Source organism: Lissotriton helveticus, chromosome 5_1, assembly GCF_964261635.1.
Source record: "Lissotriton helveticus chromosome 5_1, aLisHel1.1, whole genome shotgun sequence".
In the NCBI taxonomy this organism is placed as follows: domain Eukaryota; kingdom Metazoa; phylum Chordata; class Amphibia; order Caudata; family Salamandridae; genus Lissotriton; species Lissotriton helveticus.
The window spans coordinates 877,853,138-877,997,316 of NC_136065.1; positions in this window are offsets into that span (position 1 = coordinate 877,853,138).

Consider the following 144,179-nt stretch of genomic DNA (forward strand, 5'->3'; position numbering starts at 1 on the left):
ATTTTGCTATTGTACATCTACATGAGACACAATGTGTATATGTCAAACAGTCCTGGGAAAGCGTGTCATGAAATAAATGTTATGAAATTGCTAATGTTCATACAATAGATAACAATGTTCAAAATGATGCATTCGCATATAAGAACAAAATTGCAACATTATTATCAAATTTGCCTGTCATGAACTCTCCATCAGCCGTAAATCAGAAATACTTAGCCAGGCAGGCCATGCAACCTAGGCCTGAGGCACTAATTGACAGGGAGGAGGTGGGGTGGCACGTAACCGGCAGACAAATGTGCGAACAGTAAAGTCAGGTCCATCCCCCAGATGAGCGCAGCAACAAAGCAATGGTCCAGGGTTTGATCAACTTTTTTAAAGCATTGAGTAGCATCTGTGCCTTTAGATGTTCCTTGTTGCTCAATGAAGGCCAATGTTCTGTAGATGCATAAACCATTGCATCTATGAAACATTGCTTTTGTAGTTTCCAGTTTCATTTTCCGTCTCTTTAGCTGTCAGTGAGGTGATTTGTGCACATTTGTGTTTGAAATGTTATCACTAGGCTTGGACGAAATTATAATGATGCCTGAGCAGTCTCATATGTGCAGCCCACACGTGCACACATGCATGTGCTTACGTCTTCATGCGTAGGCATCCCAGAGTCTCTTAGCGTAGCTAAGCACCCGTGGCCTTATCGTAAAAGGTGGACACTGCTGGTAAGACGACTCAGCCCATTTACCGCATATTACCATGAGTGAAATTCAGGTGGTGAAAGCCCCTCTCAGTTAAAACCCCCAAAAAGGTTAGTAACGTGAAAAAATTGACAGGACCCATTTGTCATAAGTACAATCTAACAACCAGGAGCCCTCTTAGATTTCACCCTATTGCCTTTTTTGAACGGTGTCTCAGGTTCTGCCATGGAATGTGCACATTGAATTATTGCTCACTAAATTGGAAATATAAACGTATTGATTATAAAATGGTTCCTTTAATAAAGCTTTCACCAACCTGCTTCATGTACACCGTTCATTTCTGGTAGAATATCAGTGTTAACTTCACACTTTATTCTTTGTGCTGAGTATACTTAATCCTGCTTCCTTGAGTCTGTAATATTCTTCCATTTTCAGTCAGTCAGTCATTAAGTCTTTCTTGCGATTCTTCATCATAAAAGACAATGTAAAATCAAATTAATATAAATTCCATCCAAATTAAAATACATCATGTTCAAGATTCTAAAACATATTTCTGAATTCCATCAATATCAGTTAAAACCATTTCTAAAACAAGCAAGAGACTTAATACATGTATTAAATATAAAATAGACAAGGGTGAGTTCACTCCAGTCATAGGATAATTGCCATCTCCAACCCCTACTTTTCATTATAATGTCATTTGCTCAAAGCGCTGTGATTTAATATTCTTATTATTATTGTTATTATTTGGAATCTTATATAGCGCGTGGTTACCCACGAATCATGTATTTTCTTTCCTCTCTCTGGGGATTTGAAATACTGATTACTGCATCACACAAACTATCTCCAAAGTTGTGAGGGCCAATGGGTGTTCTCATCCATCCGCCCATGTATTCTGCTGCAATCCCATATGTACTAAGGTGAGTAAACCTGGGATTGCTCAAAAAAGGTACACATCTGTGCGGCAGGGGTAGCAAGGAAAAACATCATGGGGCAGATTTATGAAGGCCTTGCGCCGCCGGTGCGTCACTTTTAACATGGGAAAAAGTGACGCACCGGCGGCGCAGGGCCTTCATAAATCTGCCCCCATATTTTCTCCTTGTTGCTTTTCCCTATATGTGTTACTTTCTGCAGCATACATATAAAGAGAAAATTCCCTCAATGGATTGTGTTTATGAAGAAAGGTTGTCCTTCCTGTATAAAACAATCCTGCCTGTCGCATAGACACCGTTGCACCATGGTGCAAGGGTGCCTGCATTGCAGCTAGGCAGCACACAATGTGCCTGCACTCGGGGACAGCAGAAATTCACCCTATCTTAGTAGACATAGCACATTTCTGTTGTAACCCGTTAAAGCAACGCAGCGCAGCAACTTTGCTTGCTGTCCAGAGTTGTATGAAATGTTAGTAAATATGCCTAAGAGTTTATATCCTAATCCATAGCTTAATAAATGCAAAACACATTCTATCGCAAATGGTGCTGTTTTACTCGAATCGTCTGATCACTGTGGGGCATATTACCAAGGGCAATATTGCCGCTTTAGCGGGAAAAATTCCCGCTAAAGCGACGATAATTTTATCGCCCTATTCCCTAGCTGTCGCTAACACCAGTTAGCGGCAGCTAATAGGCGATAGCGGGTATTTAGGGGCCCACTCTGCATGTCAGCGATGATTATCGCTAATGACATGTAGAGTGGGCGTACCAAGATGTTAGCGACTGGAAACAGTCGCTAACATCGCTATCCCCTATAACCAACTTTTGGAAATAATCGCGCTAAGCGTGATTATCTCCAAAAGCTAACGCCTGCCCAGAGCAGTTCTTAGCCATGTTATCCAATGGTAGGTGGATAACATGGCTAAGAGCATTTGCTCGCTAATGCATGAATATCGCTGACTTTCCAGCGATATTCATGCATTTCGGCCGATTTTTATCGGTTAGGAGATAAACCTTGATAATATCAAGGCTCCTAAGCGATAAAAATCGTCGGAGCGTGGCGATATTTAAATGCCCGCTAACCAAGCTTAGCGATAATTATCGCTATTGCTTGGTAATAGGCCCCTGTATTACCTAAATGCACCTTTGTTCTTCAGACCATAGCCTCTTCTTTGCAGCACTGCAAATAGGGAATCCGAGACTTGTGAACAGTGTGGGTCGGGCATAGTCCTATTTAAAACTGCATTTCTAAAATGGATGCAGAGAATTTCAGCAATCTTGTGAGAACTCCCCTTTGTCTTCCATGACTACTGAAAGCTTCTGCATACTGTCCTGTCCTCAAACCAGCCTCCAAACTGAAGCATGGCATCTTCAAAATCTTTTCGCAGATGCATGAGATCTGCCACACAACTGTACTACAATTATTAGTCTTATCCTATGAGCAAGGTAGGCAACCTGCATGCCATTAGGCATAGCATTGACCCTTACAATATGTGATATCAGTATTAATGCACGCCATATTCGTGTTATCACACTTAATGAAAATTGGAGCACATCACATTCATTTAATAGCATGTTATCAACATTTTAATACAAGTAATTTTTATAAGAACTTGGAATATTAGTTGAGGGTGATAACTACCCACCTCAAGAAATAATCATAATCCTTTTTAATGTGAACCACTAAGTTCAACAATCAACCATTTCCTATTACTTATGGCACAGAGCTGTCTGTCTTAACTTAGTGGTAATGTGTAAAGTATTTATAAAAACGGTAATGTAGTCAAAGCACTACACAAGACAAATCCCAACCCAATTTAGAAAAACCGAAAACATGATAATGAATATACTGACATGAAAATGACAAGAATCCAATACAGGAAACCAGAGATAAGAATTTTAAAAGTTTTAAATAAAACCACAGTCAACTTTGACCAGGACCTAGGCACGAGTTGATGCTGACCACGATGTATAGTTGAATGGCTGCAGTTACCAGGTTCGACCTGGATGAGAGTTTCGCCTTCGGAATTAGGGCCAGATTTACTAAACACATGCATTGTTTTTGCACCCCAAAAGTCATCGTAAGACAATGCAAGGGCTGTAGTGACATTTATTAAGCCTTGCAAATCGAGATTTGTGTGGCTTTTTTTTCTTTTCAGCCAGAGAGTGACGTAATGCAGTGTCTTGTGCTGGGTACATTTTGCATTATATGATAGAGACTTATAGGTAAATGAAATATGCCAGTTCGGGTAATACGAATTTCATAATATGAAAAGGGGGAGTACAGCCACTTTACCACTGGTTAGCAAGGAAAAGTCCACAGAATTATATAGCCAGCAAAACAATTAAGGCAAAAATCGGGGGGTATACCACACAAAAGATGGTCATTTCCTACAATATTAATTTAAACTTGGGTCATGTTTATTTCAACACGTCTGTTGCCAATGGTCACAGCTGCTCACCTTCTACCTTCCTCCCTGCCAAGGGTGTCTGCAGCCCCCACAGTAATATGATCAAGCACTTTTCCTCTGCTAGAGCTAGGTCTCCTTTTAGCTCTGTGTACCTGACTGCTAGGGCTCCCATTGCTCTATGATCAACTGATCACTAGGGATAGAGCTTCTATTGGCCTCTGGTCAAATTACTTTTAGGGCTTAAATCACTTTCTGGCCACGTTACCATTAGGAATAGGTCTTCCACCATTAGAATAAGGCTCCAATTTGCCCTTAGTCACCTGAGTGCTAGGGCTCTCATTAATGCCTTGTAATCTGAACAATAGGGCCATGCCTTCCATTGGTCCCTAGTGAATTGACTGCTGGAGCTCGGGCTCCTCTAGGTCTCAGGTCTACTGAATGCTAGAGCTCCCACTGGTCACTTGAACATTAAGGCTTCTCCAACTACTTAGCATGAACCTTAGGGCATCTAGTTAAAGGGGAACAATAAAAAGATGCTGCCTACTTAGGAACCCACCTAACCATTAATACACAACTGGAGACAATACAGCCTGTAAATAAACTACATCACTTGATCACCAAAACCTTTGACAAATCAATACTACTAAAACATCAATATATGGTAAGAATGATAATGGAAATTGTATTGAATAAATAAAACCTAAAAAAGATTAAAGGGCAACCCCCAACACTTCAACCGACGTAGCAAAAATCAAAGAACCCTCTGACAAAATACATTTATAGTGGTACATTTGAATGTATTAATCACAAATCCAAATAAAATGAAAATACACTACTTTAGTAGGATCGACAATGTCGAAACTTCATCCAAGAAACTCCCTAAAATACTATTTCAATGCTGAAACTGTCAAATAATTATTCCTGACTCTCAGGAATTCTTTAACAACATGAAGACTCACAGAAGCAGGCCCATTTGACCTAAATGTAGTAAACAAGAGTAACACTTGGTGACCAGAAATGCTACCTAAGCTAGAGTTCCAAGCAAAAAAAGGTATGCATCTCTATTGTACTTCTGAAAATAACAATGACAGAATTGTAGGGTAATTTGAAAGCCATTAGCCTGGGTTCCTACCTATAGAATCCACAGCCCTGCTAAAATTCAAGAAATTTTTACTATCAACACTGGTGCCTTTACCAACAATTAATATTATCAATAGTTCTCCACTCAGGGCAATATTTCAGCTGGACGTTAGGATAAAATACATACAAACATTAATTAAAAAAATTACCTAATCCTAGAAAACCCTAAAAATTTAAAACCAGTTTCATGTTCTTGGACCCTTTCTTAGAAAAGTAATCAAAAGAGCAGCATTTCTATAGAACATTTAATTTCTAAAAGATAACCCTTTGCTCACAGACTACCAAAATGTATTGCACCTGAGACAACTAAGAAACAATGTTGACAAAAGTGGTGTAGCAACAATTCACTTTTGGATATTTGTCAGCTTTCAACACTGTTCACAGTGTGGCTCCAATTCACAGACGTTAGGTCTCCTCCTATCATGGTGATAAAGATAACTTGTTATATACTCCTTAACACCATTGATAATACACACATTGGAAATCCAATAGGTCTTTCATTTGATTGAGTTAGAGCATTTGGCATTGTAAACAACAATGTCTTTTACCAATGTGTTATGGAGTGTATGTATGTGGTGTGTAGTTGAATTATGTGAGCTGGATTGTTATAGCTAACTGTGGAATTGTGTGGCACGGAATTGTGTGGTGTAAAACGGGCTTCTGTAGTGGATTTATGTGGCATGCTGTGCAGTGGAATTATGTGAATAGTAATTATGTGGCATAGAGTGTCCTGGAATTATGTGGAGTGGGATTATGTGTTATGGAGTGTAAATATGTGGAATGGTATTTTATGTTGTGGAGTGGTATGTAGTGGAGTTTAATTATGTGGTGTGTTGTTGAATTTTGTGGCATGATGTGTAATTCTGTGGTGAGGATTGGATGTATGTGGTGTGTTGTGTAATTGTGTTGCTGAGTTGAATTACGTGGCTTGGTGTTGAATGATTTGGTGTGGAATGGAAATGTGTGGAGTTACATTGTGTAGCATGGGACTGTGTGGTGTTGAGTGAAATTATGCTGATTGGAATTATGTGATGGTGTGGAGTGTATTTATCTTCATTGTTTCTGTGTGTCAAAGTGGTGTTATGTGGGGTGTATTTATGTGACAAATAGAGTGTAATTATGTGGAGTTTAATTATGTTGCATTGAGTGGTATTATGTGGAGCTGAATTATGTTGGGTGGTGTTGAATTGCGTGACGGTGCATTGTGTGTTGTGGAATTGTGTGTCTCACTAAACATCCAGGTATGCTACATTGAATGAAACATTTAAAGATGCTCTTATATACCACAGAAGTGTGCAAGGTACTGACAGCTTGAAAGCTACTGAAAGCTCTAAAGACATTGTTCTTTAGATAGTTCGCCAACCTTCATTTGTGCGAGGAGCTGGTATTTTTCTCTCACAAACGCACAACAGGAATCCCAAACACTGAGGTTGCAGGTCACACATACAGTTAATATATGCTCCACGTCTCCACTACCTCAATGCCACTCACCTTCTACCTTCCTCCCTGCCAAGGAAGTCTGCAGCCCCCACAGTAATATGATCAAGCACTTTTCCTCTGCTAGAGCTAGGTCTCCTTTTAGCTCTGTGTACCTGACTGCTAGGGCTCCCATTGCTCTATGATCAACTGATCACTAGGGATAGAGCTTCTATTGGCCTCTGGTCAAATTACTTTTAGGGCTTACATCACTTTCTGGCCACATTACCATTAGGAATAGGTCTCCCACCATTAGAATAAGGCTCCAATTTGCCCGTGGTCACCTGAGTGCTAGGGCTCTCATTAATGCCTTGTAATCTGAACAATAGGGCCATGCCTTCCATTGGTCCCTAGTGAATTGACTGCTGGAGCTCGGGCTCCTCTAGGTCTCAGGTCAACTGAATGCTAGAGCTCCCACTGGTCACTTGAACATTAAGGCTTCTCCAACTACTTAGCATGAACCTTAGGGCATCTAGTTAAAGGGGAACAATAAAAAGATGCTGCCTACTTAGGAACCCACCTAACCAGTAATACACAACTGGAGACAATACAGCCTGTAAATAAACTACATCACTTGATCACCAAAACCTTTGACAAATCAATACTACTAAAACATCAATATATGGTAAGAATGATAATGGAAATTGTATTGAATAAATGAAACCTAAAAAAGATTAAAGGGCAACCCCCAACACTTCAACCGACGTAGCAAAAATCTAAGAACCCTCTGACAAAATACATTTATAGTGGTACTGTGGAAAAGTAAATTTTGCCATGTTCTGTGTCCCTACGTGTCATCCATCATATGTTATGTGTGCATGATTAAATATGCATATGCATTCCCTATGTTCGATTAATGACGCAATTACAGTTGTGTCCACCTCTAGTATGCCGGTTTCCAGTTCTCGTGAATACTACGAATATCAGGCCTATGTAAAGCTACGTTGCCACGTTTCTCAGTGTGCACGTTATTCTATTGAAAAGCCCCCGTTTCTAGGCCTCAAAAGGGCCCGGACACCAGATTCAGCTCCTGTCTCCTGAAGCCTCGCTGAGGAGCGATACAGCCCCCACCTGTATCCTCGACCCTTCACTTACTTCCTGCCTTGCAGTGCCCGGCTCACCCTGGCTCAGCCTCTGAGTCTGCCAAAAATATGTTATGATTCCAGTTATCAGTTCAGTCCTCCTTCTCTGCATTCCTAAAGCTACTGAATTGCATCAATAGTTTCCGTCATTGTCTAGCCTTCACGTCTCCACGTTAGAGAAATACTGCATTTAATGGTCATTTAATATTCTTCATCACGTACTACATGTAGAATAATGCATGGTCCAGTCTTAAGTGTCTGTTAGCCTTTCCCCTCCTGACTTCTAGTTTATATCAACATGTTCTCTAAACATCAGATACTAGATACTGTTTAGGTACATGTCGCCCTGACTCTCCAGACTTCAGTCTCTGCTCCTAGCACAGAGTTCGTAGCCCCCAGCTTCTCCTAGTGATACGTCATTGCCAGTTTGCGCGCACCATCAGGTTAGAGGTCCCGGCTCCTCAGGTAGCCCCCTCCATGGTTTCCGCCCCATTCATGACATATTCTGTTACGTTTGCATCACATGTCTATGTATACGCCCTGTTACACCTCTTTTCACCCTTATCTTTCGCGACTGCTACGCGTCACGCCTATTGCTCCACCCACTGCTACGCCTATTGCAATGTAATGCTATGTGTTTGCGTTATGTATATATGCTCATGCACTGTTATTAAAAGGTTACCCTTTCCCTTGTCCCGATCCTGACACCAGCAGCAGCGCTGCTGGGCCTTGCCATCCTATTCCTGTATTTGCTGTAATAAAACCTGCAAACTCCTACTACCTCGAATCTTGACTCTTATTTATTGAGCTATCTGTTATTCATTTATTCATTAAAAAATAGGGTATTATTTATTTATTTACCACATAATGGCGCCCGAACAGGGACATGCCCTTTCCCCACGCGTCGGTGAAGCCACGCCGACCCCCTGACCCTCTGCAGTCGTGACGGAACTCTTCTGCGCACCGGCAGATATTTCTGCTTCAAGTATCCCTCAGGCCCACGGAGGAGACGGAGGAGGCGGTCCAGCATCCAGACGAGACGGTGGAGGAACGCGGCGAGTCCCGACCAGAGCCCAAGCCGAGAGTCCAAGGTCCGAGGTATCCGGAGGCCCACCTGTAACAGAAGTCCGAAGTTCGGCCGTCCGGCGTCCAAGCAGTCCCGTCCAGTCTGAGGCCTTCCGTTCTTGCTGCCCGGTGAGTACCGTTACTGGGGTAGTATCTAGACAGGGTCAATTTAATTGACTCTGGTCCGTGGGTTGGTGGTACACAGACCCACAAACGAAGTGTCCACTTCGGTGGATGCGGGTCCTGACGTGTCTCTTTATGAGACCGGTAAGTTTCGTACTGTTTCAGCAGTGCATCTGGTTTCTGTTCCAGTCAGTTCTGTTCTCGAGGAAATTCATGTATTCTGTGTTCCGTATTCCAGGTAGTATTCTGTTCGAACTGTTATTTTTGAATGTTCTTCATGTATTTTAATGTCGTGGTATGAATGGGGAATAAGTATCGTGTTCATTGTGTATTGTATTGTGTCTAGATTACAGTCCAGTCATGCCCTTGTTTTCTAAGTTACGTCAGTTAAAAACTAGAAAGGGTCTGCTGGAAGCAGCAGTTCCAGTTCCGCCTAGGGACAGTCCAGGTCATTTTATGTATCAGAAGCATGGCATAAGTGCCATACTATATCTAGATTTATGGGTAGAGTATACCAAACAGTTAGAAGAAAAGTATAGATGGCCCGTATCGGGTACATGGGATGCCGAGTGCATCATGCGAGTAGAAGAGGCATTATGGAAAAAGAAAGCCAGACAGTCACAGAAAGATGCCATCGAGTTATGGCGCAAAGAAGCTCATAAAAGAACCGAAAAAGAAATCAGAAAGTCAGAATTAAGTAGAGAATCCTTAGAACGAGCACAAGAAAAAGAATTAATCGAGATAGGTGAACAAGTTAAAGCCGAACAGTCAGACAGACAGAGGCATGCCCTTATTAAGGGTATGTATCCTCTCCTTGCTGAGGGCTTGCCAAAAGCGACCCCAGAGGCATCCAGTAATTTCCCGCCACCATTAGTTCCGACCAAGCTACGTCACAAACCGACCGCAGCTGATATTTTTATTTCGTCCTATTTGGACGACACAGTCCCAGAATATGCAAATCCTGTTCGCGCTCCGCCAGTCCCTGTAAATCAGGCACTTCCCGCTCCTCCAGACACCGGAGTACCTGTTACGGTACCCCCGGTCCAGCCCGCCATACAAGTCCAGCCTACATTTCCGTTTCCCACTCTGCCAGGACGAAGAGCCTCAGTAGACGACTCTAGTTTAGGGGCCGCAGGGGGAGGTACTCCTCAAACCCCGCCGCCACACAAGCGTTTAACGACAGCCGAATTACATATACAAGCGTCACAGCGTACGCCCAGACATCAGACTGTAGCAGAAATAAGAAAATCCCTTGCCGAATGCGGCTATGATCCAGTCCCAGGCGAGGATAATATGGTTCTATATTCATTCCGCGTAAGAAAGGTGGCCGAGTATCTCGTCACCCTACCGAATATGAAAGAAGATCTAGACAGAATATATCGTTTCATCCGTACAGGGGATGATCCAGAAAGCATTGGCGAGGCCATGTCTCAAAGGAAAGCTGAGACCCAGCTCATGATATTAAAGTTTCTGATCAATTGTCTAATAAGAGAACAAGATTACCCGTCTAAAGATCCGGCTGAAATGAAAACCCTGACAAGGTGGAGTGATAATATAGCCGAGGGTAAGCACAAGACCGTCGGTGCTATGGAGAGTATGTACAAGAAAATCCGTAAAGAAATAATAAAGTTTCACGAACAGCGTAAAGCAGCACAAGTAAGCGAGAAAGAAAGTAACTCTGATCCTGAAGAGTTAGACGACGAGAATCCCGACAGAATAGCGTATGTAGGAAAATCTAGATTTCCAGATCGCCATTTACGCCTAGAACACAAGTCTATTTTTCATCATCCAGCACCAGAACAAGGTTCTCTAGAACAAGTGTTTCAAGCTACCGATCACATTCTGAAATCACGAATCGGTTACAGTGAGTTAAGTACCATGCATGAACAAGAACTAGCCCGATCAGCAGTCCGATGGATTACTGATTCTACCACTTTTCCAGACGAAATAGTGGCACAAATGTTTCTGAAAATGCCCCCAGCCGAACAACGACTGGCGGGTATGTATATGATTCAGCACCTCATTACATTGTATGAGGGTCAGCACTCTGATCCAGGCCCGTTACATGATATCCTGAACGAGTTACTCCAGTATAGATGGAAAGGTTTAGGTACCGACTTAATTAGTGTCATTCTAGAACAGCGTCACAAATATAGAACGTTTTTGAATCCGCATTTTGTTCATGTCTCACCCCCAGAAAGTAAACCATTTTACATAGAGAGACAGAATCCGTTACGAGAAGTCCACCCGGTTAGAGGAACGGGTGGCGAACTAGAACGAGTGTTTGTTTACACTCCGATTACAAAGATGGAACTCCTAGAGATGAAGAAATTAATTCCCTGTCATGATAAAGATCCAGCAGGGTTCCATAGAGAATTAAAAGACATGCTCCGTATGGGAGAATACACGTATCCAGATATAATTAAAATGTTAAAGGTTCTGTTGCCCGCAGGGGTGTATGAAAAGCTCAAGGAAAAAGAATGGGAGGTGGGAGAGAAAAAGATCGATTGGGCAGTTCTAGAAGCTGAAGACAAGGCACGAGTACCAGGTACCGGTCTTGGAGCGAAATGTAAAGAATTACCAGAATTATTAATACAAGTTTTACCTAGATTATTGACAACTAGAAAAGAAGACTGGGATGCAATCTCAGCCTGTAAACAGAAACAAGACGAAGATATTAGTGATTTTTATTCCAGATTTGAGAAATGTTTTAGCATCAACAGTGGCCTCAAGACAAGTAGTGAGTCATACCCTCACCTTTTTGTTACTAAATTAGTCGAGAATTCAAGTCCACAAATTAAGAATCGAGTTTTGAAAGACGAAAGTACCTGGCAAGCTAATACCCCGTCCCAGATGTTGCAGATGCTCCAATACGACCAGAATAGGATCAGGGAAGAACAAGAACACGAGAGAAAACGTATGAAAGACACGAAAATGAAAGTACTAGTTGCACAATCTGTTCCTCAAGACAGTCAGAAGAGGGGTCCGAATCAAGCCAGTCATCCTGCAGCTCCCGTTAAAGGGAACTGCAATTATTGTAAACAGCCAGGTCATTTTATAAACGAGTGTGCAGTTCTGAAACACAACATAGCTACTGGTAAGACTAAAGAAAGACCACGTCCGCCTAGACAAGAACAAGTTTCACAGACTCCTCAGCCACAGAATGCACCACAGACAGTTACAGCACCGCAGCCTATTGCTGCAACACAGCACGTTACACAGCAGATGTACCAGTATGCACAGTCTGAGTATCCAGAGTACCAGCAGTATTCATGAAACAGCCTAGAGAGGGAGGTAGGCTTGCCTCTCATTGAGATACCTGTAGATCAAGAAGGTCCCTATGTTCACAGTCAAGTATTAGGGAAAGACAGAAAGTTTTTGATTGATACAGGGGCAAGTAGGACCACAATTAGTCACGCCGAAGTTCCAGGGGCTCCGCTCTCAGGCTCAAGAAATGTTTCCCTTGGATTTTCAGGAAAACCCATTGTAAATGAAATATCAAAGCCAGTTACTCTAGAAGTAGGTCCATTGTCCCGCACTACTGATCTGTTACTTACTAAGTCATGTCCAGAAAACCTATTAGGCATTAAAACACTGAAAGAGTTAGGTGCAGTTATATGCTGTTCCCCAGAGGGAATACGATTGTTCCTACGTGACTTTAAGGGTCACTATGTATTACGGGATTTTGATCCCAGATTGTCTAATGTCCCGCAGCATCTATGGGCGCAAGGTCCAACTGATGTTGGTTATATGCAAATCACACCCCATCGTGTGACTCTCAAGCCAGGTGTGGTGTTACCACGAATCAGACAGTACAGATTGCCACCTGAGGCTGTAGCAGCCTTATCCAAAATTATTGACGAGCTCGTGGCTCAAGGAGTGGTTGTAGAAACTGACTCCAATGTATGCAATTCTCCGATCATTCCAGTCATGAAACGTACTGATCCAAATGCACCCCCAGTATATCGATTAGTGATTGACCTACGAGAACTTAATAAATGTATTATTCCTCAGTACCCAGTCGTCCCAGATATCTCTTCCCTATTGACAGCCATTGATTCCGAAGCCACGTTCTTTACTGTAATCGACCTCAAGAACGCGTTTTTCAGTGTCCCTATTCATCCAGACAGCCAGTTCCTTTTCGGATTTTGTTTAAATGGAAGGAGCTATATGTTCACACGCGCTCCTCAAGGTTTCACAGAAAGCCCTAGCATTTACAGTCAAGCACTTAAAAGACAACTAGACAACATTCACATGCCGACTGACACTGCCCTGCTCCAGTATGTCGATGATCTCCTGATCACAGCCCGTTCTGAACGTGCTTGCGAGCGAGCATCTCTTACAGTCTTGTATTTCCTAGCCGAGATGGGGCACAAGGTGTCCCCTTCTAAGCTTCAATTCTGTGTCCAGCAAGTGGTCTACTTAGGACACTTACTGTCCAAGAGGGGTAGGCAGTTGACACCAGACCGTATCCAGTTAATAGCGAGTCTTCCTCAGCCCAAGACCCAGAAGGAGGTACGTGCTTTTATCGGCCTTACTTCTTACTGCAGACAATGGATTCCTCAGTATGCATTTCTAGCCAAGCCACTGATACAGTTAACGACACAGGAGGCAGCCGTATCGACTGTCCTCCCTTGGACATCTGAACATACACTTAGTTTCAATGAGTTAAAGAAAGCCCTATGCCAAGCTCCAGTTCTAGCGACACCGAACTACAGTAAGCCTTTTACACTTTTCGTCACTGAACGCGAAGGTACAGCATTATCTGTTCTCACACAAGATCAAGCAGGACAATACAAGCCCTGTGCTTATTTTTCGAGCACATTAGATCCTGTAGCCCAGGCTCTGCCTGCGTGCCTCAAGTCAGTTGCAGCCGCAGCCCTAGCTATCAGACAAAGTGATTCCATAGTCTTAGGACATACCTTGACAGTACAAGTTCCACATTCCGTGGAAGTTCTGTTAAACCGAACACAGACTCAGCACTTGACAATTGCACGTTTAACAGGTTATGAATTGACACTGTTCCAGCCACACATAGAAATCAGACGCTGCAACATCCTGAACCCTGCTACACTGTTACCATCAGTTACTCTGAATTCTGCCGCACATGACTGTGTGGAAGTAGTTAACATTATGACCAAGCCAAGACAAGATCTGACAGATATTCCGTTACCAGACCCCGACCTGACACTTTATGTGGATGGTTCATGTATGAGAACAAGTACAGGAGAACTAGTCGCCGCGTATGCAGTGACTACTGACACTGAAGTTATTGAAACACACCGTATTGACACCCTGTCCGCTCAAGCAGCAGAGCTAGTTGCTCTGACACAAGCCTGCATACACGCCAAGAACTTGAAAGTTAATGTTTACACAGATTCACGTTACGCATTTGGAGTTGTACACGACTTTGGAGTGCTCTGGCAGGAGAGAGGTTTCATGACTTCTCATGGAACCAAGATTCAGCATGGTCTCCTTATTCAAGCTCTGTTAGATGCCATACATTTACCGACATCTATCGCTATCATGAAATGCAAAGCACATACGAAAGTTACTGACATTATTTCCCAGGGTAACGATCTAGCAGATCGCACAGCCAAGCTTACAGCACAGACTCTAGACATTCCAGTTAACATGACACACACTCCAGATCCGATTACATGTATGACAGTTAAGGACCCTACACAAGATGTCATAGATATCCAGTTACATGCTACTCCCGAAGAAATCAAGAAATGGTCCGAACAAGGAGGGGTCCAGACAGATCAAGGATGGTTAACGAAGGGTAGAGCCACATGGTTTCTCCCCGACTCTATGGTTCAAGTCATTATTAATACCGCACATAGTCCAGCACATTTAGGAGAAAAAGCTATGTTAGACAGTATCCAGAACATCTGGTTCAACAAGCATTTACGAGCTGCAGCCAAGCAGAAAGTCCGTACCTGTATGATATGTTGTCAGTTTAATCCAGGTAAAAGTGTCCCGGTGGAACAAGGTGGATTCCAACCCCCTGACCACCCTTTTGAAGTCCTCCAGATGGATTATATTCAGATGGAGCGATGTCGAGGTTTCAAGTATGTCCTTGTAGTTGTATGCGCTTTGTCCAGGTGGACAGAAGCATATCCAGTCCCAGATTACACAGCCGCGACCACTGCCAAGCAGCTGGTTCGTGAGTTCTTCCCCCGTTATGGACTCCCTAGAGTCGTATATTCTGACAACGGCCAGCCATTCTCATCTGAGTTAATGAAGCATGTTTCCCTTTTGTTGGGGTACCAGTGGAAGTTTCATTGTGTACGCCATCCTGAAGCAGCCGGTCTCATAGAGAGACATAACCAGACTCTGAAAATCCGAATCGCCAAAGTATGTAAAGAGAAAGGTGTGGACTGGCTAGTAGCTCTGCCAGTCGCTTTATTTTATATGCGCATGGTCGCACATTCCAGATCAGGTCTGTCCCCGTATGAGGTCGTTTTCGGCCGCCCCCCTAACATGTGGGGTACTCCTAGACCCCGAAGTATTACCGATGTTTCAAGTAATATGCTGACAGATTACCTAGCTTCCTTGATGTCTGCCCTCAACTCTTGTCGTTCACAGGTTGCCGCCGCATTTCCAGACAATACCGAGGTGGCACCGCATGAAATCGTACCAGGATCCATGGTGATGGTCAGGAATTTTGACAGATCAAGTCCGCTGGAGCCTCGCTGGAAGGAGTCCCGACAGGTCCTCCTCGCCACCCGTACAGCCGTGAAGTTGGAGGGTCGCAAAGGCTGGGTGCACCTTTCACATATAAAAAAGTTTTATGGACTGAAACCCGTCTCAAAGAACATTTCCCAGGATTTGAAGGATTGCCAAAATATTGTTCTCAAGGACTGTCCCGCAAAAGACATTGCTACAAACCCTCCCCTGTTAGAGAAAACTCCACAACAGGAGTATAAGTTGAAACTCCGGTCTAGTAAAATAAGTCAGCCAGTTTGATTGTCTAAGTCCTCCCCTAGGTGAAACGGTTAGACTGTTTCTGACATGTATAAAATAGACCCCCATAGTGAGAGAGTTAGTCAAAACTCAATTCGATGTATCATTTTTCTATGTTTCATATTATTTCTCAGCATTATGATTTCCTGCACCAGTTATGCATTTTTCTTGTATTTCCCAGTTCTTCATGTAAATAAGTCTGCTAATGCTACAGTAGAGCACACGTTTAGTGATCTGCCTCCTCATGAACTCTCTTACCGCCTCGCTATGAAAAATAATTCTTTCATCCGCATGTTACATTACTCACATCAGACCAGCAATGCCACTAATTGTTGGGTGTGTGGTCGACTCCCCCCTTTCCAGATACCGAAGGGAGTTCTGCCACTTTTTCCTTATCCTTTTTCACATAATGGTTCGTGTGGAGCATGGTCTACGTTAACGTCATCCTCAACAGATATGTCTTTTCTTAACAGTACATGTTTCCCAGACAAGCAAGGTCTCCCCCACAGAACCGGGTTAGATCTAGAAAACGAAGTGTATAATTTAGGTAACTATTCTTCGAATTTCATGGTCCTGAATGTTCAGTCTGATACTACTCCAGACTTGCCTGCTATTTCAGTACTACCAGTTAAAGGCGAATTATGTGTCCGAAATAATGGTTCCGTACATGTAGGACATAGTGATTGTACTACTATTATCAAGTATAGTGACAGTGGGAAATCTATTTTCAAAGCTTCACGTCATTCTTATTTTATTTGTGGTCAAACTGCATATGTTCGTCTGCCCCTCGATTGGGAGGGAACCTGTTACATTGCCTTCCTACTGCCACCAGTTTTTCTAGCCCCACCTGATTATCATAGAAACACACATCTAGTACACATTAGACATAGAAGGGAGTCCCCAATTGTCGATTATACTGAAACTACTCTAGAACAGTATACAGATTTCAATAGAGGTTTCTTTTTCTTTATAGGACCTATCCAGAATAGTAAGCTAATCCGTAGGTTAACCAGAACCCTCGAAGCTGTAGTAAATGAGACTGCCTCTGCTCTAGGTAACTTAACTGAAGAGCAATCTGCTATGAGATTTGTCGTTTTACAGAATCGTCTCGTCCTTGACGTCATACTGGCCGATAGGGGCGGGGCCTGTAGAGTCATCGGATCTAGTTGCTGCATTTTCATTCCAAATAACGCGCCGTCTGTTTATTCAGCTATAACCAGACTCCATAAAATTGCCCATCTGTGACACCAAGATCCAGGCACCTGGACATGGTCCGGTTGGTTCTGGAATATAATTTCCGCCTGGGGATGGAAAGTCTTGTCCTTTCTAGGTATTGCAGTAGCGATCATATTCAGCTGCTGCCTCTGTATACAATGTGGCCCTGCGATTTGCGGCATCTGTGCTACCTCTTGTATTCCTAGTCCCAAGCCCCGTTCTAAATCCCGTTCCAGGATAATTCGAGACGAGCAAATGATACTGTATGAAATGATAGATGGTATCATGAATATTGATGTTTCCTGATGGAAACGTAGTGACAAGGAGGGAATGTGGAAAAGTAAATTTTGCCATGTTCTGTGTCCCTACGTGTCATCCATCATATGTTATGTGTGCATGATTAAATATGCATATGCATTCCCTATGTTCGATTAATGACGCAATTACAGTTGTGTCCACCTCTAGTATGCCGGTTTCCAGTTCTCGTGAATACTACGAATATCAGGCCTATGTAAAGCTACTTTGCCACGTTTCTCAGTGTGCACGTTATTCTATTGAAAAGCCCCCGTTTCTAGGCCTCAAAAGGGCCCGGACACCAGATTCAGCTCCTGTCTCCTGAAGCCTCGCTGAGGAGCGATACAGCCCCCACCTGTATCCTCGACCCTTCACTTACTTCCTGCCTTGCAGTGCCCGGCTCACCCTGGCTCAGCCTCTGAGTCTGCCAAAAATATGTTATGATTCCAGTTATCAGTTCAGTCCTCCTTCTCTGCATTCCTAAAGCTACTGAATTGCATCAATAGTTTCCGTCATTGTCTAGCCTTCACGTCTCCACGTTAGAGAAATACTGCATTTAATGGTCATTTAATATTCTTCATCACGTACTACATGTAGAATAATGCATGGTCCAGTCTTAAGTGTCTGTTAGCCTTTCCCCTCCTGACTTCTAGTTTATATCAACATGTTCTCTAAACATCAGATACTAGATACTGTTTAGGTACATGTCGCCCTGACTCTCCAGACTTCAGTCTCTGCTCCTAGCACAGAGTTCGTAGCCCCCAGCTTCTCCTAGTGATACGTCATTGCCAGTTTGCGCGCACCATCAGGTTAGAGGTCCCGGCTCCTCAGGTAGCCCCCTCCATGGTTTCCGCCCCATTCATGACATATTCTGTTACGTTTGCATCACATGTCTATGTATACGCCCTGTTACACCTCTTTTCACCCTTATCTTTCGCGACTGCTACGCGTCACGCCTATTGCTCCACCCACTGCTACGCCTATTGCAATGTAATGCATGTGTTTGCGTTATGTATATATGCTCATGCACTGTTATTAAAAGGTTACCCTTTCCCTTGTCCCGATCCTGACACCAGCAGCAGCGCTGCTGGGCCTTGCCATCCTATTCCTGTATTTGCTGTAATAAAACCTGCAAACTCCTACTACCTCGAATCTTGACTCTTATTTATTGAGCTATCTGTTATTCATTTATTCATTCAAAAATAGGGTATTATTTATTTATTTACCACAGTACATTTGAATGTATTAATCACAAATCCAAATAAAATGAAAATACACTACTTTAGCAGGATCGACAATGTCGAAACTTCATCTAAGAAACTCCCTAAAATACTATTTCAATGCTGAAACTGTCATAGAAATATTCCTGACTCTCAGTAATTCTTAAACAACATGAAGACTCACAGAAGCAGTCACATTTGACCTAAATGTAGTAACAAGAGTAACACTTGGTGACCAGAGATGCTACCTAAGCTAGAGTTCCAAGAAAAAAAAGGTATGCATCTCTATTGTACTTCTGAAAATAACTATGACAGAATTTTAGGGTCCTTTGAAAGCCATTAGCCTGGTTGCCTACCTATAGAATCCACAGCCCTGCTAAAATTCAAGACATTTTTACTATCACCACTGGTGCCTTCACCAACAATTAATATTATCAATAGTTCTCCACTCAGGGCAATATTTCAGCTGAACGTTAGGAAAACATACATACAAACATTAATTAAAAAAATTACCTAATCCTAGAAAACCCTAAAAATTGAAAACCAGTTTCTTGTTCTTGGACCCTTTCTTAGAAAAGTAATCGAAAGAGCAGCATTTCTATAGAACATTTAATTTCTAGAAGATTACCCTTTGCTCACAGAATACCAAAATGTATTGCACCTGAGACAACTAAGAAACAATGTTGACAAAAGTGGTGTAGCAACAATTCCTTTGGATATTTGGCAGCCTTCAACACTGTTCACAGAGTGGCTCCAATTCACAGATGTTAGGTCTCCTCCTATCATGGTGATAAAGATAACTTGCTATATACTCCTTAACACCATTGATAATACACACATTGGAAATCCAATAGGTCTCTCATTTGATTGAGTTAGAGCTGTTGGCATTGTGAACAACAATGTCTTTTACTAATGTGTTATGGAGTGTATGTATGTGGTGTGAAGTTGAATTATGTGAGCTGGATTGGAATAGCTAATTGTGGAATTGGGTGGCACGGAATTGTTTTGTGTGAAACGGGCTTCCGTAGTGGGTTTATGTGGCATGATGTGCAGTGGAATTATGTGGATAATAACTATGTGGCATAGAGTGTCCTGGAATTATGTGGAGTGGGATTATATGTTATGGAGTATAAATATGTGGAATGGTATTTTATGTTGTGGAGTGGTATGTAGACAAGTTTAATTATGTGTTGTGTCTTGAATTTTGTGGCATGATGTGTAATTCTGTGGTGAGGATTGGATGTGGAGAAGTGTGGCTCAATGGTTAGAGCGGCAGACCCTGATGCAAAGGTCTAGCCTGGGACCAGGGTTCAATTCCCCACCTCGGCGGCTCTTGGGCTCAAAATTCCACGGACCTGGTAATTCTCGCCTCGGTGCCTATTCCAATCATGGAGTCCCACTCTGTAACTCTGGGCAATAGCTTGCTTAATCTCCACAATGGCCCCCACAACGCTAAGGCTGCCTGGCCTCAACCTTGGGGGTCCCCAGGAGTGGACACCTCACAGGGAAAGCCAGGATGGGTTCCACAGCGGTATTCATACAAGCGCCTTGAGACCCTTGCGGGTGAGTAGTATCCATTTACATTTACATTTTATGTGGTGTTGTGTGTAATTGTGTTGCTGAGTTGAATTATGTGGCTTGGTGTTGAATGATGTGGTGTGGAATGGAAATGTGTGGAGTTAAATTGTGTAGCATAGGACTGTGTGGTGTTGAGTGAAATTATGCTGATTGGAATTATGTGATGGTGTGGAGTGTATTTATCTTGATTGTTTCTATGTGTCAAAGTGGTGTTATGTGGGGTGTATTTATGTGACGAATAGAGTGTAATTATGTGGAGTTTAATTATGTTGCATTGAGTGGTATTATGTGGAGTTGAATTATTTTGGGTGGTGTTGAATTGCGTGATGGTGCATTGTGTGTTGTGGAATTCTGTGTCTCACTAAACATCCAGGTATGCTACATTGACTGAAACATTTAAAGGTGCTCTTATATACCATAGAAGTGTGCAAGGCACTGAAAGCCTGAAAGCTACTGAAAGCTCTAAAGACATTGTTCTTTAGATAGTTCGCCAACCTTCATTTGTGCGAGGAGCTTGTATTTTTCTCTCACAAACACACAACAGGAATCACAAACACTGAGGTTGCAGGTCACACATACAGTTCATATATGCTCCGCGTCCCCACTACCTCAATGCCAAAGAGGAGTAGGAGGTACAACTGCCTTGGACAGGAAGTGACAGCCATTCCTGCCCTTGGAGCTCTCTGCAAGAGTCATATCGCTTCACCTGCACAGCAATATTAGATTTGAAGGTCTCTGAAATCAATAAAGGAGTCTGCACCCCTTATACAGCGTGTGCAGGGTGATGGGGCAGGCGGTGAACAATATTTTAAGACAAAACTTCCTTAATAAGACTTTCTTCAGGGAAACATTTTTTTATCAAAACTAAGGTGGTCCCCTGAGTCAGGCTAAACTGGGACTGCTCCTCTGAAGAGAGACCAGGTTGGAGTGCCAACTGTGGACTGCTACAAAGGGGGTTTTAGGGAATGAAAGGACTGGGGCTGCATCAAATCCCTCTTCCAAAATCTGGTCCTCGCACCTGTGCATTTTTTTGGTCATTTCCAGTAAACCCCTTCTGTAAATGTAAATGTAAATGTAAATGTATGTGTCTTGTAAAGTGCACTGCTGCCCTGAGGCGTCGTGGCGCTGTAGACCTCTCCTCAACATTGTATACAAGGAACCACTACCGGAGCTAGTCAACAATTTTCCCTTACCAGCTACAAGCATGCAGATGGCACAGAAATAATACTCAAACCCCAAAGACATCGGGAACTCCAAAAACATCACTCTAATTTAAACCAAATGGATCAAATAACAAAATACTAACTTTTGGCAAATGTAAAGGTATGATATTTTAATTTTGATATCAGATGAACTAGGACCACTCCCTAAAATGTCATGAAAGTATTATGCCTTGGATTTGACTTTGAACTTTGCACTTTAAACAAATGCTGAAGTGGACAAATTATCCTTTCTACAATATGAAGGTACTTTGTCAGAGGGGGTGTGGCTTGAAACTTATAGCCAGTGGAGTATGCGCTACCTAGTGAGCTCCTCACCAACCATCATGTTTGTAACTAACCCTATTTACATCTTCACAACTAAACAGCACACTGGAAAGCTGTGATCACTACACACACACTGGAAGGTTCATTTATCTAACATCAAAATGAAAAAACACTGTTGTAAATTTACCTAATTTGGATTTCCTTAAAAGGTTTAAGCTACACTATCATCATCCTCTAAAAAACTGATTACACACATTGACTGCATTGTGTGATTCCTCTATCAACCATAAGACAACTCCAGACAATTTTGAAGTCAGCCTAGCGATCACTTCACCATACTGTGTACACACCGACACATATCTCCCATCCTGAAGACTCTCCACAGGCTACCAGGCAGAAGAAGCACTTTATTCCAACTATTATGTATTATTCACAAGGCAATAAAATAAAGGTCTAGATGAAAATCAATAAATACTCATAACCTAGAAATTTACATTGCAGTCTAGAACCATGATTAATCATTTCACCTTACAGAAACTAGTCAGTGGTTGCCAAATTATGGAACTCCTGCCTGGCAAAATAAGAGTTACAGACAGCCATTTGGAATTTAGAAAAATGGATAGGAACTAGCTTTTTCCATCCTGACTATCAGGGACGCAATGACAGTCCATGCTCTAATAAACAGGACCCAAAACAAGAATAAAGCCTGCTCTGTATATAAATAGAAGTGCAGATCAACTTTTTAATATACATTGCAAGACCAGTATCAATGTTGCCTCCACCAGATCTTCCTCTAATTCGGTTTTATTGAATTATGGTGCAAAACAACAAAAATTAAACAAACAACATGCATACACAGCTCTGTTGCCTACAACCTGGAGGCCAGCAGCATATGAGATGAGTGGATAAACTTACCTCAAAATCAACACCACACCTCCCTCCCAACGCTCCTGCCTTGCACTCATAATCAAGCAAAAATTGTAAGATGTCACTTAGTGAAATTACATTGTTTCCCTATATTAGTGATGACCTTCTGCCCATGTGTTACATATTAAATTTGGTGGAGAGAAAAATGATGGGGGGGGGGCGTGGCTCTTGGTATGCGTGCCCTTTGTGCTCTATTTATAGGGCTAACTTTCCTGTACTAAGCAAATTCCATAGATGGTGGAGCCAAGTTGTATGATAAGGAATCCAATCCGAAACCTGTAAAGACAGAATTGCTTTTAGCGCCTCTCCCAGGGTCATCACCATTTGGCGTCCTCTTTGGGACTTTAGAGAGTAAGTTAGTGGAGCTGTGGCACTTGCATGTTGTAAAATTGTTGAATATCAGGACAGTATTGGGCAGTTCTGGAGTGGATGCAATAAAGTGCCTATGTACCCGGTGCCCCTCCAACATTCTCTGTTGAATTCAGGGCACTATTTCTGCCCTCTGGCTGGTGTCCAGTACCAGTATAAGGCCATCTTAACCGCTGTCTCTGTGCTAGAAGCATTATGCATGGTGTTCCAGGCCCTACAGTAAATATCCTCCCCATCTTCATATGTGAGTTCCATTTGCAGCTCAGCCTCTCAGCATTTCTGCACCACATGTTTCTCCATTAGGGTGTACTGTGCCAGCAGTGAGTAGAGTTCCATGGTCATTTGGTTATCTTTGTTCTTCAAGGTCATTGATTTTTCAAATAGTGGTCTGTGTGCATGTACTTTGACTGAAGGGTGCATAACCCAATGTCCAATTTGCAGGCATATGAGGGGCTTGTATTTAGAGAGACCATACTCCCTTTGCAGAGCATCTAATGGGATTTTTCCAGCTCCATCAAATAAGTGACCCCTATCACTAAGAAGTGATAGGGGTCATCAGGGACAGGAAGGACATCAGCTTATTTTGTTATGCTACCCTGTCCCAGACTGCCAATGTGGCCCTTGTTATAGAAGAGGACTATGACCCCAGTATCTGTGCTTCCAGATGTGGGTATCAGCAACTGCCAGGTTCAAGACGCACTAGTATTTCTCGGAGGTCTCTGACCCCACTCCACCATGTAGCAGAGCTACAGTGCCTGGAAGTACTGAGTAGCACTGGTAATTCCCAAACCCCTCTCCCTTGTGAGTCTTTAAATCAGGAGGCAGTTTGTGCAGGGCCTTTGTGTCACACACAGACCTATTGATGTCTGCTTACAGTGTTTTAAGAGTACTGTGTGGAGAGGTTAGTGGAAGCGTTTGAAACGTGAATAACACCCTTGGCAGTATTATCATCCTTAAGACTACTATGCAGCCCACCCAGGAAAGCCGGTGTCTCCGCTAATTAGAAAGTCTGCTCAAATTTGTTGAAGAAGCCCACAATATTTACTTTCTTCTTTACTGGTCGTCATATGGGTGATCTGGACCACTAAGTAAGGAATAGATGTCTCTGCTCAAGACATCGGATAATGAGCTCTGAGTAGTTATTGGTGGACATATTGTTCAACACACATCCTTTGGCTGACAGTGTTCAGTACCACATTATGGATCAGGGAAGGGCATTGTATGCATTTAAGTTAATATAGGTGTCATTATACTAAAGCTGTTCGAACTTGAATGTATTGCTCATTAATGCAAATCCTTCATTATTAGAGTGAGTGCTCTAAGGCAATGTTGTAAGCTCGGAATCCACTACAGACAGTTATTCCAGTGTAGAAATGTGTGCATCTGTGTACAAAAAGTAACAATATAAGGCTACAAATAATGCTAACAGAATACTCTCTAATTAGATGCAAATATCTGCAGAAGCTTGAAAGCAAGTCTGGTAAGTATTGGCTTTTAAATGAAATGTTCAGAAAAAATGCAACTAGGAAAAAAACATTTTGCTAAACTACTGTGAAATGTTAGATACCATTGCTTTGAAGCATCATCTACTAAAATGTGTTGATGCATGCTAGTACTATCAAACATATTCATAATGGTAAATCTATGTTTCCTGTTTCAACAAGATTAAGGGAAACATGAAAATAAACAATCATTTCCAAAGGTACTTTAGTCTGACATTGGCATGAGCCTTTTGTTTTTGTCTTGTTTTGACATGGTTGTTGTAAAATGGTATTGTTGTGGGAGGTGCCTGGCCCTCAACATTATTATTATTATTTTTTTTTTAGTGGTCATACTTTTTATTATTATGAATGAAACACAATGGGGAGTGCAAACATCTCTGCATTTCTAAGCTTTCAACCTCCACTTTTTTTGTTGAAATCTTTTTATTAGGGTTTTACATTTATGAAACAGGTCACATGGCAATCTGCATATATGCAATCAGTACAAAGCAATTACAAACGTGGTTCAATGACAACAGTTTAACTCCAGTCTCATGAGCGCGGCATTTGCGCAGTATGTCCCCTGAGTTCGTTAGTGGGTTGTCTCGTCGCAGGGTGCCATGACCCAGTGTACCCGATTCCTCGGGTGATATGTTGGTGGGGTCGGGTGAAACTATTCCCCCTCCGTTGGTGTACTACCCTATTTGATGAGTGCAAACATCAACTTGTTTGTGGAGATGTCAGACTTCAACCGTCCGACTAAAACTGAACTGGGAACCATAGGAGGGGATACCAGGGGTAAAGAGGAAAAAGGGGGGAGGGAGGGGGGCGAAAACTGCAAGCGTAGGGGCAAGGGGCGCTAGGGGCGTTTCTAAATGTCGCATAAGTCAGACAACAGCCGGTGCCGCGCGCCGCGTAGGGGCGAACAGGGCAGAGGGGGGAGCAGGACCAAGAGAAAAGAAGAATGGGGGGGCTGGGGAGGACACCCTGTCATGACAGGTGATTATGAATGCAACAGCGGAGGAGCCTGCGGGTTGGGGCCATTAAGTGGGTTGCGAAGGCTGGGACTGCATAGGACCCGGAGCATCTTGTGCGGTCGGTTTGTGTTTAAATTGTTTCAGCAGGTGTGCCCTTTCCATAGAGATTGGGTGTTTGCGCGTTACTTTTACCTCCTCGTCCCTCAGGATCTCTTCTTCCGCTGCCCCCACTTGTTCACAGCCCCTATCCAGGTCACTTCTGGTGGACCCGTAGGGGCCCTCCAATGCATGGCTATGGTTCGTTTGGCTAGAAGGATAGCTGAGGATGCAAACCGCCATTGCAGCTTCTCGGATTTCTTTTTCTTATAAATACCCAGGGCACACGTCTCCCAAGTGGTAATGTGTTGTAAGTGTACCAATGCGTGCAGTATGTGGTGCACCCTGCCCCAGTATGATTGCAGGGCAGGACAGTCCCAGAACATGTGTTTAAAATCCGCATTCAATGTGTGGGAGCGGGGGCATCTGAATTCTGTCTCTGGGTAATATTTACGCAACTTGTCGGATGTACGATAAGCGCGATGTAGAATGTTGAACTGTATATTTTTGAAGCGGGCATTTCGGGAGACTTTTTTGGGGTATTCTAGTGCCTGTGTCCACTCCGTGTCGTGGAGGACCCGCCATACGTCAACCTCCCAGGATTGACGCAACCTGTCTAAGGGAACCTCGATGAGTTCCCGGATGACTTTGTAGTGCCAGGTTACTAGGTGTCTACCTGCCCCCATCCGCAGGATCGTGTGTAGCACTGGGTGTGTGTGGGGCTCTCCTTCTCGCAGGTCTTAGTATGCTCGGCTGCTGTCTATTATTTGCCTATGTGTTAAAAATTGCAACTGTGGAAGGTCATACCACTCGACCAGCTGCTCGAATGACTTCAGTTGCCCCTCGAGGAACAAAGCCTCCACCTCAGACACCCCACTGTCAGCCCACATCCGCAGGTCCCCCTCGGTGTAATATCCCTCCTTCCGGGGAAAGCCCACCAAAGGGAGTAGTGGGGAGTATAACGGTCGCCCTTTTGACAGCCTATGGATGCGCAGCATGCATTTGCGGGCTATAGTGACTTGCACCGGGTGTGTTGCGGGCTGGTCTGGAGCCTGGCATCAGTAGTCGTCGGATGGCGGGTAGAGGCACCCCTCCACTATCGGTGATCGTCTCCCCCATATGTCTCTCGGCCGTCCAGTGGCCAGGCCCTCAACATTATAACAAACATTGGCAAAAAGCAATAATATTTTTTGTTCCCAAAAAGCACATATTGCCACAGTAATAGTCTCTGGGACTGAACAAAACTGCTTTGTGTGTCGATATGTTCTTTATGAAAGAGCAGAATGCTGCCACACAGTGAAGCCAGTCTATAGATAGATAGAGAGAGAGATAGAATTGTAATAAAAACAAAAGATCTTGGTTAACTCAAGACCTAATATGGGGCCCAATTCTTACACAAAGTCATAAAAAGTGAACCCATGATACGTGCACTTACATTAGTGTAGATTTACAACTTTAATAAATTCACAATAATTTACAGAATTAGACTAGGAAATAGTACGCTTAGAAAATATTTGTGAATTGGATTTTAGTATGAGGAAACATGGATGGGTAGATTTGTTTATGCGAAAATCTGTTGAGTGTTTGCATGTTCACTTATTTCCTAACTGTAGAAGAAATATTATTTCAGCCCTTGCCAGGAGTACATGTCTAACATTTCTCAACATTGGAAAAGATTAGAAAAGAACTAGTGAAAACCCCTAAAACATGCAAGTTAGTAGGTTTACTCAGACTCTTCAGTGCATTTCAAACCTGGAACTATTGCTTAACTCTACCTCCAGCCTGTAGATCTGTGGAAAGGTGGCAGAATACAGGAATGCTAGAAATCAAACCCTACTATAGTATGAGCCCTGGCATATTAAGAGAAGCTATTATTAGAGCTCTTCTATAATGATATTGCTGCATAATGTATTGCCATGCTACTTGGACCATAGGGACAAGTGGATTTTTTTAAAGGACAAGTAGATTTATGAAGCAAGTAGATTTGTATTAAATTCAACATCCCTGATGAGGTAACATATGTGTTGAGTTATGTGTGTATCTGAGTGTGAACGATAGAGTGCATACCTTGGTTGTAACAAAAACATAAACAGTAACCAAGTAACGTGAAGCTGTTGCAGTCAATCACCAATCTTACCTATCGCTAATATTGGTGATTGACTGCAAGAGGATGCCTGAGCTAGGACTTGGCCAACAACCTGCCGTTGGTGCTGGGTGATTATGTTCATGGGGTCAGAGCCACCACAGATATCTGGCCTTGTTTTTGCCACCATTGCTTTGAGTTGCCAGGTGCTGATTACCGCCATCTCAGGTTCACCAGCGAACAGAAACTGGAGACTGGAACCCGCCCCATTGCAATCAATGACATCTAATGTGGGCAGTTAGGAAGAGAGTCGGTGGTGCTGTACTGCCGTCCTAATGGTTGCCATGGTCAACGGACCCTACCAGGTACACTCTAACTAGTGCCGCCTCACTTAGTCAGAGCACTGTGTGCAACACCTGGAAAGCAGTGCTCCATCTCCGCCACCAGCTGTAAATTTTAGCACACGCCAAAAGCAGTTATTGGGGTGCAGACCCATGTCATGACCTTTGCAATGCAGCTGCCTCTGACCCTTGGCGAGCATGAAGCCCTTCTTGATTCTGATAGGCCCTTTATTGTGGGCCAGGTGATTCACCAAGGACTGTGACACTACTGTCTGTCAATGCTGCGCTCCGTGTAGCCCCGCTTTACTGCAGAAGACAAAGGAGAAGGGCGGAGAAGCATAGAACTCATCTCACAAGGCCACCATAAAATTCACACTTAAAATTACTAGATAACATCCAAATATTCTTGCTCCATTTGTATCACTATCTGCTCATGATTGCATGAAATTCTACAAACTTTTACCCACTATAATACAAATTCCATTTGCGAAATAAAATTACGTTGATTGTGGCCATTTAATACCTATCATTCTCTGCATGCTGCGCTCCCTTGTCCTACTCCCTTTGAAAAATTCAGGTCCTTTTTCACCTTCTACAAAGAACTGCGGGGCATATTACCAAGGGTGACGATAGGCAATTATCGCCGGTTTAGCGGCCGTTTTCGGCCGCTAAGCGGCGATAATTCTAACGCTCTATTAGCAAGCTGTCACTAACTGATGTTAGCGACAGCTTTTAGGCGATAGCGAGTGGGTTGGGGCCCGCTTTGCATGTCAGCAATATTTATCGCTAATGACATGCAAAGTGGGCATACCCAACCTGTCAGCGACTGAAAGCAGTCGCTAACGTCGCTATCGCCTATTAGCAAGGCAGGAGTAGCGATGGAAATATTCCCGCTATCGCCAAAAACCAACGCCTGCTCAGACCAGTTCTTAGCCATGTTATCCAATGGGAGGTGAATAGCATGGCTAAGAGCATTTTGTCGCTAATGCGTGAATATCGCTGTATTCTCAGCGATATTCACGCATTTCGCCTGATTTTTATCGCTTTTGAGATAAACCTTGCTAATAGCAAGTTATCTCAGCGATAAAAACCGGTGATGCGCGGCGATAAAAATATTGCCGCTAATCCTACTTAGCGATAAATATCACTATTTGTTGGTAATATGCCCCTGCATTCCCTCTCAGCTACTTTTTGTTACATGCACAGAGGGTGTGTGTTCACATCCCCACACATAACCAATGCTTCTCACGAACTGGTAATCACCCTAATGCTTGTCTACTCTGTCTATTCATCCTACCACTTATTTGTATGACCTAACATACTCAGTGCCTTCTCCCTCTAGTGATCCCGTCCATTTTTTTCTGGTTCTAGCACAAACAAACTAGGGTGAAACAACATGAAAGGGATTCTTCTGAGTACACAAGTTTAAGTTCTCAAAGGAAAAACCTCTAAAGTAATCACTAACCTTGAGTTCCAAACAAGAGTGCTACTCACCGTAAAGCGCTCTAATGCATTCTAGGGGTTAGTAATGCAATATATATATGCAATTACAATTATATTAATGATCCTGCAATATATCATATTTATTTTGTGTCATGCTATAGTTCATCTTTGTGTATATATTCTTTTTTCTAAAAGCTGTCCTTTTTAGGAGGTGTCCAATTGGTAAAACTGTAATTTTTATTTGAAATTGTACATTTTGAATCACAATTTGTCAATCTAACATAGGTTTGTGGAACAAATGGCTGTACAATATTGTGCCCTTCTCCTGCTTCCTCTTATGCTTGTGGCTTCTATGGCTACCTCTGCTCCATTTTCTTTGGCTCAATATTTAGCAGAAGCTCTTATTTGGTTGCTTATGCTTCCTGGATCTCTAACAATGATTGTAACTTCCCGTTGAAAGGGCTAGTGCACAGGCTGCTCTGTTACTCTAGCTGGCATGCTTGTGGTGTCTTCAGTGTGTGTGATAGTGCAGCAGCCTAGTTCATGGTCCAATGAAGTTGCAAAGCTTACTATGAAGTCTGGTACAACCTGGTGTCCACCCAAGAGACTTCCATTAAGGGGGTTCAAGAAATTCCCTGCAGCCCATGCGGTCTCACCCGGACTACTTAAGATATTTCCCAGATCCTGTCTGGACTCCCTGGGAGACAGGGGTTTTCAGCGGGGATTAGTGTAAGGATCAGTGGAGGGGTTGCGACAGACAGAGCACCTGTTTTCCTGGGCACCCTAGTATTTTATCAGGTTACTCTGCCGTATGAGCCTCTGCTAGTCACCTGTGGGTTCAGGGAAACATATGAAAAGAAACAAGCCAAAACAGTGTATATAAAAGACTTGTCTAATGTATCTATCACTCAACAGACAGTTATGGATTGATTTGTGTCATTTATGTCTGGTGGGTAGTGAATTGTGAGTTTACTGTGTATTGACATGTGAGTGAAACTGACTTTGGTCTCTGAACAACTGGCACTGAGCTGGAACCAGAGAGCAAAAGTGGCATTGCGGTGCAAGCTGTGACATCTGTACTCCGGATATAGAGAGTGCAGTAAATGAATGATTCTCAAATCTTAGTGGTTTTTGAAGTTTTATGTTGATTTTGGGACTTGTTGATAACTCTATTTTAAAGTCTTGTGGTTAGATAAATGTGTTTTATTTTGTGGCGCAATCCTTATGAGCATTTGGTAAATGTGCAGTGTCTCAAATGTATGTATTATTGGGCTTATTGATATTACAAGACATGCTTCTGTATGACCATAATTCCTTTTTAAAAAGTAACACTGCAACTAAAACACAATGTCAGAATAGGGTTCGATTATCAGCACAAGCCCTATGTCACACAATGATCACATAAAAAATACACCATTAACAAGACGTGATCTGAGACATTTAGGGCAGCCATCCAAATACCCAACTGCATGTCACGTGTCCACTAAGAATCTTCACCTTCCAAGAAATATTTTACAAGTAAGTTCATTTGTGAGCACTTTGGTGGTTAATCCACTGACGTTTCATCTCCTTATTGTCTTGCAGTACTTGAGACCAATTTTCAGGACAAGGTGTCAAGGTCAAAGAACATTGTGGACCCGTTAATTACAATAGTACCTGCATATAGAATACAACAGAAAGATATAACAGAAAGATAATTAGATAAAAACATGAAGCACATCACTACTAAAAACCATGATGTGGATTATCCACAGACCCAACATAGGAGTGCAACCAGAACAAAGTATAGAACTGAAAGAATAAAACCCCAAAACGTAAGGAATACTGACCGCAAACGTGAAGGCTGCCGTAATTGATATGCCTACTAGGTAAACTGTGATGTCAGCATTTCTGCATAGTTACCGCATTTCATGACATGTGCACTCCACAAGTTATGGATATGTTGCACTGCTGATGATGTTTACGCTTATTGCCTGATGTTATGAGTTATGTGTTTTCCCCTCATTACGCGGTTTATGTATTCATGGCCGGCCTAGGGGATTAGGTGTTTCATGACTTATTGGTGTTCTAATAAGGTGCGCAACTTACGAAGATTTACTTGCTTGCACCCAACTGTGATGTTTATGACAATTGCCCGATTGACAGAGTGGTTTATGTAATCTCTGTAAAGTCATGACAAGTGCCTAGGGGGACGGTAAAATACGTGATGGCGTTCTAATGTATTTTATGGATAATACAAAGGCTATTTTGATATAACCTTGCGTGGAGTTTCTTTTGTGGTGTGCCTAGCGTGGAGCTACATTGTGACTGTATTGCGCAAATGCTTTACACATTGCCTCTGGGATAAGGATGACTGCTCGTGCCAAGCTAACAATGGGGTGAGCAGGGGTTATCGTCAGCATGTAACTCCCTCGCCCTGACTAGAGTGGTGGGCTCTGCCTAGCTTAGGTGCATACTCTAGCCAACCAGAAACCCTATTTCTAACAAGTGGCAACATGTTTTAATGTTCTGTAGTGTTCAACCAAAGTTGCGGTGCATTCCGTATATTGCAATGAATTCTAGATTTATGCTGAAAAATTCTTCGACGTACTATTTGTGTTGTTTTGCCAATGTATTTCAGCTCACATGGGCATTCAATGCAATACACTAAATGTTTAGATGCACAATTAGAAAAATGTTTCAGTACCCACTGTTTGCTGTTTAGTGTAACCTGGAGCAAGTATAGTTACATGCTATACAAGTCCCACATTTGAAATGTCCCACAATTAGGGGCACATGCATCATTGTAAATTGCATTCGCAAATGGTGCGAATCGCAAAATTCAGCCGTTTGCGAATGCAATTTCAACTTTTGGGATGTATCATCATTTTTGTACTTTTCGCAATTTAAGAAATCGCAAAATTGCGATTTCTTAAATTGCGAATGCATTTAAGGAATCTCAAATTGAGAATCCTTAAATGCAATGCATCAAACTTAAAAAAATAGCGATTTCGCTAATAAGGGGAGCAAATTACCATGAAGTTGACCTTCATGGTAATTTGCGAAAACTTTGAAAAATGCACTAAAGTGCATTTTGCAAAGTTCCATTTTACACACATATGCCCTTGGGGCATGTGTGTGTGCAAGATGTACTTATAGGCAGATTTCAGGGGTGCAACAGGGTGTTCTTTGGACACCCCTGCACCCTTGGAATTGCATTCTCAATTTGCGATTCTCTAATGGAGAATCGCAAATTGAGAATGTCTTCCCATTCATTCCTATGGGCCTCTAGGCCCATAGGAATGATTGGGGAGGTATTCCTTAATTGCGATTCGCAATTAGAGAATCGCAATTAAGGAATTTTAAGAAATCGCAATTTTTTAGCGATTTCTTGATGCATTGTAGTTTGCAATTCCTTAAGTGCGATTCCTTGTTTTTCGCAATTAAGGAATCGCCAAAAGCAATATTGATGCATGTGCCCCTAAGGCTCATGCCTCACAATAGTGTGCTACCAGATTTTTATCGGCTCTTTAATAAGCTGTAACAAGTTTGTCTCTAATATTACAGCCTCTCTCTTAAAAGCCTAGTTTTTTCTAGCATAAAGCAGTATGATTCTAACAAAAAATGCAATTTTTTATAATCACTTTCTTTACTCTGTTAGATTCGGTACCAAATGTGGTGACACGTGCCAAACGGGTTGTCTCTGTATTTTGTGTTTTCTCTTTTAACAGTATCTTCACTGTTGTAATACCAGGCTTGTTTTACAATATTATACCCAGCCTATGTGGATAGCCTCTAGTAACCAGTTTCGTGTTCAGGACTTTAGCTTCCTCAAAATATTCTGCTTTTTTAGTGCAATTACGTCTAATCCAAAGGAACTATCTGAATGGCAGAATGTCCCTTAGATTTCTAAGATGGTGGCGGTCATATTTTAGTAATGTGTTGCATGGAATTGGTTTTGTATATAGACTCACAAGAAGTAGACCTAATTCATTTGTAACTGTTCAGTCAAGAAAATAATTCTAAGTATTATCAGATGTCAAACTAAATTGTAAATAAGTGTTTTGCTTATTTATCTTAAACCAAAGAGAGGGGCTCCGTCTTACCCAAAAGAAAATAGAGCTCCAGTATACTGTCAAGTAAAAATGTGTTTTCCTTTTGGGAAGTTAAATAGTTACAGGTTCAAACAATCACCTCATTCAATCCGACTATCTCATTCACTTACATACTATCAGCTTGTTATGCGGGAAATACTCAACACAAAGAACTAAATTCTTTAAAAATATACACTTTTATTTTCAAATAAAAAACATGAATCCATATACAATTTCCTTAAAAAACCTACAAATAATACATTAAAACCACCTAGTGTGGAATTGGAGAAATATAGGGCCAGACAATACACTTTGTCTATTGTATTTGTTAATTTGGACACTCTGTTGACAACATTGGGAAGATTTATTTTACTTATACCCAACTACTTGCTGACAACTCCAAATTTAACCATTCTGTAGAGCGTCGACGCGTTTCGGAAGCTTTAGATGATTATAGCCTCCTTCTTCAGGACAGTGTATGTAACTTTCTCCACAATTAAAATTTCACCTAATGCACATAAAATATCACTTTTAGTAAACAGTATCTGATACACTTTATGCATTTTGTATAATCATGAACAGACATTATGTTTGTATACCATAATCTTAGCTGTTTGCACTGTAGATAGGTTTCACCCGTGTACGGGTGAAACCTATCTACAGTGCAAACAGCTAAGATTATGGTATACACTGTTTACTAAAAGTGATATTTTATGTGCATTAGGTGAAATTTTAATTGTAGACAATGTTGTCAACAGAGTGTCGAAATTAACAAATACAATAGACAAAGTGTATTGTCTGGCCCTATATTTCTACAATTCCACACTAGGTGGTTTTAATGTATTATTTGTAGGTTTTTTAAGGAAATTGTATATGGATTCATGTTTTTTATTTGAAAATAAAAGTGTATATTTTTATAGAATTTAGTTCTTTGTGTTGAGTATTTCCCGCATAACAAGCTGATAGTATGTAAGTGAATGAGATAGTCGGATTGAATGAGGTGATTGTTTGAACCTGTAACTATTTTGCTTATTTAGCCATGTATGGAATGCCAATAGTAAAGGAAGTATCAGATCAAGTCTTGTTAATGATGTATTGTTTCTGTGATCATGATGTGACATAGGCCTTGTACTCTATCTCACCCTGTATAGACCTTGGGCCCGATTCACAAAAGTAATCTGAGACAAAATCCTAACTTTACAACTTTCGGTATTCACAAAGGGCAATTAGGAGTAGTAAAGTTAGGTATCCTAACTTTGCTACTCCTAAATGCCTTTTGTGAATACTAAAAGGCATAAAGTCAGGATTTTGTTTCAGTTTACGAGTAGTAAATTTAGGAATTTTAACGTTGTGACTCCTAAATGCCTTTTGTGCATACTGAAAGTCGTGAAGTTAGGAATTGTGTCTCAGATTTCTTTTGTGAATCGGGCCCAGAATCTCCACCCTAAACCAGCCCCAAAAGGTGGCGGACCCAACAATATTGCCTGCACCTACAGCATTGCCCATCACCACAAGGAGGATCTGAACCATCTGTACTATTTCCTTATAGGTTGACCAACCTGCAGTCCATAAAAGGGCTGGATTCTCCTTTACCCCAGGCATCTCTGCTCCTGCCCCAGTCCAGCCTGCAGTGACATCTGAAGAGGTTCTGGATGAGTTGGGCAGTATTTTAGTTGGCATACTGAAGGGTTGGTTGCTATCTAGGGCTCAGTCAACAGTTGACTCAATGACTGGTCTTCCAGAATAGCATCCAGAGTACAGTGTGTGCCATATTAAGGGGCATCAAATGCAAAAACAAGGTGATGGAAGGGACGCTGGATTAATCTCAGCAACTGGCAGTCAGTCACTTGAAGCCACATCCCAGTCCATCGTTTCTCACTAACCATGCCATCTCAGTTTGAACTCCGCTATTTGCAAATCAGTCTTGACCTTTTTTCTCAAGGGAAATGCCCAGCCTGACCAGCCAGGCCAAGGCCTTCCTGAACTACAAAACAAGCAAAGCAAGACCAGTTTATCCCTTATTAGGGCTCAGGTATAGCTTGGTTCCAGTGACACATTGAGCCAAAGACCAACGTTTGGGCATATCCAGCACTCTTAGGGCATCAATTTAAAAAGAAGGGGATTGAGGAAATGCTTGAATTAATCTCAGCCACTGGCAAAAGCTCATGAGGGCATTCAAATCAATCGTTTTTCACCCATAATGCCACCTCAGTATGAACCCAACCACATGCAAATCAGTCTTGACCCTGTTCCCTATGGGGACAGTCCAGCACGAACTTCCAGGCCATGCCTTCCCAGAACCTGAAAAAATGATCCTAGGAACAGTTTCAACCTTATTAGGGTTTTTCAGCCAGGTATAGTTTAGTTCCAGTGGTACAGTGAGCCCATGACCCACATCTGGGCATACCTGGTGCACTTGGGGCATCAATTGGAAAAAAACAACAAGGTAATTGTTGACTGTTTTGTATACTTGTTGTGTTGTCCTAAGAGGGTCAGTATGCCCAGATGTGGGTCCTGTGCACACTGCGCCACTGGTACCAAGCTGTACCAGGCTGATGAGCCCTTTACTAGGGTGAAAACAGTCTTGGGTTGCTTGTGATGAGGTTTGGGGAACACCTAACTTGACAGTTTGTGCTGGATTGTTTCTGATGGACAGGGTCAAGACTGAATTGCAGGTAGCTTGGTCCAAACTGAGGTGTAATGCAATATACAAAAATGATGGTTTGGGATGCGGTTTTAGTGATTTCCAGTGGATGAGATTATTTCAAGCATTCCATCATCACTGTTTTGTGTACATGTTGTGTCGCCCTAAGTGGGACGGGTATGTCCAGATGTGGGTCCTGTGCTCATTGTGTCACCTAAACCAAGCTGTATCTGGCTAATGAGCCCATAAGTGGACTGTAAGCAGTCATTGGTTGCTTGTGATGCAGTTTGGGTATGACCTATCTTTTTTATTTTTATTTATTTGAGTTTTATATAGTGCTGGCTTGACCCGGAGGTATCAGAGTGCTTTACATAGGGTTCCACAAAGTTACAAAATTACATCAGTTACATCAGTTACTAGAAAAAAATTTCAAGAGCGTAAAGACGAGATGAATGGAGCTTAGCAGGGAAAGGGGGTAGGGTAAAGGGGTAGGAGGGAAATAGGGCGGAGAGATGAGGGAGAGTCTGCCCAAAGTTCGGCTGGGTAGGTGACGGCCGAGGGGGAAAGTCCACAGCCCATCTCCTCTATAGCAATCAGGTAGGTCCACCGGGCATCGGCCAAATAGCTAGGTCTCAACGGAAAAACATTTAAAAAGCATAGGGGACGAAAAAATGGAGCATAGAGGGGAAAGGGGCTAGGGTAAAGGGGTGGGAGGGAGAATACAAAGGCGAGACGAAGGGAAGTCTGCCCAAAATCCGTCTGGGTAGGTGACAGCCAAGGGGGCCATCTCCTCTATAGCTATCAGGTAGCTCCACCGGGCATCGGCCAAAAAACTAGGTCTAGCGCTTAACATAAGGAAACATTGTGTTACAAATTACAAAAATGATCACATTAATTACAGAGAGGTTACAAATTCAATACAGGAGTTATTAGCGACCATGAAAAACAAGATCCATAGAAAAGAGAGGGGAAAAAATAAAAACGGCAGGGAGCGCAGGGAGTCCACGGGGGGGGGGGAGTCAGCGGTGGAGAATGATACGAGACATAAGTCCCAGGTCCGGCTGGGTAGGTGACGGCCATAGCGGTGGGCCAGAGCCTGTCTCCCCTACAGCTGTCGGGGCAGCTCGACCGGGAACCGGTCATACATTTCAGACTCCGTTGGATAAAGATGAGAATCAAGAAGGGACCAAAAGTCTGGAGTCCAGAGATGGGCTGGTGAAGCTGGCGTGGGTGGTAGGATAGGAAGGGGAGTGTAGCTTGGCAGCCATCTTAAGGTCAGACAAATCGAGTCTGTTGATCTCCAAGACTCTGTAGGTGGTGTTGTTTCTAGATCGTAGGATTGTTTCCTCAGCTAAGCCCATCGGACCCCCTTCTCAGATGGGACATCTTCCCATACCGGTGAAAATACATTGTTGGGCGCCATTTTAGAGTCAGGCTCCAAGGGTTTCACTTAGAAAGAAAGTGCCAAGTTTACTGGGGGTTAAATTAGTCGCCAGCAAGATCTCAAACCCGAGTTCAGGTCGTAAAAGGGTGTTTTATGATTGTGATGTGAGGAAGTCCTTTCTAACTTTTTTGCAAAGGGTTACGGCACCATGAGTAGTCCTACTTTACAATCCATGATCAGGTTCACTCCTGAAAAACAGTCTCAAGGCTGGTCTTGCCTCTTCTTTTTGGACTTCCTATTGTACACTAAAAGTCCAGGCCCGTGTGAGAGATGGGATCTTACTGGGGAACACAGAGCAGCCCGCAATAAGCAGCAATCCTGGAGAAGGGAGAATCAAAAACTCGCGAATAGGTGCCATCTTGAAGTGGGGAGCATCTTCATGGAAGCCCTCCAGACAGGAAAAGAGTCTGAAAGGCTCCATCTGTTACCAGTTGCCGGAGCGGAACAACCGGCACAGCGAGCGCTGCCCACAGAACTCCCTAAAATGCAGCGATTGCGGTCTTGAAATGCGCTCAGCCTCAAGCTTGCGAACCCTCAGGCAGACGGGGAGACAGCTGATGAAAGACCAGAAGCGCTTGTAGCCTCTGGACCTCGTAAACTCAAGGAGACCGGGAGACAGCGGGTGTAGATCGCCCAGTGGTCAGTCCTCTCCCACGCCGGTAAAGCGGAAGGGAGCGAGTGGCGACTCACTTGGAAATGCTGCAATGCCAATCGGGGGAAATGGACGCTGGCATGTCCACTAGCAAGCACCATGAACTCCCTTGCTGATATCTCAATCCGCTGTCCCTCGAAGAGCGCGTACAAGCTTCCCCGCGCACTCCTGCCGGCAGCTACCTTCGATTGATTGTGATCAAGTTATGAAAAACCTTGCTGATCTTCTCCGAACTGAATTTACGAAAAGCATTCCCCTTTAGTCTTGAAAGGCGTGCACGTGAACTCCCTCACAGGAAGCTCAGACTGGACAGTTACTATTGGAGCGGGATTAAGACTGATTTGCATATAGCTGGGTCCAAACTGAGGTGGCTTGCTGTGAAAAATAACAGCAGAAGAAATGCAACCCAAGTGATTGCCAGTTGCTGAGAATAATTCAAGCATTTCATCCATCACTGTTTAGTACACTTGTTATATAAAGGGGTATGGCACATCTCAGACCCACTTCCGATCTCACTGCCTCCCACCCAGCAACGCCTGCCCTTTACATTATGGATCCTTCCTCTACCATAACCCCCTCTACCCCACCTATATCGTCACCAACCACCTCCATTTGTCCTTCACTGAGTTTTTCCACACTGACATCCACATACTCTGCCAAACAAAAACACAGACATCACACAAATAGTGATACAATACATCATAAACATACTCACAAACCTAAACATACAGACATTGACATTGCCACCACAAACATCACCACCACCACAGCTACCAACACCACCACATACACTACCACCACGGATGCCACCACACCCATCACCACCATTTCTCTAGCCACTACCACACCCACAACCACCACCACACCAACCTCCACAACAACAGCAACTACATCCCACTACCTCCACAGCCCCCCATAGAAAACACCACAACATCATCTACAAGGACACGTTCATCACAGCACACAATATCACATAAATCATCAACACTACAGAGACACAAACCAACAGACAAGCACCCAAAATCAGTCAGACATGCACCACTACAGGACAAACATACATACAAGCAAAGAGCATCAACCAAACACGCACCACCAAAATACACACCCGAAGCAACAACATCCACTACCCCAAGACATTCATCTCAATCACAAATTACACATACACTGCAGGAAACGTCAAAACACACACCAACAACCACATCTCGCCATAGCACTCCAGATACACACACATGCGCACAACAACACCCATCCTCCACCTCTGCGACAGCTCCTACACCCTCAACTTCCCACATAACTCCTACACCCACCCCATCCAAATTTCCTACTTCAGTTCTTTCCCAACCACCCCTACTGCTTGCAAGTCCTTGAAGATAAGACCTATCCATCCACTCGGTTGATAACCAGACTTGCCGGGAACATATGTTTCTTTTGCAGGAGGTCTTTAGTGTGTCTGTGAGTCTGGAGGCAATGTTCCTATTTGGGAACATGTGGCCAGAGTTTGGTTTGAGACTATGATGTAAGTTTTTCTCATATATCTTTTCGATTTGTTTGTCTTTATTTTGTTATTCAATGACAGAGGAATCTCATTTTGTAATAAATGTTATTTTCGGCTTAATTTGCATTTTCTTAAGGTGTTCAAACATCTCAATGCTCAAAGATATATGTTTCATAGAAATTTCAAGTAAGGTTCCATAATCATATTATTTGATATATAAGGTGCCTTGGGAGATTTAGGACTCTAAAATGTGTGATGTGTGCTTAGGGCCCCATTATAATTGACATTACCCTAAAAAGAAATATTACAAAAGCCATCTTAATTATCCGAAGAAATTAAAACCACATTACATGAATAAGGTACATTGGGAGAAGTAGCAAAAAACTAAAAATTACAAATATTTTCTATACATTTCGAATGAATCACTAATTAATTTACATCAAAAAGTAAATGAAAAATAAAAAAACAGGAGTATGTTTTAGTTTTAAAATCAATTTATAAAGTTGTTTTAACCAACAATGAGTAGAGAAATACACAAATAGCTAAAACAATTTCAACAAAATGATAAAATATATTATAATTAATACTTATTTTAATTGAATGTAATAAATAATTAAAACAACTATTTTAATTCACAAGGAGTAATAAACGATTTCTAAATGTATATACCAAAAATAGTATGTATTACTTAGTTTAACAATATACCAATATTAACTTTATCCATAAAAATGTAATGTTACATAGTTAGAAATACAAACAATGTAAAAATATAATTTCATAAGAAATGATACATTTAATTTATTTTATAAAGATTACAGAAATAACACAATAACAATTTTACATATAAGAAAGTAATAAAATTACATTTTTGAAGTTACTTCCAGTCCTATTACTCTTAAAACTCAGCATCGCGCTCCTAAAATTATTATACACAAAAAAATGTAGTATTAAAAAACAATAGTTTAGTGAAAATATACACAAAATACACTTAAAAATGTAAATGATATAAATTGCAGTGATATAACACACAATAATATTTTTATCAAAGATATTAAAACATATTTTAAAAAGAGACTTCTACCTGCAACAATCTGACCCACAATATTTTTGACATCATGAAATTTGAGGGGGAATATTTGGGTCTTTACTTCCGGGGAGCACCCGGGTAAAAGGGATGTCTTCATTTACTCTTTTAGTTACCTTCAGATTTAGTTTGCTCTCGTCTATTTAGCCCTCTCACTCTTTTATTTTTTTCCCATACTGGTGTTGTTCCTCTCTGTGACTCTCTTCCCTCTCTTTTTTCTGTTTCTCATTTCTCTCTTTTAATATTCCTATTTCATTGAAATGAATCAGTGAAAAACAAGAAGGGTAACTACAGAATATACATAGGAATGTTCTTGCTGCTTTCTTTGTTACCCTTGGAACCTAGGGCAGCAGGGCTATAGAAAACTAAGTCAGTAGTACAATTTCCTACCGCTGCCTACCCTTCATTGATGTCTATGAGTTTATTTCTTCAATATCTGATTGAAGTATATGAAAGGTACAAATGAAAACAAAGACCACAATGTAAATTATGTGAAGTAAAAACTTTGTGAACAATGCACAGACCCTTGAAAATGATGAGCATAAATAATTGATGTCAATGTAGGGAAATAACATTTGGGAGATAGGCTACCTCAAACTATACTTACAAGTTTCATACACTGCAGACATCCAATACCTCAAACATTGCCTGCACCTCATCCTGACCTGGATGTCTGGTGCCTTTTTGTAGCTTATTCCCTCCAAAACAGAATTCCTGTTATTTGCTAAAACAATCAGAAGATATAATGCAAACCATATTGATATCTTGATTGAACTACTTTTCTTTAGCTCAGGATCTAATGTTCATGGTTTAAATTGTACAAAAGTGGCCCCTTTGGAGTCACACTTTGTCTGATCCTGGTTGGGTGACCAGTATCTGATCCTTTTGAGCTTACCAAATAGTGTCTTGCATTAATAATCTTTTCTTTCCAGCGCAAACTTTCCCCACTCACCCGTTCTCTTTTGTGTTGTACTATAATGCAAACCAGACTCAAAGACAAGAACCAATACAGTTTGAACTGGATTCAACCTGGCCACCAACCTCACACTCATCATTCATGAAAATTAATTGTCAAAAAACAAAGATGGCCTGTTTCCATCTCTCTCCTCTAATGCAAGTGACAGTCTTTCTTTCAAGGAGCAACTTAGGAAATCCTGTTCAAGCCTTTCTACTTTCTCACCTTGATGGAGTTAATATACTGGTCAAATGTCTCCCAGACTCCATGTAATTCACCCTTACATTTATCCTACACATTGCAGTAGTCTCTTCCTGGGCCTAAAAAAATATGATCACACCCCTCTCCTGGTGGAGCTCTGTTGGCAGCCCTTGAAGGCCTGCAACATCATCAAAACTATCTGCATAATTTACGAAACAATTGTGATCCGCACCCAAGCTCATCTAGCAAACAAGTTCACCATTTCTGGTGGCTCTTGACACACTCATAGCCAGGACACCATTACATCCCAAGTGCAGTAAAAGTACACTTCTTCCAGAACTCAGCTATCTCCCCTATCACTTGTCATCTGCTTGCTCACCTGTGCCCATGTACAGTGCTCATTTGCCCTTTGGCTTGGTTTCTGCTATACAAATACCATGTACATGCATACTTCCTGCCCAAACTTTATCGGGGGGTAACTACAGTGTTTTCAATAAGGTTGCTGATTTGAATGTATAACTCCTGGTTATGTTCATCTTCAGTAAAACCTCAGAAGCAAGTAAGCTGCTGCTTCCAGCTCCATGAACCATTATCCTCTATACAATGCCACAGAAGGGATGTTTTGTATGCCGAGGAGCCTACATAACAACCCAGATGTGAGCTCTCCCATTCAGCTGAGTCACCGTTTAACTCAACATTATTGTGTACCTGTGATGGCCACACTGGGTGCTTAACAGCGACTGTTGGGAAATAGTAGCATGGATAGGGGTGCTTACAACAGTCGGCAAATATATTATGGGTCCTGATTAAACTTTTTAGAATCACCCATCATTTCGCCTCACTGTGCTTCAGTGATAAATGCATACTGTAGAGTTTGCTCTGACGCTTGAAAATTGCAAATCACTATTAAGCAATCACTTCTATGTGGCTTTATGAATCAGTTCGTAACATAATCCATTAGTTTCAGCAGTGCACATACCAGTCAATCAGTGATTCACCTCAAAATGATCAGGGCAAAGATGGAGGATGACAGTGGCTTATTTACAACAAAATGACGCAATGCAGTGCCGCAAGCCAGCTTGCTGTGGCGAGCCATAAGGAAGGGGCAGGGATGCGTTGTATTTACAACAATATGATGCTTCCTTTTCCTTTCTGCTGGAGCCATTTAGGCAGCCTTGCACCAATACAGACACCCTAGTGCCATGACGCAAGGGTGCCTGCTTTGAAATCAGTTATTTTTGTGTAGGAAGGGAGATGCTGCTTCTAGGGCTGTGATGCTTGGATTTGTTCCAATGTTTTTAATTGTTCTGGAGATACTAGGGAATGGCACTACTATGCTTCCTGTAACAAATTAATGTACCTATCTTTCCAAAGAAAAGGAAGGTTAAATGGGAATGAAAATCCTACCATAAAATATTGCTTCTGCACACCTTTACAATATGGGTTTATCACTGGCCGAGACTCAACCTCCCGTAGGCACATGACCATGTGATGAATGAAGGACATTCCCTCTTCTAGATCTTCCTGGGCCTACAGGTTCCTGAATGCAGCTAGAATTCTTGCTGGCCTCTAATGAACAAACTGGAGGTTTCACTTAACAGGATTTTTGACTAAGCACTGTAGAGAGCTGAGATAGAGAATATTACACCTGTTAGAAACACTTACAGGGGTTTGGATTGCAGTGGAAGACTGGTCAAAGACAGCCAATCAATACTTTCATAGGGAAACACTCCTTCTATAGACTGTGGGCCTGATTCATAAAGGTAAACTTGAAATCATATCTTTTGAGGTGCAGAAACTCTGCAGTCATAAAGATATTACGAGTAAAATACCTTTGTGAATAGCAAACAATCATAAACTTACACAAAAGTTTAACTTACCTTTGTGAATAGCAAACAATCATAAACTTACACAAAGGTTTAAGTTTACCTTTACCGTTACTAATCAGTCCCAATGTTTGCATTGTTTGTACCTATATTTTCTTATACTTACTACAACATGCACATTGTATGTTTCAGAATACTTGTAGGCAAAGCACATTTCAAATAAATCTATATCAATCTGTTTCATTGAATTATGAAAAATCATGAAAAATGTCAAGATCTCAAATCAGCAGACATAATTCTAACTCATCTGAACTGCTTTATGGTGGCTATGGAATATGTCCTTTCTTTCTGAGCTAGATGCAGTATTCCTCTTTGTGAACATTTTCTTACCTTCATTCTTTCAATTTCTGGCGGTGGTCTCTCTCGCTAGCTGTGTCAGTTCGCTACCTCTGTTTTCTCCCTTTTTAGAAGCAAATTATGGGGTTTATGTACACTTTATCTTGATAGCATATTCTGATAAAGTTAAAAAATAAAGAAAATGTTCTCACAATATTACATGAGCGTACTTCTTACTAACAAGGAAAAATAGTCCTACAATTCTGGTAGATCCAATCAGCTTCTACTTAATAACTAAAAATATATTCACACAAGAATGTAAGATTCTATCAGCTTCTGCTCATTAACCAGAAAGAGTTCCAGAGATACAGCACTTGCGCTTAAAGTCATTCACTGGCTAACAATGTGAAGTAAATTGCTTTGCTGAAGAACACTTGCTTGACAACCAACGTGAAACAAATCAACTAGGTTTCGTAAGTGGACTGCATGTAATACAAAAGGAATGTAATTACGAGGCTTATAATACGAATTAGAATGCTTTCTAACATGCAAAAAAACTGTACTTTATTGTGCATATATATATTGATTTATTGTAAAACATAATCAACCAATATATACATTTCCATTATGCATTATTTGATATACTTCATAAATAATCAAAGGCCATAGGACAACAGTAATCAGCCATGCCATATGCATATGATCATCCATGCTAAGACTCTGCTGACACTATTGTCAAATATTTTCCTGGACTCGATGAAAGAAACTTGAATCGCCTTGAGGCACCTTTTGGGGAAGTTAAAAAGCAGACATGTGTGTGGAGGGTCAAGGGGAATATTTAACGACCTGTCTGCTCGCTCCCCTACTGTCAAGGTACAAAAAACACAACAGAGCAGACCAGGTCTGAAATGGTGTGTGGCTATACCAGTGACTGTGAAACAGTTGGATGTTGGTGTGTGCATATGCTATTGAAAACAGAAACACAAACGAACGCTAGAACCAATCCCATCAGCCCACCATTATGGTGGAGTTAACGTCATGTGGGGATTGCTGGTCATTCCATACCACATCCGACCATATAGTGCCGGTGCAGAAATGGATGTCAGTAGTCTAGCCATGTTGTCCATCATAGAGTGGTGTTAATATAGTGCAGTGGTCAAGTGATAGTGATAAATAAAATTGACTACGCAGAATAGCTACTGCAACTGCAAGTGATGTGTTTGGTGAAAAATAACAATAAATGTACTAAGACAGAGGTCCACTTCTGCTCGGTTCAAAATCGGGGGCACCAACGGGCAGAGCGGGGCCTCATACTCCCGAGCGGTCTCCGGGTGAGGTGAGGTCTTCACCCACACAAAGCTGGGAAGAAGACACTCTTCTTTCCCTCCAGTGGGCATCCAAGCGTGAAAGCTCCTGGTAGATATGTAACTCTTTCTTAGTGCATTTATTGTTATTTTTCACCAAACACATCACTTGCAGTTGCAGTAGCTATTCTATGTCTATGTTCCTGAAGAAAACCGGGGCAATGCCCCTTAGGCTGAAACATGTCGACCGTCCTGCACAGCGCCAGAGGGTAGTCTTACTACTCAGCGTGTTTTTAACCTTTGACACATAGATGTCTGTTTGAACGTTTTTCAGAATCTGCGTAGTCAATTTTATTTATCACTATCACTTGAGCACTGCACTATATTAACACCACTCTATGATGGACAACATGGCTAGACTACTGACATCCATTTCCGCACCGGCACTATATGGTCGGATGTGGTATGGAATGACCAGCAATCCCCACATGACGTTAACTCCACCATAATGGTGGGCTGATGGGATTGGTTCTAGCATTCGTTTGTGTTTCTGTTTTCAATAGCATATGCACACACCAACATCCAACTGTTTCACAGTCACTGGTATAGCCACACACCATTTCAGACCTGGTCTGCTCTGTTGTGTTTTTTGTACCTTTTGGGGAAGGCCATGAATCATGTGGTGATTACACCTGTTTGTAAATGATTGATATGCATAACGTATAGTGTAAAAAAGGTATTTCAAGCATAAATGTACCTAGCTCTTGAGTGTTTTATGTAAGGCGGGGGATCTGACTGACCTGTCTGTTATCCAATGATATAAAAGCCTGTTCATAGTACTATTTCTAGGGGGATTTTTTAAATCACGCTAACATTCACCCAATCTGTTGTTAAAAACAACTGCCTATTTAGATGATGTCATCACTTAAAACCGTAATCCTTAGAGAGCTCCACCATTTGTTGCTGTGGCTGCAGTGAACTTTGGACTGCATCCCTTCAATAAGGGAAACAAGAAATAAATGCAGGTTCTTTGTAAGGAAGATAGTGGTTTAAGGATCATTCAGTGGTCCCACTAACTCAATATATATTTGAGTATCAATCAATCAATCAGGCGTTTGTTAAGCGCGACTACTCACCCATAAGGGTCACAAGGCACTGGAGGGGGTGGGGTGGGGGTTTAGCAGGCTCCAGTCCATCAAGGGGGGTCTGTCGAAAAGCCAGGTTTTGAGGTTTCTTGAGAAGATGGGGAGCGATGTTATCTGTCTGAGGTGGAGCGGAAAGGCGTTCCAGGCTCGGGCTGCGAGGAAGGGGAAGGAGCGGTCTCCCAATCTGGTCTTTCTGGTGCGGGGGACCACAGAGTTGGAGAGCTGGGCTGATTGTAGGGTCCTCTGGGGTGCGTGGAATTTGAGTCAACTGTTCAGATATGCTGGTCCGGTGTTGTGGAGGGCCTTGTGGGCGTGGGTGAGCATCTTGAAGGTGATTCTAGCTTCGATGGGGAGCCAGTAGAGTGTGCGCAGGTGCTGGGAGATGTGGCAGTGTCTTGGCAGGTCGAGGACCAGTCTTGCATCCGTGTTCTGGATGTTCTGTAGCTTGCGGAAGAGGTTTTTGTTTATTCCAGCGTAGAGTGCGTTGCTGTAGTCGAGTCTGCTGGTGACCATGGCGTGCGTGACGGTCTTTCTGTGTTCGAGGGGGGATCCATTTGAAGGTCTTACGTAGGAGGCGGAGGGTGTGGAAGCAGGAGGACAAGACAGAATTGATCTGGCGGTCCATTTTGAGCTCTGAGTCCAGGATGAGTCCCAGGTTGCGTAAGTGGTCCGTGGTAAAGGGTGGGCTTCCGAAGGCGGGGTTTGGGCCCATGATGAGTATGTATGTTTTGTTGGTGTTTAGTTGTAAGCAGCTATTTTTCATCCATTTGGCAACGGCTTCCATGCCTTCTCGAAAATTGTGTCTGGCGTATTGGGTTAGTTGGATAGGGAGAGGATGAGTTGGGTATCATCTGCGTATGACACAATGTTGTGTCCGTAGGTTCTGACGATGGGGGCAAGTGGAGCCATGTAGGTGTTGAAGGGTGTAGGTCTGAGGGAGGACCCCTGGGGGACTCTGCAGGTGGTAATGCTCGGGGTTTCTAAATCAATACACAAGGTGTCAAACATTTGGCCTAATTCCACCTCTGTGTCATCACATTGCCTCTTTCTATATAGTGCTTTTAAAGCCAAAAGCCCTTCCACATTGCCAATTTGGAAATCAAGTACGAGTACATCAATCTTCTGTATGCATGATTTGCGTTTAGACATGTTATGAATCTTACATATTTTAAATTTGCATTCAAATAGACACATGTCAATACTAGCCCGGACATAGTTGAAATTCAAACTTGGGCAAAAAAGACAGTCCCAGTTCTAGTAGGGAAACGTCATCCTCAGTCAATTGCGATTCACAGCGTATATGAGTAAAGAAATAGTCAACTTTCCGGATGTAGAAGTTTACATTGACCAGGGGAAACTGGAGACTAGATTACATGTCAAGCCAACTGCAGGCAATACAGTGCTCCACACTACCAGCCACCATCCTGAGCACTTGATCCGCAGCATTCCCTATGGGTAAATGCTGCAAATCAGATGCATTTGTTGCATGGACAATGGCTGTGTCAAGGCCTAAAATGAAAGTAAGAGCAGGTTCCTGGCAAGGGGATACTCGGTAAACATGGTTGACAGAGCCATCAAAAAACGTAACCAGTATCTAGATCAATGGCCTTGACCTCTAATAAGTCAGCGGAGTCAAACGCTGCTCCCTCACCAACTGTTGAACCGCCCAGGTTAATTTTGACCTACAATCGCCAACATCGTGCTCTGCGCAAAATAATCAATAAAAATTGGGTTGTAGTACACAATGACCCAGTGATAGGCGAATCGCTTACTGATTCTCCCAGTATAGCATTCAGAAAAGTCCGGTCCATTAGTGACATGCTGGTTAAAAGCAGTCCAGAGGTAGTTACCCATATAACATGGTTACAAACAGTGAAGGGACTTGTTAGATGCCCTACGTGCAAAGCATGCAAATATGGCACAAGCAGAACTTCTTACAGTATCCCCTTTCATGATTTCCCCATTGCCATACCAAAGAGGCTCTCTTGCAAAACAGAATTTACTGTATATGTGCTGGAGTGTTCGTGTGGCCATTTTAATTGTTTTCTTCACTAAATAAGTGTACACAATAAAGACGGTGGTTCAGTAGAATTACGTGTTGGACTTCGAAGAATAAGCAGGCCTTACCATCAATATAAGGCACAGGAAGAGGATACCCACTTGCTAAATGAAATTAATTAGATATATTCATGTTTAATTTGGATGAATTGAGTCTATCTATCTCTTTCCATGATTCATACAGTTTTCCCAGGTGGGACTTGTTATGCAATACAAAGTAACTTTAAATTGTCCTCACCATATCAAATGAATTTAAGGCACTAGACCATTATGACCAACCTTAGATAATAACCAATTGAGATGAATTTAAAAAAACACGCTGATTTTGAAGTCTTGTTTATCTATATGCGTAAAATTCTTCCTACATACATTTGTGGAATATATGTATATAAATAAGATATTTAGTATAATGAAATTTACATTAATTCTACATTATTATATTTTGCACGACGCACTTTTCCCCGAGTTGTAAATAGGAATGCAGAGTGCTTTTACTATGTCCATGCCATTGTGCGTGGTATCCAAGACAGTTTAAAGTGCATGCAAAATGGCGTCTATTTTGTGTGAGCTAGGTGGTGCAAACTGTTGAAATGAATCAGAGCCTACAAAGAATAAAACTTTTGAAACAGAGTCCAGCCTTGTCGGTGCCTGTGTTAAAGTGGCAGGCAGGAGTGGGAGCAGATATATATAAATATATATATATAAATTCACAAGTTGCTTATAAGCAAAGACGCGCACTCGGGAGTAAGCAGCAAACTTTCCTTTATTCCAAGAATACGCTACGCGTTTCAACACAAGCTGTGCCTTGATCACACGTTCACCCTACTGCCACAGTCGACATGTTAAATACAACAAGAAAGTAAACATTAATGAGGTCAAGGCAAAAGTCATGTGACATTCAACAGTAAATAATCCGCCATCTTGGACTAGTAAAGTTTATGCTGAAGCGACAGTATTTGTCATTCATTTAACTCAATCAAAGTATAAACGTGCAGTTACAGACTACAAAAGTGATCATTTTCTCATGATACCGAAAATAAAAAAACATTTTGTTAAATGTAACTACAAAATGATAAAAGAGACAAAAGGGGTTTCAATTAAGACCCGATTGGCTGTGGATACCGTCGTTCTGGTACAAGGGTTTATATTAAATTTATCTCGGTCTAGTGCCCCCGATAGTGACAACACAGTCTGTAGGCCCGTTGGTGCATGCCCCTGGTAGCTCCAAATATGTACTACGAGCATCAAAGATATCTACATGGATAATCCTTATGACACCTAGTCTATCAATACGACCACAAAAAAGTCCATTGTTGGTTTTTTTTCGCGTCTTTGCTTATAAGCAACTTGTGGATTTATTGAAACTTCGGCTGTGAGCCGCCGAATCTACGTGCCGCCTGACGTAGGGAGAAAGGATCCCGGAAGGACAGGACCCTTCCTGTTTTATATTATATAAATATATATATATATATATATATATATAATATATATATATATATATATATATATATATATATATATATATATATATATATACTGAAAAAAAGGTTACAGCGACGTTATAGTTTGGCTCAGATTTCACTCATACCAAACCAGTGAAATTCAGAAGTTGTAGTTGCCTGTACTAACTATAACTAACGCCCCTGCAATACACTGCTTATGGCCTCACATATTACATTCATATTACTCATGACATGGTCAGTGACATCACTCATGACATCTTTAATTACATCACTGAAAATATCACTGATGACATTATCCAGTGGGTGTAAGTGTTTCCTAATAGTTTATGATGGCTAAATATTCATACTAACCTAGTACAAAAGTTAAATTAGTATACCAGGTGCACTGCCACTAAGTGATACTGCTTCTAACATATATTATGTGAGTGTCTGTGGGGCTGTATGTATCTTTGTTTGTATGGGTGAGTGAGTGACTGTATGGTATAAGTGGGTGTGTGAGTAGCTGTGTAGGTGAGTTAGCTGCTGTGAGAATGACTGTATTGGTGAGTGAGTGGGTGTGTCAGTGACTGTATGGGTGAGTGAGCAGCGGTGTAAGTAGCTCTATGGGTGGGTAAATGTGCATGTAAGTAACTGTATGGGTGAGTGAGTGGGTGTATGCATTGCTGTATGAGTGAGTGACTGGTTATGTTAGTGGCTGTTCTGGTGAAGGAGTGGCTGTTTGAGTGGGTGTTTGGTTAAGTGAGTTGGTGTGTGAATGACTGTATCTGAGAGTAAGCATCTTTCTGAATGCTGTATGGGTGAGTGAGCAGATATGTGAGTGCTTGTATGACTGTATTAATGGCTATGTAAGTGTATGTATGGGTGTGTGAGTGAATGTTTGATTGACTGTGTAGGTAAATGAGTGGATGCAAGTAGCTCTATGGTTGAGTGTTTGGCTATTTGACTGGTGGTACGGGTGATTTACTGTTTGTATGAGTGGCTGTATGGGTGAGATAATGGTTGTGTGAGTGGCTGTACAAGTGCGTGAGTCGGTGTGTGAGTGCCTCTATGGAGGCGTGAGTGGATATGTGACTACTGGTATGGGTCTGTGAACGTGCATGTGTAAGTAAGTAAGTAAGTAAGTTTATTGTGCATAGTTAATTAAAACCAGTGCAAAGCGTGGTACAAACAGTTAGGAAAATGGACATTAAAATATCATTAAAATTTGTACATTGTTATCGTCATTAAAAAGCATGCACAGAAGAAATCAGTCTGATTAGCCAGGAGCAATTGTCTTTATGGTGGGGCAGCATATTCCTGTGAGTCCTGTAGGCGGCCTACATGTTGTCTGTGTCAATGATCAGACAGAAGTTTTTTATTTTGACAGTTTTTGCTCGATCATTGCAAGGAACTTAACGTATCTGCAATTCAGTTTCGTGTTCGAAGGGTTCAGGCAGGCGAGGACCGCTTGCCTTCTCGTGCAAGTCCCTAGCTGCTTAAGCTGGGCCTTTAAGAGCTGTTGACAGGCTGGCCGTAGCTCTTCGCAAAGGCAGGTCAGATGAAGTATATCGCCCTTGTCTGTGTTGCAGAACGGACAAACCTCGTGGCCATTACTCCTGAGCCATGGTGGAAGATACTCTCTGCTGGGCAAAAGCCCTAGTCTGTATTTCAAGAACTTCAGTTTTGTTGTCTTAGGATAACCCTGGCTGAAGTAAGGTTGTGGTGTCAGCGTTTTATAAGAGTTTAATGACATCCAGGCATGGTTTATTTTGGCGAATGTGGCCTTGTCCTCTGGTAAGGATAGTGTTTTAACAGTTTTCCAGACTAGTTTTTTGAATGGGTTGTGCCCGAGTTGCATGTCCCAAATCACAGTTAGATTAGTAGCCACCAGAGCTGTCTTCAGGTAGGATCTTGCCTGAGATATATCCCTATTTTGGATGTCTTGCCATAGCAGCGAGTTTAGAGTGTTGGTGGGGGCTGAGCGGAGTTTGTGGCAGCAGTTGATGTACGCTCCCTGTCTGGCAAGGGCTTGCTTTTGCAATCCAAATTCCAGCCTAAGTTGGGCCGGCGATGTGTAGGACGGAAGGGAAAACATTGTTCTATAGGCTTTTGTCTGGATTGTGTCCAGGTTCTTGGAGTCTCTCCCACGAAGCGCCTCGCTGCCATAGCAGATAGAGGGGAGTAGCTTAGCCTGGATAACTCTCAGATAGGGGGTTAAAATTGGCCCCATCAGTTGATTGGCCATGTTTTTTAGTGTAACGGCGATGCACGCCCCTCTCCTTTTTGCTTCCTCCTTTTGTTGTGCAAAGGTGCCATCTCTGTCAAAGAGAACTCCCAGGTATTTATAAACAAGTGCCGACTCTATTTTTTGACCGCCTAGTGCCCATGACTTCTGAAGCTTCTTCTTGGTGTTGATCGACATGGTGCGTGTCTTGCTCAGATTTATTTTAAGTTTGTTTTCCGTGGCATAGCTGTGCATTTGGATCAGAAGCTGCTGGAGGCCGGTGTAAGTATGGCTAAGTAGCACAACGTTGTCCGCATACAGCAGGTTGCTCAAGGTTTTCCCCCCCAGCCTCGGGAAATGGGAGTTGCATGTGTTGAGTGTGTCTGATAAGTCTGCCATAAACAGATTAAATAGTATTGTGGCAAGCACGCACCCTTGCTTCAGGCCTTTGGTGGTACGAACTTTAGATGACAGGTGTGTGCCGCCTCCTAGCTTCACCTGCACCCAGGTATCAGAGTGTAGAAGCTTCAGCATGCTTAGGATCGGCTGCGGTATACCCCATTGTGCCAGTTTCCCCCAAAGTCTGCCTCTCTCGATGTTGTCAAACGCTGCACTGAAATCGATGTAGCACATGAGCAGCGGCGGTTTTTACGTTTTTGCTGCATCGATCATTAGAGAGATGGCCAGAATATGGGTACGTGCATGTGAGTGATTGTGTGGGTGTGTGAGTGGGCATCCAAGAGGTTGAATGGAGGTGTGCGTGGGTGTGTGAGCGGTTCTTTAGATGATTTTATCATTGATGTCATTTGGGATGTCATGAGTGATATCACTGACCATGTCATGAGTGATGTAATATGTAAGGTCATAAGCAGTGCATTGCGCGGGTGTAATTTATAGGTAGCTCGGGTAACTATAACTGCTGAATTTCACTGGTTTTGTATGAGTGAAATCTGAGACTAACTATAAGGCCCTGCACCCTTTGTTTTTTCAGTGAATTTGTAAGGTTTTTTAACTGGTATTTGTGTTTGCAGGGTGGTGGAGAAAGGGGTGGGGCCTGTGACCAACTCTTATGAATCCTGCTGTGTTGCAGTTAATGGAGGTAACAGGAGAAATTCTGGGTCCCAAAGAACCCTCAGCATCGAAGAGGACTTCATTTCCCAACAAGCAGCGCGCCAGAAGTTGCGCTTGCAGAGTGGTGCAAAAAGGGGGCGTGGCCTCCAAAGCAATTCCACTGTGACAGGACTTACTGCAGGTAATAGGAGGGCTTCTTGGACCTCAATGACAGTCTAGAGCCAAGGGGACTTCATCCTCCAACCAGCTGTGCGCCAGGAGCTGTGTTTGCAGAGTGGTGGAGAAAGGGGGCGGGCCTCTGCAGTCCTTTCAGCAATCATGCTCTCTGGGACTTACCACAGGTGGAGGGGGCTAGGTGGCCCCCAAGAACTCTTTGTAGCTTAGGTGACTTCATCCCCGGACCAGCAGCACCAGGAGGCATGTTTGCAAAATGGTGGAGAAAGGGAGGGTGGTCTCCGAAGGCATCTCAGCAATCCTGCTGTGTGGGACTTACTGGAGTAAACAGGAAGGGTGATTGGCCCACTAGGACCCTCTGCAGGCAAGGGGACTTCATCCCCGATTCAGTTGTGTGCCAGGATGCGCATTTTCAGACCACTGCAGAAAGAGGGCTGGGCCTCCGGTGACTTGCCAGTCCATTTTCTTTCTATAGCGGGAGAGGGGCTGTATGGCCCCCTTCCCTGGGGCCTGGCTTTTGTTTTTAATTAAGGGATGGGCCTGAGTAAGACCCCTCCCAGGTGCTTTGTGCCTCAGGCCCCATCCCTGGGGTCTGGCCATTTCTTTCTATTTTTTTCTTTTTTAAACAGGGGATGGGGCTGTGCGGCCCTCTCCCTGGGCTGATTTTGGCCCAGGAACCCTATACTCTGGGGCCTGGCTTTAAAAAAAATATTTTGTTACTATTAGGACCGGGGGCTGCTGAGCCTCTTTCCCAGGCTGAATTGGGCCCTGGGGACCCCCTTCCTGTGGCCTATACATTGAAGTCGGTGCCTCCAGGGCACCCACTCATCACTGAGAAGGCTCCCATGGGTCCCTGCCTCCTTCCTGCCTCCTGTGGGAGCCGGCATTGCTTTGACATTGAGGGAGCTGTTAAGATGCAGCTCCTTCTCTGTCAAAGCAATTGTGCTCGCTTTCAGTAAATGACCACATTTTCTGTGCTATTCCTTTGCTGAAAGTGAGCACAGTTTGCTATGGGTTGGCAGGAACGTTGAAGCTCCTGCCAAGCCATAGCAAACAGCTATGACCTGAGGGTGGATACTCCAGAACATAGCAGGAGCCGACCCAGGGGGTGGCAGTCCCCAAAGTCATGTATGGCTCACGGAGGGGGAGCTGCACATCCCCCCTCCTTCCTTGATTATGGACCTGCCCCGAAGGGTGGCAGACCCCGGGGCAAAGAACAGCCAAGAAGGGGGGGCCATGCGGCCCCCTCCCATTTTCTATAATGAAGTTTGGTCGCAGGTACGCCATACAGGCATCTCCTGCACTAATTTTAATCAATAGCCCTGGAGAGGTGGCGGTCCAAGGGTTAAGGGTATGCCGCATGGGCACCCCCCTATTTATTATAAAACACTGCCCCTGGGATTTGACCTACCCAGGGGCTTCTTATAAAAGACATGCAGGAGCACCTGCATCTTTTTTATTTTTTATTTTGCCATGCATCTGTGGGATCCTTCAGTGAATTTGTGGCAAAATCTATTAAAAAATGCTTTTAACCTTTCACCGTATCTGGGGAGTCACTAAATTCCTACCCTGCCCCCTTTTCTTTATTTGACACAGCTTTAAGAGTCCCCTTTTGTTTCAAGTATTTTTATTGTCAGCAAGGAATCAACATTACAGGTTAAATAAGAGAAAGTACATCCAACAGATATATAGTCATTTCCATGAGAGGCAATAATATACAGTACAAATCATATCATTAGCAAATGTCATTTTCTTGCTCTGGGAAATTTCCCATCAAATTCTATTTGGCGCACTTATGCAGTCTAATCTATTAACTTATATGTCTAATGCCAGAGGTCCCCATATAGTATCTAATTTTACCAAAGAGCGGGTTCCTCTCGCTCAAGCCAGAGCTTTTTCCATTTCATATGTTTCCCTTACTAAAACCCACCATTCACTTATGGTTGGGGGTTTAGGGGAGATCCAGGCCCTAGCCATGGTAAGTCGGGCAGTAACCAATAATATTGCAATAAGCTGCTTCAAGCCTTGATCCCCCTCCTTATAATCCAACATGATTTCATTAACTGTAGGGGTAAAAACAACCTTTAATCGTTTCCACATTCATTGAGTTATCTTCTGCCAAAAAAACTTCTAGCTCTGGACAAGTAGCGAACATATGTATTATGTCCGCAGCATACATTCCACATCTAGGGCACTTTTCCCTTTCCTTCCCTGAGTCTCTCGAGCCCAACTAGCAATTTCCCCTGGAATATAGTACAGCATGCAAATTGTATGAAATTACTGTAATCTAAATTTAACTGATTCCTCTATTTTTCCTAAAGCCAAAGTAATAATTTTAGGAGTAACATTCATCCCAGAATCTTGGTCCATCTTGCCGCCAACTTTTTGTACCCATTCTGTCTTGCTAAAACACAGATACATCCTACTAATTGTCAATTTTGATTTTCCTACATACAAAGTCTCCCATACCTCTGAATTAGACACTGCAATTAGGACTAGATGCTTTACAGAATAGTCTCTAATTTGAAGATACTTGAAATACATGTTGTCAGGAAGATTAGAAAGAAGCTGCAGTTTCTCAAATGTGCTAAAGCCATTACAATGATACAGTTCACCCAGATATTGAATCCCATAGTTACCCCAAAGCCTACTGGCAGCATCAGAAAATATCTCTGTTAACAAGGCATGGAAGGTTTCATGAAAAAAAGACAGATTAAATTTAGCAGACATAGTTTGCCAAATATACACCCTATCTCCAATAGTCTTGAACCTGACCCTTTTAAAGTAATTGGGGTCGCTGGTTTTATATAAAAACTTTTGACATTCGGGTCCCAAAACCAATCGGTGAAAAAAATGTTGATCCTTGGAATCTCGAAGACTGCGCAGGTGATTCGCGAATGCAGCTGAAAAATACAATTTAAAATCCAGGAAGTCAAGCCCACCCTACTTGTATTGGTCTTTCAAAAAATCAACCGCTCGTCGTGCCTTTTTGTAGCCCCAAATGAAACTATCTAGCAGACCTTCTAGTTTCCTAAAAAAAAGCGTTAGGGATAAGAAGTGGAATTGACTGAAATAAATATAAAAACTTGAAGTAATTTCATTTTAATAATGTTACACCTCACTATAATACCGATGAGGAGCTTATGTCAGCTTTTCAATCAGTTAGCTGTAGATTCTAACAAGGGCTCATAATTCAGAGTAATTATACATTCAATCTGTGCTGAAATTCGGACCATAAGCTATGTAGCTACAGAGCAAACACCCACTATCTTTCTGACAATTAAGGATCACTTGCGTCTTTTTAACATTCAGCTTATACCCTGACAGAAGTCTGAATTTGCTCGCTTTCTCTTCAATAAGGCTGGAAGCTGTGTCTGGTTCAGTAGTAAAAACCGCAATATCATCCACGTATTCAGTTACCTTTAGTTGAATATCTCCCGAAGTCAGTGGTGCATGTTAGCTTGGAATGCACGAATAAATGAATCAATATATAGAGCAAACAGCAGGGGGGTTAAAGGGCATCCCTGCCTGGTACCACATAGTATAGGAAAAGTTGTGGATTGCAAGCCTAGATAAAGCAGTTTTGCCTGAGGTTTGTTATAAAAAGCCCTTCCCCAAAGGCTAAATTTCCCTCTAATCCCAAAGGCGAGAAGTGTTGCCCACAAATAACTCCAGCCCACCCTACTGAATGCCTTTTTGGCATCAAGAGGACCATGCCTAGCTTTTGACTGTCTTCTTGGCCAGGTCAAAGGCCCCTATGGCAGTATTAACATTGGCAGTCATATCCCTGCCTTGTATAAAACCATGTTGCTGCTTGGATACCAATCCGGACATTAATGGTGCCAGACGAGTGGCTAAAAGTTTAGCAAAAACCTTTGCATCTGAATTAATAATTGAAATTGGTCGGTAGGAACCACGTTCCTCTGGAGATTTGTCTTTCTTTAAAAAGAAGACTATATTTGTCAAGTACCAAGAGTCTGGTATCTTGCCATGAGAGACAATATATTATATAACCGCAGACATGGATAGCAAAATGAGGCTTTTAAAAGTTATATAAAACTTGGCCGGGATAGAATCCTCCCCTGCTGCTTTCCCAGAGGGAAGAGAAGATATCGCTTCAGCAATTTCTTCTCGTAAGATATCTTTCTCCAATCTAACCGAGTCTTCTTCTCTCATAGTCGGCAGACAGCTATCTCGGAGATACTGTTGTACATCGCACTCTTCTGGTGTTGTAGGTTGGGCATATAATTTTCATTAAACCTAGAAAATTGATCCACAATTGCCTGCAACAATGTATATAGATTTCCTTTTGTCCTTTTTACAGCCTTTATACAAGTTTTAGCCCTGTTTTCTTCTTCCTGGTGAGCACTTTACAGATTTGTTCCCCATATTCATATTGCAAAAACCTATACTTATGACAATTCGCAGCCACTTTTTCCTTTAATGTCCGGCTCATGCCTATCCTGGCATTAACCAAAATGCTATATAATTGGTTTTGATCACCAGCCCTTTGTTGAACCACTTCTGCATTTTGGTTCGCAGCAACAAGTAAAGTTTGAATAGCTGTTCTACTTAAAGTTGCACTCTTCTTAGTCTGTTGCCAAAAATACTGCTGGGGGACCCCTCTTACGTATGCCTTCATGGCATCCCATACAACTAAGGGGAAAGCTGTTCCTGTATTATCTAATAAGTAAGTAACATGAGAATGAAAAATACCTAGCAGTTTTATGAGCCACCTCAACCTGGAAGGACAGTAGGATAGAATTATGATCATAAGTAATCCTGGGACACACTTCCATGTCCACAGAGTCCATCATTTTCTCTGAAACCCATGCCATATCTATTCTGGAATATTGCCTGTGTGGGACAGAATAATACGTATAGCCGGGGATGGTTGAATACAGTTGCTGCCATGGTCCCTTAAACCATGTAGCCGCCATATTTCTAACGGCTTTGCTGCGGCTCACATTTCCCCACTGTGTGGGTAAATTCTACGTTTGTGCAAATCAGACGGCCCTAGACGTCCGACGCACACATGACATGGACCGTCCGACGCACGGGAGAGGCTAATATCGCAGACCTACTTTCCCCATTCTTAAAGTGGCTGATCTGTTCATTGAGTCGATGGAATAGTCCTAAACACAATTAAAATCCCCCATACTCAAGTATTCCCCCTGCCATTCTAGCAATTCAAGATTTAAAAAATCAAACGTAGTAGCATCATCAACATTAGGGCCGTAGATTACACAAAAAACATATTCCTTTTATCTCTAAGTGTGCTATCGCCCATCTCCCCTGTTGGTCAGCTAAAGTCTTGATGGTTCTATACTCAAGTTTCTTATCTAGTAAGATAGCTGTGTCTCTTATAGAAGCATTCTGTGTTGTACAAACGATTGTCTGATACCCCAGCTGTTTGAGAAGACCACAATCTTTGTAAGCTTAGTGTATCTCTGTGAGTAATACAATCTGAAGTCTATACATTTTCAATTCCTCCCAAACAAGTTGTCTTTTAATTCCACTGTTCAGGCTTGCCATATTCCATGCCATACACCTAGTGTCAGATTTACAAACCCCTTGTGCCAAATTTGCGTCATTTTTCCCATGTTAAAAATAACGCAAAAGTGGTCCGAGGGGCTTATAAATCTGCCCCTAATCTGTCGAATAATAATTATTTAAATCTCTAAAACATATATATAGCATAGACCACTTCCTCTCCCACCTATTGTGTCCCCTTTCTCTGTTTAAAATACTGGCTTCCCTCCTCCCATTTAATGCCTCCTTTTGACAATGTTTCTGTATACTCCTGCTGACATTTTCTTTAAGCCCCTCACCCTCAGTCCCACCCACCTGATTCAACCCTCTCTTGAGCCTCCTACCCACCCTGTTTCATGTGACCGGAATCTACCCGTTTGTACACTGCCGGTGAATAGGCAGCTGCGGGGACACAGCACACACCCGTTTGCCCCCACACACCGCTATAGCCCTGTGTATCACACACCTGAAGTGAAAAGACAGTTGAAAAAATAGAAAAAGCAGACAGGGAGACATAGCATTAATTGGCATTAGTGAAATGGAAGCGCTGTGTCTTTTGAGAGTCCATTCCTTTAACTCTTTGTGCCTGCTTTCTCTTCTTGCCATTTATGTAGTGCTTGCCTAGCTTCCTCTTCCGTAAAAAAAATAAAGATTGCCCACCTTTAATAGCTTTTAATCGTGCAGGCTCTTGTAAGAAGACATGGCACCTTCAGCCTTCATCAGATCTATAAGCTGCCTTAATTTCCAGTGCTTATCCATAGTCGCTCTGCATAAGTCAGGTCTCACAAAGATAGATAGAGTCAATGCTTACGGGAGAGCTAGAATGAGCCTTCAGGGATATAGCTTGCCAAAATAAAAAATTGGCAAACAAAATCAGCAGAGGTCGTGGATATCAAGACCCCTGCTTATGCACCCCGGTTGGTAGTCTGTGTACGCGCTGCAGCTGGAAATCCCAATCCACAAGGTCGGGAAAAGCTTTTTGGAATAGCTGTACCACGATCGGTCTGGGGTCAGAACCATCCTTACCCTTCGGGACCCCGAATAATATTAAATTGTTATGGCATTGCCGATTCTCCATGTCTTCTATCTTGACCTGCAAAGCCGTAATCTTACTCTTGTGAATTTGCACTGAGCTGGATGTTGAGGTAGTTGCTTCTTCGATTTCGACAACCCTTTGTTGTATTTCCGATATGTCCCTCATTATTGTCCCAATCTTCATTGTTACGTCACTAATTGCTTGCTGGATACTGGCGTTATTTGCTCTAGCCTGTGCGAAATGCTCTTGCGCTTCCAGCCTTTGGTCGTGTAGAGCCTGCAGAATTAGCGAGAGTGCTGGTTCACTGCTATTTTATATAATTTTAACATTAGGTGTCTCAACCGCCTCTTTTGTGGCTATATCTATAGGTGGTTGATTCTGGGGTCCAAAGCTAGATGCTGGCATTATGGGTTCCGGGCTAATGGTAGATCTATTACCTGTATTGTCTGTAAGTCCTGCGCCCAAGAGCTGCAATATTATTGCCCTAACTTTCCTCTTTGCTTGCACCCACTTGCGAAGAGGACTACTCTCTGAGCAAGCTTTATTCCGTTCTGTGGCACCGCTGTGAGGGAAATTTTTCTGGGGTTTTCTGTGCAACCTTTGGTATTTTAGATTTTTTTTTAGGGAAGATGGCGGGTTGACACTGTAGCAGGGAGGCAGACACATGGAAGGCTCCCGCACACCTTACAAACAACAGATAACGGAGAGTGTATAACAAAGGTGTTTTAAGGGAAGCATGATAATGTGAGACGTACTGAAACTAAAATTGAAGAAAAAATTGAGGAAACGTAAAAGAACATTACAGCACTTCAGAGCACCTGAGATTGGATGCCAAAGGCACTAGCGGACAGGGCTAGACGGCTCCTGTTCATTTCCCGAGTTGCTTGCTACCGGGAGACATGGCTCCACCAAATATGGCTGGGAGAGGTGCATGAGGGATTCGCATGCCGGTAAGCACTGGAGGTTGCTCAGCAAGCGGAACAGGTAGCAGCAGCAGTAGTGGCATGGATGGGCCACCCGCAGCCCACGGGGTGCCTGCTCTACGAGGGACTTCTAAAGTTGGCAAGCCCATGCTCAAGTTGCTACATTCTGGCAGGGCTGCATATTTACTTTTGGCTGGCAGGTTGGTGGAGCCTACGGGGGATATGGTAGTGGACGCTCTTTTGGAGGCACTCACAGATTGCCAGGCAGGTGAGGGTGGGAGCCAGAGGGAGAGTCAGAAAAATGAGACAGATGACTCTGAGAAGGTCCTGGCTTCTCATGAAACAATAAATATTGATCATAAAATACAGCAAGCTGAGGATATAGTGAACCTGCATGAACCACCAAACAAAAATAGAAATACTTTAGCAACCAAAGGGAGTCTAACAGATACAGACAAGAAAAAAGAGAGATAATTTAGAGGCGGAAAGGCTTACAAGTGGCAAATAAGATAAGCAGATAAGTGATTCAAATAAAGGAACATCTATGTATAGGGAGGATTCTCTTGCACAGTGGACATTGCAAATGTTGTCTCTGAGTAGGGAAAATCCGACTATAAAGGGATGCGAAGTTCAAAATAAAGATAATCCTGTACTGGCAATGCAGCTGCAGTCTATTCAGGTTTTGCCAATCTTGCTAGCCTCGCCAATTTCGCCAGGTCTACTCAACAAATCGGCGAATGAAACCATGATCAAGAACCCTCTGAGTCTATCACCGGGGAACAAAAATGAACATTAAGCTGAGACCCAAGATGGCTGCTAACACTTCCTGGTTGAAGTGTTGGAAGCCAATCAAATTTCAATAGGATCCATGAGTCCACAGCAAGGACTTTCCAAGATATCTATACTTTCTAAACTTAAATATCTCTGAAACCACTGAACAGATATACACCGAATCACAAAAAGCATGTTTTCTGGACCAGAATCGCGCTTTCTGGCTAATTTGGTGAAATTCCATTCAGCAGTTGAGCTGTAGTCATGATCAAAAAATTAAAAATCTCCAAAGACATAACGTGGAGAAAACGTGTTTTTGGGACCCCCCTTTCTTCTCGGCCACGCTTGATGGATCACCTTAACCTTTCAACACAGCAGCTGAACCAACAAGCATTTGCAATGCAATAAGTTTGCATTTACGCTAGTTTGAGCTATTGACATTGCAACTAACAATGCCTTTTATTTTTGTTTTTGTTTTGAAAACATAAATAAAAGGCATTGTCATTTACATAGCCAATCGCTTAAACTTGTGTAACTGCGAGACCCATTGCATTGCAAATGCTTGTTTATTTTTGCTGACGCGGAACAATATCGCCAAAAAGCAGTGGCAAAACCAAATGTTCAGGTGATGCCATTAAAAAGTTAGAATTATTGGCTTTGCTTCTCATGGTTTCATGCGGTGTCGCAGATACAGAGTGCTTCACAAGGGTAAATTGTCCCATATAACGGAAATAAATAAGACAAATGTGCAACTTTACAGTACCCCTCCCTACCCGTGCAATGGTAATTTATTCTCTCCATACACAGTGCTTCTTTGTAAAAGTAGGTATCACAAAAAGTGGTAGATGTCCATGGCATTGTGGAAAAATGCTTGCAGGAATCTGAAGTAAACAGTACTTCGATCTGCTTATGTTTTTTACGAAGTAGGCATACTTTTGAAACTGAAGTAGGATTTTGGCACGGTGACACTTGGGGGGTACAAACACTTTTGGGAATCACATCCATTCAATCCCTTCATTTTCTGTTTTTTTGGGCCAAATTTGTATTTTTTTGCCCCGTTTATATTGATTTACTGACTGCGTTCCAGGTACCAAGTCACTGACATTCCACACTTTAACAGTCCTCAGACATCAACACTTTGCTGATGGAAAACGTTTTAATAAAATACGAAAACACAAAGGTAGCAAGACGATATCCCGTTATGCCGATCATGTGGTATTTGTTGAATTGTTATATTTAATTTGGTGTTTTGTGAATACACCACGCTTTACAGCATCTTCAGAGCGCTCAGGTATACAGACTATGTCACTATGCCAGGGTCTCTCACCTGACTGGCACCATCTAATTGCCCACCTCACCTCCCTACCCCTCTCTCTCTCAACACCACGTGACCCCAGGGCAGGTCACAGCTCAAGCTGCAGGGCGAGAATGTTTGTAGAATGCCTGAGGCTGCAGTCCACTCCCACCAATTTTCTAAAATAAGTCTTGAAAAGAACCCAAGAATATTCTGTGCCCATTCGCCATTTAAAAAACATATACACCTCGAGGCTGTGCCCTTAACCACAGAGGGTGTCACCTGCGCCAACCGTGCCAGCGGCTGCAACTTTGGGACCTTTCACATGAAGTATCAGCACTGAATTGCTTTGTCCAAAATGAAGCAGGTGCCGTAAATCGCCACAGCCCATGCAGCTTTAGTTGTTAGTTTTTACGGCGTCACAGGGGTGAAGGCATACACGCTGCCTGCAATACATTATAAACAAACTTAACCCCCACTTCCGCCCTTTTGAAAATTAAAGGTGGTTTAAAAACTAGTGATGCGTTTGTGAGGCATTTACTGTCCTGCCTGAGCACATCATGAAAGCAGGGCAGGAGAGACGTGGGGGAGAGGGTGGAACAAACAAAAGGAGGCTCGCAGCTCAGTTCTGCGCAGAGCACATAATGAATAACTTCACTCTGGGAATTATGGTTTTGGACTCATGTGCCTCACAAGGAAAAGATGTGTATGCTGAGAACTGTGTATCATTGTCGTCGCATTGTAGAATGAAGCGAGAGCTGTAAATTGCCACATCCCATGAAGCGGGCGCCGTGGCGAAGTGTTGGTTTTAACAAAAAAAGCCCTAGCAGTCCCAAAAGGAAACTGCCAAAGCCCTACAGTGCAATAGAACCGTACTTGGTCGGTGCTGCATTGGACCAGCAACCAATAGGGAGGCCGGAAAATCGGATATGATATATGGATTACTAAATGTCTCGGAGAGACAGCACATGCGCACTGCCTATGCGAGACCTAAAAAGGAGAACTTTTTTGAAACTTTCGTGAAGAATTGTGGTGCCAAAGTTATTGGCAAAATGAAGAAAAAAAATCCTAAGGAAACTTTGGTCCTAACTATTACTGCCTACTGGCTCTTGCCAGTAGGATATATATATATATATATATATATATATATATATATATATATATATATATATTACCTACTGGCGGTCCCAGTAGGTAGTTATAGGTCGGATTGGCTACCATAGGAAATCCGCAACATTCTATTGGGAATAACTCTGGCGCCGGTTGAGGAATTTGTGTGTAATTTTCAAAAATTTTGGCCAGCCCCGCTCCGCTCCTTCCCTGAAAGTTTCGGGGAGATTCGTGAAATGGGGGCTGAAAAAAGGGGGGTCCCAAAACGTTTTTTCCCCATGGTAATTTCCGTAGGACGGTCTGACAAGTCTACAGCCCGAACCGCTGAATGGAATTACGCCAAACTTGGCAAAATTGTAGGGACTGGTACGCAGATGTGCCTTTGCTATGTTTGGTGAAAATTGCTCCAGTGGTTTTTTTGAAAATTAAGTTCAAAAACACATATATATCTATAGGCGCGCTCCGACCGCTCACCGGTACGCGCACCGGGGAGCGCACCCGGCGCGCTACGAGAGTGCGCGAGGGGAAAGCTGATTGGCTCTCGGGTGTCTGTGAACATTCTAAACAGTCCGGAGAGTCCGCCATCTTGTGTCTCGGTATAATCGAGACGCAAAAGGTGAAAAAGAAAGGGGGAAATTATTAAAAGGGGGCAGGGTAGACACCCCCTGACCCCCTAGGTTTTGTGAGGGGGGCCTAGAAAGACCGTGAAGGACCAAAAAATTTTTTTTTTTTCTCAAATTTTCGCGGGGTAAGCGCTGGGTGCGTTCCCGGGTACGCTCTCCGGTACGCGCACCCTGAGCGCACCACAGGGAAAAACAGTGTAAAAAAATAAAGTAGAGTGTTTAGAGGAAAGTGATGCATTGCTGGAGTGTGTCACAAAAATGACCCAACTCCAGCAATGCATCCTTTCACATGGAGCCAGCAGCCCCATGTGAAAGGGCCTGCGTCAGTCTTACGCCTGCTGTGAGGCAGGCGCAAGATTTTGACGCAACGGCGTCCTAAAAGTGACTCAGTGAAATCTCATAGATTTCACTGCGTCACTTCTACGACCCTTCCTTGCGTGAATACGCCCCCTTTGCATACATTACACCTGGCGCAGGTATAATGTGGCGCAGGGGTTTACAAAGTGACTAGCCTAGGGGGTCAGGGTGCTTCTACCCTGCCCCCTTTGCGTGTTTTGCACCTTTTTTTCACTGCTTTCTTGTGCCTTGGTTCTACCGAGGCACAAGATGGCTGCCAACACTTCCTGGTTTGGAGTGTTGACAGACAGTGGCACCCAATCAGCATGCATTTCACAGGAAAGCAGCATGCTCATTGGCTGTCAACACTTCTAACCAGGAAGTGTTGGCATTCATCTTGTGGTAGGTAGACCGAGACACAAAAGAAGCAGAGCTCACAGCCCACACAGCTCTCACAGCCCACACAGCTCTCACAGCCAACACAGCTCTCATTGCCCACACAGCTCTCACAGCCCACACAGCCCACACAGCCCTCACAGCTCTCACAGCCCACACAGCTCACATGCCACACAGCTCTCACAGCTCTCACAGCCCATACAGCTCTCACAGCCCACACAGCTCTCACAGCCCACACAGCTCTCACAGCCCACACAGCTCTCACAGGCCTCACAGCCCTCACAACCCACACTCTCACAGCCCACACAGCTCTCACAGTTCTCACAGCCCACACAGCCCACACTCTCACAGCCAACACAGCCCACACTCTCACAGCCCACACAGCTCTCACAGCCAACACAGCTCTCACAGCTCACACAGCCCTCACAGCCCACACAGCTCACATCCCACACAACTCTCACAGCTCTCACAGCCCATACAGCTCTCACAGCTCTCACAGCTCTCACAGCCCATACAGCTCTCACATCCCACACAGCTGTCACAGCACACACAGCTCTCACAGCCCACTCAGCTCTCACAGCCCACACAGCCCACACTCTCACAGCCCACAAAGCTCTCACAGCCCGCACAGCTCTCACAGCCCAAACAGCTCTCACAGCTCTCACAGCCCACACAGACCACACAGCTCTCACAGCCCACACAGCTCTCACAGCTCACACAGCCCTCACAGCCCACACAGCTCACATCCCACACAGCTCTCACAGCCCACACCGCTCTCACAGCTCTCACAGCTCACACAGCCCACACAGCCCACACAGCTCTCACAGCTCTCACAGCTCACACAGCCCTCACAGCCCACATAGCTCTCACAGCCCACACAGCTCTCACAGCCCACACAGCGCTCACAGCCCACACAGCTCTCACAACCCACACAGCTCTCACAGCCCACACAGCCCTCACAGCTCACACAGCCCTCACAGCCCACACAGCTCACATCCCACAGAGCTCTCACAGCTCTCACAGCCCATACAGCTCTCACAGCCCATCCAGCTCTTACAGCCCACACAGCTCTCACAGCACACACAGCTCTCACAGCCCACACAGCCCACACAGCTCTCCCAGCTCTCACAGCCCACACAGCCCTCACAGCCCTCCCAGCCCTCACAGCCCACACAGCCCTCAAAGCCCACACAGCTCTCACAGCCCACACAGCCCACACAGCTCTCACAGCCCACACAGCCCTCACAGCCCACACAGCTCTCACAGCTCTCACAGCCCACACAGCCCACACTCTCACAGCCCACACAGCTCTCACAGCCCGCACAGCTCTCACAGCCCACACAGCTCTCACAGCTCTCACAGCCCACACAGCCCACACAGCTCTCACAGCCCACACAGCTCTCACAGCTCAAACAGCCCTCACAGCCCACACAGCTCACATCCCACACAGCTCTTACAGCTCTCACAGCCCATACAGCTCTCACAGCCCACACAGCTCTCACAGCCCACACAGCTCTCACAGCCCACACAGCTCTCACAGCCCACACAGCTCTCACAAGCCTCACAGCCCTCGCAGCCAACACAGCTCTCACAGCCCACACAGCTCTCTCAGCCCACACAGCCCACACAGCTCTCACAGCCCACACAGTTCTCACAGCCCACACAGCTCTCACAGCTCTCACAGCCCACACAGCTCTCACAGCCCACACAGCTCTCACAGCCCACACAGCTCTCACAGCTCACACAGCTCTCACAGCCCACACAGCTCTCACAGCCCACATATCTCTCACATGCCTCACAGCCCTCACAGCTCACACAGCTCACAGCCCACACAGCTCTCACAGCCCACACAGCCCACACAGCCCACACAGCTCTCAAAGCTCTCACAGCCCACACAGTTCTCACAGCCCACACAGCTCTCACAGCTCACACAGCCCTCACAGCCCACACAGCTCACATCCCACACAGCTCTCACAGCTCTCACAGCCCACACAGCTCTCACAGCCCACACAGCTCTCACAGCCCACACAGCTCTCACAGCTCAAACAGCTCTCACAGCCCACACAGCTCTCACAGCCCACACATCTCTCACATGCCTCACAGCCCTCACAGCTCACACAGCTCACAGCCCACACAGCTCTCACAGCCCACACAGCTCTCAAAGCTCTCACAGCCCACACAGTTCTCACAGCCCACACAGCTCTCACAGCTCACACAGCCCTCACAGCCCACACAGCTGACATCCCACACAGCTCTCACAGCTCTCACAGCCCACACAGCTCTCACAGCCCACACAGCTCTCACAGCCCACACAGCTCTCACAGCCCACACAGCTCACACAGCTCTCACAGCCCTCACAGCTCTCACAGCTCTCACAGCCCACGCAGCCAACACTCTCACAGCCCACACAGCTCTCACAGCCTGCACAGCTCTCACAGCCCACACAGCTCTCACAGCTCTCACAGCCCACACAGCCCACACAGCTCTCACAGCCCACACAGCTCTCACAGCCCACACAGCTCTCACAGCTCACACAGCTCTCACAGTCCACACAGCTCTCACAGCCCACACAGCTCTCACAGGCCTCACAGCCCTCACAGCCCTCACAGCCCTCACAGCCCACACAGCTCACAGCTCACAGCCCACACAGCTCTCACAGCCCACACAGCCCACACAGCCCACACAGCTCTCACAGCTCTCACAGCCCACACAGTTCTCACAGCCCACACAGCTCTCACAGCTCACACAGCCCTCACAGCCCTCACAGCTCACATCCCACACAGCTCTCACAGCCCACACAGGTCTCACAGCCCACACAGCTCTCACAGCCCACACAGCTCTAAAAGCCCACACCGCTCACACAGCTCTCACAGCCCATACATCTCTCACAGCCCACACAGCTCTCACAGCTCTCACAGCCCATGCAGCCCACACTCTCACAGCCCACACAGCTCTCACAGCCCGCACAGCTCTCACAGCCCACACAGCTCTCACAGGCCTCACAACTCTCACAGCCCACACAGCTCTCACAGGCCTCCCAGCTCTCACAGCCCACACAGCCCACACAGCTCTCACAGCCCACGTAGCTCTCACAGCCCACACAGCTCTCACAGCTCTCACAGCCCACACAGCTCTCACAGCCCACACAGCTCTCACAGCCCACACAGCTCTCACAGCTCACACAGCTCTCACAGCCCACACAGCTCTCACAGCCCACACGGCTCTCACAGCCCACACAGCTCTCACAGCCCACACAGCTCTCACAGCCCACACAGCCCACACAGCTCTCACAGCCCACACAGCTCTCACAGCTCTCACAGCCCACACAGCTCTCACAGCCCACACAGCTCTCACAGCTCACACAGCCCTCACAGCCCACACAGCTCACATCCCACACAGCTCTCACAGCTCTCACAGCCCATACAGCTCTCACAGCCCATACAGCTCTCACAGCCCACACAGCTCTCACAGCCCACACAGCTCTCATAGCTCTCACAGCCCACACAGCCCACACAGCTCTCACATCCCACACAGCTCTCACAGCTCTCACAGCCCATACAGCTCTCACATCCCACACAGCTGTCACAGCACACACAGCTCTCACACCCACACAGCTCTCACAGCTCACACAGCTTTCACAGCCCACACAGCCCACACTCTCACAGCCCACAAAGCTCTCACAGCCCGCACAGCTCTCACAGCCCGCACAGCTCTCACAGCTCTCACAGCCCCCACAGACCACACAGCTCTCACAGCCCACACAGCTCTCACAGCTCACACAGCCCTCACAGCCCACACAGCTCACATCCCACACAGCTCTCACAGCCCACACCGCTCCCACAGCTCTCACCGCTCTCACAGCTCTCACAGCCCACACAGCCCACACAGCTCTCACAGCTCTTACAGCTCACACAGCCTTCACAGCCCACATAGCTCTCACAGCCCACACAGCATCACAGCCCACACAGCCCTCACGGCCCACACAGCTCTCACAGCCCACACAGCTCTCAGAGCCCACACAGCCCTCACAGCTCACACAGCCCTCACAGCCCACACAGCTCACATCCCACAGAGCTCTCACAGCTCTCACAGCCCATACAGCTCTCACAGCTCATACAGCTCTTACAGCCCACACAGCTCTCACAGCACACACAGCTCTCACAGCCCACACAGCCCACACAGCTCTCACAGCTCTCACAGCCCACACAGCCCTCACAGCCCTCACAGCCCACACAGCCCTTAAAGCCCACACAGCTCTCACAGCCCACACAGCCCACACAGCTCTCACAGCCCACATAGCCCTCACAGCCCACACAGCTCTCACAGCTCTCACAGCCCACACAGCCCACACTCTCACAGCCCACACAGCTCTCACAGCCCGCACAGCTCTCACAGCCCACACAGCTCTCACAGCTCTCACAGCCCACATAGCCCACACAGCTCTCACAGCCCACACAGCTCTCACAGCTCAAACAGCCCTCACAGCCCACACAGCTCACATCCCACATAGCTCTTACAGCTCTCACAGCCCATACAGCTCTCACAGCCCACACAGCTCTCACAGCCCACACAGCTCTCACAGCCCACACAGCTCTCACAGGCCTCACAGCCCTCACAGCCAACACAGCTCTCACAGCCCACACAGCTCTCTCAGCCCACACAGCCCACACAGCTCTCACAGCCCACTCAGCTCTCACAGCCCACACAGCTCTCACAGCTCTCACAGCCCACACAGCTCTCACAGCCCACACAGCTCTCACAGCCCACACAGCTCTCACAGCTCACACAGCTCTCACAGCCCACACAGCTCTCACAGCCCACACAGCTCTCACATGCCTCACAGCCCTCAAAGCCCTCACAGCCCTCACAGCCCACACAGCTCACAGCCCACACAGCTCTCACAGCCCACACAGCCCACACAGCCCACACAGCTCTCACAGCTCTCACAGCCCACACAGTTCTCACAGCCCACACAGCTCTCACAGCTCACACAGCCCTCACAGCCCACACTGCTCACATCCCACACAGCTCTCACAGCTCTCACATGCCTCACAGCCCTCACAGCCCTCACAGCCCACACAGCTCACAGCCCACACAGCTCTCACAGCCCACACAGCCCACACAGCCCACACAGCTCTCACAGCTCTCACAGCCCACACAGCTCTCAAAGCCCACACAGCTCTCACAGCCCACACAGCTCTCACAGCCCACACAGCTCACACAGCTTTCACATCCCACACAGCTCTCACAGCACCACACAGCTCTCACAGCCCACGCAGCCCACACTCTCACAGCCCACACAGCTCCCAAAGCCCACACAGCTCTCACAGCCCACACAGCTCTCACAGCTCTCACAGCCCACACAGCCCACACAGCTCTCACAGCCCACACAGCTCTCACAGCCCACACAGCTCACAGCCCACACAGCTCTCACAGCCCACACAGCCCACACAGCCCACGCAGCTCTCACAGCTCTCACAGCCCACACAGTTCTCACAGCCCACACAGCTCTCACAGCTCACACAGCCCTCACAGCCCTCACAGCTCACATCCCACACTGCTCTCACAGCTCTCACAGCCCACACAGCTCTCACAGCCCACACAGCTCTCACAGCCCACACAGCTCTCACAGCCCACACAGCTCACACAGCTCTCACAGCCCACACATCTCTCACAGCCCACACAGCTCTCACAGCTCTCACAGCCCATGCAGCCCACACTCTCACAGCCCACACAGCTCTCACAGCCCGCACAGCTCTCACAGCCCACACAGCTCTCACAGGCCTCACAGCTCTCACAGCCCACACAGCTCTCACAGGCCTCACAGCTCTCACAGCCCACACAGCCCACACAGCTCTCACAGCCCACACAGCTCTCACAGCCCACACAGCTCTCACAGCTCTCACAGCCCACACAGCTCTCACAGCCCACACAGGTCTCACAGCCCACACAGCTCTCACAGCTCACACAGCTCTCACAGCCCACACAGCTCTCACAGCCCACACAACTCTCACAGCCCACACAGCTCTCACAGCCCACACAGCTCTCACAGCCCACACAGCCCACACAGCTCTCACAGCCCACACAGCTCTCACAGCTCTCACAGCCCACACAGCTCTCACAGCCCACACAGCTCTCACAGCTCACACAGCCCTCACAGCTCTCACAGCCCATACAGCTCTCACAGCCCATACAGCTCTCGCAGCCCACACAGCTCTCACAGCCCACACAGCTCTCATAGCTCTCACAGCCCACACAGCCCACACAGCTCTCACAGCCCACACAGCTCTCACAGCTCACACAGCCCTCACAGCCCACACAGCTCACATCCCACACAGCTCTCACAGCTCTCACAGCCCATACAGCTCTCACAGCCCACGCAGATCTCACAGCCCACAGAGCTCTCACAGCCCACACAGCTCTCACAGCCCAAACAACCCTCACAGCCCTCACAGCCCAAACAGCCCTCACAGCCCTCACAGCTCTCACAGCCCACACAGCTCTCACAGCCCACACAGCCCACACAGCTCTCACAGCCCACACAGCTCACACTCTCACAGCCCACACAGCTCTCACAGCCCACCCAGCTCTCACAGCCCACACAGCTCTCACAGCCCACACAGCTCTCACAGCTCACACAGCTCTCACAGCCCACACAGCTCTGGCAAAGATAATACCAGCAGCGAACAAGCACTGGCAAAGACCATAATGGCAGCAAGCAAACACTGGAAAAGACAATAACGGCGGCAAAGAAACACTGGCAAAGACAATAACTTCAGCAAAGAAACACAGGCAAAGGCAATACCAGCAGCGAACAAACACTGGCAAAGATGATACAATCAGGGGGCAGGGGCACAAAAAACGGCACAATCAGGGGACAGAAGGCCCGACAAACGGCACAATCAGGGGGCAAAAGGCAAGAAAAAACTGCACAATTAGTGGGCAGAAGGCAAGAAATACGGCACAATCAGGGAGCAGAAGGCAAAAAATACGGCACAATCAGGGTGCAGAAGGCAAGAAATATGGCACAATCAGGGTGCAGAAGGCAAGAAATACGGCACAATCAGGGGGGCAGAAGCCAAGAAATATGGCACAATCAGGGGGGCAGAAGCAAGAAATACGGCACAATCAGGGGGGCAGAAGGCAAGAAATACGGCACAATCAGAGAGCATCTTGCTCCGGTCCAAAAATCGGAACCCTAGGGCTGCTCAGGTAGTCCCACAAGGATATTAACATATTTAAACGTTATCCGCTAATAGAATTAGCATTTTAAAAACCTTGCAAATTCACTGAAAAAAAACATAGGTTTCAGGCCTTATTTAGTTAGGAATTAGCATTTAAAAAACCTTGCAAATTCACTGAAAAAACCATAGGTTTCAGGCCTTATATAGTTAGGAATTAGCATTTAAAAAACCTTTGAAATTCAGTGAAAAAACCATAGGTTTCAGTCCTTATATAGTTAGGAATTAGCAAGCATTTAAAAAACCTTGCAAATTCACTGAAAAAAACATAGGTTTCAGGTCATATATAGTTAGGAATTCGCATTTAAAAAAACATTGAAATTGCTCCTATATAGTTAGTTGTACTAACTATATTTCGCGCACCCGCAATCCACTGCTGATGATGTCACATATTACATCATTCATGACATGGTCAGTGACATCACTGATGACATCACTGATGACATCTCAAATGATATCACTGGTGACATCACTGATGACATCATCCAGTGACTGTGTGTTTCTGTAAAGTTTAAATATGTTTTACATATTGAAGAATGAGTGGATGTATAAGTGCCTGGAAGAAAGATTTAGTAGGTACATGACTGAATGTATGAGTGAGTGATTAAATGTGTCTTACTGAATGCATGGGTTAGTAACTAAACTGTCTGAATGTGTGCATCAGTATGTCTGTTGTTGTGTAAGCAACTGCATGTGTTGATCAGTAGCTATATGAGTGGCTATATGTGTTATTGATTGTTTGCAGCAAGCAAAAGAGGGTTGTACAGAGTTCCCCAGTGTGAGCTAGTGATGTCGCTCAGTCAATTTTCTCTCTCAGTTATGGTGGCGGGACAAGTGCAGGGTGTAGACCCTTTTCAGAATTTTAGGATACCTCACACAAGTCACCGACAGGCCAACACCTGTTGTCCCAATCGGTGTCCGTCCAGCGTCATCATTGGTATCCTGCTCCTACGGCAGGCTGGCGGTGCAATGCCCGTCGGGCAGCCCGATGGGCCGCGCTTTGATGGAGATCTTTTATTCCGAGCCAGCGGGTGTATGTGTGTGAGGGACCTAGGGAGTGCAATAGTGAGCAAGGGGGTGTGTGTGTAGAATTAAAAGAAGTCAGTCGAGTCCATTAAGAATAACTTTAATGATCAGGCTCGCTGCTTTGTTAAAATTAAGGGGTATTAAGGAGTGATAGATAATGAGACCAATCCTTATTCAACCCTTCATGTGGAAATGGTCGACATGTTTCTTGCCATAAGGGCAATTCGTCAGGACCTTAGTGCTCATATAATTGCTGGGTGTCTACTAGATTGAAAAGACCCCCATATACGACCTGAATAGTGTCGTACTGGAGTGGTTCCAGGCGGAAAACCTACTGGGAACTGAAAAATTGAAAAAACAGACATACATGATGTTAGAGTACAATGGTGACAGTTTACATCAGCAGGTGCCTGTGTATTGAAGTGGCTTGACCGTGCATGATTATTGATTGTTTGCCCAAGTATTTGTATGGGAGACTGAGTGTGTGTGTGTGGGTAGCTGGAATATATAAATGACTATAAATGACTATACATAAGAGCCACTGATTGTGCGAGTGGCTGTATGGATCATTGTGTTCTTGTATCAGTAATTGTATAACAAAGTAAGTATGTGTTAGTATTTGTTTCAATTAGTAAGTTGTTGTGTGTATAACTGCATAGTTAGGGAAATGAAAGTGTGATTGATTCTTTGCATGACTGACTAGATGTGTGAGTAACTCCATGGATGAGTGGCAGAGTGTGAGTGTCTCTATAGGTGTTTGAGTGCAGATGATAGTGTTGTATTGATGAGTGACTGTATGTATGAGTGATTCTATGGGTAAATGATTGGATGTGTGTATAGACCTAGCAATCAGTGTGTGCGTATGTAGTAACTGGTATTGGTGTGTCAATGGTTTCAAGAATGGTAGTCTGTGTTTAACACTGGGTGTATCAAAGGTTATATTAGAGTGTGAAGAAGTGCATTGTATTATCACATGAATGATATCATCAGTGATGTGATCAGTGATGTCAATTGAGATGTCATCAGTGATGTCATCAGTGATGTCATTTGAGATGTCATCAGTGATGTCATCAGTGATGTCACTGACCATGTCATGAATGATGTAATATGTGACATCATCAGCAGTGGATTGCGGGTGCGCGAAATATAGTTAGTACAACTAACTATATAGGAGCAATTTCAATGGTTTTTTAAATGCTAATTCCTAACTATATATGACCTGAAACCTATGGTTTTTTCAGTGAATATATATATAGATGCACTATAGATGTTTAGAGTGCTCTAACAGGAGCTGCTTTCCACCTAAACTGGAGAACTACCCAGAGTTCTCTCCTTTTTTGCATAATTTATGCATCACTCTATGCCTGAAAGGGTTTTGTTTTGACTTATACTGGGTGCTCCCTTGTGTCTGGACAAAGCTATACCTCTCTGAAGAGCTCTGATTAGAGGGAGACACTGTGTCAGCGACTGCTTTTGTTCATTTCAGGTTGGCTTGGTTAGTATTTTAGCTGTGGTATTGTGCCTGGAGTGATAGATACCTTTTGTCATTCTACAGCTCGGCAAGGACAGCACTATGCTAGTCCTATGCTTAAAAACTTTGCTGTAGAAATGGCAAAATACTTTGTCCATTTCAATCTCTGCGTGGATAGCACTGTGCTAATCCTATGCTTAAAAACTTTGATAGAAAAGCAGACATTTGAGGTGAGCAGATCTAGAGTGTCGCTGGTGTTGAGAGTGCTCTAACAGGAGTATTATGTCGGGTAATTACTTAGCAGTGCATGGCGAGGGTGCAAATTATAGTTATGTTAAGCTGCAATTTATAGTAACTTGAGATAACAATAACTATAAATGATGAATTTCTGTGTTTTTTTAGTTTAAAAAATGGCGTTGTTACTGAACATTTCACCTACATATAATGTTGCTTTAACCTTTGATGTTTTCAGTGAATTTCTAGGATCGTTTTAATTCAAATGAATATTTTGTTGCTGTACATAAAGCCAATCCTTGCACTTGGTCGTCTTTAGCCAGGCCATGCTTGTCTCCCCCTAAGTGGGAAGGGTATGCCCACTGGATTCAAGCTAGCCTGGCTGATGTGGGTTGATGCCCCTAAACGGGTCCCATTATGCTTGTTTCCAGTCCAGGGAGGACCCGGATTGGCTCTTCGGCCTGGACTGTTCCGACGGGGAGCAGGGTCAAAACTGATTTGCATATAGCTGGGTCCAAATTGGGGTAGAGTGGTGAGCAAAAGAACGATGGATGAAACCCATATCTTTGCGACTTGAGGTGAATGTTTGCTTTGTTCAGCATTCCGTCCATCATTTGTTCCTATTGCTTGTGTCACCCTAAGAAGGAAGGGTATGCTCAAACATGTGTTTCATGCTCATTGCGCCACTGGCTGAAGAGGGGTGATGCCCCAAATGAGTCTCAGGGTGCTAGTTTCTGGTCCAGGAAGGACCCGGCTTGGAAGTTTGGGTTGAACTGTTCCATCCATTATTTGTTTCTTTTGCTCTTGTCCAACCCCCCACAGGCAGTCAACATCATGGTGTGAGGATGGATGCAAGGACTAGCCTATGGCCATCTCTCCCGCTGGCAGTGAGCCCCACGATGCACACAGCCTTCAGCCATGTGCAGCAGAGAGGGTTGTCCACAGGGCCTTGCCTTCAGTCAGGTTTTGTCGCCAACCCTCCCATTGGCCGCCAACAACACACTGCACACAGCAGTTGGCTGTGTGTGGAGATGGTTGGCTGCAGGGCCCGGCCTGTGGCCAGGCCATGCGTCCAACACACCAGAAGGCATGCAACCATCCCACAGTCAGCCAACCCTATGCTATACACAATCTTTGGCGACACGTCACAAGGTTGGCCTTCGGGCCCCAGTGACCCCATCCCCTGGGGCCAAAACATACATTAAGGGGAATATGTTTGTTGACCCCTTCCCAAGCCTTAATATGCCCCGGGGATGCCATCCCTAGCGTGAAATTCAACCAAATAGGGAAGGGGGTCTGTGTGGCCCGCTCCATGCATCTTAATAGGCCAGGCAGAATTCCAAGGGATGAGTTGTGCAGCTCCTCTCTTGAGCCTTATTAGACCTTGGGAACCCCATACCTGGGGCCAAATTGCAGAAAAAAGGGGAGAGGGTCACAAGGTCCATTCATCAGAGCCTTATCAGGCCTTAGGGACCCAATCACCTGTGGCCATATCTTCTGCAAAAGGGGAGAGGGCCAGATTGCCCCCCTCACCAAGCCTATTATGACCTCGAGACCCCATCCCCCAGGGCCTGCCTTAAATATAGCTGGGAGCCCACCCAGGGCACCCACCAACTATCACATTAGGGGAAGCAGGGGGAGCCCCATTGCTATTGCGGCCCCAGCCAGGACCTCACATATAGCGGGATCCGGCATTGCAAGCACCTGGAGGGAGCATTTGTTTTATGCTTGCTCCATCCAGGCGGGAGCAATATGTTGTCACATGGCCCATCTAAAAATGATGCCATCTTTATGCTCATGTTTCTTAAATTGCCTTCCTCCTACAACACAGTGACTTTTCACATATATTTGTGTATGTGCAAGTGCAGGATAGGATTCTCCGAAATGGTATTGTCTACATTTCAACTTCGTAGACACACTATCATGACACCTTGAACATTCAGTAACATGTTTAGAGTTCACTGCACAAATGTCATAGCTTATTGTTGCCCAGTAGGTGAAATATCTCGCTAACATAACCAATTGTGGCCTGACAAAGACCTCGGCATTCCTGCATTTGCACTGTCTATTATATAGCAAAATGTACTTCCTCGTTAAAACTAGAGGAGCACTCAGCTGACACTTTACAGCAAGCTGGAATTACAGCTCAGCTGATTCCTGTCACCTCCACAATGGATGTCCCACTCTACACCAAGATGGACCAGCTGATGACACTTACCCACAGGTAATGGGGAGTTAGATTACCCGATAGGGATTCTTGGCAGATCACTCACTCTAGGACAAAACTAGGTAAGGGAGCTTTAGGAAGGAGCACACTACATTATACTATATTACACTGCATATATGCCAGCATATATTCATTGTTTTAGCACAATGGTGGAATTATTCATTATCTCCACTGTTCTTGTATTGCTAATTATAGTAGTCTCTTTCCTTCCATTAGTAAGAATCTCACTGCTTCAATAAATATTGAAACTGCAGGTTGTGTATTTCTTACATATTTCCTTTGGGTATGCATGAGAGTCCGAACGAAAAGGTTCTAGATCTGTTATCATGATTCCTTGGGGATTCAGGGTTGTCATGTTCTGTGAGTGCAGACACATTTGTTACTCTGTAAGGTTAGGGGTGCAAATGGTGCACTGTGAGCTAGCAGGACTATGGGCCCACATCTTCTGAGGGGTGTGGGAAATAAGACTTGCACCATTCCAACGTTTATGTTGTCCAACAGATGCACACTTTTTACTGAGAAGGTTAAAAGCTGTATGACATGCGGCTGCCAACACTATAGCTTGGGCTCTTATTTAATTAATCATATGAGTTGTTTTCTGTTGTTTACCCAAATAACCCTTCTAACCTATCAAATGGGGATGTCAGAGGTTTGATAGAAATTCCTCCTCAGCTGAGTAGGGAACCCCTACGTACTGGCTGTAGTTTTGTCAAGCTTGAACTTTTCAAAGGATTTTCCCATAGCGGTACCCTCTCTGATATCCACGTACTCTGATGGCCGAACCAGCAGAAATAAACATAGTTGAAAATTGTAGAAATGCAGTTGATCAAATGCTGCAACAACATGGTCTCACATTCACGGGTGGGAAAGCTACCTTTGTGGTGGAGGCTCACCAAGCATTTAGGACAAAAGTGCTCTATTCATGGTTTAAATTCCCAGCAGGTGATGATCGACCGAGATTGTTTTACACATACACTGCAAATGATGTTCCACATAACTACCATCCTTGCAAAGATCTAGGAATGCCACTAATATACCAAGAACATCAAAATTGGTTTAATGGTGTCCTATCACATGTTATAGAAGAAGTTAGACTTGGTCCCCTTAGCAATGAGGAAGCAACGTGGCCAGTCTTAGCCGGCTACACACCACATCAGAAATTAGTACGAGGCAGACCCTACCCTGGTCTCGGGGATGAAACAGATGGCAAAGTTTGCCGCAGTTTGCGTCATAATGTTAGGTAACACTGTAGGGGAACCAGAAGCACTGGCTATATGCCAGTGCCTAAGGGATTTGCCGCCAGGACAACAGGAACGTGAATTACCAAAAATTATCGAAGAAACGTACGCAACAGTGGGTAAAAATAATTTGGGAGTCAGACCTAGTAAACCTCAAATTAGGAGTAATTCTGAAAAGGATAAGTCAAAGCAAGTACCCTATTCTTCGACTAAGAAAAAGAGGGATAATAAAAAAACAAAGAAAAGACTAAGACATGGGGTGAGTCCCCTAAATAGGAAGCCACTGGAAAGTGCTATAATCAGCACAACAGGGAAACTATTAAAACACCTGATATGTATTGAGATACTGATGCAAGTTCATCTTGTTCCTTTCAGGAATTATTCAAAAAAGGCTTAGAGAGATATGGATGCCCAGATCAAAGATCGGAGGAGTACATGAAACCGAACAACGACTCAGAACACTCATCTGACACCATCCCAAAAAAGTAAGACAAACCTAAATAGTCCACACATTAATTCAACAAGAAGAAAGTGGCATGCATCAAAGTGAAGCAAGCCACAGATATTGAGGAACTGCTTCTGAACGGGGAATGCCCTCTGACCATGTTGAATAGCATGGTAGTAGTCAAAATATTTTGCCAGAACCTGGTGGATTGTCTGACAGCAGAGCCGTTGAGTGGCTATACCCAGATAGAAACACTACATATGAGAGTGAGTCTTCCACATTGTTTATATAAGATGGAGCTGTAGATTGAAGGAGATATACAATTCCCAATAATGGGAGAACTTGTCATTCGGCTACGACATGCTCTTGGCTGAAAAGAATAGGGCAGCAGAATTTGTGATGGACTGCCCAAAAGAAAAAAGAGTAATTTCACATCCTTCTCTGACCTCATCCGAGAATCAATTAAACATTCATATGACAAGGAGTGGGTGCTGGCCATGGCTCCTGTGTTATGCTCAACCATGTGGCTGGGATGAATGTTCTTTCCTGCCAGGTAATGGGGTTGGAACATCCCAGGGGAAGATTCTTGGTTCCATACCCACATACACTGTAGACATACACAGAGTATGGATCGCATAATAGGAGTACGCCTGATTACTACCTTGTACCATATGCCTGCATTTATACACTGGGCCCGATTCACAAAGGTAAAGTGAGATGATGATCTAACTTTATGATTTTCATTATTCACAAAGGACATTTACTACTTGTAAATGCCCTTTGTGAATACTGGAAGTCTTAAAATCTGACTTTGGATATTCACAAAGGGCATTTACGAGTAATAAATGCCCTTTGTGAATACCAAAAGTTGCAAAGTTGAAATTTCGCATAATTTTTCCTTTCTGAATCGGGTCCACTGTCTCAGCACCATGGTGGAACTATATCTGCTATATACTCTTGTGGTGCCTATAATCACTTTCATCTGCTTATTTTCGCAGCACATGTATTCTCTTCAAGAATAACGTTGGTTTGATAAATATATTGAAAACATCCCATTGTTTATTCTCTGTATACTTCTCTGAGAACAGGAGTGCACGAGTGACTTAGCGAAAAGGTTCTAGAACTGTTACCATGATCCCTGAGGGGGTTAGGGCTGTCATGTTCAGTGGTTACCAAAAGCCATTTGCTCCCTGTTTGGGTTAGGAGGGCGTATGATGGCACTGTGAGCTAGCTGGTCTCTGGGCCAATATATACTACAGGGGTGCATGGAATCTGTCAAAGTACCTCACCCAAAGGTTTTGCTGTCCACAAATGCACCTATTCTACATATTAGTGGGAACTATATGACACGGCACTGCCAACATTGGTTGGGCACTTATTTGACGGTCTACCTGAGTAGTTCAATCGTGCCTTCTCAGATACTGCTATTCAGCTCCAAACTGGTGACCTCCGTGGCGGTAGGGAAATCCACCTCAGCTGACTAGGTATACCCTCTATAATGGCTGTAGGTTATTCAAGCTCATAGGCTAAACTTCCCACATTGTATTACCCTATCTCCATAATTCATTTATTCATTTCCTTTTTATTCCAAACATTTTAAACAATGTCTGAGAATGGAGAATAAGAAGAACTAAACATTACAGAAAACTGCAAACATGCAGTTACTCTCAAATTATTAAACTTAGGTCTACCGTCTACAGGTGGAGACTTTACCTTCATGGTTGAGGCACACGAATCATTCAAACCAGAAGTATTCTATTCCAGGGTTAACTTACCATCAGCAAATGATCGTACACAATTATTTCATGCCTACAAGGAGGAGGAAACCCCAGAGGAATACGCTATATATGAAGACATTGAAATCCTCCAAAAACATATCAATTGGTTTAAAGGCACACTCCCAAACACTACAGAAAACATAAGACTCGGTCTGCTCAGTAAAGAAGGAGCGACATGACCTGTCCTGGAGGAATACACATAGCATCCAGACACTGATAGTCTTACTACAGCAGAATTGCGTACACTATATTGGGATTTAGTTAAAATATACAGAAATCTCACACAGTACATATTGGGAACACTCACAGTTAACCCTGCATGGACTGTTCAAGATTCTCACCTGTCGGGAGCTAATTCCATTCTGGATAGCTCAGAAAACAAGCCAGCTTGAGCCAGTTTTTCACCATATGGGCCTGCAGGAAAACCACAGAATACTGACTATTTGTTTGCTGATGGAGATGGCTCCCCCAGTGGAAGACTGAGCAACTTAGGGTTCAGTCCTCCCTGCCATTTAGACCAGAATGCATGCAACCCCATTTTATACTGTTTTATCAGATGTGCTGAAGCAGCCCAGGGCTTAGAGATGTAACTGATAGGCAATTTTGCTGTAGTATCCACCATTATATTAAGTAACATCAAATGGAGGCAGCTGCACTTGCTATATGCCAACACCTGAGGGATATCACTCCTGCACAGAAGGAGAGGGAATTACCTAAGATTTTTGGGAAAACCTATGCTATATTAGGTAGAGACATTTGGAACCAGACCTGGGAAACCACAACTTAGGAGTAATTCTGAAAAGGATAACTCTAAGCAGGCACCCGATTCTTTGACGAAGAAGAAGTGGGGTAATAGACAAAAATAAAGACAAAACACAATCAGCCTCCTCAGAAGGAAGTCACTGAAAGATACAATCTTAGAAACCATGACAAAATTAGGAAGCCTGACAGGTATCAGGACATTGACACGCATTCCTCTTGTTCCTTTCAGGAGTCATCCAATACACATTGAGAGAGAGATGAACGGTCAGAGCACAGAACGGAAGAGCACATGAATCTGAAGAAGGAATCACAACGTTCGTCTGACTACATGATTAATAAAGAAGAAAAACCAAAGAAAAATAAACCTCAATTCAAAAAGAAAAAGGTAGCCAGAATTAAAATCAGGCATGCTCAGAATACTGAGTACTTTGCTTCTGAAAGGGTAATGGGCAGTGATGATGCTGGACAAAGTGACAGCAGTCACAATAGATCACCAAAACCTGATGGATTATCTGTCGGCAGTAGAGCTGAGTGAGCATATCAAGGTGGAAACACCTGATACGAGGGTAAGTGTTCCACATCATTTATATGAAATTACACTCCAGTTGGTGGGGGACATAGCCAGAAATGTCACGGTTCTGTTTTGAGAGAACTTGAAGTATGGTTGCAACATTATTTTGCCTGAAAAAGACTGGCCACCTGAGTTCATAATGGAATGCCCAAATGGGGAAAGTTTAAATTTACCTGTGCTTTCCGACCTCATTCTAGAATCAGTTATACATTCTTACGCCAAGGAGTGGGCATTAGCGCTAGCTCCTACGCTATACCAAATTCATGTTGGGTGTGATGGCGAGTCACCTCATTACGAGATCCCATTGAAATGAACTCCTCAAACACAGAGACAATACTCAAAAAAGCATGAGCTAAAAAATAAGTTAGGGAAATCTTGGAACAACTTGAATACTAAGGTGGAATAGAAAATTGCACTTCATCCATGAATAACCCCTTGTTTCCTGTGATGAAACCAGATAAATCATACTGTCTAGTGTTGGACTACAGACATTTAAACACATCTACTCACATATTTGCAGTACAAAATGCACAATGAATAACATTGTGTGGAAAAAATACAAAACAATATTAGATATCTCAAACGGAATTTTCTGCCAAAATATAGTGCCTGGAAGCAGATTTTGACAGCATGTTAGCACTAGGCTCACAGAGGCAATTCTGTTGTTTGCCTCAAGGGTATACGAATAGCCCTGGGCTGTTTTTAGCCAGAGTAGTAGAGTTACTTCAAAATTTGGATGAGAAGGCATTGTTCTATGTACATGATATATATCTAATGGATGATTAATTATTGGAACACTTGGACAGAGTAGACCTCATCATTCTGGGATTTGCTTACCTGGGCTACAAATGTAACTTCAAAAAATCAAAAATTGCCAATACCAATGTCCTATTTTTAGGATATGAGTTGTCAAGTCAAGGCAAAAGCCTGGTGACACAACTGTTTAGAAAAATGTGTATTGCTCCAACATCCAATGACTCTGAAAAGATTACAATCCATTTTTAAAGTTTTACATTTTGGCAGAACATACATTTTAGATTTCACAGAATGGGTAAAACACTATATGACTTCATTAGACCAGATTTTTCAAGCACACATTGCACACAGGACATACAAACATCTTGCGTTCTGTATAAGTTGACATGATAGCTTCCGAACATTTACACACACGTATAAACAACAACAAACCTGGTGATCCACGTAACCGGGTACACTTACAACACATTCAACAAAGGTGATACAGTACCTATTACATACAAATCACATCTGTACACAAACGGTGAAATGCGTTTTGCTCCAACCGAAAAGATACTCACAGCGGTACAGACTAAGGGAGAGAGAGCACTAGCACAGGGTAAGCACATAATTGTCGTAACCCCAGTACCAACCTTAGAGGCTGTCACCTAAGCAAGCATTCAAATGCTAAAGCTTCACATCCATAATAGAACAATGGGCTAACTCTCTCACTGCAATAGATGTAGATTACAGATTCGATTCTACACTACAAACACAAGCATCTTTGCAATATGAAAAAGCATTTTGCAGTATGAACAACAGTATAACTTCTGCCACATGAAATAATGACTCTAGGTCAATATGATGACATCATCTATACTGATGGGTCTGCGCAGCCCGCCACAAGGGATGAGCACCAATATTCCGGAATGTGCACAATCGTAAAGGGGCGCATGCATGACAGCAAGTTTCATTCTGCATAAACACATACACATTTCCCTGTGGACTGTGCAGCACAGCTGCAAGAACTCATGGCCCTGATACTAGCACTGCAGAATACAAACCATGGATTTCCCACACCTATAGTGTGCGATTCATATTATTGTATCCAATCATACAATGAATATCTCCACTACTGGGGCCGGAATGGATTTCAAGATTCGAAGGGTTTCGTAATAAAGCAAAAGATGCTTTGGGAACAGGTGGCAAAGCTGAAAGAATGCTTGCAACAGGCTTGTGTAATACACACATTGAGTCATCAACATGCTGGCACTCATAATGCAAGGAATTCCATGGCTGATGAAGCCACTAAGGCAACAGTTTGTACTGCTGCCTTTGCTGCAATCACTCATTCTAGTACAAGCATAGACAGAGACATCATAGTGGCTGTCAATATTGCACACAAGGACACACACCTGCCGAAAGGCTTTCGACTGAAGTACGCCCACAAATTAGGAGCACAATACATACTGTATGCTCACATTCCAGGAGTGGGGGAAAGACTTAAACCAAGCAATGATCACAGATTGGGATTAATATCAGCTGCACTTAAGGGTATAGGTTCAGCACATGCAGGACTTATCGCTACAGTTTAATTACTGAAGCAGTGCTATTGGTGGCCTAGTCTTATTAAACAAAGCAAGGACTTTGTCTTCAAATGCAACATTGGCTAACAGATGAAGTGTTTCTACCGTAGCATGTCCACCCCAAATACCTCTATTGATTTTATACAAGCCTCTGGCTTATGTTTATTTGGATCACTGCAGTCCCTTACAATCAGATGGCACAATTAGTAGTTCTTGGTGGCAGTAGATTAGATTCATGCTCCAGATCCCTGTGGGTATGTCCATAGCGGTCGGCTGATGCCCGAACTGTTATCAAAGACTTGTGAGTCTTCATTGGGACACACACAATTGGCACACTACATTCCCACGTGCTGTCTATATTTACACCCAATGGGAACACTGCTGAACACCATCAAAAGGTAGTTCAAAGACATTTTTACAGATGTTTGCCTATTTTTCTGGTTTTGACACATCACACCCAGCCACATATTATTATAGGCTTGATCCGACTTCTGCAAAGAAAAATATGCTAACAAACACCAAGCTGATTTACTCTGCTTCTTTTCTTTCCCAGATGTCTGTACATGTTTTTGACTTTTGGAAAGGCAAAATAGATACAGAATCTGTTTGGGGAACAAAGGAATCGCAGGACCAGGGAGCTGAGGACTTGTTTAGAGCATGCCTAATACCACACCAAAAGATTTTCCTGAACAAAACTGTGCAACAAACTTCATGTCTGGGAATAGCCATGACGAAGGACTTGAACACACCAAGAATGGAGGAGAATGCAGAAAGGGACCCAGCTCCCCAATCCAATCAGCAGAGACAATGGCCACCAAAATTACCAAAGGGGCTCAAAAGGACCTTCCTGAAGGGCCCATAACACCAATGGAAGATCCCAGGAAGGGGCGAGTCAAATAGCCCTAGAACGCTGCAAAAAGCAACTCTGAAGGAAACAGGTCACCAAAGGATCCAACCAGTCCAACAGAGGACTGTGGAAAGCCCACAAGGCCACCCACTGAGGCCGCAAAGTAGAAGGAACCAGGCCCAAGGCAAAGCCGTCAGAAAAGAAATCGAGCATCCTCAAAAAATCCCCAGAGACAGGGTCCAAACACTTCGAAACACACCACCGAGAAAAAGACCCTCAATGGCGAGAATAAGAAAGAAGAGTAGCCGGGTGGCCATAGGCCGGAATCAACTCCACCACCTCCAGGGAGCAACCCCAAGACAGTAGGCTCATCCTTTCAAGAGCCAGGCCTGAAGATGAAGCAGACGCAACACCCCCACCAGATGTTGAGTGCCCGCCACGGGTACCGAAGATCCAGAATCGCCCAGCACTCCCGGACGACCATCTCCCTTAGAAGAGGAAACCAAGGGCGGCAAACCCAACCAAGCACCACCAACAGAACAAACAACCTGTCCTGGTGAATCTTGCAAAGAACCCACACAATCAAGGGAATCGGGGGAAAGGTGTAAAGCAAGGAGTTCGGCCAACGGAACGATAATGCATCTAGCTGCCACACCCTCGAATACGGAGGGAGTGCTCAGAAGCGAGGCAGGTGAGCATTGAACTCATCTGCAAACAAATCCACTATCGGGCACCCAAACCAGTCCTGCAGCAGATGGAACAGAGCCACCCTCAGGGAGATGGAAGGCATCTGAGAAAAAGACTCTGCTCAGGCGATCTGCCACCCAGGTGTCCTTCCCTGGGAGACATACTGCCCTGAAGGACAAGACCGGCTTTTTTGCCCAGGACAGGATCTCCTGTGCCAGGAGCCAAAGGGAACACACCATGCAACTTCCTTGATGATTGAGGTTGCCCATCACCATCTGATTGTCTGTAAGGATCAGAACATGATGCACCCAGAGGACTGGGTTAAACTCCAGACAAGCCAGATGGACAGCCTCAATTTCCCAGGACGTTGGACAAGCATCCTGCCTGCAGGTGATCCCACTGACCCTGCACAGACCGGGAACCTAATGTCACCCCCCAGCCCAGGAGTCTGGCATTGGTTGTAACCACCTGGGAAGGGGATACCAGAAACGGAAAACCCCTGGAAAGATGAGACTCCACCAACCACCAACCCAGATCGGGCCAAATATGCGGGGACACAACCACTGGGAGATCATAATCTACAGAACAGGGTGCCCACTGGGACAAAAGATGATTAACCTAAAGGTACAGATGGAGGCTTACCCAGGGAAGCATACTGATAGTAGCCGACATTAAGCCCAGCACCCTCAACCATTGATGGACAGGTGCGTAATCCAAAGCTAGGAGACAACCCAGGTCCATCCATGAGGTAAGAAAAACTAAGATGTGTGAAAGGTCTAAGGGAATGTTTTATGACCTGGCGTGGATATACTCCCCAGTCACAAGCTAGATACAAAACACAGTATCCACGGGTCAATTAATAAAGACATACTCAATTCCTATGTGTTAAATCCACATGAGACCTGAAGAAACCGTAACCGTTAACCTATACACCTCTTGCAGGCTACGAAGAAAAATCCTTTAAAAGGATGGAATCCCATCACTCACCATTGGGACATGCTTCATCATCTGGGTCTCCTCCTAGTGTCACACTACTGGCACTAACGGCTGCAACCCTTTCTAAAGGAAAGGGGAGCGCACAGATGATTTTATGCTATACAGATGGTAGCGATAAAAAACGCTATGGTTGGACCTCCAGATGTGAGCAATCAATACATGTAGGGATGATGAGTGCAGTGCAAAACAAGGAAGGATAGTGAGTTAAAACGGAACAGTGAGAGAAAAAATCTTTCATTAATATCTCTGCAAGCTCAAGCTCAAAAACAGTGCAATTGACAGTTTTCAATAAATGACTGCCTATGAATAGAAAATTGGGGCTCAGCATGTTTCAGCAAAAAAGGGACATATTCATCCTATAGCAACACAGGGTACAAAGTTCCCCAAGGAAAACGAAGAAGTGTGTGTCGGGAGAGGAGGGTCTCTGCACAGGGAACTGGGGGGTTCCCTTATTGGAACTAGAAGACCTCACACACCCAGCAAGCTAGATGTCATGCTTCATCACTGGCCTTCTGCTCCTCGTCAGGCTGGTGCTGCAATGTCTGACAGGCACTTTGTAGGTGCTCTTTGTCGGAGTTCTTCTGTTCCGGCCAATTGGCGAATGCGTGTATGGTGACCCCTAGGAAAATCCTAGCTGTTCCATACACCGGATTCCGCGTTTGTGGGGGTAGGTGTGAGAGGCGATGACCGCACGCCGCTAAGGTACCTAACCAGACCGTGCAGGTCCCACAGGAACAGTCTGCGGGGCCCGATAGGGATTTTCCTAGGGGTCACCATACCAGAGTAGGACCTCTAGCCTACCAATTACCGACCTAGTGAGGTTGTAATTTTCTTTTCTTTCCTTACACTTGTTTGTTCACTGTGTAGTACTGTCACTATAGGTCCTGAAGAATTGCCAGATAGGTAAGAAACATGCCGACCTGACCAGAGGGTCGAGGTAGCGAGCTATAACCCTCCCCGGTTCTCTATCTCCCCTCCCACTTTTTAACCAAGGGAACCAGCCACATCAATAAAGGTCACTGTGGACTGTTTTACCTTTTTTAATTCACCACTTCCGCACGACTACACTATCATTGAACACCTTACACGCACTCACCAATTGGCCGGAACAGAAGAACTACGACAAAGAGCACCTACAAGGTGCCCGTCAGACATTGCAGCGCCAGTCTGACGAGGAGCAGAAGGCCAGTGATGAAGCATGACATCTAGCTTGCTGGGTGTGTGAGGTCTTCTAGTTCCAATAAGGGAACCCCCCAGTTCCCTGTGCAGATTCCCTCCTCTCCCGACACACACTTCTTCGTTTTCCTTGGGGAACTTTGTACCCTGTGTTGCTATCAGTTCATTGGACTAGTACACTGGACTCCATTAAATATTGTCCACCTAAGGTTCCCCCTCTGTTGCATTAACATATTCATCCTATGCCTTCTTCAGGACCACAAAAATTTTGCAAAGCAAATGCAAAAGTGAAAAAACTAAATAAATCAGAAAAGGTTGGAACAAATGCAACCTTGTCACCTGTATTCAGGGATTTAGGAAGTCCTCTGCAAGTGACGGAATGCTGTTAGTATTAGCAAAAGAGTAAAATAATGATCCAATTGTAAAGTTTGACACAATATACAATAGGACTCATGAACTCACATTATATTGTGACATATTCAATCATCATCTATAATTTATGATAATTCATAAAGGCATGTGATTTCATGCTTACCTGTGTTGCACGAGGAAAAGACCTCACCTCACCTGGACGCGGCTCAGGAAAAGGAGGCACCGCTCTGTGAGAGAACATAGGAAAGAACAAAAGATGTTCATGGTAACCTCATTCTCTTTTTACCCTCATTTGTCTCTTGTATAAAAGGAGCACTGTGCACACAAACGATAACTGGACCCAGGACTAACATTAAAAAAAACAAAAGCTGACATTTCCACTGGTGTATGAAATTCTCCCATGATTTATACTTGGGATCAAGCTATTGTTATTTGAGAGCATGGATGTATACCATCCAGTGCTAAATCTACACTGGATAGGTCTTTGTATGGACAGGAATTGCCATTCTCCCACTCTCGTTCTCTATGTTAATAGTATGTTCATCATGCTAACTACCTCCATGTGTGTACGTGTTCACGGCTAGTTGTTTAATACAAGCTTACTGGTCTGACACACCATGCTTGATTGCACGGCGAGGCAAAGTCATAAATACACGGCCCAAACAAATTCTCTTGTGTGTTACTTCCAAACCATGGCTTCTACTATGATAGTGCACACCAGAAGGGAGCAGAGCTAAACAGTACACTGGATGCATAACCAGCCAAGTGAGGTGAGGACTTTTTAAACAACAGATTTTATTTGGTCAGTTTGCGATACATCGGGCGACAGCCCTACTTTGGCACGTTGAATCATTTGGACAATATATGCATCAATAACCATTTCCAGTAAAATAAACAAACCCTGCTGAACATGCAGGTAAAATAATAAACTAAACAATATACAGACAGTGGTCAAATTTTGAGGTACAGCACATGATTCAGCAGATTCAAAATATACATCCCAGTAAGATAATAAGGCAGTCAAGCGATAAGAACTTGGGGGACACATGGCAGGGAGCTAAGGATGCTGCTCATGAGTCCTCCTCAGATAGGGGGGCAGGTCGATTCCACGATATGACGCCCACTGTGTCCATATCTTGCGATGTTTCCGTGAGCAGCCCCTAGCCTCAAATACTGCAATCTCAGCTCCCATACACCTATCTAATTCGGTCTTCCATTTGCCTATAGTTGGGGAAGATGATGCCTTCCATCCCTGTTCTATGTCCCATTTGGCAATAGTAAGGGTGAGGAACAATAGATGTTGTTTGTATTGGTTCCCCCCAATGTCATCAGTGGAATGCAACAAAAACAGCAGTGGGTCTAGTGGGAGTACCCACCCCAGCTCCTCATTACGACATGACCTAACTCTATTCCAAAAGGGCTGTAGGGCTGTGCAAGTCCATTTTGTATGGAAGAAGTAACCGCCTTCTCTGCCATACCGAAAACACTGAGGACCGCCATTTGCCACAATCGTACCCTTGTGAAATAAACTCTATGTAAATATTTGATTTGGATGAGCCTGTAGCGTGTGGAGACTGCTGCGCCCCTCGGACTGGCAATCGCTTTAGCCAAATCGTCATCCGTCAATTCGGGAATATCTGCCTGCCAGGCCAGTCAGGTCTTGCCAAGAGTGGTGGGAGTGTGTGTCGTCAGAGTTTGGTATATTTGCCTAATTATGTGTAGTCCGAGGTCCCCCATCAACAGTCGACCCTCCAAGGGCTGGAACTCAGGGACAGTCTCCATATTTCGGATCTGGGGGGAGAGTGCATGTCGCAGCTGTAAAAATTAATAAAATTGCGACTTATGGAGGCCAAAATCAGTCTGCAATCGCTGAAATGATTTTAAAGTAGTGCCCCTCAGAACATCTCCAAGGGTCGAAATCCCCAACAAGTCCCATTCCCGGAACCCGCTCAGTGTGTTAGCAGTTCGGAAGTAAGTACCATGCCACAAGTGGGTCTGTCGAGTAAGTCGCCCTTTCCATTCCATTTGTCTGGTCTTGGCCCTCCATAGCTGTATGGCTTGTCTGCCAGCTGGTGGTAGATGGTCTAGCCTTGTGTAGCTATATAATAAATGAAGTAGGGGGACATGTTCCATTGCGGCATGTTCAATAGCATAAGCCAGATCGGTGGGAGAATTATACCATAATTCATTGATTACGAGGATGTAAAATGCAACGTAATATGAATAAATGTCAGCAGTTGTGATCCCCCCACAATACGTGAATTTTGCGCAGGTGCGGAGTGCCACGCGAACAGCTCCACCGCCTCAGAGGAAATTGTTTTGTATTGCATTTACTTGAGCAAACCACGCACGAGGGATAGGTAGGGGATATTTTGGAGGAGATATAATAACCGAGGCAGGGAAACCATTTTAAAGATGGCTGAGCGTCTATAAAGGGATAGAGGGAAAGCAGACCATATTGTTGTTTTGTTTGTGAGGCTGATCAACAGTGGGGTGATATTATCTGTGCCTGAAATCTTGGGGCACGGGAAAATGAAGATCCCCAGATATTTGAAACCATCCGTGGCCCGGGACAGCTGCGTGGCCCAAGATTGACGGCCTTGATGTCCACACACTGGGAAGAGGACAGATTTAGCTCGATTAGCATGGAGGCCAGTGGTGCCACTAAATACCTGAAGCATTTCTAACATACAGGGTCTAGAATACCACGGGTCTGTCATAAAAAAGAAACGCCATCAGCATATAATGCTATGCAACCCGATCTTAAGCAGGACCAATCAAATCCCCTAGCACCGGGTCACTTCTGACCCAGGCCGCAAGGGCGAACAACAATGGAGACAGTGGGCAACCCTGGCAGGTATCCCTACGGATCGGAAAGGGGTGAGACCGGTGTACCGCAATTCAAAATGATGCCGTCAAGTCTGTATACAACAGGCATATATAAGCCAAGAAATGGGGTCCAAAGTTGATTGCCTCCAGGAGTTGAAAAAGGTAGACCCAGCTTAGTGAGTCGATATCGGCTAACAATAGGGCAGCAGGACGGCCCAAAGCGGGGGCCAGAGTGAAGGCATTATGTACTCTTCTGATGTTATGTCTAGTGGCCCTCTGCGGCATGAAGCCCGACTGATCGGGGTGGATCAAATCGGTAATACACCCCCAAAGGCGATCGGCCAAGACTTTCCCTAATAAGTTGGGTTCAAAATTTATATGGGAGATGGGGCGATAGGAAGATGAATACTCAGGGGGCCAGCCAGGTTTGAGAAAAAGCACTATCTCCGCGTGACACCAGTCCCTTGGTAGCCTTGCCTGGTCAGATACATCCACAAGGGTTGCCAATAAATGAGGTCCCAAGAGAGGCATATGGGATCGGAGGAATTCCATGGGGAACCCGTTGGGACCCGAGGCGCAACCTGGCCAGATCGCACTGAGGGTGCCAGTCAATTCTTTTAGTGGTATTGAAGTCTCCAGACGCTCCCGGACAGAGTCGGGGAGTCTGTGGGGTGGAATGTCTACAAGGAACTCCGCTATAAGTTCAGCCGAGATCTGCTCCTTCCAGGCGTATAGGGAAGTGAAGTGCGCTACGCCCACTGGCAACGTGTGTAAGGACCCGTCTGAACCACGAAGTAGTGGGTGTTAAGGCTGGGGCGTCATCTGCCTGGCACAATCTGTGGAGCATTTTTCTGCACTGACATATCTGATGTTGCGATGCCTCCCAGATCTCTTTGGCTTCGCCCAGCAGATATTGACGCAGTCTTGTTGTGCGAGGACTAAATTGTGGCAAATGATGGGGTAGGGATTGGCACTGAGTTGGGAAGTTAGGGATGCCTGGCGCATTTCTAGGGCATCGAGCTGTTTGCAGCGCGTACGTTTCACTTGTGTGCGATAGCTAATTTCGTAGCTTGTGGGCTTCCCAGAGGGTAGTGCTCGAGGGAGCAGAGGAGCCGTTGTCAGCTAAATAGGTAGTAATTGCTTTATTGAGCATATCGTGATAGACCGGACTGTGGAGGTGCCAAGGGGACATTCTCCAGTGGAATGGCGGCCTGCGGGAGCACATGTGGAATTGCATTTTGATCAGAGAATGGTCAGACAGACTGCGGGGTCGATATTGTATCTGCGAGAATCTATGAAGAAAAACCCGGGGGACAAAAAAATAATCTAGTCGGGACTGTGACCAATGGACTGTCTATAAATATGTGTAATCACGCTCAATAGGGTGAAATTTGCGCCATATGTCAGCCCAGTCCATTGTCGATGCCAAAGTAAACATTTCGGTCAGACCCAATGGTTGAGGGGAGTCGATGATGCACTGGCGGTCTAATGTCCCCATGGTATCATTCCAGTCGCCCCCCATCAGGGTTAGACCAGTTGGAAGGGAACCCCAGACCCCCAGTAATTTTTCAATAAAAGTAGCTCCTAGTGGTGGGGGGCATAAATGCTTCCCATAGTGATCTGTGCGCCACAAATCGTATCTGTGACGAAAAGGAATCGGGCCCAAGGATCTGCCCTATGTGCAATGTATTTAAACTGAACTCTACAATGGATAAGAATCGCCACCCCCCCAGAGCCCCTCGTGAACCCTGTGTGGTAGATGTGACAGAAACCGAAGCGAGCAAGGCACTGGGCTTTTGTTCGCATTAAATAGGTTTCTTGTAGAAGCAGGATGTCAGCCCCATACCTTTTTGCCTTTCGCAGGACAGCCCCACGTTTTACCTTATTTAGTAGCCATATAATATTCCAAGATGCCACCGTTAGGTCCCCTAGGGGGTTTTCGTCACCGGGTGTCATTAGAGTCAAAGTAGAAGCTGAATAGAGATAGGAGATCTGCATTAAAGACAATATGAAAAACATCCCACCGCCTGCATGTACAAAAACATATAAACATTATACAAAATCATATCCAAAGGGATATCCCCCCTCACCCCCACCCTACACTACCAAAAACAATGAGCATCTGTTGTGGTGCCCCCAGATATCAACACCAAAGGATCCCACCCTGCCCTATAACCCTAAGAAAACAGTGAGTGCCAGGCACCAGTGGCCTAACAGCCCATGGTCAAGGACCCACACCCACCCAGAGAATGACATTACTGATATATATGCAACCATATGCAGTGTCTTACAAAACGCCATTTGGAGTGTGGAGCAGTTCAAATCAATCATGGCGGTCACTCAGGGCTCAGTGACCCTCTGTCCAACTCCGGCCCCCGCTGCTTCTGTGACTTGTTGCGGCGTGGCCGCTGAGTGCAAGAACTGCGAGAAGAATCTGAGTCAATGGAAGACGGAGAGTTCTCTCTGAGCTGTGGACACTCATCCGACCATGCGAAGACCGCCTCGGGGGTGTCGAAGAAATAGGACTTGGAGTTGTAGATTACTCGGATCCGGGCCGAATATAGCAGCATGTATTGAATGTTTAACTCCCTAAGTCTGCGCTTTGTGGCCATGAAGATTGCTGTTGTTGCTGGACCAGGCGTGTGTAGTCCAGGAATACCAAGATTGAGTGAGAGTCATGTATAAAGCAGTCTTTGTGTGTCCTGGCGAATTGCAGAATGGCGTCCCGGACGGCATAATTCATGATCTTTGCAATGACAGGCCTTGGGGCCGCACCCAGGGGGGGCCTCTGTGTCAGGGCCCTGTGCGTCCTCTCAACAACGAAGGCAGAGGATAAGAGGTTGTTAGGCAAGATATCTTTGAGCCACTTAGTGATGAAGTTCGTCATGAATGCCCTTTCACAAACCTCAGCCAGGCCCACGAAGCGCAGGTTGTTCCTCCAATCGCAGCCCTCCGCACCCTCTACCCTAGGGGTATGTTCCTATGTGACAACAGTCAGCTTATTGACTTACTTTTGAAGGGAGGTCACTGAATCTTCCACCGTAGAGACTCTAGTTTCAGCCTCAGTGATCCAGTCTACAGCCTTACGAAGATCTTGGCGTAGGAAGGGGACTTTGGATCCCACCGCACCAATCTTGGCGTCCAGCATTTATCGGTCACTGTTAATTGTTGCTAGGAGGGCTGCGTTATCTGGGGCCGAGCTGCTCCAATCTCCGCCAACACCACCCCCGGTAGCCATAGTGTATTGGTCCATAGTGTCCTGCTTGAGGCCAGCCCCACCAGGCCCGCCCTTGCCCATCAGGATGGTTGGCCCTGGCTGTGAAGTAGACAAGCGGGGTGATGAGCCCACACCCACTGGCAGGCGGTCATCCCCCCAGGTGGGACTGGGACGGCAGAGGCCAGGAGGGTACAGCCCTGGATGAAGCACCATGCACACACAGGGGATCAGGCCAGGAAACAGGGTCTGTTGGCAGTAAGGTGGCCACACCACCCAATGCACCAAGTCAAGCCGTCCAGGCCCAGGGAGAACTCACATTGGGACACTGGAAAGGGCAGTGAGCCGCAACTATCTGTGGGCCCTCCTAAGTTCCAGTAAACACGTCTCTGCTACCTCGGGCAGTGTGCCAGTATCTATAGGCAGTACAGGCCAAATAGTGGAGAACAATGTGGACCTGCCCCACACAGCAGTTAGAGCAACCTTGGGCCACCAGTGTACCAATCCAGGGCTGTAACTATTGTGTGGTCCTCATAAGGTGGAGGTCCGGCCACACGGTGCTAAAAGCACTGATGCTGCTGCCTGCCAGCCCCGGACCAGGCCGAACTCGCTCCAGTCACAGGACGGAGAGGAATAATGGTGGGGTCACTCACCGTCTGGGTCGCGGCCCGACCCCCAGCGCCCAACCAGCATCCTGCTCAATCTGCCCTACCAGGGCGTGCACTAGTCGATGGCGGTCGGAAAGGCCACACTTGCTGGGTAAAGGGGCAGTGAGATCTCTACGTCCTTCACTGCAGAAAGCCGGGTGGCGCCTCTGGACAGGCACCACCGCATCCCCAGCGCAGCTCCAGAGGAATGGCGGCTGTTGAGTGGAGGAGAAGGGGCCGGGCGGGAAACCTCTCACGTTGGCACAGAGCTCCCCAGCCACGCGGCTCACTCCCCTGAAGTTCATGCCCCAGGCACGGGGCAGAGCCAGCAAGGACTAGGGTGATGTCCAAGGGTAGGCGCCGTCGCACCCCCAGCACCGCACCAGTACAATGGTGGCCGGGGAGCAGAGGAGGATGGGCCAACCGCGATCTCCGCACACCAGTGCTGCGCTCCACACAAAAGCGGCCCGCTGGGGGGCACGGAGCACTCTCACTCCAAGGTCTGATTCTTGATAGCCGAGCAGTGCCCGCACCACAGCTCCACACAGCAGGCCCCAGGCCGGCCACAACAGTGAGAGCGGCAAGCAGCGGTCTGACTCGAGGATCTGTGGCGTTCTCTGCTGCCATTCCGCCGATTTTCAAATCGAATAGATCTCTGCATCCCAGAGTCGTTTAGGGTAATCAGCGGACCTAGGTGTGTCGTCTCCAGGCAAGATTTAGACTGATAATTATCAGATTATTGTGTGGGTGGACGGAGCTCAGCTAAGCTGCGTCCGCCATGTTGGCCTGTCAAGCCACGCCCCCGAGGTGAGGTCTTTTCCTTGTGCAACACGGGTAAGCATGAAAAAAAATGTCTTTACGAATTATCATAAATTATAGATGATGATTTAATATGTCACTATATAATGTTTCAGTGTCTTGAGCTCATGAGTCCTATTGTAAATCTGTCAACCTTCACAATTGGATAGTTATTTTACTCTTTTGCAGATGCTAGCAGCATTCCGTCGCTTGCAGAGGACTTGCTAAATCCCTGAATACAGGTTGTATTTGTTCCGAACTTTTCTTATTTATTTTGGTTTTTCACTTTGCAGTAGCAACATTTTTGTGGTCCTGAAGAAGGCATAGGATGAATATGTCCCTTTGTTGCTGAAACATGTTCACCACCAATTGTCTATTCATAGACAGTCATTTGTTCAAAACTGTCAATTGCACTGTTTTTAAGCTTGAGCTTTGAGAGATATTAATTAAATGTTTTTTCTCTCACTTTTCAATTTGAACTCACTATCCTCCATTTTTTTGCACTGCACTCATCACCTCTACACGTATTGATTGTTCACATCTGTAGGTCCAACCATAGCGTGTTTTATCGCTACCATCTGTATAGCATAAAAACATCTGCAATCTCCCCTTTCCTTCAGAAAGGGTTGCAGCCCTTAGTGCCACTAGTGTAACACTAGGAGCAGACCCAGATGATGAAGAATGTCACAAATGGCGAGTGATGGGAATCCGTCCTTTTAAAGGATTTTTCTTTGTAGCCTGCAAGACGTGTATAGGTTAGCTGATACAGTTTCTTCAGGTCTCATGTGGCTCTAACACATAGGAATTGAATATGTCTTTATATATATATAGACCTGTGGATACTGTGTTTTGTACCCTCCATAAGGTAGCCTTCCACTCTGAAAGAAAGAACACTATGCCCATGCGACCATTAATGAACACCAAGTCCTAAGTCAGTTCCAGATGGGACTTCTTGTGGTTGATCAGGAACCCATGAATGGCCAGGACCTCACAGACCCTCTGGACATGAAGAGTCCCTTTAGAAAAAGGCTTTGTTGTCCTTGTTATGCTGAAGGACCTCCCTCAATTCTTGGCCCTGCACATATCGTCCCCTGAGGCCCTTCATCCCGGCTCTTTGGACGACCTACGGACGGATTGCCTCAGTTTATTCAGTGTGAGAATTACCGAGTGGGTGTAGATTTTGTTGATTCGACTTCCCCTCCTCTGCGTCATCGACTGGAGATGCTGCTCATTATACATTTGTTCACTTTAAGTGGGACCGACGCCGAGTAAAAAGTTAATGCCGGGTAGTCCCTACTCGACATTAGTGTGGGACCAGCCTTTCGGTATGCTGAGAGTAAGAATGATCATATCCGGGTGCTTGACTCATGTCATCTAACAGAGGATATAGGATTAAGTCTCAGATTATTATTCTGACTACAGATTGTGCCCCCTTGTGACCCTATTATTGGACGGAAAGCACCGTATTATATAAATTCAAGAAAAAGAATGTTATGAATGGAAATAATGATGTATATGCGCCCTGATGAAGGAATCTAGGACCAAGAGTTCCTTTCCGAAACGCGTGTCGGCGCTTTTCTTTTCCTCTTTTGTTCTTGTTTGTATATATATATCACTTGGTTTGTGCAGTTTTTATGTTGTACAATTTCTGGAACTCATGTGCTGAGACTGTGATACTGGTGAGACTGTGTGTCCGGATGAGTTGGATGAGTGGTTTGACTGGTTTGGTATGTTTGATTGTTTTACTTTCTGGGGGTAGGTGTGTATACATTATAAATATGTGTATATAGAATATGTGTAAAAAATTGGTGTCACGAGCATGATATTTTGTTGTTATAATGTTCTAATGCATCAGAAAGTTGTGTAAATAAAATTATGACAATGCTTTTTCAATAATATCTGTTAGTGGGACAATGTCATTATTCCTATTAATGTAGGATATATTACCTAATTTTAATCAGCCTTTAGTGAGAGGCCCTTCTTCATGTACTTGCAGAGCCCCCACACCCCCAATGCTCTTTAGAGGAGAAGCCTGAACCACAAGGTGAGGGAGAGGGGGAATATCCCAGGAAATGAGCTTGCCCGGGCAGGGCCTCTACTCCAGGGTCGTGGGTCCTGCAAGAGCAGGACATCGACTTACCTGACACACGAACTTGGAGAGTCCCGCGCAGACTTAAAAAAAACAGGTGGTGGGGTGGGATGGGAGGCACGTGACGCTAACTTTGCTTTGGAGGGTTCTGGTGTGGAGCTGAAGCTACTCTGGTGGCGAGGAGCACTTACAAGGAGGTAATGGTATAACCACCTTGTCTACTACTCTCTGAGTAACATTGTCTCATCAGCAATAGACATCATACAGGATGACATGTCTACTTTACAATATAGGCAATCACAGCTAAGGGCTATCATGTTACTGAGCTGGACACTCCTTCCACTTTGCATCAGACGTGTACCATGGTGGCAGCATAATGCCACAAATCTGTTTTTACCTTACAATCTTACAAAACAGCAAAAAAGAATGGCAAGAAAGATGAGACATACACCATGATGCGCAAGTTAGAAAATTGACCATTCACTGTTGTTGAAACACCTCCAGCTTACTGGATAATCAACTGCTTTATCTCTCTTCCAAAATCGACATTCCAGTTTCAATACTGTTTACACCATCAAGTAGGCAGATATCAAGCTCTAGGGGAAAGTTACGTACATGGGTCATTGATTTTACCTTTTAGATATCACTGTAGGAATAGCGAGACTGAAGTTTTTCTTAGCTGCACAGACTGCAAGAGTACTTGAGAACATTCCTTAGTATGTTAGGAAGTGTCGCTACATGGAACAATTATAGTTAACCTATCCTGCTATCTTAAGGGTTCTCCAGCTGCTGTGATCTGTCTGACCTTCAGATAACTCTCTAATGGTCGTTTTATGATGTTGAACCAGCAGAGTTACTGCGGTTTGAAACCGGGCATTGCCTATCTGGTGATGGTTTCTGCAGTCTTGACCTCTTGTCCTCAAGTATTGTTCCCTCCCTGCCCGTACAGTTAGGGAGGCAAATCTGTGGCCTTCAATTAAGCTTTTGAATGTGTTCTTTGATGTCTTATGCACTTTGTTCAAATAAAGATGTGGCCTTAGCCTCTGCACGAGAGACATCTAACTTTCAAGTTGCAAGGTCATCTTCTGAGATACAGGCGCTACATCACACTAATTTCCCACACCATTTCTGGGAACCAGTGCACAGAGTTTTTAAACCGTCTCAAACAGCGGGAGTAACAAACTTATTTAACAACCTTGGCTTTGGTTTGATTAGTACCTTCCAGACAGTCTTCAGCGTTATTCCATCATTTATAAAGTCTGTGTTTGAAGCATTTTTGGAGGTCTTTAGCTGGTCCAGATCCTGATCATCTGGACTGTACTTTTATTTTTTCTGCTCCACAATAAATGTATGATCACGAGGCCAAATGGAACTAGCTCTTCCACATGTGCTCCTGGGTCATTAAAGCATGATACAGTGCTTTGGTGCACCTTGCTTCAGGAACGAAATGAACATTGGTTCTTGTCCTTCCGACCGGTGTGGCTACACTGTGTGCAGCCCAAATTCAACTGTCTTCTATGCGCTTTTGAGTGTGATTTGCATATATTTTTGGAAACACAATCGTATCAGTCAACGGACATTGCCCTACGAATTGGTCTATTAATGGCCCATATGTACCGTTGTCCTTGGCGCTTACCACTGCTCCTGGATGCATCTTACAAGCCTTCCTGGGATGCTTCTGCTCTTGGTTAACTGGATATTGCCTCGTTTTTGTTGGATTTGGCGCTGGCTGCTGCTCCTCTAGTGGCTGCTGAGGGGGCTAGAGAGGAACATATTTGCCCAATGGATCTGATTTGATGGGCGCCTGTGGGAACATTGTCTACAGTAGCTAGGAACAGCAATGTTTTGTCTACTTCTCAGAAAATTTAAACAATCTGACCATTTTCAGTCGTGGGACATTTTTTAATTTTGCTCTGTTTTTAATGCTCAAACTGTATTTAAATGTTGCTTTTATCTACTTTTGCCGAGTTGCTATTAAATTGTTAATGTGGCTTTCATTTTACTTACAGTATTAAAAAAAACTGTGATTATTTTAGCTTTTAGGGATTCCTATATTTTACGGCTCATATGTTTTAACACTGTTTGTGTTCTCTAGTGCCTTCTGTGCCAGGAGTGGATGTCACATGGCCCTGCTAGAGACAATGCCATCTTTATGCTCATGTTTCTTAAATTGCCTTCTTTCAGCAACACAGTGACATTTGACATACATTTGTGTACTTGCTGGTGCTTGGTAGGATTCTTCAAAACTGTATTTGCTTACATTTCAACTTCATAGGTGCACTATCATGACACCTCTAACATTCAGACAAATGTCACAACTTATTGTTTCCCAGTAGGCGACAACCCTATCTCGCTAACATAATCAATTGTGGCATGTCAAATATATCATCCCGCCTCCATGGGCACTGTGAAATATATTTACAAATCAAATTCCTCCTCAAAATTAGGGGAGCACTCTACTGACACTTCGGGGTCACGGCATGCCGCAATTACAGCTCAGCTGATACCTTTCACGTCCACAAGGAATGTCCCGCTCTACACCAAGATGGAGAACCTGATGACACTTGAACACAGGTAATGGGGAGTTAGATCGCCAGTTAGGGATTCTTGACAGATCACCATCCCAGCATTTATGTTGTCTAACAAACACAAAGTTTTTATGGAGAATTTATAAAGTGATACGACAATGTATTCTTTATCTGAGGGCAGGAAAACAGAACAGTAGTCTCCTCCCATCCTGCAGGAGCATTTTTATGTCTCCCATCGGTGAGAAGCAAACTTCCATGTTTGCTCCCTTTTGACGGGAGATTTAAAAATTCTCTTGCAAGACGGACGCAAACATATGTTTCTCTGCCCGCTGTAGAGCATGTAGGGAAATTGCTACGTCCTGTGGTTGAGCTCCCCGGGACACAGTAATTGACCCGGTCCTGGGGGATGGGGTCTCCGCGCTTTTAAAGGCTCAATGAGGTGGGTCACGTGGCTCCCATTCCTTTAAATTAATGGGATGGTCCAAGAAGATGAGGTTCCTGGTGCCTTTTTAACGTTGGGTAAGGGAGGGCTCTCTTCCCTATTGATTTAAATTTCAGCCCTGGGGAATGGGGTCCCCAGTGCCTGGTTGGTCTCTGAGAGGTAGCATGCTCCCTTTCCTTTGTTTAATAACTCAGCTCAAAGGATGAGGTCACTGAGGTCTTTTTAGGCTTGGAGAAGTGGACCACGTGCCCTCCTGATGATTGTCTCAGCCCCAGAAGTTTGGGGCTGAGATAAAATTTGAATAAAACCAAGCATCGCCCCCGCCGGTCCCTGGTCCACCCAGGGGGAGTTGATTTAAACAAGTTTGGCACCCACGCTTGTCTTTTAATTTTTGCCACATATTCACAGATGGTCCGTGAATTCGTTAAATTTTTTTTAAATGGCCCCAAGAGGGTCCCTCTAGGACCTGACCATGGCCCCTATGTCTTTTTTTGCATGTATTTAGGCCTCTGGAGTGAGTCCTGAGTATAAGCTTGCTGTCACAACTTCCTGGTTGATGTGATGGCAGCCAATCAGGTCTCAGCAGGAGATCTGTTGGATCTACGGAGGGTCTGAGTCCCTAGATATACAACGTTTTTGAGCATTAATTGCTCACAAGCTACTGAGCAGATTTACACCAAATCACACAAAGCACCTATTCTGGCCAAGATCTAGCTTTCTGACAAATTTAATGTAATTCCTTTTGGCAGTTATGGCTGCAGCTGTGTCTAAACTAGATTTGGAAATATTATTTGGGGAAACTCGTTCCCCCGCTTAACAGATCACCCAGAAACTTTCATGGACAAACTAGTCAAAAGTAGCACTTTTTGGGATAGTTTTGTGGAGATTCGTCAAATGGTGCCAAAGTATTAGTAACATAAAAAGACATTTACTATGGAAACACATTGTAACTATACTAACTACAACTACCCAGTGGGGGGTATCAAAGCCCCTCCCCCTTTGTGGTTGAAACAGTTAATTTAAGACTTTTGTTGCCATTCAGCCGTTCAATGGATACATAGCGTGGCCCCTAGGACATCGCAACTGATCCATAGACTTGAAGAAAAGTTATTAGAAATGGGATTCTTGGTTGGCTGGGGCATGCATCCAGGCCAGGCAGGAACCACCACTCTAGTCAGTGTGAGCTAAATACACAATAAAAAATAACCCGTGCTCACCGTCTAGTAGCTTGATACAGAGCAGTCAGACTTATGTAAAGAGACAAGGTGTTTAGTATTTGTACAACACACACACAGTAAAACAATGAATACATCATAAAAAGACTCCACACAGATTTAGAAAAATGTATCATTGTATTATAAACAAAACAAAACCAAAATGACAAAAATCCAGCGCTTAGAAGTCAATAGTGTTCAATAGTTACTTGAGGTCATGCCAGACCAGAGTGAATCCAAAGCTCAGGCCGATGGCGATGGAGGCAGATCAGCAACAGGACTTAGACAGGTCACGCTGACAAAGTATCTTGAATGGACCCAGCATCAACGTCAAAGACTCGGTGCGAGGAGTCGAGGGGGTTCTGCATCATCATCAATCCCATGTATTTAGGAGAAGCATCAGCACCGATTCGCACAGTTGATGAAAGATTTGGTGGAAAACCCATTTACAATGTAGACACTGTGGCAAGGTCGAGCCGCGCTGTCTGTCTATGTCGAGCCGTGCATTTTGTTGAGGCGATGTCGAACTGCTCAGTCCGTCGAGGCAATGTCATTGTTAAGCTCCTGTGTCAAAGGGCAATGCATCAGTTCTGATTGGGACAAAGTCTTCACTGCATTGATTTTGTAGCAAATCAGTTGCAGAACCCACTATTGAGGTCCAGAACTTGGAGAGGGCACCTCAGGCAAGGGTAGGATTTACAGGAGGCAGAGTCCAACAGCACCTACAGAATTGCAGGAAGTCGTTTGTGTCCCTGAGACTGGAAAACAGTAGGCAAGCCAGCAGGCCCTTGGAGATCACTTGGAGGGAAGGCAGAGTCCAGCTGACCTTTAGCCGACTCAAGGAGCAGCAGGCAGAAGGGCAACAAGTAGTAAAGCAGTCCTTATAGAAATGCAGTTGAGTTGAGTCCTTTAAGTGACACAGCTGTCCTTCTGTCAGAGGTTCAGTTCAAGATCTTGAAATGTCTTATTTTTAGGGGTCAGAGACTCAGTGTTTATACCCAAAAGTGCCTTTGATGTAGAGGGCGACTTCAAAGCAGCACTCTGAAGTGCACAAGGATCCCTTTCAAACCAGTCCTTTCCGCAAAGCTATCTGCGGGGAGTAAATCAGTGGTTTGTGTGTGGAAAGGACATTACTATTAAAGTGTAAGCATCAGCCCCTCCGATTCCTCCCTGCCCAGGCATATCCTTCAGAATACAGATGAATACAGATGAGTAGTCAGTATGCAGATGAGCCTCACCTTCCTGTGTTTGTGGCTGTCTAGAGGGAATGTACAAAGGGTAGCTGTCAGCAGCCATAGACGTGTTTTGGAGACAGGCTGTCAGGCACATAGAGCAGTAAATGCAGAGAAATGTCCACTTTTTAAGAGTGGCATTTCAAAAACAATAATGTTAAATATAGCTTTACCAGTAAGGAGGCTTTATCATTAATATTCCAAAGATATGAAATATGAAAAAGCTACGCCTCTTGGATCAGCAATTACGGCTTACAAGCATATTAAGGAATTCCCAATGCTGGCCTATGAGAGGGGTAGGCTTCACAGTAGTAAAAAAAAAATAGGCTGTTAGTCACTACCATGACATGCAAAACATTAATTTCATGTACTACCTTTTATCCTATCCTTAGGGTTACTTAGGGCCTACCTTAGGGGTGACATATGAAATAATTGGGGTGTTAAAGGCTTGGCAAGTTGTTTTAAATGGCAAAGTCAAAGTGGCAGTAAACTGCCCACATGGGCCCTGCAGTGGCAGGCCTGAGACAGGTTTGAAAGGCTACTTCTGTGGGTAGCAGAATTAGTGCTGCAAGCCCACTAGTAGCACTTGGGCCAATCAGAGATACACCAATGTAATCATGCTAAGGGGAGAAGCATGTGCACTTTAGCACTGGTCGGCAGTGATGAAGTACTCAGAGTCCTAAGGCCAACATGAAGAATCAGCAAAAACTAGAGGCAAAAGGCAAAAAGTCCGGGGAAAGACCACCCTAAGGATGACAGGTCTAAAAACTGATTTTTACAAACACAGTCAATGTCACACTAGTTCACCGTCACAAGCAGACAGCCCAACACAGACACACACTCACAGAATAAAAACACACACACACACACATTCTTATACTCAGAGATCCCCTAAACATATACTCACACACCCAGACAATTGTACACATTAACACAATTACACACAACCTGACACCCAAACACACCAACATAAACCCACATTTGCACACACACATAAACATAATTCTACACACACACACAAAGCCACAGACATACCCTCACACACAAGCACTCAGCCCCCACCCACACAAACTCATTTAGCTCACCCACATAAAGAATTAACACACAGACTCCCCTACAACCTCACACTCAGAAACACCCTCTATCATGCATCCCTGCACACACCCACAGAACCCCCACTCACAACCACACAACACTACACTTACACACAAGCCCACAGAACCCCACATTAAGACACACACTCACACAGCCCAACACACACAACCACCACACTAACACACACAAACTGACACAATCCCATACCCCATACTCTCAGACACACACATACATGCACACAACCCCACACAGCCCCACAGTGACACACACACACACACAATAACCTCTCTCACACACACCTATGCACATGCACACTCACTTGTACACTCATCCACACAATCCCACACTCTCACACACATAATCCACGCACACACACACACTCACACACAACCACCTCACACATACTTACACCTACAGAACAGACCACACACACTCACACACACAATCCCACACATGCACACTCCCACAATCACCCCTACACCTACAAGAACTCTCCACACACACAATCACATAAACCCACATATCCACATATCCCCACACACACCAACACAACCACCACATACCTACATAACATCCCAAACATACTCACTCACTCACTCACACAAACCCCCACATACTCACACAACCTTCCCCACTCACAACCCCCAAACAGAGGGTCATATACCTTCTGATCACCCCACACATGGACACTGATACCCAAACACCCACACAATCCCACACACACACACAAAACCGCCAGACACACTCACCCACCCAACCAACCTCACACACACACACTCAACCATACAACCCCAACCCAAATACACTCAGTCACACACATCCCCAAATCCCACTCAAACACATGCACCCAGAATCCCACACTCTCATACATCCACCTACACAAAATCACTCACACATGCTGACAAACACACCCACATAACCTCACACACACATTCACACATATTCATGCACCCCTGTACACCAACACACATAACTCCACACATACAGAGTCACAAACACACCCACACACAGACCCCACATACTAACATACGCACATACCTATACAGATATCCACACATGTTCGCTGACAAACACCTACACAGAAACACAGAAACACACTTAGTCACACACAACCATAAAGATAACACCACATATGCACAATCTCACACACACTTCACTCAAATTCCCTGATACAAATACATACACAATTTAAACTACTCCCACACACTAAGGCTCACTCTCACATAAAGAGAGACACATACAACTGCATGCCCACACTTCCATACTCCGAGACACTCACAGCCATAAACATACTATCACAAATGTACTCACACACACTGGTACACACTCTTATATAAAGCAGAACAAACATTGTCCTGCATACACACACAAATATACAGTTACACACTGCTCAGACACACTTGGGAAACAATATACACACACACACATATATATATATATATATATATATATATATATATATATATATATATATATATATATATATAAAAGCTCCAAGTCGCCCACAGGACAAGCAGCACGCGAACATCAGCAGGTAAGTCAAAGACTTTTATTAAGGTACTAGCAGCCCGCCCCAGCTTTGCCTGGGGCAGAAAGGGGCTGGGGGCAGTACACCCGCTCCCGCCCCGACCCCCTCCCGTCCCGACTCCCTCCCGCCCCGACTCCTCCCGCCTGTCCCTCTGTGCACACTCGTTCCCGCCTCCCGCCGCCGACTCCCTCCCGTCCCGACTCCCTCCCGCCCCCACCTCCCGCCTGTCCCTCTGTGCGCACCCGCTCCTGCCGCCCGCCCGCCCGCCTCCCGCCTCCCGCCTCGATTTCAATAAATTACCTGAGCTGCGATCTTCACTTCACCGCCGCTCCTCTTCGCCATGACGTGCCCACGCTCCTCACTTCACACCGCAGCTCCATGTCTCTCCTCCTCGTCATCACACATGTCCTCATCACGCACATCGCGGCCAGTGCTACGTCACGGCCAGAGCACTTCCAGGGCACTACTTTGTTTTGAAACTTAATTTTTTTTATTTACTTTTTTTTTTATTTATATAGCCTATGTCCATCTACACACCCTGATATTTTCATAGATATATCGGGTGTGTAGATTGGCGCTGTGGTTCCCGAGTTTACCTGGCCAAAAGGTGCAAGTTCTCTCTTTATAATAGTAGTATAGATAGATGTAGTCCCTCTAGCAGATTCCTTTAGCAGCCTTTCACAACTTGTAGCCTGACGCGTTTCAAACTTTACACTTCTTCTTCAGAGGCGGTGACGGAAGGAAGTGCGGCAAGCCGGTCAAAGTCCATATTCGATATACAAGCCCTTTATGGGCTGCTCACATGAGGCTGTGCATTCTGGGAGACATAGTACCAGTAAAATCACTCCTCAGATGGAGGCCTGCACGATCTGACTGCTGGATACATTTAAAGTCCTCAAATGGACCTCCGCGGGTGGGTCCCATCCTCAATCCTCTGCTGTTGTTCCACATGAACGGAGCGGTGAATATCTTGCCGCGTGGCCCCCTGGCAGCGTGGGGTGGTGCATGCTTCACGGCCGGGCAGCCGTGTAAAAATTAAAGCTCCAAGTCGCCCACAGGACAAGCAGCACGCGAACATCAGCAGGTAAGTCAAAGACTTTTATTAAGGTATAGATGCAGTCCCTCCAGCAGATTCCTTTAGCAGCCTTTCATCACTTGTAGCCTGACGCGTTTCAAAGTTTACACTTCTTCTTCAGAGGCGGTGACGGAAGGAAGTGCGGCAAGCCGGTCAAAGTCCATATTCGATATACACGCCCTTTATGGGCCGCTCACATGAGGCTCTGCATTCTGGGAGACATAGTACCGGTAAAATCACTCCTCAGATGGAGGCCTGCACAATCTGACTGCCGGATACATTTAAAGTCCTCAAATGGACCTCCGCGGGTGGGGCCCATCCTCTCATTCAGCCCATGTTCGCGTGCTGCTTGCTTGTCCTGTGGGCGACTTGGAGCTTTAATATATATATATATATATATATATATATATATATATATGGTGCACAGACATAATATCGACTCCAAAATATCGTTTGGACAGAATATCGAGTTTGAAATATCGTTTGGACAAAAGATCGACAGGACAGAATATAGACAGCCAAAATATCGTTTTTAAGGTAAGTGAAGTAATATCGACTGTAAATAATATAGAAAGTGAAAGTATATAATGTAGATAGTAAAAAATATCGTTTTTTAAATAATATTTAATTATTTATAGTGTTTTTTCATGTTATAATATGTGTGAAAAGTGTCATTTTATGTTATAATTATTTTTAATTAATGATTTTTTTTAATTATTGTGTAATTTTATTCTGTAGCGGGTTGTGGGTTTATAGGGGAATAGGGTGGGAAGTAATTTAATTATAATTAATTAAATATGTAAATTTATTTATTGGTAGTAATATTTAATTAATTGGTAATTAAATAATATTTGTTAATTATTTAAAATTTAATTGGTAATTAATTTAATTTTATTGATTAATTGCTAATTATGTAAATTTAAATAATGTATTTCCTGTAGCGGGTTGTGGGTTTATAGGGGAATAGGGTGCGAAGTAATTTAATTATAATTAATTAAATATGTAAATTTAATAATTGGTAGTAATATTTAATTAATTGTTAATTAAAAAATATGTTAATTAATTAAAATTTAATTGGTAATTAATTTAATGTAATTGATTAATTGCTAATTATGTTAAATTAAATTATTTATTTCCTGTAGCGGGTTGTGGGTTTATAGGGGAATAGAGTGGGAAGTAATTTAATAATAATTAATGAAATATATAACATTTATTTAATTGTATTTAATATAAAATAATTGTAAATTACATTTTAATTATCAAATAAATAATTGGTAATTAGTTATAAATTAGTATTAATAGGTAACTAATTGAAATATTTATAGTTAATTAGTAATTTTAATATATTACTTATTATGTTATATTAAATAGTTAATCATTTTTAAATAAATTTATATTGATATTATTTTGTAATTTATTTATTAATATATGAAGTATTTACTTTCTCTAATGTTGCACCCACTGGAGTGGGAATAGTAATTTTAACCCTTACGCTATCCAACGCTTTCCCTACTGTTGCACCCACTGGAGTGGGAATAGTCATTTTTTAACCCCTACGCTATCCTATGCTTCCCCTACTGTTGCACCCTTTGGAGTGGGAATAGTAATTTTAACCCTTACGCTATCCAACGCTTTCCCTACTGTTGCGGGAAACATCCTTTAGAACGCAACTTTTACAACGCACTACCATTACAACAAAACTTTTACAACGCAAAAACTATTACAATGCATGTTTTTACAACGCAGATACCTTTACAACGCATACCATTACAACGTAAGTATTGGTAAGTATATAATAATTTTTTTTATGTCAATTTTTTTAATTTTTGGGTAAAGGGGTATTTTTAGGGTTCAGGGTCAGTTTTTAGTTTTTGGGTAAAGGGGTATTTTTAAGGTTCAGGGTCAGTTTTCGGTTTTTGGGTAAAGGGGTATTTTTAGGGTTCAGGGTCAGTTTTTAGTTTTTGGGTAAAGGGGTATTTTTAGGGTTCAGGGTCAGTTTTTAGTTTTTGGGTAAAGGGGTATTTTTAGGGTTCAGGGTCAGTTTTTAGTTTTTGGGTAAAGTGGTATTTTTAGGGTTCAGGGTCAGTTTTTGGTTTTTGGGTAAAGGGGTATTTTTAGGGTTCAGGGTCAGTTTTTAGTTTTTGGGTAAAGGGGTATTTTTAGTGTTCAGGGTAAGTTTTGGGTTTTTGGGTAAAGGGTTTTTTTAGGGTTCAGGGTCAGTTTTGGGTTTTTGGGGTACAGGGGTACAGTGTAAAAATAAAGTAAAATTAAATTTACATTAAATTAATTTAATGAAATTAAATTAAATTAAAATATATTAAATTAATTTTAAATAATTTAAATAAAAAAAATATTATATACTTACCAATACTTACGTTGTAATGGTATGCGTTGTAAAGGTATCTGCGTTGTAAAAACATGCGTTGTAAAAACATGCGTTGTAATAGTTTTTGCGTTGTAAAAATTTCGTTGTAATGGTAGTGTGTTGTAAAAGTTGCGTTGTAAAGTCATATATCCACTGTTGCACTCTTTGGAGTGGGAATAGTAATTTTAACCCCTACGCTATCCAACGCTTTCCCTACTGTTGCACCCACTGGAGTGGGAATAGTAATTTTTACTCTTTTGTATTTGTATGTTAATAATATTGGCTATTATTTAATTAAATTTTGTTACTATATATATATGTTTTAAGAAATATGAATAAAAAAATATTATTTTTTTACTTTCATTAATTATTTAATTATTAAAAGTTATTTTAAGTATTGTTAAGTATATTTTAGTAATTAATTTTTTATATTAATGTAATTAAACATTGTTCTTATTAAAGTCGATATTTTTTACAACGATATTTTTGTAAACGATATTTTAAACTCGATATTTTTGTACTTACCTGTTTGTAGATACAAACTCGATATTCTGTCAGTCGATATTTTGTCAACGATATTTTTTCCAGTCGATATTATGTCCCTCGATATTTTTTCAGTGATCCATATATATATATATTCACTGAAAAAACCATAGGTTATAGACCATATATAGTTAGGAATTAGCATTTACAAAACCTTGAAAATTCACTGAAAAAACCATAGGTTATAGACCATATATAGTTAGGAATTAGCATTTAAAAAACCTTATTTTACTCACACAAAACCATTGAAATTCCATATATAGTTAGTTGCACTAACTATATATCGCGCACCCGCAATCCACTGCTGATCATGTCACATATTACATCATTCATGACATGGTCAGTGACATCACTGATGACATCACTGATGACATCTCAAATGACATCACTGATGAGATCACTGATGACGTCATCCAGTGACTGTGTGTTTCTGTGAAGTTTAAATATGTTTTACATATTGAAGAATGAGTAGATGTATAAGTGTCTGGACGAAGGATTTAGTAGGTGCATGACTGAATGTATGAGTGAGTGATTAAATGTGTCTCACTGAGTGCATGGGTTAGTGACTAAACTGTCTTAATTTGTGCATCATTATGTCTGTTGTTCTGTAAACTGCTGCATGTGTTGATCATTAGCTATACGAGAGGCTATATGTGTTATTAATTGGTTGCCCAAGTATTTCTATGGCAGATTGAGTTTGTGTGGGGGTGGCTGGAAGGTGTGTGACTCTATGCATAGATGTGTGAGCAGTTTATTCACTAGGTGTATGAGTTCAAGACTGCATGTGGAAACAGCTACATGGGCAGTTGACTGTGTGCATGAGTGTATTGATGAGTGAATGGATATCTCAATGCTACATGTCATAGTAAGTACATATGTTAAACACAGTACATGTGAGAGTTGGCATATATAAATAACTGTGCATGAGAGCCACTGAATGAGTGAGTGGTTGTATCGATCATTGTGAACTTGTATCAGGGGTTGTATAAGAGAGTAAATATGTGTTAGTATATGTTTAACTGTATAGTTGAAGAAATGGAGGTGAGATTGTTTCTTTGCATGACTGACTGGGTGTGTGAGTAACTCCATGGATGAGTGGCAGTGTGTGAGTGTCTGTATACACTGAGTGTATCTAAGGTTATATTAGAGTCTGAAGAGGTTTATCGTATTAGCACAAGAATGATGTCAAATGAGATGTCATCAGTGATGTCATCAGTGATGTCATTTGAGATGTCATCAGTGATGTCATCAGTGATGTCACTGACCATGTCATGAATGATGTAATATGTGACATGATCAGCAGTGGATTGCGGGTGCGCGATATATAGTTAGTGCAACTAACTATATATGGAATTTCAATGGTTTTGTGTGAGTAAAATAAGGTTTTTTAAATGCTAATTCCTAACTATATATGGTCTATAACCTAAGGTTTTTTCAGTGAATTTTCAAGGTTTTGTAAATGCTAATTCCTAACTATATATGGTCTATAACCTATAGTTTTTTCAGTGAATTTCAATGGTTTTTTAATAGCAAATATCATAAGCTGTCGAATGTCAAGTACGTGGTAAGTGAAAACATTTTCGTGTTTATGCACACTGATCTGCTTTGAATGGTGCCCCCCCCTCATTTCTATTAGGAGTACTCTCTCTTTGCAGATAGTGAAAGGTAGTTAACGCAGGCCTTTGCCCCCATTGTAATCCGTCGTGCCTGCTTCTCTCTCCATTTGATTGATTGTTATCCAAGTATTTACTGTTTTAGAATTAGTTCTCTTTGGTTCATTCTCTATTTACAAACAAACACAGAGTCGCAATACTCTGTTTAGTCTTTGCAGATAACGAAAAATCGTGTAAAAAAAAAAGAAAAGGAATCGAGCAAAATCAGTAGGCCACTAATGGGATCTCTTTTTGACCTCGCTAAAATAGAAACATTAGGAACAACCCCTCATGACAAATACAAAACTAGTGAGATGAACTGAACTCCACACAATGATGGCTGCAAAACAGCTCGGCTCCGCCACCCACCCCGCCCAAAATAACGATAAAGAACGGCTGCCATGATTGGTTGCGGAATGACCACGACGGAGCTACGAAATGGTGCTGCTCTCATGCTAACCCCAGCTTCAGTCTGAAACATCCAGAAACACTGTAGACTACCAATTCGATCAGTTCCGGTAGCGCCCCAATGTAACCCGGTAGAGAAGAACTAGCCCTCCCCTCTTTGACTGATGGTTCTTGTTGCCTGTCCCTTCTGTTGTCATTTAACAGAACTATTTAGCCTGCTGAAAGAGGTTGTGTTCCGACCGCTGGTTGGTGGAGACATTTTGACTATATTCTGTACCTGCGTTGTCGCGTAATGCGTCATATGACGCGCCGCGTTAGCGCATCCAGAAGTCATCCGGGGCGCGCAGCGCGTAACGTAAGCATAACAAGTCATGTGACTTGTTAATAAAACTTTTCATTGGTTCATTTTACTTTTCTTATTGTAATGATGAAAGGCTTGGTCATATGACCTAAAAATTACGCTTTTCATTACTTCCGAACATTATTTTTTCTTAAATATATGTTATAATGTTCCAGGCTAATGTACTTTCCCGGAAATTTTACAACTGTCCTGCAAGTAAAATATATTCTTTTTTCGAGAAAAAGAGCGTTTCTTCGTCCCATGACGGAGCCGTTGAGCAAAAGAGGGTCGACCTGCTGTCTTAGTCGCCGATACGCCTGAATATGAGATTCTTATCGATCACTTTATGTTGCAGGAATAGAAAACACAACAGCCCTTGACCATTTATCTTTACTGCGTTCCTTCGTATTATACCTTTTACCCTTCATGTAATTGGTCTGCTTTATTTCACTTGCCTTTTAATGATTCTAAAACAGTCACTATTATTAAAAACTTTACCAATGTATATACTACTACCATGTTTTCTTTTAAAAACCTTTATTGTGAAAATTTCATTATACAAATACGAGCCTATAACCACGTGGGCCTGCCACAGAGCAAACTGTAATCGTATATGATGAATAGACATTTACACTGTAGAGGAACGTAACGGGCGGGCCATTAGGTTGCAAGAACTAAGGTGTCTAACAGTTACGGAATCGGTGGACGTACATTTTATAATTAAAATACGACAGGGCCAGTTACAATAAAATTATCTAGATATACATTTGCGGGCAAGTACCATGGGTGACGTTAATTCGAACTTTCAACAGTACAGTAATCAATAACACATCAGAACTTAATATCAATAGGGATGTCGAAATATTCAATCAATTCTCGTCCCCGCCCGCCATGTGCTTCAAAACTGCATACGTATCTCGTGATTTCAAGGTTCTGCAACCAGTACACAACAAGGAGTTACGAGTCCCATTTATTCCGGCGCCATTTTCGGCGAGGACGGGCAGGTCCAGGATATAGTCAAAATGTCTCTACCAACCATCGACTATGATGATGTTCATATGCTGTATTTATTAGAGTAACACTCATCTGTCCACATGAAATTAATTTGCCACAATCTAAACATGTCATTTTAATCTTTCCAAAGTTCTTCTAAATATTTGGGACCGTTTCCCTTGCCTCTGAAGCTCTCAGTGCCACTTCTTTGATGAATGTACTAGCAGGTCAGGGGTTCTCCTCCAAATCTCTCTTTTATGCAGCACTATAATTAATTGGTGCCACCTCTCCATATGACGATGCATGGTATAGTTACCACAACTATATTTTTTTTCGGTTCCTCTGGAGAGTTCATCGTGGCAGATGAAGCATGTAACGTACCGGGCATTTACCTTTTTTTGCATGTACAGGAAAGGAAAAAAAAATCGAGCGTCCGAGTTCTAAGGTGTCCCAGGGCCATTTTAGTGGACCAGGCCCAAATCCAAAGAACAGGCCGCCATTTTGAGAGTCCTCTTGCAGCCGCCTGTCGCTGTAGCATCAAGAGCAGCCGAAACTCAGCTGAATGGCAACTGAAACGGTAAAGGGGCGCCCCACTACAGCAGACGAGCCTCCACCTAGGAAGGCCCATTCACGCCGGCCCCCCCCCCCTTCGGGCACCCCACGCCGTTATTCGGAGCAGTATTGTAGGATGGCCACACCAGCGCGGCAACTTGCTAGACATCACCTCGGTGGTAACCGAATCTCAACGCCTTGTGGTGTCTCCTATTCAGAAAACATTGTTATGCTGCCTTCGACCTATTCGCCGCAAGTGCGCACACAACTCAACTGCATAGCTTGCTAGACACCACCTCGGTGCCATCCGGATCTTGGAATGTCAGCACCTTTTGGTGTCTTCTCTTCAGAAAATATTGCTGCGCTGCCTTTGGCCCCATTCGCACATCGGTCCGCTACTGACGCCATCTCACAGGCTAATGGGGCGCCCCATGCCGAGTTTCAGCATTGTAGAATAACCACACCAGTACAGCAACTTGCTAGACATCACCTCGGTGCCATCCGGATCTCGGCGCCCCACTGCAGATGAAGTGCCTCTCAACTATGAAACCACCACGGTGACATCCGGATCTTGGCGCGTTGTGCTGCCTTCGGCCTATTCGCACATCGGTCCGCTACTGACGCCATCTCACAGGCTAATGGGGCGACCCACGCCGAGTTTCAGCATTGTAGGATGACCACACCAGTACAGCAACTTGCTAGACATCACCTCGGTGCCATCCGGATCTCGGCGCCCCACTGCAGATGAAGTGCCTCTCAACTATGAAACCACCACGGTGACATCCGGATCTTGGCGCGTTGTGCTGCCTTCGGCCTATTCGCACATCGGTCCGCTACTGACGCCATCTCACAGGCTAATGGGGCGACCCACGCCGAGTTTCAGCATTGTAGGATGACCACACCAACTTGCTAGACATCACCTCAGTGCCATCCGAATCTTGGCATCTCAACGCCTAGTGGTATCTTCCATACAAAAAATATTGTTACGCTGCCTTTGGCCCCATTCGCACATCAGTCCGCAACTTAGACATCACCTCGGTGCCATCCGGATCTTGGCATCTCAGCGCCTTGTGGTGTCAGTCAGAAAATATTGTTGCGCTGCCTTTGGCCCCATTCGCACATCGGTCCGCTACTGACGCCATCTCACAGGCCAACGGGGCGCCCCACGCCGACTTTCAACATTGTAGGATGGCCACAGAAGTGCGACAACTTACTAGACACCACCTCGGTGCCATCCGGATCTTGGCGCGTTGTGCTGCCTTCGGCCTATTCGCACATCGGTCCGCTACTGACGCAAACTCACAGGCCAACGGGCGCCCCACGCCGACTTTCAGCATTGTAGGATGGCCACACCAGTGCTGCAACTTGCTGGACACCACCTCGGTGCCATCCGGATCTTGGCGCGTTGTATTGCCTTCGGCCTATTCGCACATCGATCCGCTACTGACGCCGCCTCACGTGCCAACGTATTTTCTCCGCATTTTATACCCTATGCCGCATAACAGGTCATGTGACTTGTTTATAAAACTTTTCATTGGTTCATTTTACTTTTGGTTTCCTAATGATGGAAGGCTTGATCATATGACCTAAAAACAACACTTTTCATTGGATGAAAACTTTTTTTTTCCCCCAAACGATGAAAGCCCCACCTTGTTTCTGGATGTTTCAGACTAAACTGGCGTCAGCATGAGAGCACCACCATCTCGTAGCTCCGTCGTGGTCATTCCGCGAGCAATCATGGCAGCCGCTCCCCACCAGAAGCCTGCAGGAGTCGGGGCCCCCAAAACTTTTGATGAATTCTCAAGGCGGAGGGGACGCTTTCGAGAATGGGGTCCAAGACCTAGCAGACAAGCGTCCGATTTCCAAGGTGTCCCAGGGCCATTTCAGTGGACCACGCCCAAAAAGGAAAGAGCCTGCCGCCATTTTGAGAGTCCTGTGGCAGCCGCCTATCGCTGCACCGCAAGAGTGGGCGCAACTCAGCTGAATGGCGGATTTTGACACAGTGGACCAAAAGCGGACGGAATGGCAACTGAAACGGTAAAGGGGCGCCCCACTAAAACAGATGAGACTCCACCTGGAGAGGCCCGTTCACGCCGCCTCCCCCGGGGCGCCCCACGCCGTTATTCGGAGCAGCATTGTAGGATACCAAAACCAGTGCGGCAACTTACTGGACATCACCTTGGTGCCATCGTTCTGCTGCCTTGGAACTATTCGCACAACTGTTTGCTACTGATGACCCACCCCCCGCGACGCCCCACGCCGTTATTTGCTGGGTGGCAACTTACTAGACATCACTTTCGTGTCATCTAGATTTCGGCGCGTTCTGCTGCCTTGGAACTATTCGCACAACAGTTTGCTACTGATGACCCACCCCCCGCGACGCCCCACGCCGGAAATCTGGACGTTGTGCTGCGTTGGGACTATTCGCACAGCCGACCGCTACTTCGTTGTTTTTCCCTAAAAATGTTTATATGTTATTACTATTTTTGTTTTCTTGTATATATTTATAAATTATTAAAGTTTTATAATCTTACTACTTTGTCGGAGTGCTATATATTTTTAATGTGACACATAATTGTAAAAACTTTGATGTACAAAGAGTCATCCCTGGAATCTTCCGCTTCACGCTCGGTCCCCTCCCCAATCACAATACAGGATGGTTTTCAGATAATAGCAACGCTTCTGCTGTGACGGATCTCATCGAGTGTGGGCCTTGATCTACTATAACTCCTTTGAAGAGGGGTGATTATTTACAGCTGTGGCCATAAACTACATCTGCAGGGCTAGCTGATAGCCTAGGACCGGCCTGGACAATCGGACACAGAGGAAAAGGAGTGTCAGAGGGTGCGGTAGTGAATAGGGCGAAAGGGAGGTGTCGGGCGGGCACAGGGTGTGATTCTCAGGGAAGAGCAGCGCAGATGGGGGGAGGTTTATTACCCATGCATAAGACAGAGAGCGGGGGTGACCACTGCCTGGGTGAGATGCTTGCGAGGGTGGGGAGCCATGCTAAGGATCGACAGCGTGCACAGAGTGGGTCTGGTCAAGGCATCTAAAATGGCTGCCGTGCACGACAAAAGTGTGGCATTTGAAAAAAGACAAGATGGCGCACACAATGTTTTTCAACAATTCCTGATTTCCTTCGAATCGAACGTTAACAGACGTTGGGGCATATTACCAAAGTTAAGCGATATTTATCCCTAACGATGCATTGCAAAGATTTTTTTACCGTCAGAAATTATCGCAGATAAACCTTGCTATTATCAAGGTTTATCGCAAATACGATAAAAAACGACCGCAATGCATTAATATCGCTGAAAACTCAGCGATATTCATGCATTACCGAGCTAATGCTCTTAGCCATGTTATCCACCTCCCATTGGATAACATGGCTAAGAACTGCTCAGGGCAGCTGTTACTTTTTGGAGATATTCGCGCTTATCTCGAATATTTCCAAAAGTTGATAATAGGAGATAGCGATGTTAGCGACTGTTTCCAGTCGCTAACATCTTGGCATGCCCACTTTGCATGTCATTAGTGATAAATATCACTCACATGCAAAGTGGGACCCAAGATGGTCGCTATCTCCTACTAGCCGTCGCTAACTGGTGTTAGCAACAGCTAGGTAATACAGATATAATTTTATCTCCGCGAAGCGGAGCGCTGTTACAGATATATATCTTGTTTTTGAACGTTAATTTCTCAAAATGCACTGAAGCACATATATTGAGACATAGCAAAGGCACATCGGGCTACCAGTCCCTAGGAGATAGCGATGTTAGCGACTGTTTCCAGTCGCTAACATCTTGGCATGCCCACTTTGCATGTCATTAGTGATAAATATCACTCACATGCAAAGTGGGACCCAAGATGGTCGCTATCTCCTACTAGCCGTCGCTAACTGGTGTTAGCAACAGCTAGGTAATACAGATATAATTTTATCTCCGCGAAGCGGAGCGCTGTTACAGATATATATCTTGTTTTTGAACGTTAATTTCTCAAAATGCACTGAAGCACATATATTGAGACATAGCAAAGGCACATCGGGCTACCAGTCCCTAATATTTTACCAAGTTTCGTGCAAATCCATTCAGCCGTTCGATTATTATTATTATTTTTTTTTTTTGCCCCGCGGGGCCCTTTTAAAACCTCCACATCAAACCTAGGGGGTCAGCGAGGATCTACTATGCCCCCTTATGGTCATTTGCCCCTTCGCTTTGGCCTCCTCTTGTCTCTCGATCCTACCGAGAGACAAGATGGCGGCCGCTACGTACTGTTTGGAATGTTTACAGACACCGGAGAGCCAATCAGCTTCGCTTCGCAAAGCTCCGTAACGCGAAAAGTACGCGAAGCGGTGCGCTGTTACAGATATATATCTTTTTTTGAACGTTAATTTCTCAAAATCCACTGAAGCACATATATTGAGACCTAGCAAAGGCACATCGGGCTACCAGTCCCTACAATTTTGCCAAGTTTCGTGCAAATCCATTCAGCCGTTCGATTATTATTATTATTTATTTTTTTTGCCCCGCGGGGCCCTTTTAAAACCTCCACATCAAACCTAGGGGGTCAGCGAGGATCTACTATTCCCCCTTATGGTCATTTGCCCCTTCGCTTTGGCCTCCTCTTGTCTCTCGATCCTACCGAGAGACAAGATGGCGGCCGCTACGGACTGTTTGGAATGTTGACAGACGCCAGAGAACCAATCAGCTTCGCTTCACAAAGCTCCGTTGCGCAAAAAGTACGCGTCCTGGGCCGCTGCCCGGTCCGCTGTTACAGATATATATCTTTTTTTAAACGTTAATTTCTCAAAATCCACTGGAGCACATATATTGAGACCTACAAAAGGCACATCGGGCTACCAGTCCCTACAATTTTGCCAAGTTTCGTGCAAATCCATTCAGCCGTTCGGGCTAAAAGTGAGGCCAACCGCCCTATGGAAAACTCAATGTTAAAAACACGTTTTGGGACCCCCCTTTTTTCTCGGCCCCCACTGGACGAACCCCCCCCAAATTTTCAAGGGCTGCTCAGAAACAAAATGTGCCATTTTCCTGAAAATTTCAGCCAATTCCGTCCACAAACGCCAAAGTTATTAGACATAGACTTTTCAAAAAACCCAGAGAGAAAAAATCCTAACTATATATACCTACTGGCGACCGCCAGTAGGTAATATATATATATATATATATTCACTGAAAAAACCATAGGTTATAGATCATATATAGTTAGGAATTAGCATTTACAAAACCTTGAAAATTCACTGAAAATACCATAGGTTATAGACCATATATAGTTAGGAATTAGCATTTAAAAAACCTTATTTTACTCACACAAAACCATTGAAATTCCATATATAGTTAGTTGCACTAACTATATATCGCGCACCCGCAATCCACTGCTGATGATGTCACATATTACATCATTCATGACATGGTCAGTGACATCACTGATGACATCACTGATGACATCTCAAATGACATCACTGATGACATCATCCAGTGACTGTGTGTTTCTGTAAAGTTTAAATATGTTTTACATATTGAAGAATGAGTAGATGTAGAAGTGTCTGGATGAAGGATTTAGTAGGTGCGTGACTGACTGTATGAGTGAGTGATTAAATGTGTCTCACTGAGTGCATGGGTTAGTGACTAAACTGTCTTAATTTGTGCATCATTATGTCTGTTGTTCTGTAAACTGCTGCATGTGTTGGTCAGTAGCTATATGAGTAACTATATGGGTTATTGATTGATTGCCCAAGTATTTGTATGGGAGACTGAGTGTGTGTGTGGCTGGCTGGGAGGTGTGTGACTCTGTGCAGATCAATGTGTACTTGTATCAATGATTGTATAAGAGAGTAAGTATGTGTTAGTATATGTTTCAAAATGTAAGGTGCTCTATGTTTAACTGTATAGATTAGAAAATGGAAGTGTGATTGATTATTTACAGGACTGACTAGGTGTGTGAGTAACTCCATGGATGAGTGACAGTCTGTATAGGTGTATGAGTGCATATGATAGTGTTGTAAAGATGAGTGATTGTATGTATGAATGATTGTATGGGTAAATGAGTGAATGTGTGTGTAAACATAGGAATCACTGAGTGCGTATGTAGTAACTAGTATTGGTGTGTCAATGGTTTCAAAAATTATACTCTGTATTTAACACTGGGTGTAACAGAGGTTAAATTAAAGTGTGAGGAGATGCATTGTATTGTCACATGAATGATATCATCAGTGATGTGGTCATTGATGTCAAATGAGATGTCATCAGTGATGTCATCAGTGATGTCATTTGAGATGTCATCAGTGATGTCATTTGAGATGTTATCAGTGATGTCATTTCAGATGTCATCAGTGATATCATCAGTGATGTCATTTGAGATGTCATCAGTGATGTCATCAGTGATGTCACTGACCATGTCATGAATGATGTAATATGTGACATCATCAGCAGTGGATTGCGGGTGCGCGATATATAGTTAGTGCAACTAACTATATATGGAATTTCAATGGTTTTGTGTGAGTAAAATACGTTTTTTTAAATGCTAATTCCTAACTATATATGGTCTATAACCTATGGTTTTTTCAGTGAATTTTCAAGGTTTTGTAAATGCTAATTCCTAACTATATATGATCTATAACCTATGGTTTTTTCAGTGAATTTCAATGGTTTTTTAATAGCAAATATCATAAGCTGTCGAATGTCAAGTACGTGGTAAGTGAAAACATTTTCGTGTTTATGCACACTGATCTGCTTTGAATGGTGCCCCCCCCTCATTTCTATTAGGAGTACTCTCTCTTTGCACATAGTGAAGGGTAGTTAACGCAGGCCTTTGCCCCCGTTGTAATACGTCGTGCCTGCTTCTCTCTCCATTTGATTGATTGTTATCCAAGTATTTACTGTTTTAGAATTGGTTCTCTTTGGTTCATTCTCTATTTACAAACAAACACAGAGTCGCAATACTCTGTTTAGTCTTTGCAGATAACGAAAAATCGTGTAAAAAAAAAGAAAGAAAAGGAATCGAGCAAAATCAGTAGGCCACTAACGGGATCTCTTTTTGACCTCGCTAAAATAGAAACATTAGGAACAACCCCTCATGACAAATACAAAACTAGTGAGATGAACTGAACTCCACACAATGATGGCTGCAAAACAGCTCGGCTCCGCCACCAACCCCGCCCAAAATAACGATAAAGAGCGGCTGCCATGATTGGTTGCGGAATGGCCACGACGGAGCTACGAAATGGTACTGCTCTCATGCTAACCCCAGCTTCAGTCTGAAACATCCAGAAACACTGTAGACTACCAATTCGATCAGTTCCGGTAGCGCCCCAATGTAACCCGGTAGAGAAGAACTAGCCCTCCCCTCTTTGACTGATGGTTCTTGTTGCCTGTCCCTTCTGTTGTCATTTAACAGAACTATTTAGCCTGCTGAAAGGGGTTGTGTTCCGACCGCTGGTTGGTGGAGACATTTTGACTATATTCTGGACCTGCGTTGTCGCGTAATGCGTCATATGACGCGCCGCGTTAGCGCATCCGGAAGTCATCCGGGGCGCGCAGCGCGTAACGTAAGCATAACAAGTCATGTGACTTGTTAATAAAACTTTTCATTGGTTCATTTTACTTTTCTTATTCTAATGATGAAAGGCTTGGTCATATGACCTAAAAATTACGCTTGTTATTACTTCCGAACATTATTTTTTCTTAAATATATGTTATAATGTTCCAGGCTAATGTACTTTCCCGGAAAATTTACAACTGTCCTGCAAGTAAAATATATTCTTTTTTCGAAAAAAAGAGCGTTTCTTCGTCCCATGACGGAGCCGTTGAGCAAAAGAGGGTCGACCTGCTGTCTTAGTCGCCGATACGCCTGAATATGAGATTCTTATCGATCACTTTATGTTGCAGGAATAGAAAACACAACAGCCCTTGACCATTTATCTTTACTGCGTTCCTTCGTATTATACCTTTTACCCTTCATGTAATTGGTCTGCTTTATTTCACTTGCCTTTTAATGATTCTAAAACAGTGACTATTATTAAAAACTTTACCAATGTATATACTACTACCATGTTTTCTTTTAAAAACCTTTATTGTGAAAATTTCATTATACAAATACGACCCTATAACCACGTGGGCCGGCCACGGAGCAAACTGTAATCGTATATGATGAGTAGACATTTACACTGTAGAGGAACGTAACGGGCGGGCCATTAGGTTGCAAGAACTAAGGTGTCTAACAGTTACGGAATCGGTGGACGTACAATTTATAATTAAAATACGACAGGGCCAGTTACAATAAAATTATCTAGATATACATTTGCGGGCAAGTACCATGGGTGACGTTAATTCGAACTTTCAATAGTACAGTAATCAATAACACATCAGAACTTAATATCAATAGGGATGTCGAAATATTCAATCAATTCTCGTCCCCGCCCGCCATGTGCTTCAAAACTGCATACGTATCTCGTGATTTCAAGGTTCTGCAACCAGTACACAACAAGGAGTTACGAGTCCCATTTATTCCGGCGCCATTTTGGGCGAGGACGGGCAGGTCCAGGATATAGTCAAAATGTCTCTACCAACCATCGACTATGATGATGTTCATATGCTGTATTTATTAGAGTAACACTCATCTGTCCACATGAAATTAATTTGCCACAATCTAAACATGTCATTTTAATCTTTCCAAAGTTCTTCTAAATATTTGGGACCGTTTCCCCTGCCTCTGATGCTGTCAGTGCCACTTCTTTGATGAATGTACTAGCAGGTCAGGGGTTCTCCTCCAAATCTCTCTTTTATGCAGCACTATAATTAATTGGTGCCACCTCTCCATATGACGATGCATGGTATAGTTACCATAACTATATTTTTTTTCGGTTCCTCTGGAGAGTTCATCGTGGCAGATGAAGCGTGTAACGTACCGGGCATTTACCTTTTTTTGCATGTACAGGAAAGGAAAAAAAATCGAGCGTCCGAGTTCTAAGGTGTCCTAGGGCCATTTTAGTGGACCAGGCCCAAATCCAAAGAACAGGCCGCCATTTTGAGAGTCCTGTTGCAGCCGCCTGTCGCTGTAGCATCAAGAGCAGCCGAAACTCAGCTGAATGGCAACTGAAATGGTAAAGGGGCGCCCCACTACAGCAGACGAGCCTCCACCTAGGAAGGCCCGTTCACGCCGCCTCCCCCCCCCCCCTTCGGGCACCCCACGCCGTTATTCGGAGCAGTATTGTAGGATGGCTACACCAGTGCGGCAACTTGCTAGACATCACCTCGGTGGTAACCGAATCTCAACGCCTTGTGGTGTCTTCTATTCAGAAAACATTGTTATGCTGCCTTCGACCTATTCGCCGCAAGTGCGCACACAACTCAACTGCATAGCTTGCTAGACACCACCTCGATGCCATCCGGATCTTGGAATCTCAGCGCCTTTTGGTGTCTTCTCTTCAGAAAATATTGTTGCGCTGCCTTTGGCCCCATTCGCACATCGGTCCGCTACTGACGCCATCTCACAGGCTAATGGGGCGCCCCACGCCGACTTTCAGCATTGTAGGATGACCACACCAGTACAGCAACTTGCTAGACATCACCTCGGTGCCATCCGGATCTCGGCGCCCCACTGCAGATGAAGTGCCTCTCAACTATGAAACCACCACGGTGACATCCGGATCTTGGCGCGTTGTGCTGCCTTCGGCCTATTCGCACATCGGTCCGCTACTGACGCCATCTCACAGGCTAATGGGGCGCCCCACGCCGAGTTTCAGCATTGTAGGATGACCACACCAGTACAGCAACTTGCTAGACATCACCTCGGTGCCATCCGGATCTCGGCGCCCCACTGCAGATGAAGTGCCTCTCAACTATGAAACCACCACGGTGACATCCGGATCTTGGCGCGTTGTGCTGCCTTCGGCCTATTCGCACATCGGTCCGCTACTGACGCCATCTCACAGACTAATGGGGCGCCCCACGCCGAGTTTCAGCATTGTAGGATGACCACACCAGTACAGCAACTTGCTAGACATCACCTCGGTGCCATCCGGATCTTGGCATCTCAACGCCTAGTGGTATCTTCCATACAGAAAATATTGTTGCGCTGCCTTTGGCCCCATTCGCACATTGGTCCGCAACTTAGACATCACCTCGGTGCCATCCGGATCTTGGCATCTCAGCGCCTTGTGGTGTCAGTCAGAAAATATTGTTGCGCTGCCTTTGGCCCCATTCGCACATCAGTCCGCTACTGACACCATCTCACAGGCCAACAGGGCGCCCCACGCCGACTTTTACCATTGTAGGATGGCCACACCAGTGCGGCAACTTACTAGACACCACCTCGGTACCATCCGGATCTTGGCGCGTTGTGCTGCCTTCGGCCTATTCGCACATCGGTCCGCTACTGACGCAAACTCACAGGCCAACGGGGCGCCCCACGCCGACTTTCAGCATTGTAGGATGGCCACACCAGTGCTGCAACTTGCTGGACACCACCTCGGTGCCATCCGGATCTTGGCATCTCAGCGCCTTGTGGTGTCTTCTATTCCGAAAATATTGTTGCGCTGCCTTTGGCCCCATTCGCACATCGGTCCGCTCCTGCCGCCATCTCACAGGCCAACGGGGCGCACCACGCCAACTTTCAACATTGTAGGATGGCCACACCAGTGCGGCAACTTACTAGACACCACCTCGGTACCATCCGGATCTTGGCGCGTTGTGCTGCCTTCGGCCTATTCGCACATCGGTCCGCTACTGACGCAAACTCACAGGCCAACGGGGCGCCCCACGCCGACTTTCAGCATTGTAGGATGGCCACACCAGTGCTGCAACTTGCTGGACACCACCTCGGTGCCATCCGGATCTTGGCGCGTTGTATTGCCTTCGGCCTATTCGCACATCGGTCCGCTACTGACGCCGCCTCACGTGCCAACGTATTTTCTCCGCATTTTATACCCTATGCCGCATAACAGGTCATGTGACTTGTTTATAAAACTTTTCATTGGTTCATTTTACTTTTGGTTTCCTAATGATGGAAGGCTTGATCATATGACCTAAAAACAACACTTTTCATTGGATGAAAACTTTTTTTTTTTCCCAAACGATGAAAGCCCCACCTTGTTTCTGGATGTTTCAGACTGAAGCTGGCGTCAGCATGAGAGCACCACCATCTCGTAGCTCCGTCGTGGTCATTCCGCGAGCAATCATGGCAGCCGCTCCCCACCAGAAGCCTGCAGGAGTCGGGGGCCCCCAAAACTTTTGATGAATCCTCAAGGCGGAGGGGACGCTTTCGAGAATGGGGTCCAAGACCTAGCAGACAAGCGTCCGATTTCCAAGGTGTCCCAGGGCCATTTCAGTGGACCAGGCCCAAAAAGGAAAGAGCCTGCCGCCATTTTGAGAGTCCTGTGACAGCCGCCTATCGCTGCACCGCAAGAGTGGGCGCAACTCAGCTGAATGGCGGATTTTGACACAGTGGACCAAAAACGGAGGGAATGGCAACTGAAACGGTAAAGGGGCGCCCCACTACAACAGATGACACTCCACCTGGAGAGGCCCGTTCACGCCGCCTCCCCCGGGGCGCCCCACGCCGTTATTCGGAGCAGCATTGTAGGATACCAAAACCAGTGCGGCAACTTACTGGACATCACCTTGGTGCCATCGTTCTGCTGCCTTGGAACTATTCGCACAACAGTTTGCTACTGATGACCCACCCCCCGCGACGCCCCACGCCGGAAATCTGGACGTTGTGCTGCGTTGGGACTATTCGCACAGCCGACCGCTACTTCGTTGTTTTTCCCTAAAAATGTTTATATGTTATTACTATTTTTGTTTTCTTGTATATATTTATAAGTTATTAAAGTTTTATAATCTTACTACTTTGTCGGAGTGCTATATATTTTTAATGTGACACATAATTGTAAAAACTTTGATGTACAAAGAGTCATCCCTGGAATCTTCCGCTTCAGGCTCGGTCCCCTCCCCAATCACAATACAGGATGGTTTTCAGATAATAGGAACGCGTCTGCTGTGACGGATCTCATCGAGTGTCTGCCTTGATCTACTATAACTCCTTTGAAGAGGGGTGATTCTTTACAGCTGGGGCCATAAACTACATCTGCAGGGCTAGCTGATACCCTAGGACCAGCCTGGACAATCGGACACAGAGGAAAAGGAGTGTCAGAGGGTGCGGTAGTGAATAGGGCGAAAGGGAGGTGTCGGGCGGGCACTGGGTGTGATTCTCAGGGAAGAGCAGCGCAGATGGGGGGAGGTTTATTACCCATGCATAAGACAGAGAGCGGGGGTGACCACTGCCTGGGGGAGATGCTTGCGAGGGTGGGGAGCCATGCTAAGGATCGACAGCGTGCACAGAGTGGGTCTGGTCAAGGCATCTAAAATGGCTGCCGTGCATGACAAAAGTGTGGCATTTGAAAAAAGACAAGATGGCGCAGACAATGTTTTTCAACACTTCCTGATTTCCTTCGAATCGAACGTTAACAGACGTTGGGGCATATTACCAAAGTTAAGCGATATTTATCCCTAACGATGCTTAGCAACGATTTTTTTACCACTAAGCATCGTCAGAAATTATCGCAGCTAAACCTTGCTATTATCAAGGTTTATCGCAAATACGATAATAAACGACCGCAATGCATTAATATCGCTGAAAACTCAGCGATATTCATGCATTACCGAGCTAATGCTCTTAGCCATGTTATCCACCTCCCATTGGATAACATGGCTAAGAACTGCTCAGGGCAGGTGCTAGCTTTTGGAGATATTCGCGCTTATCTCGAATATTTCCAAAAGTTGATAATAGGAGATAGCGATGTTAGCGACTGTTTCCAGTCGCTAACATCTTGGCATGCCCACTTTGCATGTCATTAGTGATAAATATCACTCACATGCAAAGTGGGGCCCAAGATGGTCGCTATCTCCTACTAGCCGTCGCTAACTGGTGTTAGCAACAGCTAGGTAATACAGATATAATTTTATCTCCGCGAAGCGGAGCGCTGTTACAGATATATATCTTGTTTTTGAACGTTAATTTCTCAAAATCCACTGAAGCACATATATTGAGACCTAGCAAAGGCACATCGAGCTACCAGTCCCTACAATTTTGCCAAGTTTCGTGCAAATCCATTCAGCCGTTCGATTATTATTATTATTATTTTTTTTCCCCATGGGGCCCTTTTAAAACCTCCACATCAAACCTAAGAGGTCAAGGAGGATCTACTATGCCCCCTTATGGTCGTTTGCCCCTTTGCTTTGGCCTCCTCTTGTCTCTCGATCCTACCGAGAGACAAGATGGCGGCCGCTACGGACTGTTTGGAATGTTTACAGACGCCGGAGAACCAATCAGCTTCGCAAACCTCCGTTACGCGAAGCGGAGCGCTGGTACAGATATATATCTTTTTTTGAACGTTAATTTCTCAAAATCCACTGGAGCACATATATTGAGACCTAGCAAAGGCACATCGGGCTACCAGTCCCTAATATTTTACCAAGTTTCGTGCAAATCCATTCAGCCGTTCGATTATTATTATTATTATTTTTTTTTGCCCCGCGGGACCCTTTTAAAACCTCCACATCAAACCTAGGGGGTCAGCGAGGATCTACTATGCCCCCTTATGGTCATTTGCCCCTTCGCTTTGGCCTCCTCTTGTCTCTCGATCCTACCGAGAGACAAGATGGCGGCCGCTACGGACTGTTTGGAATGTTCACAGACGCCGGAGAGCCAATCAGCTTCGCTACGCGAAGTTCCGTTACGCGTAAAGTCCGCGAACCGGAGCGCTGCCCGGTCCGCTGTTACAGATATATATCTTTTTTTGAACGTTAATTTCTCAAAATCCACTGGAGCACATATATTGAGACCTAGCAAAGGCACATCGGGCTACCAGTCCCTACAATTTTGCCAAGTTTCGTGCAAATCCATTCAGCCGTTCGGGCTAAAAGTGAGGCCAACCGCCCTATGGAAAACTCAATGTTAAAAACACGTTTTGGGACCCCCCTTTTTTCTCGGCCCCCCCTTGACGAACCGCCCCCAAATTATTAAGGGCTGCTCAGAAACAAAATGTGCCATTTTCCTGAAAATTTCAGCCAATTCCGTCCACAAACGCCAAAGTTATTAGACATAGAATTTTCAAAAATCCCATAGAGAAAAAATCCTAACTATATATATACCTACTGGCGACCGCCAGTAGGTAATATATATATATATATATATATATATATATATATATATATGTACATGTATATATTTAAATTTTAATTGGATATGCCCAAGTTTAAACGTGTGCGTCAGGGGGGCCGCCGTTTTGCGGTCTTGGCGCCTAAACTTTGGAATTCGTTTCCTCTGGCGATTCGGTCTTGTAATGACATCATGCAGTTTAGGAGGCTCCTCAAGACCTGGTTGTTTCGGCTCGCTTATAATTTGGGATAATTGACAGCTGTAGTCTGTTCAGTTCGCCTTCAGTACTTTTCTGCTCTCTGGTCAGCGCCATGAAGCCACCCGGTGTAAGTGCCCTCAATAAATTCCCATTAACATTAACATTAACATTAACATTAACATATGCAGCCCTTTATTTAGGCGGAATCATGGTTAGAGCACTGGTTATGGGCATCACCAGTGGAACCATGGATCCAGTAAATTCATAAACAATTTTTTTTTTAACTAAAATGATGTCATTTGTTCATGGGTGACTCTGAAAGGAGCCTTTGTATTTGTAGTGAATTGAGCACACTCATAGGTAGAACTGGATACAAACTGTGATGTTGTTATTGAATATCTGTTTCTCTTCTGCTGTGCAATGGACTCTATTCTTTTGGTATACGCCTTACATGTCAAAGTCGATATTATTGTGGTAAATGGAGCCCGAGGGCTTCTTTCAAGTAGACATTTTGTTGCTGGTGGTGTCCCTAGAAGAGGCAGGGGCACCACCAAACATTTGTTTTAATGTTGTGGGGGCTGCAGGGAGTGCAGCAGCCTCCCAGCAACATTAAAAGAAAGCAGTAATTATCCTGGGTCATTGAATCCATGGCCCCAGGACAGTTTATTATATTTTCTAAAAGCACTGCGAGCTGGAGCTATTAGAGTGTGGCAACCTCCAGTGGTTGGTTCAATGGTTGGACTTTGTCCCTTGGAAAATGTTACACAACTGACTCGAAGGCATGTAAATGTTTTTTCTGTTCAAAAAGGCTTTATTCAAACTATTTTATGACAATCACCTTTATTAATCATTAGTATGTGTGAATTTATGAAATATACATTACATTATAGTTATTGGTGACTTTTCGATGAAGCAAGTATGTTTGTCTGGCTTAAAATTCCACCCTGAATATTCTTACACATAGTTCAGAGTGATTCCTGTGACCAACAACCCATGGCTGTGCACAGTCTTCGTCCCTGCACAGCTAGGTTTGGCCACCAGAAGTGAGGGTACCAATCTCCTGCTGCACTGCTGATGGATAAAGGCTGGGCACAGCAGGGTGTTGTCAGCCAGCAGGGGATGGGGATACGGCCTGGCAATAGGTAATAGGCCGTATATGTTTGCCATTGTGTTGTTGTAGTGAGGTCACAGTTTCCATTGAATTAGCGCTTTTTTGTTTTGCTAATAACTTTACATCATTTCAAGAATTTGCACAAACTATCCAAAATAAAGTTAATCTACCACAGTTCCTTCCTGGAAAGTTTTATTCTGATCAATCAAGCAGGCTCAAATAAAGTGGCTGGGAACAAAATGCTAATTTTGCATGTAAATTACCATATGAAACTTTGCTCTCTTTTAGAACTTTACTCAGAAAGCAAGCTTTGTGTTATTTGATGTACAACTGTACAGCTGTGAATTAATGTTTAAAGAGGTATTGTACCAATTCTGTAGTAACGAGTGATCTGATTTTCTGTGCTACTGCCCAAAGAAAAATGTTGCAACGAGCACCACCTCAAAATACTTTTTGAAAAAGGAATTAGGGGGCAGATTAAGCGCACCTGAATCCCTGCCACTTGTTAGCAGTGCATGGTGGGGGCACAAGCTAGTGTATAACTGGTCAATTTCCATGTTTTTTAGTTTTTAAACATTCATTTTTATCTTAGTTAAGGACCTAACTATGATGTCACTCTAAATTTAGTTTTTTCAGTGAATTTCTACTTTTTTAATGTAAGCTAAGATCTCAATACCATACCAAATTAGAATGTTGCTTTAACATTAGTTTCTTTCAGTGCATATTCACCATCGAGTCTCTATTGGCTGGAGGGAGGAGGGACGCTGATTGTAAAGCAGTCATATCAAGATCTAAATATTAACCGCCTTCTGCCCAATTGGATGCAATGTCACATCCTGTGTGGAATATAAACCCATCTTTAACACCTTGTAGTGACTGGTATGTAAGGTGGCTTGAGAATTAACTGGAAGTTGTGGCAAAGGCAAAGTGACCCCTGTTTGATGTTTTTTAGTAAGTACTGCACACCCTTGTCATTCTGTCTTACATTTTAGCTCTTCATTGCATAACTGGGCTAGGAGCTGAAAGTGGTAAAAGGACGAACAACTTAGTCAGGAATTGCTTACAAGTATGAGGATAGAGAACAATAAGGTGAAGGTAAAGAAACGTGTTATCAAAGGAGAAGTGGTTGGGTATACGCGATAGCAAACCCCAAATAAAGGAGACACTGATCAAGGGGACATCCCATCAAGAAAATTCAACACACGCAGAGACAGTGGATACACGAGAAGAGTTATCTGAGTGTGTGTGACCAGCGCACAGAGTTAATCCAACACACACCAGTGTACATAGAGGTATAATTTGTGCGAGATAATTCTTCTGGATGTGCTTGACTGAGTGGGTTACAGTATATCCACCCTTACCTAACCTACATGGGTCATCTAGTAAACCTAACTATGACGCATGAATCCCCCATCATGCTCACAATTGAAGAAGGAATAACTTAATCCAGACATTTATGTCTTAATATCACACACAAATACTAATAATAATAGGGCAGTTACTTGAGAACCTTGTCCACTATTACTATACACTAGATACGTTAAACCATTACCTATATCCACCCTTCGTACAAATGCTTACCAACTGCGTACTATTAGATTAACCTGTATCACTTATTTATGCTTATGGTTTTTTAAATCAGAGATTCATACAGAGTGTAACTGAAGAAAGCTGTTCCTGCAAAATGTTGCTAATACCGTTTTCCACAGTTTTATACCTTTTTCTTCCCAACACTACCATCTTGCTCATACAGGAGCAGAGCCGTGTGATAGGCTCCACCGGGCACTGTTGAAGCCTGGGGACCACAAAGCGTGGGTGAGTCCTCCTTTCAACAAACTGTTTTTTCTGTCCTGTTTTTTCCACAGGGACAACATTCACCTTAGTTCACTGCGGAAGATCACCTGTTTTAAACCTTTTTAACCATATTTGTGTTTCGTCCGCCAGTGAGCGGCCTCATTAGAATAAAAGTAGCATGCTTTGGAGTCACCATGAAACGTGGTTGGTGTTGGTGAACAAACCGTGATTATCAGATTCCTTTTTTACCCCTTAAATGCCTCTTTCTCCCCCACAGGTAGGTCCAAGAAGACTTAGGGTAAAATTGTTATCCCTGATTTACTTTAACTTTAACTTTGTTTACCTTTTATTAATTTTTGTAGATAGCTCACATTTCTAGGTCCTGAAGAATCGCAGGGTTAGTACACCATTAGCGAGAAACATGTTGACCGACACACTTTAACAAGAGCACATAGGCATGCATTGTGTACGTGATAGCGCCTTGTTATAATGCTTTTAACTAGGACAGGAGACCCCCAGAATAAAGCTTGTCGGTTCTAGGTACTCCCAACCCTATTTTATCTCACTCACAGCATCTACACTATTGGGCCCCACACCCGCACTTCACCATACGGCAGTTGGATAGAAGATCTCCGACAAAGAGCCCCTTTTTATGGAGCCCGTTGGGGATTGCACCACCACCCAAATGAGGAGCAGCCCATATGATGAAGCATGACGCCTGCAAGGGTGTGTGAGGGCATTATGATCCAACACATGGATCCCCACTACTAGCCTCTCTAGGGAATAGTGAGATCCAACCATTTGGCGTCTCCAAACAGCTACGGTTTTTAGAGAGGAACAGCATAGAAATCCTTTCGTATTGCTCTTATTAAGGCATCCTCTATGTTGGACCTTCCCACTCCTTCTGTTAAAGATTAGACGGATTTGTTAGCATGAGCTGAAAGCCATTTTGTATTTCTGCCAGCCATCTTGTTTGCCATGTGCTGTCACATGCTCGCCATGTGCTCTGTCCTCCCTCAGTGTTGACTGCTCTTGTAATCTGCCTAGAAACGAAATATATTTAGCATCTTCCACCTAAGCACATGCTCAGAAGAGCCTAGCTAGTAGAATGCACCTGCTTCTCTAGTATAACTGTCAGGCTATTTTTGCTGCTGTATGGAGAAGTAACTCTCATCCCACTTTGTTGAGCAAGCAGATCTTGCATGTCCATATCAGGCATTTTGCATGCTTACATGAGCCAGGACTGCCCCTTGGTCTTAGGCTGACTATGTAACCCTAAGCATATAAAAGGCCCCAGTTTTCTGTACTCTTTAGACTGCCTCATTCAGTTGCTAAGGCTTCTGTGTGACGTAGTCTCCCTCATTTTAGGTTAATAAAAATGTTACTTTTATATTTCAGCTTCTGTGCCAATTTCTTCTTTGTTGGTATAAAAGGACCAAGTATCAGTGGGACCCCTGAGAAGGTTTCTATTTTCTACACTCCTACAGTGGGAAAACGCCTCTAGTCCCTTCTCCTTGTCTTGATGCACAGCAGGCATGCCACTGGTGCGCTGAAGGCAAGCCTGTCTGTGCCCCTCCACAAGCAGTGCCAGGGTAAATGTTCCTCTGACCTCCCCACCACTACAACTCCAACACCCCCCACGCACTCAACCCTGAATGCAACAACTGCCAGCTCTCGAAGCTGAGCAACTCCCAGGGCCCATTCTCCTGCCTACACTGCTGCCACACCTTCACCCACCTCTGGACCCAAACAGCTACCGCCAACCCATTGGATGCAAACCCCTGAGCTACATTCTCCCCTCAACGTACGCTCCCTGCACTGACACACAGGAGAAGTTTGGGACCTTCTCAACACCCTTTCACCTGATGTCACCTTCCTCACTTAGACCTGGACCAACACCAGCTCAGCTCCCGACATCGCAACTGCCATCTCCAACAGGTATAATATCCTTGGGAGAGATCGCCCCAACCACCCCGGAGCAGGCCTCGCCATCATCCCCAAAAGCTTCCTCCGATTGACAACCTCCATTTCCAATGATGCATCACCCCCATGGAACACATCCATTTCCAGATTCAGCCCAATCCCAGAACGAAAGTCCGAGGAACTCTCACCTACAGACCAGCCAGACCCCGCTCCCCATTCACTAACACCATCGAAGACTACATCGTTCCCCACACCCTCGCCGCCATGGACTTCTTAATGCTCTGAGACCTGAATTTCTATCTTGACAATCTCAATGACCTCAACTCCACCGCCCTCCTAGAGAACCTCACCAACTTTAGACTGAAGCAACTCATCTCCACCCCCCCCCCACACAGAGGGACACACTCTCGCCCCATCTGCCCCAGAGGAAACAACATTTGCTTCAGTCACACCACAGAGCCTCTCTGGATGGACCACCACAGCGTCCACTTCTCCTTCTCGAAATCCACCACACACAAGCCTCCCTTGCAGAAACTGGAGTAAGATCACCGAAGAGCAACTCACCTCCGTCCTCAGCCACACTCCTTTCCCTATCACGACGGATGCCAACACTGCAGCCAACAACCTTCACCAAGTGGATCACCAACTGTGCCACCACTCTTGCACCCCTCCAGAACTCCAACAGACGACACAACATGAAAGCTACTTGGTTCACCACGTATCTCCAAGAATTCAAGCAATCATGCCAACAACTGGAGAAAGCATGGAGAAATAGCAAAATCCCGGAAGCATGCACCGCCTACAGGGCTGCCACCACGGCACACCACCAACTCCTCAGATCTACGAAGAGAAACTTAATTCAGGACAGAATCCTATCCAAATCCGACAACTCCAAGGAACTCTTCACCATCACCAAAGAGTTCACCAAACCCCACAGCGAAACCACTGATGTCCCTCGCTCCCAGGACCTCTTCAACAAACTCACCTCCGTCTTCCATCACAAGATCAGGACTCTCTATGACAACTTCGATGACCGAGACCAAGGCACTGACCAAACACCATCCAACAGCCACGCCACTCAGCTGACCCTCCTTACCTGGACCCCAGTCACCACATAAGATACCTCAAACCATGAAGAGCATCCACTCTGGAGCCCCCACTGTCCCCTCCCACAACACATCTTCCACAGGGCTGCCTCCACCATTGCACCAGAACTACAACAGACAATCATCTGCGCCCTTTAAACAGGCACGTTCCCCGATGACGGGAAACATGCCGAAGTCAAAGCCCTCCTCAAGAAGCCCTCTGCAGACCTGACGGACCTCAAAAACTACAGGTCTATCTCTCTCCTCCCCTTCACCACCAAAGTCATCGAGAAAATCATCAACACCCAGCTAACGCACTTCATAGAATCCAACAACATCCTTGACTCATCTCAATCCGGATTCCGCAGCAACCACTGCACCAAGACCACTCTCCTAGCTGCCACGGACAACATCCTCATCTTTCTTGATCAAGGCCACGCTGTAGCCCTCATTCTACTAGACCTCTCAGCAGCCCTCAACACCATCTCCCACTGCACTCTAGCCACCAGACTCCATGACGCCGGCATACAGGGAACAGCCTTCGACTGGATCTCCTCTTTCCTCTCTGGCAGAACTCAAAGAATAAGACTCCTGCCCTTCCTCTCCAAACCCACAGAGATCACATGTGGAGTACCCCAAGGATCCTCCCTATGCCCCACATTCTTCAACATCTGCATGGTCCCCTTGCAACCATCAGAAAACAAGGACTCAGCATAGTATCCTACGCCAACAACATACAGTTCATCTTCTCCCTCCCCAAGGAACCCAACATCGCCAGGCACAGTTTCCTGGAAGGAATGAAGGATGTCGCAACCTGGATGAGCAGCAGCTACCTGAAGCTCGACGCGGAGAAAATAGAAGTCCTTAACTTGGATCCACCCCCTCCGCATGGGATGAGACATATTGGTCCCACGCCCTTGGTAACTCTCCCACCCCCATGAACTACGCCCGCAACCTCGGCATCATACTCAACTCCTCTCTCACCGTGAATGGACAGATCCATGCTGTTCCCTCCACAGGCTTCTACACCCTCCGCATACTCCACAAGACCTACAAATGGATCCCCCCTGACTCAAGGAAGACTGTCACCCATGCACTCATCATCAGCAGGCTGGACTACGGAAACGCTCTCTATGCCTGAGTCAACAAAATCTCTCCTTCACAAACTCCAATTGTCCAGAACACTGCAGGCAGACTCGTCCTCAGCATCCCTCGACACAACCACATTACTCAGCACCTGTGTCTTCCACGGGTGCCCCATTGAAAAGAGAGTTACCTTCAATCTGATCACACACGCTTACAAAGCCCTCCATAACACCGGACCCCAATAACTCAACAAAATAACATCCTTTCATGCCCCCAAGAGAACCCTCCACTGCCGACCTAGCCCTCAATGAAATCCACCACACGGGGGCATATACTTCTCCTACATCGCGGCCAAGACCTGGAACAAACAAACCCTCAGCATCAGATGAAGCCCTACACTGTAAGTCTTCAGAAAAGCCCTCAAGACCTGGCTCTTCGGATAACCTCAGAGCTGCCCGAACCACCCCCCAATGCCTTGAGACCCTTACAGGTGAGTAGTGCACTCTATAAATTCCTGATTGGTTGATTGAAATCCGGTCCACAAATACATCCGGTCACCCCATATTTGTGCCTCTGCAATACCTGAGATGCGAATATAGGGCCTGATTCACAAAGGTAAACTTAGATGTTTGGCCTAAACTTAAACCAAACATCTAAGTTTCCAACTTTGAGAATTCACAAAGGGCATTTACAAGTACTATCGTTATGTCCACACTCAGGTTGGAGATCCAACCCGAGTCATAAAGATAATACTTGTAAAAGCTCTTTGTAAATTCCCAAAGTTGTAAACTTAGACTTTTGGTCTAAGTTTATATCAAACGTCTAAGTTTACCTTTGAGAAACGGGCATATTGTTTCTGTAAGACCATGGTTCCTAATCCTCGCTCTTGATGGTGACTGTTTTCAGGATCCATTCCAATTTCTCCAGGCGCTTCACTGTGAGCACTGCAGCATCTTGTATTTGAGAGATACGTGTCTCTGTGGCATCAATTCTGTTTTTTTGTTGGTCCAAGCGTTCACCCATTTGATCAATGCCACCAGTGAGTATGTCGAATCGGGCGTCTATCGAGCGGAACCCAGTCCTGGGTTTTGCCAATATGGCGGCCATGCCATTCACGGCATTGGATCCAGCCTCCTTGTCTAGCGGCTCATCTCTTTCAGAGTGAGAGCCCTGGCACCTTACCGGTTTCGAGTGTTCAAAGAGAAAGTTATGTTGTTTCAGGTCGCTGCGACTTAGCATAAACCCCAAGCAATGAAGATAGAAGGTAGGATGTTAGGTGACACAGGAGAGTAGGTAGTGATGTGACTAAGATTGGGGCGCAGAGCTGCTCAGCTATCTCTGCGACCCGTAAGGTGTTAAATCCAAAGTGGATAGGTAGCGACAGAGATGTTCCTGATTATTGGCAGGTGGAGGCCAGGGTCAGCAAACGAGCAACAGCCGGGCACGTGCTTTAGAATGTGCAAGGAGGGCACTTCCAAACTCAAGAAGCACTAGCCAAGTAGGCAGTCACATGGACATACATCACAGTCCCAGGAGGCAATGACCATGATGCAGTGCTACGGGTACATGTATTCCCACACAGAAATGCCCCCACACAGCACCAGAGGCACGTTGATATCAGTGCTATGAGTCCCCCAGCAGCAACTCCAAGCTCATAGGGAGACAGGGGACGTATGCATATGACCAAGAAGAAACTATAACCGCTAATATTCAGTGGGCAGCGCCGTTGTAGAGAAAGGGTGATGATGGGGGGAGGTGCCCACAGCTGCTAGTGTCCACAAAGGCAGGGGGTAAATGGCACACAGACGTAGCTGTGCCAGAGAGGATCAGTGAGCCAGCGCCACTCAGCACCGAAATCAGGCCGCACCTCGAAGGCCAGCAGTCCAGACTCATGGTGCACGATAGAGAGTCCCCGTCATATGACGAAATGAAGAGGGAGGTGGGGGAATACTCACCAACAACAAGCATGACAGTCAGCCAGATCCAAAAGCTGCGGGGGATGAATGCCGCCGGGCAGAATCCGCCATTGATCAGTCCAAGCGGGCTGGGAGGTTGCAGACGCACTCCCACAGGTCCACCCAGCTTGCTGTGGGAAGGTGGCATGATAGTCCCAACGCCCTAGTGAAATTCTTCAGTCATCCTCAGGCTTGCCAGCAGCTCCTGTCGCCGCAGGGCCTCTGTGGCAGTGCCGGGTGGCACGGGCCTCTTGCCGGGAAGAATAAGTGAGCAGGAGGAGTCAGCAGAAGGAAAGTCGGAGCTCCACTTGACCTCCATCAGTGATCGCCCTCCCCCATGCTGTGGTTAGGATTAGGTGCAGCAGTGGAAATGATCCATGCAGAAAGTGGGACACAGCTGCTGGAGCTTCACAGCCAGGAGGCCATATTGGTCGCTGCAGTGGCCACGCCCCAGAATAAGAGATCCTTGACCCTCTTTATATGTCCCAGATTGAAAAGGATGATTTGAAGTATTTCTAGGAGGAGATGAATGTAGAAAGGCTAGGAGATGGCTGCGGCAAGGCTTCTCATAGTGTCAGGGTGCAATTGAGTGGGGGAGTAAGACCCTCCTTGCATGGTTGACTTTCAAAGAAAGTGCCACCTAATGGAGACTTTCTCTGCTAGGTACCTTATAGTCTTTAGGTGGACCACTTTTTGGTCGTGCAAGCCATTCTGAAAACCGGATACTAAAATGTGAGCCTTTTGTAGAGTAATTAGGACAAGGGATAGGCAACTGAAACATTGCATGTCGCACACAAGCCTTCTTGATGTTTGTAGCACTGCTTTAACTTACAGCAAATTATTATTTTGGTGTTCTGAGACTGTGTTGATCCTGGTCTTGGAAATACTTTTTATAAGTTTCTTATATGGCCTTCGAAGTTGACTCTCTTTCAATATGATATTGATCAGAAGTTTGAAACGAAGCTTACAATGACTAAAGATCAAATATGTCAAAGTGAGGTTGTATGTTGTTTATATCTAGAGATATAATTTATATTGATAGGCAGATTCTGACCCTTCAAATTTTGCACCTGCAAAATTCCAAGGGGGAAATTTCTTCATTTGAATGGAAGTGTTGCCTTTCGATTGCACGGTATCACTGATGAAGGTGAAGGGGCTAACAAGTTCTCTGGAGGTGCCCCAACTGTCAATAAGCAGGAAGTGCCACAGACAGTGACCCCTATAAAACTCCGTTTATATTGGGGGGAGTAGGTCAGGGTTCATACGGACACCTTCGGGCAACCCCACACGAGTGTGTGTGCAGTCAAACTCTGCACTAGAATGAAAGGGTATGGATTCGGTAGTCTACATGCAGCAGGATACAGAGTAATGATTTCAAAATGTTGCTTTACCTTGCACTGCTTCGATCGGCCCAGCACAAGTGAAAACTGTCAATGTTTGATCTTACTCTGTAGAGATACACGTTTTGTAATTGGATGCAAAGTCCGTTCTGGGCACTTCCGATGCAAGTGAGACCAGAAAAGACTAGGACCGTGCACTTGAATTATGTAATATGGCGCCAAGAATGACAGACTCCCTGCACAAGGCTCTAAGGACTCCGCAATCTTCCTTCTTTTCAATGTTCATAAAAATCTTCAAATTATTCACTTACCATCGGGGTGGGGGGTCGGGGTGGTTGGAGAAAAAGGAAACATAAAGGGATCCAATATGAAGGGCACACTAATTAGTGTGATATTTACCGTACTTGATGAAATCTGACTCCACTGAGTCAGATTTTATAGGGTTTGATAAATATCCCCTAAATACACGTTTTTAGGAAATGCCATGCAGGTTTTGGTGCGCACACCACCAAAATCCGTATGTTTCAGTAAATACGAGGCATTTTCCCCCTAAACAATATCACCATATTTGTCCTGCCGATATTTCTCAAAAAACTCACCATTGCAACCTGTGTAGTAATGCCCGTTACCTTCAATGTCACAGTTAATCTGGCCACTCATAATAAAGGCCGAAGTGGTACCGAAAATGTTACTAAACTGCCCTTCCCACAGCAGTACTCTTTGCATTTTCTCCAAGGTGATCCTTCTCAGAGTTTTATGAGAGGCTGGTGCTGCCACAGCTCAGAATTAACAGTAAATAAAACTGACTTTGAAACAGGCTCCCAATGGGCTCTATACTTATGTCCTGAACTTTAACCATAAAAACTATGATAATTTTCTGATCAATGACTGTAATTAACCGTATGCGCGCTAGCGGTTTTCCCGCTGCGCGCTGCGATTTTAAAAAACCCGCGTTACGTGACAAGGTCAGCTCGTCATCCGCGTAGCGCAGGTTACGCCCATGACGAGCTGACCTCGTCATGAGCGTAGAAGGGGTTAAGGTCTTCCATGTCAACGACGCAGTCCCTTTTTACATTTCACATGCTTTAATTAAACTTTCGTTTGAAAGATTATTAGCTTTTTCCAGGTGTTCTGTTTCTGTAGTTTTTTCCATACATGTTACTGGCCGAATATAGGGCGGAGCTAAAAGAGTTACTGGGACTTCCTGGTATAGGCAAACTGGAATGGTTTGCATACATCAAGGAAGGTGTTGTACATTATTCCTACCTTTGTTTCCATGTTTCCCCTCCTGTGGCCTTATCTCATGTGTTCCAGAATGTAGGTGGCTCTGGACTCTTCCTGGCCTTCTGGGTTGAGACAGTTTGTGCCTGGCCAGCTCCTTTTGAAGATGTCCTGCTGTTCCTCTCTGAAATAAACCTGCTGTTCTGCACTGGAAGCTTCCGAGTATTTACTACAATTTTGGCGACATTTTGCAGCTGGTCAGTAGTACTCCTGTTGGCTTCCGGCGATCCCAAGACGTTTTCTTCGTTTTTGAGGTATCGTTACAGTTGTTCCAGCGTTGAAAATAAGGACTTTCGGTATCTTCAAAAGGCAAAAGAACCCATCGCGTACAGATTATTCTCCTGTCCTGTGCCAGCGATTCTCTTTAAAGAAGTTTTCACGCAATTGTGAGTAGCTTTGGTCTTGCAGCGCGAGCGCATCCACAACCGCTATTGCTGCCAGGTGATGGTGCGTCATGATGACATCGCGCTAGTGCAAAACCTCCTGTGCATGCGTTCCAAGCCTCTTATGCATGCGTTCCAAGCCTCGTTTTGGTTTCTGCTTTCGTGGCGGCCATTTTAACTCTCTGTTTATCAAATTCGGACTATTCCAAGCCTTGTTCTTGACTAAATTGTTGTGCCGGCCATTTTGACTGCGTCATTTCACTCGAGAAATCTGCAATCTCTTTCTGTGTCAGTTACATCTTAACAGATCTCTGCAACTTCGTGATGACAATATTTTTCCAGGTGTGACCTGTTATGGTCAGGTATGTTTTCCTGGTAACATCAGTTGTTTTGTGGACACCTTATTTGTTTTTGGCATTTTGTTTTCCTTTAACTTGACTTTTTTTTTTTTATCAAACATGGCACAACAAATTCTTGTTACTCTACCACCACAATTTCTTCCTGAACCCGCTATTCCTGACATACCATGGGAGCATTGGTACATTATGTTCGACAACTACCTTGAGGCACTAGATGGACAAGAATTTTCCGCAAAGAGGAAAAAGGCTATTCTTTTGAGCACTCTTGGTAAAGAAGGGCAGAGAGTTTTCAGATTTTTACCTATAGCTTTGAGAGCTAATGGCCAGGATATGGATGATGAATTTAAGGAGGCTGTAGCAAGGCTCGAAGTCAGATTCTCAAAGGAGGAGAATCTAGTCATGAACCGCTACAAGTTTTACACTCAGCATCAAAAGGACTCAGAGTCCATAGATGACTTGGTGGGATCGACTCAGAGAGTTGTCTATTAAATGTAAGTTCGGGGCAATGAACGACGAACTTATAAGGGATCAGCTGATTGTCTAATGCTAGAATAAAAAGATTCAGGAGAGACTATGGGCGGCAAAAAATCCTTCATTAAAGGATGCCATTGACTTGGCAAAAGTCATTGAAGAATCTAGCAAATGTATGAAGGTTCTTGATTCCCATAAATCGAGTCCTCAACAAGAAGTCTCTGTCGTTTCATACAGGAAGAGTGCTGCAGAATGTGGGCATTGTGGAGGCGACAATATTGTTGTTGTAAAAAATAAACCAAGATTTTCAACAAAAAAATCCTCACTACCACCAAGTTGTGCAATAGATGCGGTAGCAATAGTCATTCTTCCGACGCAAGGTTTTGCTTCGCTGCAAACAAGGAGTGTCTCAAGTGTGGCAGAATTGGACACTTCTCAAAGATGTGTAAAGCTAAGCCTAAGCAAAGAGTTGCTACTGTGGATGACTACGAATGCGAAATTACAACTGAGGCTGAAAGACTCTTGGTGGTGGATGAAGTTGGTGTCGTTGGTGAGGATCCAAGACAGAACAGACCAAAGGCATTTTTCAAGATTGACTCTCATGAAGTGTCATTGATGGTGGACACAGGGTTGCGTCATACCATCATTCCTAAATCTATCTTTGACATTTTCTGGGAGGGGTTAAGCTTGAAAGAGAGTGACATTTCTCCTAAGGATTTCAACGGTCAAAAAATCGAAATTCTTGGTTTCTTTGAGTCTAAAATTTGTTTTGGGAAGAGATCTATATTTGGTAAGGTGTATGTCTCTATTGATGGTCCTCCCATCCTTGGTTGGGTACATCAGTACGATCTATACATTGTCATCAACCCCAGAGCAAAAAACCAAATCATGGTTGTGGAAGATGATTCTCTTGAAAGTATTCTGAGTGAGTTTAGCTCTGTGTTCAAAGAAGAGCTTGGTGAGCTGAGAGGTTACTCCCACCTCATTAGACTTAAGAAGAATAGCTTACCCGTACAGCACCGTGTGAGAAGATTTCCCATTTCTATTCGTGAGGGTGTGAAACTGTTAATTGAGGAAATGCTTCAGTCTGGAGTGATAGAACCCACGAAGGCATCAGCCTGGGTTTCTCCGGTGGTCATTTCTAAAAAAGCTGATAGAAAATTGAGGTTCTGTGTTGACCTCAGGGCATTGAATAAGTGTGTCGTTGCTGACACATTTCCCTTGCCTAACATCTCTGAGATGGTGTCTACATTTCAGGGAGCGAAATATTTTTCTAAGCTCGACCTGAAGAGTGCTTACCATCAGGTCAAGCTTCACGAGTCCTCAAAGCATCTCACCGCCTTCATCACTCCGGAGGGAATTTTTCAGTTCACTCGTCTTCCCTTTGGTTTGATATCGGCGGCGAGCGTGTTTCAAAGGTTAGTTACTGAAATTTTCAAGGGGCTAAAAAATGTAGTGTTCTTTCAGGACGATATCTTGATTTTTGGGGATTCGGTGGCCGATCATAATCGTGTTCCTAAGAATGTTTTGCACAGGATTTGGGACACCGGACTTACCTTGCGTAAGGAGAAGTGCTCTTTCCTTGTCCAAGATATTGAATATTTAGGTCATGAGATTTCCTCTAGCGGAGTTAAGCCAAAAAAAGATCTTCTTGAGGCTATACGTTCTGCCCCTTGTCCTGCTGATAAGGACCAATTACGTTCTTTCATGGGATAGATTGAATATTATTCTAAATTTGTATAGAAATTTTCAGAAAAAACTTTACCTTTGAGAGCTTTGTTAAAAAAAGGTTGTAAGTTTGTGTGGGTGCCTGAACTTGAGCTCTGTTTTAATGACATCAAGGATGCTATCTGTCGTGCAAAAGTTCTTGCACCTTTTGATACCAACAAGGTCTGATGCAAGTGCAAGTGGTATTGGCGCTGTCCTTGTACAAACACATAAGGATGGCGAAAGGCCCATTGCCTTTGCTTCCCGCACTCTTTCTCAATGTGAACGGAATTACTCAGTCATTGAGAAAGAGGCTTTGGCCACTGCTTGGGGTACTCACCCTTTTTGTACTTATCTGTGGGGTATGCGGTTCAATCTAAAGACTGATCATAAACCTCTTATCCGAATTCTTTCCCCTAGGGGTGCATCCTGTAGTTCCCCAAGGTTGGCGAGGTTGGCCTCCAAACTGCAAGAGTATCATTTCGACATATCTCATATCCAGGGTTGGAAGAACTTCCAAGCTGATTGCTTGTCTAGGCTTGCTGTGCTGGCTAATATCCAGTCTAATGGTGGCTTCAGTCTCGAGGGTGCAGAGGAAAATATTGCTTGGATTAATGATGTTCTTTTTTTGGGTGAGAGGTCTTTTTCACGTGTTGATTGGTTGGAAGCTATGTCTAAGGACAGTGTTTTACAAGAAGTTATCCAATTAATTAAATTGGGTTCGCGGATGTAGAGTTGTGTTCACGTTGCTGTTCGTCCTTTTTTAAAGGTTATTGATGATTTATCTCTCTGTGAGGACAATGTCTTAATGCGTGGAGACAAATTTG